At 42.6% G+C, this 144179-nt stretch overlaps 2 protein-coding genes across 2 annotated transcripts in view; both read left to right on the top strand.

Moving 5' to 3' along the window:
• pcloa (piccolo presynaptic cytomatrix protein a) overlaps positions 1-53345 on the top strand; it is a gene marked incomplete at both ends in the record, with an annotated part of 69093 nt that extends 15748 nt beyond the window's left edge. The window contains 24 exons of the mRNA XM_079294578.1: positions 1456-1653; positions 4239-8316; positions 8649-10180; positions 11662-13726; positions 15016-15063; positions 15716-15798; positions 15996-16071; positions 17211-17336; positions 41431-41539; positions 41990-42054; positions 42292-42476; positions 43005-43055; positions 43243-43373; positions 44967-44993; positions 46136-46229; positions 46932-47003; positions 47093-47339; positions 47971-48201; positions 49369-49557; positions 50674-50815; positions 51006-51067; positions 52168-52302; positions 52923-53068; positions 53202-53345. Of these exons, the coding sequence (XP_079150704.1) occupies positions 1456-1653; positions 4239-8316; positions 8649-10180; positions 11662-13726; positions 15016-15063; positions 15716-15798; positions 15996-16071; positions 17211-17336; positions 41431-41539; positions 41990-42054; positions 42292-42476; positions 43005-43055; positions 43243-43373; positions 44967-44993; positions 46136-46229; positions 46932-47003; positions 47093-47339; positions 47971-48201; positions 49369-49557; positions 50674-50815; positions 51006-51067; positions 52168-52302; positions 52923-53068; positions 53202-53345 (10236 nt within the window). The remainder of the gene's footprint in view (positions 1-1455; positions 1654-4238; positions 8317-8648; positions 10181-11661; positions 13727-15015; positions 15064-15715; positions 15799-15995; positions 16072-17210; positions 17337-41430; positions 41540-41989; positions 42055-42291; positions 42477-43004; positions 43056-43242; positions 43374-44966; positions 44994-46135; positions 46230-46931; positions 47004-47092; positions 47340-47970; positions 48202-49368; positions 49558-50673; positions 50816-51005; positions 51068-52167; positions 52303-52922; positions 53069-53201) is intronic.
• An 18386-nt stretch (positions 53346-71731) lies between these two features.
• LOC306795934 (voltage-dependent calcium channel subunit alpha-2/delta-1-like) lies at positions 71732-137202 on the top strand. The gene is made up of 38 exons (XM_079294660.1): positions 71732-72022; positions 83069-83150; positions 84958-85074; positions 97941-98000; positions 100287-100322; positions 101036-101171; positions 106819-106950; positions 107604-107673; positions 108145-108195; positions 108678-108777; positions 111140-111298; positions 111820-111924; positions 112016-112094; positions 112307-112356; positions 112554-112643; positions 113227-113289; positions 114060-114143; positions 114260-114334; positions 115005-115076; positions 115221-115292; positions 115389-115450; positions 116016-116092; positions 119975-120035; positions 120205-120311; positions 121825-121909; positions 122135-122197; positions 123274-123389; positions 123483-123554; positions 123860-123927; positions 124020-124058; positions 124154-124225; positions 125812-125964; positions 127079-127131; positions 127443-127498; positions 128284-128410; positions 129112-129224; positions 129861-129943; positions 132409-137202. The coding sequence occupies exons 1-38, from the start codon at positions 71943-71945 to the stop codon at positions 132529-132531; spliced, it is 3243 nt and encodes a 1080-aa protein (XP_079150786.1). The 5' UTR covers positions 71732-71942; the 3' UTR covers positions 132532-137202.
• Positions 137203-144179: the final 6977 nt, after the last annotated feature.

Here is a 144179-nt window from a genome sequence, read left to right as displayed (position 1 = left end):
GGAAAAAGAAAACGGTAGAGGGGGAATAAACCCATCGGCGGATCTACTTCTTTCTCGCAATGCCACATATACAAATATTTGCCCCGTCAAAACATTCTTGATATATTTTTATGTTTGGGTACATGCCACTGAGATGTGTGTGCAGGTGTGTCATTCTCTCTTGAGTCTAAGCTTGCTGCTGTTTAAGCATGGACTGAAACAGGGAGGCTCATGCCTTATTTACCCTGACTTTGCTGCTGCGACATTCCCTCAGTCGTCTTCTTCCATCCTCCTCCGGTCTCCCTCTTTCTTTCCGTGCTTGGAGAGAAGTGGCTTGTCTGCTACATGGCTTAACATCTCTGAAACCCGAATTTAGCATAAACCCTGCTGTTAAGCCAGACAAACACATTCATAAGAGAGGGGGGTCACAGAGGAATGTTAAAGCATTTGGCAAAATGTGAAATGAGGTGTTTACGTCATAGGGTTGAAAATATGCTGACTATTACCTCGAGCTTCACTGAATCTGTATAAAACAGATTTGTGTTTTCATGTGTGGTTCCCATAATACATGTTCTGGTCTGGTGTCCCCACATTACATAGATAGGTACTTGTGTGTGTTGTTTGCACTTTCCTCAAATCCCAGTATTTTGATTGTTTATCAACACTTTTATCACCACTTAAAGCAGAGCAGTACTGAATATTGAATTAGAGATTTAGCAGAGCTCTGAGATGGCTGGAGCAGCTGTTCCTAGCAAGGACTACATCCCAGGTGATTTTAAAGAGGATTATGGTACTTAAATGATAAACAGCAGTTGGCAATTCTTGAAATTGGCCTGTATTGTGCCTTAGTGTTTGAATAGAGTTTTAATTGGAACTAAATAAGATGCTCAGGGAGCACAGAATTATGGGAAGCATATTTTCAGTCTTGAATGTAATTGAACTATCAAGTTAGGGTTAAACACAGGTTTAAGGATATGTGCACATTCTACTCATGTAAAGCATGCTTACTTGGTGGTGCACACCAAGTTATACAATTGTAAAAATACAACATATACATTCAAAGACAGTTTCTCTGTTAAGTCTGCTCCATGAAATGTCTGCACAGGCCACTCAACCCTTTCTGACATGCCTTGGTAAACCCCTGTCCCATTACCATGCATTATGCATAGGGCTGTCTCTTTAAATCCCATAAATGTAAAAGCTTTCCTTGAAATAGAAGACGTTACACTGGTGCCTTGTCACAGTGACGTTTGAACTACGTAGAAACATTTAGTCCACGTAACTGTGTTAGAATTAAAATTCAGACATTTTTCCCAGAATCATATCTTGGGGGGAAATTTTCATCAGCATTGTGATTTCGTGCAATTCAAAACACAATATAACAGTTACAAGTTAGTTAATTATTTTCTAATTTAGTTGTAGAAATCATATTGCAGCAAACAACAATTAATATGAATTATTTTCTTTTTCTTACAGAAAGAATGGCTTTGCCTCAACTGTCAGACCCAAAGAGCCATGTCGGGCCAGCTGGGAGACATGCCACCTCCAGCCATGGCTTCCCCACAGAAGCAACCACCTTCTCCTGCTTCCTCTTCTGCCCCTGCCCCTGCTGCTGTAGATAGCAAACCTGTAGTAGAGGCATCAGACCTAACTCCACCAACTCCTGATACCAAGGTAGTACCCGAAACCCTTCCCACACCTGATGCATTCATTTCACCTCATCATGATGTCCCTCTTTCCGTTAGTGCCCCTCCTTCTGATAGCACCCATCATGAAACACCACAGTCAATAGAACAAAAAGTAGTAGCAGCTTCAATTTCAGACAGTGTAGCTGACGGTATACCTCCAATCCCAGCAGTCAGTCAACAACAGAACAGCTCTGAGGAAATAGCAGGGGACCATCCTTACTCTGAGACAGAGCCATCGAATGTTGAGCATCAAGCACAGAGTGTACCTGTCAGTGAAATCCCAGCAGGTGAGTTGCAACAAAGTAGCTTTGAGAATGCAGCAGAGGACTTTTCTCCCCCTGTGGAAAGTGAGACACAAAATATATTGACTTATACAGGTTTAGACAAGACAACAGTCCCTACTGAGGTAGGAACGGAGCCAAATCCCAAAATTACTCAGAGTGAGGCTGCTACTCCCCTGACAGTTGATGAGAAAGTGGAGCCCACTCCAGAAAAGCTGGAGGTGACAACTAATTCAGTTGAGCCCCAACCTGCCTCAATACCAACAACAGTCTCACAGGAAGTCCCTGTTCAGCTCGATCCAAAGCCAGATTCTCCAGCTGCAAATGTAAAAGATGAGACAATAACAGAGGTAGAGCATGCTAAGCCAAGTGAGAAACCCAAGATAGGTGAAGCGACTCCAGCATGTCAAACTCCATCAAATAGAGTAGACGCAGCTTTTAATGTGGAGCAAACAGAAGTCACTACACAACTTAAGGTTGGCAGTGTAGCACCTGATGTCAAAAATGAAATAACTAAAGAAAAAAAGGTAGAACCAGAACCTTTGATAGAAAATCCAGTATGCAGTGAAGGTGCTCCTTCACCTGCAGTTGAGGTTGCAGAAAATGTAGCTCCTGTTGACAATGTTGAAGTCCCTAAACCTGATCAGACCCAGCTAGAATTTACACCAGAGGCAGCAAAATGCATAGAATCTGAGAGTTCTTTAGTAGTGTCAGACAACAAACATCCTGTCTTCTCTTCAGAGGAGGAAAGTCAGGTTAATAAAGTGGAAATTAAACCCATAGCTAAAGAGGAGGAGCACACTCCACTTGACCCAGCAGAAAAGTCACCTCATGTTGCTCCGGTTGAAGGAGAAACCAAAGCTCTGGAAGAAGCAATAGAGGAGAAAACCATTGAAAATAAGCAGAAAATACCTGATGAGAAAAAAACAGTTGAGATTGAAACAGTAAGGGACACTGCTGAAGAAACAATGATTGAGGAGAAACATATTGAAAAAGAAACCATTGAGGAGAGAGCTGTTGAGAAGGCAGGTATTGAGAATATATCGTCTAACGGCAAAGCCTTTGAAGAGGAGGGGGTTCAGAAGTATGCAGCTGCAGAGAAGGCAATTGAGATCCCAACAGAAGAGACACTGATACATAAAGAGAAAGAACCAGGACCAAAGTATGAGCCATCACCTGTTGAGAATAGCCTTGTTGAGACAGTTTTATTGCCAGAGAAGTCAGAGGAGGAAGACAAGCTGATGGTCGGAGCAGAGAGTATAGCACAGAAAGAGGAAGAGCAGACACCTATAGAAACAATATTAAAAGCATGTGATAAATCTGCGAATGCAGTGGTTACATCTCCTGAACCTCAAGAGCAAGAAAAGGTCAATGTCAAGGAATCAATGCAAAGTTTAGAGAAGGTGTCAACCTCAGCTGTCTTTAGTGAGACGCAAGCCAGAGATAAAGCCTGTGAGAAGAAACTCGTTCAGGAAGAGACAGAAGCTTGTTCACGTAATACAAACTATTGTATTGCTGAAAATCAACATGAAGGAGAGAGGGAGACGTTAGCTCAGATGCGCCGTGATGAGAAACCACCAGAGAAAGTTTCAGAGCAAAAGGTGTCAAACAAAGAGAAGGAAGACAAAATTGACAAAAAAGTGGTTGAGTCACAACCTGTTGCTGGCAACGTCCAGGAAGTTACTTCAGCGATATTGTCTTCAGAGACAAACATATTCTGTGATAAAAATGACAATGCAGAGTTTGATGTAGGAAAGAACACAATATCAAAGAAGGATGAAGTATCAGATACAGCTTTTGAAAATGGAGATGTGTCTGTATCAGTAGCTTCAGTCCTTGAAGCAGAACATGAAATCTCATTGTCTGTAGTTAGTGAGCAGGTCAAAGGTCTAAAGGAGAACACTAACGTGGAGGAGAAAAAGGAGGTTGTAGCTCAGCCTCTGGGAAAGCCTTGTGAAGAAGATGCAGTCGCTGAGGTGACCATAGTATTTAGTACAAGTAGTGGTAGATTATATGATAATCTTTTACAGCATTTGCTTTAATTCTTGATTTCAGACTGTATATATCAAAAACCTGAAGAGTGGATATATATGTATTGAAAAAATACTGTTTCTATAACAATAATAGAGTTATGGAAAGCCTTTTTTCATCTCCATTTGCTATTCATCAAGAATGTACATGCATATACACATGGTTCACATGTAACAAGCGAAAAAATCCCAGTCTTGATTTTTAAATTTGTATTGCAGTTTCTAGGGAAAAACATAATTGTTGTATTTCATTCCAACAGGTGAAAACAGTGGAGACCTTGAAAGAGCCTGGAGAGAAAGAAATGGCTATCAAGGACAGCAGTCCCACCAGCCCATCAGACCTAGCCAAGCTGGAAAGCACAGTCCTACCCATTCTTGAGGCCCAGACACAACCAAAGGATGATGAGGAGAAACTAACAGCTACTCTGAAGGCCAGACGTAAATTGGAGGTGCTTCCTCTCTCACCTGACTCACCCAGCTCAGAAGATGACCGAGAACTTTCTGAGAAGAATACCAAAGGTACTACAAAGAAAAAGCTACTTGTACCCATGGATGTCAGGGCAGATTCCCTCGATGATAGCAGTGAAAGCTTTGGAAAAGAAAGCCCGATGTCTGGGGATGATGAGGAATTTATCCGAAAACAAATTATGGAAATGAGTGAAAATGAGGATGCTTCCCCGTCTGATGAGGAAAACTTCATCAGATGCAAGATAAGAGAGAATGAGAAGAAACAAATAGAACAGAAGACAGCTGTGGAGAGGAGTACATCAGGAAAATCCAGGCGACTTACCAAGAAAAGCAGTATAAGTCCAGATGATGAAGAGGATAAACAACTATGTGGCTCATTGGACAAACCTGATACATACAAAGAGGAGGGACAAGAACTAAAGGAAGGTAGTGGTACTGGAGTTCGCAAATTCCAAACTATGGAGCTGAATTCAACCAGCGGCCCTATGCGTTTACCTAATGATGATGGAGACCCTGAAATGGAAAGCCTTACAGACTCTCCAGATGATAGGTCTAGAGGTGAGGGGTCATCCAGTCTACATGCATCCAGCTTCACTCCTGGGACATCCCCAACATCCCTCTCATCACTGGATGAAGACAGTGACAGTAGTAGTCCCAGCCATATCCGTTCTGGTGAGGGTAAACAACACAGGAAAGCCAAACACAGACAACCTGGTCAAATGCTGCCAACTATTGAAGACTCTTCTGAAGAGGAAGAGTTACGGGAAGAAGAGGAGCTACTCAGGGAGCAAGAAAAACAGAAGGGATCTGGGAAAAAGTCCAAGAAAGACAAAGAAGAGATTCGAGCCCAAAGGAGGCGAGAGCGTCCAAAGACACCACCAAGCAACCTTTCCCCCATTGAAGACGCCTCACCAACCGAGGAACTGAGACAAGAAGCTGAGATGGAGGAAATCAGACGATCATCCTGCTCTGATTTCTCCCCCAGTGTTGAATCAGATTCTGAAGGATTTGAAATCCATGCTGCAAAGATTGCGGCAGTTCAGAAAACCTATCAACTTCCTTTATCGGTATCTCTTCACTCCCCAACAGATGATCAAAATATTGATCAACCACAGAAAAAAACTCTCAAAACTGCTGATGAGGCTTATGAGGAAATAATGCTGAGGGCCAAGTCTCCAACGCTTGACAAAGGCGAGATTCAACCAGGAAAAGAGTCCCTTTATGGGGGCATGCTTATTGAAGACTATGCCTATGCATCTCTTATTGACAATTCAACGGCTGTTCTGGGTGAGCCAGAGAAGATTGTTGTTCCAACTCAGCCCAAAACACTGAGATCACCAGATGAAGTTTATGAAGACATGATAAAGAAGAGGAAGGAATTCATCAAGCTGGAGCAGGAATATCAAAATATGCATCCAACAAAGGAAAGCAGCAACCCAGAAATTGTGTTGCAACCTGCTGAGAATACCTTATCCAAAAGCACCACAGTAACATTAGGCAAAGATGGGAAGCCATTGTTGGATGCTGAAACTGCCTATGAAGAGCTAATTAAAAGAGTGCTGACTCCTGGAACAAGTCCAACTCAGCAGGAGCCAGAAGTGGAAGCCACTGCATCGAGAAGGGCACTCCACCCCATTCCAGACTTAAAGGTGACGCAGTGCTCTTCGGGAGAGTTGTCCTCTGATGACGAGAGTATGCTTAAAAAGGAGGATATAACTGCAGTATCCGACTCACCAGCAGTTATGGAAACTGAGCCTGTGACAGTGTTTACCGAGTCCCCTCCATCAACCACATCATGTCAGCAACCTCACACCACAATCACAGAATCACAACTTGATATTGTTGACTTATCTAGTGCACTCCCAAGAACATCAGTCCCAGTAATTGCCAGTGTTTCGCCCTTGCCCACAGTCCCCCAGTACACACCCAGTATTCCTAGCATAGTGTCAACTACTCCACCTTTACCTCCCAAGCCCAGCATCCTGCATAGGGCTAATTCTCAGGAAAAAGCAGAAGTACCTGTTGCACCACCACTGCCTCCTCCCACCCCACCAAAACCTACTGTTTTTCCCAGGAAAGCTCCCATCCCACTTCCACCTCAGGCTTCAGCAACTCCAATCAGGACAGAGATAGTGGCTATGACTGCAGCCCAAGGGCCACCTACAAGACAAGCAGTTACACCAATGTACAAGCCTCAAGTTCCCCCTCCTGTTGCCCCAAAGCCATCCATTCATGCAGGGATTGGGGATAGCATCCGGCCAGGACATGGTGTCAAACCACCAATTGCACCAAAGCCTGGCTCACAGCCTTCTTCACCTGCCCATGTCCCACATCCACCAAGACCCACTGTACTTCCCACTGGTCCGAATGACATAGCTCTGAATCTGAGTCCTTCTGAGAGCAAGCTGTTTCAACCCTCCCCAAAGTCTCCCTCTTCTCCAAGATATGCCAGCAATCGTCGTGACACATATGTAGTCATCACACTGCCATCTCAGCCCAGCTCTCCAGTAGACAGTGTCTCAACTCAAGCTCCCTCTAGCCCTGGCCCAGCATCTCCTTTATGCCCAGCTCAGCCCCAAAGTTATCACCAACCACAACCTCAACTTCAATATTATCCACAGCAGCATCCACAACCAACCCCATCTCAAACAACCAGAGTGCCTCTGGCATACACAAGAGTCACAGAATCCATTGAAAGTCAAGAGTTTTGTGGCCCAGAAAAACATATATCTCGTTCTTGTCATATAATTGAGGCTATATCTGCCTCTGCACAGCCACCCATGGTTATGCCTAACCTGATCTCTCAAGTGGTCACCACAGAAGTCCAAAGAACCACTGTCTCCGTTGTTCATGAAAGGACATCACCACCAGTGCCAGTTCCAAGGGCAAATGGTATCCCAATCTCGATGGAGAAACCTAAGCCCCAATTGCCAGCACAGAATGGACAGGCCGTCCAACCTTCTGAGGTGGTAGATCTTAGGACTATGAAGGTAGACCCACAATCAGACATGAATGGTGTGGATCTGTCTGCTGGGCCAGACTCAAGACGTCAGTCCTTTGCAATTGATGTCAGTCGTCAGAACAGTGCAGTGCATTCACCTGTGGTCAATCTCAGTACTGAATCATCCACTGTTTCTACAGTGACTGATAGTATCACAATTATGACATGTGCTGCCACAATTGAACAATGTGACAATGTAGACACCTCTCAATTATCTTCAGTGCCCCTTCAGTTAACAAAAAATAAAGCATTTGAACCTGTTTCTCAAATCGTATATCGGCCAATTGATTCTCAGTCCTCCACTCCTGCTGGTATAGAAAACCCTATTAACCTCTCAGTTGGATCAAGCACAGGTGGAGGAACTTTCCAGACCACTCCTATCACTATTGCACCCACTTGTATTGCAGGTTGTGTTGCCAATGGATTAACTACAGGTGCAACCAGAGTGGCTGGAGCCATTGACCTTACCACAACAAAACCATTCAACACTATGGTATCAGTGGATGCTGCCTCTGCAGAGGTGGTCACAGCTGTACTCACAGATGACGATGGCAAACCAGTGGATCTGACTGCAGGACAAAGAGCTGTATGCTGTGATGTTGTGTACAACCTCCCATTTGCAGGAAGCTGCACTACTCAGCAACCTACTACACCCCTGCCTGAAGATCGTTTTGGATATCGTGATGACCATTACCAGTATGACCGATCCCCTTACGGCATGAGAGGGTTTAGTGGAATTAAACCGTCGATGTCAGACACTAACTTAGCAGAGGCTGGCCTGTTCTTTTACAAGAGTAAGAACAGCTATAATTTCAGTGGTACCACAGATGGTGCAGTAGATCTTACCTCAGCAAAGATTTCTGATGCAGGTCAGTGCAGTGACATTGCAGACCTGTCACTTAAATGTCACTTTGAACTGCCTCGACTCATTCATGGCTAACTTGGCATTTTTTTGTTTGTTTTTTGCTTTTCTTTTTGTTTTGCATGGACAATTTGTTTATTTGTTTTGCCCTTTCACTGTAATATTTTTGCATGTGCCTGCATGCTGTTACTGTAAATCTTGTTTATACTTGTTGCACTTCTCAACATTGGATTTTTCCCTTTTTCACCTTTTTTCATTATTTGGACAAGGCATGGCTTGCTTCAACATTGAATAAGTCTGCATTATTTGGATTCAACTGATATTTTTGACTTTTGACAGGTGAAGCTGTTGACTACTCCAAGAAAGGGACTTACGCAGGAATGACAATCCCACCCTATTCCCAAGCCAGAGTCACAAGTGCTGTTGGTACACTCTTTGGTACAAGCAGTGTCTTGAGGTCATCAAATGGGGTGGTCTATTCCTCTGTTGCAGCACCAATCCCATCTACGTATGCCATTACCACCCAACCTGGGTCCATCTTTAGTACAACATACAACACGCTTTCAGGTATGCATACCAGCGATACAATGCCTTCCCTGTCCAACCTCCAGAACGTACCACTTACAAGGTCCCACAGTTTCCTGTCCTCCATCTCCTTTACTGAAACAGAGGAACAAGAAGATGCCCCACTCAATCTGGAGATTTCTAGAAGGGGTAGCATTGCTGCTGCCGCCACAGCAACAACCTCTTTAACCCTTGACACCTACACTGATGCATCCCTGGACGCCATAGCTGCTTCACTAGAGGCTCTGTCTTCACCCATGGTTCCTGGGGATGGCCAGTATCAGGCAGAGCGTGAGAGGCTAGAGATGGAGAAACTCAAGCAACAGCACTTGGCTGAGGAATTAGAGTGGGAGCGCCAAGAGATTCAACGGTTCCGAGAGCACGAACAAGTTTTGGTGCAGAAGGAACTGGAGGAGCTGCAGGCCATGAAGCAACATATCCTGAACCAACAAGAAGATGAAAGACAGGCTCACCTTATGATGCAGAAAGAAACATATGCCCAGCAACAGCAGCAGCTTGAACAGATTCAAAGACTCCAAGAGCAGCTGCGCATGCAACTGGAAGAGCAAAAGCTTCATCAGATGTACCCAGGTGGGGACCTACCAGGGCATGGCGTGCAGGAGGCAATTGTCTTAGGACCTGATGGCACAGTACTGTCCCGAAAGATCACAGATAGTGGGTGCCAGACAGATGAAGAGGATGAGGCAGTCAGCAAAGCTTACACAGCAGGGAGGAAAAAGAGAAGTGTTAAAAAGAGTGTAGACAGTTGTGTGCAGACTGATGATGAAGATCAAGACGAATGGGAGGCTCAGACCAGAAACCGGCAAAGCCGGCCACGCACTGCCAGGGGTGATAGGGGTGGGCAGTCGGAGATGTCTCTTAAAGCCCACACTGAGATTTCTATTCAAACAGATACAGAAGGGAACATTCGAATAGACTCCAGGATGGAGCTGTCTGACTCTGAAAGGACCTTACCAAAGAAACGACCCACCCCATTAGACATAGGCCAGTCTCCCAACCTCAAAGTTGATTCCTCTACGCTTCAAGCCCCTCCTAAATCTCCCAATGTGCTTTATTCCCCCATATCTCCCTGTATATCCCCAAGCAAATCCCTTGAGTTTGTGTCCTATGAGAAATCATTGGGTGATACAAGCCCACAAAAGCTAAGAGGAAGTACGGATCCATCAAAAGTCTCTCCATTAAGTCCAAGGGGACCAAAAGCAATGCAGAGATCCATGTCTGACCCTAAGCCCATGAGTCCAACAGGAGAAGAAAGGGCAACATGTGGCACCCAGTATGGTGATACTGTGAGTAATATACCCATCACTTTGATTGTCATTAATATGGGAACATAGACACTGACTAAGTTCAGGTTTATTTTAACTGTAAGAATATTTAGTTATTTACATTTAAATGGTTCTTTGGGTAAATAATGTGCAAATGTAATTTAGATATTTGGAGAATAGTTTCAAGCTTGAGCGCATTTTTTTTTTTTAAATACCATGGTAGAGACTCCAATGAGGGCAGTTTTTCCTAGTTTTGGCTTGTTATGCCATTACATATCCCAGTCATTTCACTAAGCCTGTCATTTTATTATATGAGATACACTTACAGTAAAGCTACATAATCTGACGGCAAGAGATGGCATGTTCTCTTCATGTTTGCATGAGGAAGCTTGCACACCACAGTATGACAAGCATGTTAGGTACTGGGAATACTGCTGCCATTTTTCTTCAACACGGCTGGCCTTAGAAGTGTTGATTCTCAATGATTGCTGCACAGCGTTTGCTTTAACCTCCGAAACAGGTGGATGGGTCAAATGCAGAAGAAAAAAAATAACAATTTGATTCATTGAATACAATGGTAATTCAATAGAAGACCATCTTTGTGTATTCTAAGCGTGGCACACATGCTAGTGTGGTTATACCTATGTCAATGTAATGCTTGAGATGGCAGATGTGCTCCATTAATTGAACTTAATGGCATACAATGCAGCTGTTTCCATCCTTTACATTGCTGTGACCTTAACCCAAGTGATGTATCACATCAAACCAAATTCTGACAATAAAGACATTAGCAAAGTTCTCAATGCCAACCTGAATGTTCAAGCTTAAATTCTGCTTTTTTTAATTTTAAGAATTAAAGTATGCATCCGTACCATACATATATTGTATGTTGTGAAAACAAGAAAATCTGTAATTAAAATGTTGGTTTGTTCACATGCATAGGGAAACATATACAGAAAGAAAAGTAAAAGAAACAAGTGTATTACACAATACACACGTAGGCATCTTATGTTGCTCCTGGCCCTCATGAGGTATGGAAGTCAGTTTTCAGCCTGGGCAATTCCCTGTTGAGAATCTCATACATACATAAAAGGAAATGAGCTGAGCTTGCAGGAAAATACTGAGCTGTCAGGGATCAATGGAGGTTTAATGCTAATAAATTACTTCTTTTGGAACTAAATTTAGGCATGTGCAATTTAGTGAGAAGTGGGGAACATTTATGGACAGGAATAGATTACTGGTATGCTTAAAAGGTGTTCGAGCACCATGTTCATGTCCTCATCTAAAATCATGACTTTATATTAACTTTGTGGCAAGACTAGAATTGATTTTCTACTTTTTCACTTTGATCACATAACAATTATCGAACTAATACGGTTCACAGAAAGTCATTATTAAAATTCTGAGGACTACATAACTGGCTGACTCATTTATTTTGGGGATTAAGAAAACTGTTTGAATTCCTACAGTCCTAATCATTATCTTGTTTTCTTTTCCTACAGGGGAAAGGCTCACCAACAGGCACTCAAACAGGCACTCAAAAGAAGGTGAAGAGGACTCTCCCCAATCCACCATCAGAGGATGAGTCAACAACGAGTGGTCAGACAGCACACACCACTGGTTCGGCCCGCCGAAGAATGTGCCGCAATTCCAACATGGCACGTGCTAAGATCCTGCAAGACATTGATCGTGAGCTAGATCTCGTTGAGCGTGAGTCTTCCAAGCTCCGCAAAAGACAAGCAGAGCTCGATGAGGAGGAGAAAGAGATTGATGCCAAGCTTAGGTACTTGGAGATGGGCATTAATCGTAGAAAAGATGTGCTACTAAAGGAGAGAGAGAAGAGAGAAAGGGCATATTTACAGAGTGTTGCCGAGGACAGAGACTACATGTCAGACAGTGAGGTTAGTAACATCCGAGAGACAAGGGGTGGGCTTGGAATTGGTGAAGATGAGGAGATTGAAGGTCATGGTCTTGAACGTCCCAGAACAGCTCCTCAGTCAGAATTGGATGACTTTGTCCCACCTCAAACCAAGCATGAGTATGGGAAATACAGCCAGTACCAATACAATCAAAGCCAATACCAGCAGTCTCTCTACCAAACTCCCCAGTCCTACCAATCCCACTCTCTCTACTCTTCTGTCCCCTCGCTCACTAGCTCCCAGCAGCAGAGTTACCACCAGATGCTCCTGTTGCAGCAGAAAGCTGCCAGACAAGCAGCCCTCCTCTCAGAGCTGGATGCAACTAAATATGTCATTAGCCGCCAGCCTGATCCCACATCATCAGCTTACCTGGGAGTCAAATATGACAAATATGGCAACCACCTTGACCTCAGAGCCTTGGATGTTGGAAATATAGCACGTAGCCCCATGTCAACTGTATCTGATTCCTATTATACAGATGTAGATCCCCATACACCTCGGAGTTACATGTTGTTGGAAGATGCTGCAGAACTGGCTAAGGGCTCCACAGGTCTGTCTTCATCTTACAGTCTGGCTGAGAGGGAGCTGGCCAAAGCAGAGAAGCTTCTGCGTAGGAGTGCTGCAGATCTGGGTTCTACTGACTATCTGGGATCCACGTCTAGACTCCATACTTTTGGAAAGACCCCTGATGAAGAAGATACAATGGAGGAACCCTACGAACTGAAACTCCTGAAGCAGCAGCTAAAGCGAGAGTTCAGAAGAAGTACTGGTGGGACAGAAAACATAGAACAATTGACAGGCCTCTCCCAGAACTACTATAACCCAAGCTCTAGCATCTCTAGTTACTCTCAAAGACACTATCCAAAGACAGACAGGTACAGTATCAGTCGACTTACTCTAGAGAAGCAGGCAGCTAAACAACTCCCAGCATCACTGTTGTACCAAAATCAAAAGGCACCGTTGATTGATCCTAAGATCTCCTCCAAGTATTCCTCTATTACAGACAACAGGGGTTTGGAGACAGACTATACCAGCTATCTTGGGTCTACCAGTGCATCTGTAAGATCCAACCGGCTCTCGCAAGATGAGATTACCTTCGGCCTTCGTAAGAATATTGCAGAACAACAGAAATACCTGGGGTCCACCTTGGGTGCCAACTTGGCTGGGTCACTAAATTTGGGCCAGAGCCTAGGTTTGGATTCTGCTTATCCTAGTGGTAGTCGCTCAAGACCCTCATCCAGGCCCACATCTTGCTATGGCCTGGACTTGTCTATTAAAAGAGACCCTTCCAGCTCTTCGCTGAGGCTTAAGGGGGATAGTGAAACATCTGGAGATGTACCAAGCTATCAAACCCCCTCTGGTCGCACCAAACCTACAAGCCTTCCCATTGTGCAAAGTGGCCGTGGCCGATTACCCATAGTGGCACAAAACTCGGAGGAAGAGAGCCCATTGAGCCCTGTTGGGCAACCTATGGGCATGGCCCGTGCATCAGCGGGACCTCTACCGCCCATCTCAGCTGATTCAAGGGACCAATTTGGTTCCTGCCTGTCCTTGCAGGACTCCCAGCAACATATCAGGGAAGAGCCAACCAGGGGTAGGGGTTACGTGCTGCTGGATGACCTTCAGGGCACCATGTCAGATAGTGAAGGTAAAAAACAGACTTGTCATATTGTCAATATTTTCCTGTTTAATGTCTCATCATTTAGAGTGTCTGGCTATGGTTTGTCTTTCTTGCATTTAGTACTATTATGTACGATATTTAGCTTTTGTGTATTTGTTGAATGTCTGCATGTGTCTTACCTTAACTTTGGTGAATGTATTCTCTTTTTGTTTTCGGGTGTCAGTACTTTTGGTTGAGATCTATTGTACATGCATGCCTTTGTATATTTTGCTCTATGTCTTATAGGTTGTGCTTGAATGTATCTTTATGCATGCACTGTATTTCTGTCTGCATGCCAGATATTGTGTAATGTTTTCTCACAATAGTTAACTGCTTGACACCGTATGGTCTCTCTGTTTCAGCTACATTGTGTGGGAGGTTCCCCTCCTCAAATGGCATTTGCTCACTTGTGCTCAAATGTTACATAGCTATTTCAACTTTCAAAATATTTTTTTAATCGTCTTTTAATTCCTGCTTGGAGGATACAAGACTTGAACCACAATAGCAAAATGATCCTCCGAAACTTAAGTCAGACCTTTTTTCCCCACAAATGACACACTGAAAAAGTGCCTCCCCTCGTTAAATTTTACAGAATTCAGACAAATGAACCAGTTATTTAACAATTAGTCTTCAAAATAACTATACTGTAATAACACAGCAAATTACTTATATTTAGAGATTCTACAGTAGTTGATGTGCAATGTGGATAGCAGATAGTTTCGGTGTATTTCATCATATAAGTGGGTAAATATGTGGGTTCAATTATTAAGATAGCAAAGTATAGGCAAGATCAAAATGTTACCAAACTCTAATGACATAGCTAGAAAATAATAGCTTAAAGCAGGATACTGTCATATTTTTTTAAATGCCAATGTGGTTGCAACACTTGTATGTAATAAATATAAAACTTTAACTTGCATGTCTTGTTTGAATATGTGCTTTTATTGTGACATATTTGTAATTTATTGCATGGAACAGATTTATGCCTTTTACGTTTTAATAATAATGCAAAACATTTTTTTACATTCGTCATCTTCTGAGCAAACATTCACTTCCACTTCTTTATCTATTTTTCCTCTGTACTTACTGAAAGCATACAGTATTCTGGGTTGTCATCACTAAGTTATTGGTAAATTAAGATACTAATAGAGGTACAATTGTTTATCTCTTTGGCTTAAAGATCCCAGTTCTGAGTTGTCTTGAATGCAGCATAATTACTCATAAATTCATATGGATCTGATCATTTTTCAATGTAAATCCATTTGCCTTGATTCCAGCCCTAAGTGATTCCCTGATGGCTTTGAACAGAGACGATGCACCCAATGGTAGAGTATTAGTTCAGTTCTCTAGTCGTCCATCAGTTAACATATTAACCCGCACCTCAAGTCAAATGCACATCACCATAAAATGATGACCAATTGTTGGGGAGGTTTAAGACGCTCTTAAAATCGCAAATTAACACTACTTTAATTTGCAAGTTTCAACGATTTTATATTGTGGAAATGTCATATGGTAATACTGTACTGATACTCAATGTTTAAAAGAAATACATGAACTTTCCTAACAATTGGAGTAACATTTACATTCATAGAAAAAAAAAACACATGATAGGTTGAGATTATGCCACTATACATACTGTAATAAATAGTTTTTATTCTGTCTCAAACTGCATTTTTTCTGCCTATTTTACGATACCTGTGTAAAATGTCATGTTGCTTGGAATCCTTTCTCCTTTTCACAAGAAAGTGAACTAATTCATCAACTCTTTCTCTGGACCTTGTTTTCGTCGTATTTGTTTTTATTTTATTTGTCACAATCCCTACTAAGTATAGACTTGTCATGAATTGAATTATGCCTAATGGCATTTAATCATCTTTACAGTATATAGCCTGAAGAAGCCCATTCTCTACATAGTGAAATGAAAATGTCCAAGCTCTCAGATTGATTTTTAAGTAGTGCTTGTCTTTATCCCTGAAGCCTACCACCTTAGGCAAGAGGAGACTGAGTGGTTTGACAATCCGAGGGACGGGCGATCAGAGAATGGACAAGAGAAGAGACAGGTGAAACAGAAAACACACACACACACATACTGTACACGCAGACACTGTCGAAAAGTTTCCGCATGCACTGAATACCAAGTCCAAGTAGTAATGAAATGCATGAAATCACACTCAACCACCTGAATATCTATATGGCATGTCCATGTTGCATATACCTTGTACATACATGACATCTCACCATTGTGTATGGGCCACAGGGAAAAGGCCTGTACTACCCCTTCCCTCACCTCAGGGTCAAACTGCAGAGGGATCCCAAAGACCGCAGTGTCTCAGGTAAAGTACCACAATTTACTACATTTCAATCAACAAGAACAAAAGCAGCATGCAAAGAGCATTTATTACAAGCTATTATTGACTGTGATGCATGCATTCTATTTTATTGACCCCATTGCTTACTGACTGCATCAACGATGCACCGTTTACAGCACACGTATGGTTGATGTTTGTAAAACAGAAATGAAAAAGGGGAGTAGAACGTACACATTAATATGGATCGTATTGTCCCATTAGGTTAACGGAGCATGACCAGTGTGCTTCATGCGTTCTGTTTACTTGATATTCATGCCAGATCTCAACAAACTAGCGAGTCACTTCCCTTGCCATTACGTTCCATCACGCCATTCCTCCAGGCTCAAAGCAGGCTGACATTTCATTCCCTGGCATCCCTTTTGATTTGGCCCTTTTCCATGCTCATCAGTCATTGCCATGCTCAAAATGGCGTATCCCTCACACTCAGGATTATCTTGCGCAGGTAACAAGCAGCCCACAAAGGAAGCATTCTGTCTAAAAGGACCCGGTGCTGAACGGAGTCATTTTGTTTCCAGCTTCCATAACCGTGTTAAATAGCCTAATATAAAGGAGGTTCTGCTTCTTGTTTTTGAGTTGTCCATCTGTCTGTCCGTATCACTCTTCTGAACTCTTATATCATGAAAACTTGAGGGGAATCTATCCAAATTTGGAAATCCACCTGAACTCAGCAATGAACTGATTAAGTTCATTATTAAGTAAGCACTAGAATTAATACGCTAATTATGACAATTTCACACAAATGTCTCCTAGGATAAAACGTGATTTTGATGCAAACTGCAAATCTACATGGTTGGTAGAGTTATACAACTGTGGGGCGGTATTTCTTGTATTCTTTTAGAAAATACACTTTTTTTGGTTTGCTATTTTCATTATTTATAGTTATAGGGATTGTTGAATGTAAATTATTTATAGTTCAGCATTTTTTCTTGGTATGGCAGTATATTTGTGTCCATATTGTATCCTTCTTTTTCTGTGTTGTTGAAAAAAAAGTAGATGTTGAATGCCAAGAGTGACTTATTGATATTGCCATTGAATGATTGCCAATAAAGGATTATCTTATCTTATAATGCCACTAAACAATCTTTGCTTTGGGTCTTAAACAGGAAATGGTCTGGGTATCCGTGTGGTTGGAGGGAAAGAGGTCCCTGGCAGTAATGGAGACATTGGAGCCTATGTTGCCAAAGTCCTACCTGGTGGAGCTGCAGAACAAACAGGAAAAATTCTTGAAGGTAAGCTCATCTACCAAATTAAACTTCCCCTTGTGCAAAAAAAATCTGCTTCACTTGTAGGAGAAAAGGAAATAAATCACAAAAGATATACTGGAGATTTATTTTCTTACATATGAAGCATTCTTATTTGCTTAGAGCGAAGAAGACAACTGATTAACATGCCGTGTCCCCTTTTAAAACGATGCTTAAAAACATCTGGTTTGGGTATCACAAGGGGTTATGTGCTGGACTATTTGGACTTCTTTTACATGTACAGCAGCTTGATACTGCAACAGCCACAGTTATTTTGAAAAGTAACCATTGTGCACTAAACCCTATGACCTGTGATTTCGCCCACACACATCTCACTGACACCACCTCAGCATGTTGCCGTGTGGTATAACACATTTCATGAGGTGGAATTGATTTCACATGGTGCAGTCTGGGAACAGTTGACCATCTCACCCTCCCATTCCACCTGGACAGACAGAAATACTGCCCGCTTTGGACCTGTGTAGGGCGCTATCCATCTGTCAGCGCTCTGAGGATGTGTGTGTGTGTGTGTGTGTGTGTGTGTGGGTGTGTGTGTGTGTGTGCGCTGCCTTGTGTCCTGTGTATGTCAGTGTGAATGGATGAATGGAGGAGGTGCGGCCAAGGTCAAAGTGGGCGGAGTCTGACACGCTACAGCCTTGCTCTCTGTCCCTCGTATCACGCCTCCTCTCTCTCTCTCTCTCTACATTTATATGTCTGCCTCTCCGGCTCTTCGTCTCCATTTCTCGCTTGCATTGCCTGTTCTTGTTCTCGCTCTCTTTTTCAGAAAGCTCAGAAAGAACGTCCGACTGCATTCATGAGGAGCCTGTCACATTCATATCGTTGTCATTGTCATAGTAACCGAAAGGTCTCTTTTTGAATATCGTTCTTTAGAAGCTTTTACGCAGCCGAGAGCCCCGTCATCAGATCTGCTTAAAGACCAGCAACAGAGGAAGTGTGTGCGTGTGTGCCTGTATACCTGCATGTAAATGAATCTCCAGTATTCCCAGTCACAGCATGGGAGGGGTGGTTGAAAGAGAGCGAGAGATGAGAGGGGGCAGAAAGAGAGAAACAAGAGAGAGAAGTGTGCACCGTGCAGGCTGTTGCTAGGTGGAGCAGGGTTGATGCTTTGAAGCAGTTTGTAACCGCACACAACAATTTCTCTCTTGCAAATGCATAAAATGTGCACACAGTGACAGGCACACAAAAAATAAATATGACGGCACGCCTATCTACAAACAGCATCCACGCAATCCAATGCGCAAAACACACCGAGGCCCTGTGACTCAAAGAAGCAGTGTTGAGGATGGAGCCACAGAGCCAGAGAGGTGAGCTGAGGTGAGAATGAAAAACAGGAAAAAGTCAAAGACAGAAGAGCTGAGGGAGCCGATAAAATAGTGGGAGCCATTAATAAAAAGGAGATAGTGAGACGACAGGGAGGTAGATAAAGTGAGAGGATGGTGAGGAGAAAAAAATGTTTCAGACGTTCACACAGAAAAGTGGAATAGAGAAGGATTGGAGAACAGGGACGAGCTTAGACTGTGTGGATGTAACAGAGGGAGAGTGTAGGGACGGAGATATGAGAAACTGTCTGAGCAAAGTGGTAAAAGGAGAAGAGGGGAGAATTAAAATAAGGTATTAAGAATAAGAGCAGGTGAAAAGAAGATGACAGAGCTTCAGAGGATTCAGCTCCCAGGAAAAAGGTAGAGTCTGTGGAGAATAATACAACTGCTCCGAGTTTACTGTTGTTATTAAGGAAGTAGAGTACAAATGTTTTTCATATCAAATTCAATATGCTGTAGATCTTAAAATATGATGAGAAAGTTAAGCAAATATATTAACCTGGTACAATGTATATTACAGCTGTGGCTGGAAATGTTTGTTTTTTTATGTTGGCCTTCTCCAGCTTCTCCAGCTGTTTGTGTGAAATGGTTATGGGATGATATCGTCCTACTTTGATGGTGAAATACACAGCTATCTTCACTGTGAGCATAAAGGCTATATTCATTGCAGCACAGGCCTATAATCTACTCTCAGCCGGAGCCTCTCAGCCCCTCTGTCTGTCCTGGTGTCATCTTCCCAAGCACCTGCATGAGTTGGGAGTACAAGTGTTCAGACACGTGCTCACAAGATTCAGACATGTGGCCCGAGATGTCATCGCCGGTCAGTCTTTGACGACAGCGCCTCTGCTTCCTGAAGCGACTGCGCCTCACCAGCCATTTGTTTGCCTTCAATAACGACCAGTTCTCAACGGCTGCGTTGCGAGGACGCCTTTCTGAAATAATCGAACAAATGATAAGTTTGTCCGACGTAATTGTCTCTCGATCGTGTGACGGATTCGTGAGACGTCATTGAACCGGCCTGGTTATTCATCCACTTCTTTGTCAGCTGGGGGCCTGTGACAATAACGCTTTGCTTCAACAGTGATCAATGCAGTACTTCATGCCAAGAGCCTGTGTAAAAAGAGAATTTATTTGAGGAGAGACAAACAGCCGGACTAAAAGAGGACAAGGACCTCTTACCTACCACAATCTCTGAGTCATCACACCCCTCCGCCCACATCTGCCCTAATACTCGATGGCAGAGGACGCGTGCGCACAATAAAACCCAGGCTGACACTCTTGATGCAGAAGCACATGTGTGCACGTACATAAAGCACGTGTGCACGTACACAAATGGTCACAGAAGCACTTGTACCTGCGTTAGTGCACACTGCTCTATACAGCCATGGATACACACACACACACACACACTCGTTAAAATCAAAACATGAAGTTGTACACATGAGAGACGCCCACACACACCTAGGCACTTGCTGTAGGCCAAAGGGAGTTCACCATGGCAACAGGAGAGTGGGGCAGCAGGATGCAGCCTCTGACTGACACAGGTGTGTGAACAGATCACACATACACGCATATGCACACACACACAGAGGCAATAAGGGGGGGGGGGGTATGAAGTCAAACTGCAGGATCAGTTCACAATGTCTGAACAGTGGCAGCCCGGCTCTCCTTGTCCGTTTTGTTATAACAAGTGTGAAGGCATGTTTTCAGCACAGAATAATGTTACATAACTGCTACACGGCCGTGGGTATATGTGAATACCGGATTAATGTCATTTTCAGGTTCAGTCCAGCCACACTGGGATATGCAGAAGACTGGTTCTTGAGAAAAACAAATTACCAAAGGACAAAAAAGTGCCGAAGTGTGGCAGTTATAGAGACTTTACAGCCTGAAGCTATAAACGTCCTCTGATGGTGTAGAACGTGTCAGATATGTGACAGAGCAACGTATGGGTTTGCATCAAAGTCATCCTGACTAAACGCGATCGTGTTGTCACTCAGTGATCATCAATCTACTTCCTGGATATCAGCCAGTTCTGTATGAGAGAGACAGAACAGCAAGGATTAAAGGTGAACTCGTAGTGGTGTGACGTGAATATCAGTAATTAAATAGAAAGTGGAAATAGGGTGCTAGGTTTCTATCTGTCGTGCACTCTGATTTGTGGGCACCCAGCTGTCCTAAACATGGAGATATATCCTGTTAGCTGCAAGTAAACACCACTGGTGGCATCATATCAAGAAAATATAATCTTAGCCACCAATCTCTGAGTGTTCATTTTCTTTTTTTCTTTAAAAAAAAAAAATGTGTCACAAAAATGGTGTTACAGTGTAAAGGAGTAGTCTGAGAATTACACAGGACATGATGTCCTGTGATAAGGATAAGTAAGGAAAAATAAATCTTGTGGGAGGCATGCATTTTGAAGGAAGGCGTTTTTATCTATTTCAAGAGAAATATGTTCCCAAATAGGAATCTCTGATGCGACACCAGTATTTATGTTCTCACCACCGTTGTAAAGCCATTCTATTATGCAGTGTGTATATGAAGGCAAATCACTGTCAAAATCCGAGAGCGCAAATGAGATCCGTATTTTACTTTACCGAGCGCTTTTACGTCGCTCCCGAAGCTTTAACCCATTGTTGGAATGCTGTTAAGCATTCCAACAATTAACTATTGTTAATAAACTATTGTTCTTCGAAACTGTTGTTCTTCGAATCTTTATTCCTCTTTATTTTATATTTCTTCCCTACGCTTTTTGCTACTTAACTCCTTCCACATTCTTTAAGCTACAGAAACCGTTCAACTATCAAAATGTTCAGCTCTTTAAGGACACCCCTGCTATATCTTTCAATATTTCTAACCTTTAAACTTTTTGAATTATTAAGCTTTTTGCAGTTTTTTTTTACTGGGTTTCTATGGAGAAAATGTTCAAATCCTCTCTTCAAATTTCAAATCCTTATACTTCCTCATACTTTCAGCTACAGACACCATTTCAACTTTACAATGTTGAGAAAACCCTGAGCTATTGCCACATGATTCAGCTTTTTGATATATTTTACACTTTTTGAACTGCAGCAATTTAACTTATATGATTTTTCAGTCCTTTTCTGACTTTATAATGGGTGTGTATTGCACAGCTTAGAGTGCGTGATGTCACCGCTAGAGTGAAGAGCAGTTTGAGATTCTTGTGAAAAAAACATTTTGCCACTGTGTCCACAATCTTCACTCTTTATGCATAATTTCTGGATGTAAAAGTAGCTAATCTTGTCCTTGTCGTAGACAAATGACTGTGGAATCCCACAGATTTACACATTTGGCACAGAAGCCTTTAATTGAGAGGAAAACCAACTTTCTGCTCCATAGAGACCAATGTTAAATTTTGCTTCAAAAATATCTTCCACAGAACACGGTACCCCATTTCTAGATCGCCAGAATAACTTTGGAGACCAAACTTAACTAAGACAACACGGAGATGGAGAATTAAACTGGAGTCTTGTATTTATTGAATATTAAAATGTTTGAAAACTTTTTTTTCAACAAAAGTTCAAAATGTAAAAGGGGTAAATGGAGGTGAGTCCAACTATATCTAGCTGGTATCGCTCCACCTCCTGCACCAGCTCCGACTCTTTCCCCGCTAGCGTGGTGACGTTCCACGCCCCTAGAGCTAGTCCATGCCGCCGGCGATCGGCATGCCCAGGCCTCCTGCCCGACCTGCTGCCCGGTCTGCATAGCACCTGACCCCGATGCATGTCCCTGCGGGTGGTGGGTCCACAGGGTGGCTGCTCCATGGTGTTTATTCGGGCTGATCCCGACCGGGCCCCATGGGCAAAGGCCCGGCCACCAGACGCTCACCTACGAGCTCCCCTCCTGGGTCTGGCTCCGGGAGGGTGCCCCGGTTTCCCTGGTCCGGGCGAGGTGGCTAAAGTCCGTGGGCTATCTATGGGTCGTTTTGAACCGCTCTTAGTCTGGGCTCTCCCCTGAAACCTCTTTGCCTTGGGCTAATGCCCCGGACAACATAGCTCCCAGGATCACTGAGCCACTCAAACTCCTCCACCACGATAAGGTGGCGATTCGCGGAGGAGATTTATTTATTTATTCTTTTTTTTTTTTTTTTTTTTTTGATGTATATATATATATATATATATATATATATATACATACTTTTTTTTATTTTTTATATGTATATATATATATTTTTTTTGTATATATATATATATATATATATATTTTTTTAAGGTTTTGAATGCAGGACTTCTGCGTCTGGCAAATAGTTCATACACAAAGAGTGGTTAGGGTTAGGGGCTCCAGATCCTTGATCCGGTCAAGGATCTGGAACCAGGGTTAAGAATCACTCTTTGTATAGTAACTGTTTTCCAAACTGTCTGATGTTTACTGTCTGATGTTTTGACAGTAGGGAGCCGGGCATTAGAAGAGTTTGAACCATTTTTTCTTCTTCTTCTGCTTGTTCTTGATCTGGCTCTGAAGATCTTTTTCAGTGGCCTGAAGATCTTCGGTGGCCTGAAGGAGGGAAGACTTCTCCTGATGCCAAAGAAAACGTTCAGTTTCGAACAGATCTTCTGTATTTTTCTGGGCTGCTATGATCCTCTTTGTCAGATTCAGATATATCTCCAAGTCAGCCTTGGTGGTAGTTTTATGTTGAAGATGCTCAGTCTCCAGCAGGTCCTGTGTTTCTTTCAGAGCTGCTGCGATCCTGTTTGTCTCCACTCTTTGTTCGTCGAGTTGGGCTTGGGATGCCTGGTCTCTTTTGACCATCTGCGTAGCTTTCTCCTCCAATGTTTGAAGAGTAGCTATGTTCTTCAGCTGGGCATGATCGTGGTCCCTGCAGGTTTTTTCCAGGTGTGCCGTGAGGGATGACTGTTCCTGGGAACGGAGACGCTCAGTCTCCAGCAGGTCCTGTGTTTCTTTCAGAGCTGCTGCGATCCTGTTTGTCTCCACTCTCTGTTCCTCCAGCTGGCCTTCATGGTCTGCCTGGAATCTCTGCAGGGTCTGCTTAGCCTCCTCCTCCATTCTTCCAGAATCAGCTGTGGTCTTCACCAGAGTATGATAAAGTCCCCAGGCTTTTTTATTCCGGTCCAAGTAGCAAGACTTCTCCTGTTGCCACAGTACATCTCTGTTCTTCAGCTCATTCTGAGCCTTGATGAAGGCTGCCTTGAGCTTACTGTTGTCATCTCCCAGTTCAACAATTCTAGCCTGATAGAGATTCTTAGATATCTCCAACTCAGCCTTGGTGGTAGTTTTATGTTGAACACGCTCAGTCTCCAGCAGGTCCTGTGTGTCTTTCAGAGCTGCTGCGATCCTGTTTGTCTCTGCGCTTTGTTCGTCGAGCTGGGCTGTATAGAAAGCCTGAGCTTTTTCCAGCTTCTGTTTTACTGCTTCCTGCTCTTGTGCGCGAATGGATGCGATGACCTGCACCTGGGAGTGAAAGTGGTCACAGTTGTTTTGCTGGCGTGCTTTGAGGGAGGACTTCTCCTCTTGCCATTGTAGTTGTCCATTTGTCAGCTCCTGTTCGGCCTTATGAAGAGCCTCGCTGAGCTGACTGATGACATCTAAGTGTTTATCAACAGCAGCCTGACAGAAGTTCTTGAATACCTCCATCTCCTCCAAGGTGGTAGTTTTAGGCTGAACGTGACGGGCAGACTCCAGCAGGTCCTGTGTGTCTTTCAGAACTGCTGCGATCCTGTTTGTCTCCGCTCTCTGTTCGTCCAACTGGGCTTGATAGGAAGACTTCTCCTCTTGCCATCGCAGATGACAATTTTTCAGCTTCAGCTTGGCGTTAGCCTGACAGAACATCTTAGATATGTCCATCTCCTCCTCGGTCTTTTCGTGGAGAACATCTAGAAAATGTTGAAGACGGTCTTCATTAATTTCTAGGAGGACTCTGTCCTTGGTTGTTGTTCGGGTGAGCCTCGCCTCACTGTCCAACAGTTCACATCTTACTTGTTCCTCCAGTGAACTGAGGTAAAAATCCATTGGAGGTTCAACCTCTTTGGAATTTAATTCCATCTTTGAACCAACTTGGTTTCTGGTGTGAAATACTGTACGAGAGTTTTCCATTGCAATTGTGTTTCTGAACCAACTTGATGAGTACTTTGAGATACTGTATGAGAGTTATCCAATGCAATTGTCAAGTGTGTCTCTGAAAGAATTTGCTATCAGCTGTTAACAACGGTGAGGGACTATATGTAGCTGAGAATCCGTGATGTCATTAGGAAAACATTCTATATCCATGGAGACCTCAACATTAAAAGGCACAGAATCTGTGATGTCATCAGGACAACATTCTATATCCATGGAGACCTCAACATTAAAGGCACAGAATGCGTGATGTCAGCAGGACAACATTCTATCCATGGAGACCTCAACATTAAAGGCACAGAATGCGTGATGTCATCAGGACAACATTCTGTCCATGGAGTCCTTGATGGCGTCGTTACTATGGATACCAGATTGAATGTTTATCTTTGAATTTATGAATGTAATGATTTCTCATGTTCCTTACAATATGGCAAAGAAATGAAACTATATATATATATATATATATAAAAATAAAAAATATAAACTCTTAAAATGCTGATATAAATGATTGTGTCATGTTTTATGTAGTTGGGCAGATAGTAGATTAATCGTGCAAATTATGATACAAGCATGAAATCTTGGTATCTGGTCAAACCTGCCTGATTGGCCATTCAAAAATCCAAGATGGCCGCTAATTGGGCCTCCCGAAAATTTGGTTTCTTAATAAAACTTTGTATTTCCCCGATTTTAATGATCTTGGTGTCTTATTTGTAGGTAATAAAAGATGCTTTAATAATTACCCACAACTACAACACTAGAATAATGAATGTGCTGATGTCATTGGACATTTAGTGGAAAGATTAACAAATATAAGTGTCAATTAATAATTCAACTCTTTTATTAAAATAATTTCCTTCAACTATGTTCAAATTGAACATTACAAGAATATGATGTCAAACTGGACAAAACTAACTGTATGGCACTGGACACTTAATTCATCTAACAATAATACATTTGATTTTCAGGTTTTCTCTGAAGAAACCAATTTCAGAACATAATTAATCTTCAGGGAGAGATGTTTTGTGCTGTTTGGTAAAGGTGGAACTCAGTCTTCACTGTTGCGGAAAGTAATTGAGGACAGATGATGATTACAAAACCAGGGACTCTGAGAACTGGCTTTGTCACTTCATCGTACCTCAAACACATTTAATGTTGCCACCTGTCCTGTAAAATGCATTTAGCAGCTGTTTTTGATTTATATTACATTCTGCTGTCCCCTTGGCCAGGACCATATATTTTTCCCTTTCTATAAGTTCACTTGAGACTGTTGTATTCATTTTGCTTTTAAGTTCTGAACAAAAAAAAAAAAAGAGAAAACTCTCAGTACTTTCATTTATTGAAGTCACAGGAGTATACAAAAACATACTTGACCATGTGGTCATGAAAAATACCCATACACTGAACATTATTTTGGATGATTACAAAGAAATGATATCATATATGGGTTTTTTACAACATTTGGATCCACCAATTTGCCTGGATGGACATATTGAATAAAATAATACTCTATTGTAACACACCAAGGTAAGTATAGTTTGCTGGATGAATATGCTTAACTCTGGGCTAGTATCAGATGGTTATATGCAGTGGCGGCTGGTGGAACATGTTCTAGGTAGGGCTGTGCCACATCCAATCAATTTCAGCAAACATCCCAGAATGATTTAATGCAGGGGTCTCAAACTCATTTTCACTCCGGGCCACATCAGCATCATGGTCGCCCACAAAGGGCCGGTTGTAAATGTAACTACTCGTAACATGTTGTTAAATAACTGTCTGCATTTGATTATTGTTTATTCAAGTGTAAAAATATTGTACATTGTTTTGTATTGTAAAAAATATATTTAAGCACATTTCTGCACAACTTAAATCTTTTTAATTTAGGGTTAATAAACCCACATTAGTCTATCAAAGATCAAACTATTAAAGAAAATAGCAAAGACAAATATCAAACACAAGTTATTACAATAACTTTGTTCAATGCTTAAAATCCTTTCAAGGGTACGTTTGCACAATCCCACATGAAGTACTTGATGTGTTTTAAAGCCAAGTTTAATAGCCTTCAATGTACTCACAATACATTTCCATGTCAAATACAGAAACCAGCCAAAGAGCTGCTTCTATGACTGTGTGTTTAAGTATCTCATCCTTTTGACTTTCAATCTCATAATTTTGATTAACTTTAAAAAAATAAAAATAAATTAAAGCTGCGAGCAGCGATGAGCGGGCCCTCGCAATATGCACGTCGGGGTGCATGCACGTCGGGGTGCCGGCGGGACTCCGGCCTGCGCGGCCGAGAACGTCCGCGACCGTCGGACGGCGCGAGGACTCTGGTTGATGCTGTCATTCAGTTCCGTGACCGTCAGACACTGCATGCAGGTTCAGAGCATGGCCCCAATATACTTTTATTTAAGTCCATATGTGATACATGTTCCTACCAAATTTCATACCTCTAGGTGAAACGTACTGCGAGGGCTGCTTCGTTGAAATTTTGTAGGGGGCGCTATTGAGCCGATTTGCCACTCTGAACCAATAAAATCATATTATACAACTACATTTTGGGCTTTAAATGTGTATGCCAAGTTTGCTTATGTTTCGAGCATTTTTAGCCTCTCAAAATGACCTTCGTTTTTAACGGCGAAGACTGCATCGCCACGGCAACGGCGTTCGACGAAACATCAAAAGCTTCATGATCTGGCATTATGAACTATTTGTGTGGAACAAATTTGATATTGATTTGATTTACCTACTAAGAGAAACAAGCCAAAGTATCAAGACTTTAACTTCCTGTTACCAGTAGGTGGCGCTATGACTATGATTCAAAATTGGCCTGCATATGTCTTCAGGCCTGGAGTCTAATCAAACACGTGAAATCTGGTAAAGATCTCATGATGTGGAGTCGAGTTACATCAGTTTATTCGTTCATGGCGAAGGATCGAAATTCCGTCGCCACGGCAACAGCTTTTCACGAAACAACAAGCTTTGAGTAACTTTTCATCACAAAGGTCTTTAGACTGTACCGACCAAATTTGAAGTTGATCTGATGAATTCCCTAGGAGGAGTTCGTTAAAGTGCAGCGCCTGGAAATGACAAAAACGACATGAGAAATTCATAAAAAATGCAAAATGGCAGACTTCCGGTTGGGTTTAGAGCATAGCCCCAAGAGACTTTTATTGAAGTCCATATGCGATACATGTTCCTACCACATTTCATACATCTAGGTCAAACGTACTGCGAGGGCTGCTTCGTCGAAATTTTGTAGGGGGCGCTATTGAGCCGATTTGCCACTCTGAACCAATAAAATCATATTCTATAACTACATTTCGGCCTTGTAATCTACTTGCCAAGTTTGGTTATGTTTCGAGCATTTTTAGCCTCTCAAAATGACCTTCGTTGTTCACGGCGAAGACTGCATCGCCACGGCAACGGCGTTCGACGAAACATCAAAAGCTTCATGATCTGGTATTATGAACTTCTTGTATTTGTGTGGAACAAATTTGATATTGATTTGATTTACCTACTAAGAGAAACAAGCCAAAGTATAAAGACTTTAACTTCCTGTTACCAGTAGGTGGCGCTATGACTATGATTCAAAATTGGCCTGCAGATGTCTTCAGGCCTGGAGTCTAATCAAACACATGACATCTGGTAAAGATCTGATGATGTGGAGTCGAGTTACATCAGTTTATTCGTTCATGGCGAAGGATCGAAATTCGCCGAGCCGCCACGTCGCCGGCCTTCAGTAACTTCTTACAATCTTCACAATGAAGCATTATCAAGGTCTTAAGGCTTGTTTGACAACATTTGAGAGGGATCTGATTAATCTGTGAGGAGCAGGATGTCACAGTACGCAGCGTACAACTTCCGGTTGCCACTAGGTGGCGCTATCACTATGATTCTAAATTATCATACAGATGTGTTCCGGGTCAGGATGTTATGACATATGAGAGATTTGGAGCAGATTCGACAATGTACGGCCGAGTTACAACAACTTCCTGTTTCGTGGCGAATGGTGTTTCTTTGACGCCACGCCACGGCCACATAGTTCGATAACTTTTTGATCTTTGAGTAACTTTTCACTGCCAAGGTCTCAAGAGCAGACTAGCCGAATCTGAAGTCAATCGGGTCAAATCTCTGGGAGGAGTTCGTTAAAGTATGACGCCTTGAAACGGTCAAAAAACGTCATAAAAGCAAAAATGGCCGACTTCCTGTTTGGTTTAGAGAAAACGTCCAAGAGGATTTTTTGTGCGTCTCATCACGTTCCACATACCTACCAACTTTCATACAGCTGGGTGAAACCTGATGTTGGGGCTACTCAATAGGGGGCGCTAGCGAGCCAATATTTCATACCGCAGCTGGGCACCCCAATCAGACTGCAATTTTCGCAAATTCTGGCTTGCTTGCCAAATTTCACAAACTTCCCAATATCCCAAGCACCTCCTTTTTGCGACGAAACACATAAAATAATAATAAGAATAATTAAAGCTGCGAGCAGCGATGGGCGGGCCCTCGCAATATGCACGTCGGGGTGCCGGCGGGACTCCGGCCTGCGCGGCCGAGAACGTCCGCGACCGTCGGACGGCGCGAGGACTCTGGCTGATGCTGCCATTCAGTTCTGTGACCGTCAGACACTGCATGCAGGTTTAGAGCATGGCCCCAAGAGACTTTTATTGAAGTCCATATGTGATACATGTTCCTACCAAATTTCATACATCTAGGTGAAACGTACTGCGAGGGCTGCTTCGTTGAAATTTTGTAGGGGGCGCTATTGAGCCGATTTGCCACTCTGAACCAATAAAATCATATTCCATAACTACATTTCGGCCTTGTAATCTACTTGCCAAGTTTGGTTATGTTTCGAGCATTTTTAGCCTCTCAAAATGACCTTCGTTGTTAACGGCGAAGGATGCGTCGCCACGGCAACAGCTTTTCACGAAACAACAAGGTTTGAGTAACTTTTCATCACAATGGTCTTTAGACTGTACCGACCAAATTTGAAGTTGATCTGATGAATTCCCTAGGAGGAGTTCGTTAAAGTGCAGCGCCTGGAAATGACAAAAACGACATGAGAAATTCATAAAAAATGCAAAATGGCTGACTTCCGGTTGGGTTTAGAGCATAGCCCCAAGAGACTTTTATTGAAGTCCATATGCGATACATGTTCCTACGACAGTTCATACATCTAGGTCAAACGTACTGCGAGGGCTGCTTCGTCGAAATTTTGTAGGGGGCGCTATTGAGCCGATTTGCCACTCTGAACCAATAAAATCTGATTCTGTAACTACATTTCGGCCTTGTAATCTACTTGCCAAGTTTGCTTATGTTTCGAGCATTTTTAGCCTCTCAAAATGACCTTCGTTGTTAACGGCGAAGACTGCATCGCCACGGCAACGGCGTTCGACGAAACATCAAAAGCTTCATGATCTGGCATTATGAACTTCTTGTATTTGTGTGGATGAAATTTGATATTGATTTGATTTACCTACTAAGAGAAACAAGCCAAAGTATAAAGACTTTAACTTCCTGTTACCAGTAGGTGGCGCTATGACTATGATTCAAAATTGGCCTGGATATGTCTTCAGGCCTGGAGTCTAATCAAACACGTGAAATCTGGGAAAGATCTGATGATGTGGAGTCGAGATACATCAGTTTATTCGTTCATGGCGAAGGATCGAAATTCGCCGAGCCGCCACGTCGCCGCCCTTCAGTAACTTCTTACAATCTTCACAACGAAGCATTATCAAGGTCTTAAGGCTTGTATGACAACATTTGAGAGGGATCTGATTAATCTGTTAGGAGCAGGATGTCAAAGTACGCAGCGTACAACTTCCGGTTGCCACTAGGTGGCGCTATCAGTTTGATTCAAAATTATCATACAGATGTGTTCCGGGTCAGGATGTTATGACATATGAGAGACTTTGAGCAGATTCGACAATGTACGGCCGAGTTACAACAACTTCCTGTTTCGTGGCGAATGGTGTTTCTTTGACGCCACGCCACGGCCACATAGTTCGATAACTTTTTGATCTTTGAGTAACTTTTCACTGTCAAGGTCTCAAGAGCAGACTCGCCGAATCTGAAGTCAATCGGGTCAAATCTCTGGGAGGAGTTCGTTAAAGTATGACGCCTTGAAACGGTCAAAAAACGTCATAAAAGCAAAAATGGCCGACTTCCTGTTTGGTTTAGAGAAAACGGCCAAGAGGATTTTTGGTGCGTCTCATCACGTTCCACATAACTACCAACTTTCATACAGCTGGGTGAATCCTGATGTCGGGGCTACTCAATAGGGGGCGCTAGCGAGCCAATATTTCATACTGCAGCTGGACACCCCAATCAGACTGCAATTTTCGCAAATTCTGGCTTGCGTGCCAAATTTCACAACATTCCCAATATCCCAAGCACCTCCTTTTTGCGACGAAACACATAAAATAATAAGAATAATTAAAGCTGCGAGCAGCGATGAGCGGGCCCTCGCTATATGCACGTCGGGGTGCATGCACGTCGGGGTGGCGGCGGGACTCCGGCCTGCGCGGCCGAGAACGTCCGCGACCGTCGGACGGCGCGAGGACTCTGGTTGATGCTGTCATTCAGTTCCGTGACCGTCAGACACTGCATGCAGGTTCAGAGCATGGCCCCAATATACTTTTATTTAAGTCCATATGTGATACATGTTCCTACCAAATTTCATACATCTAGGTGAAACGTACTGCGAGGGCTGCTTCGTTGAAATTTTGTAGGGGGCGCTATTGAGCCGATTTGCCACTCTGAACCAATAAAATCATATTATACAACTACATTTTGGGCTTTAAATGTGTATGCCAAGTTTGCTTATGTTTCGAGCATTTTTAGCCTCTCAAAATGACCTTCGTTGTTAACGGCGAAGACTGCATCGCCACGGCAACGGCGTTCGACGAAACATCAAAAGCTTCATGATCTGGCATTATGAACTATTTGTGTGGAACAAATTTGATATTGATTTGATTTACCTACTAAGAGAAACAAGCCAAAGTATCAAGACTTTAACTTCCTGTTACCAGTAGGTGGCGCTATGACTATGATTCAAAATTGGCCTGCATATGTCTTCAGGCCTGGAGTCTAATCAAACACGTGAAATCTGGTAAAGATCTGATGATGTGGAGTCGAGTTACATCAGTTTATTCATTTATGGCGAAGGATCGAAATTCCGTCGCCACGGCAACAGCTTTTCACGAAACAACAAGCTTTGAGTAACTTTGCATCACAAAGGTCTTTAGACTGTACCGACCAAATTTGAAGTTGATCTGATTAATTCCCTAGGAGGAGTTCGTTAAAGTGCAGCGCCTGGAAATGACAAAAACGACACTAGAAATACAGAAGAAATGCAAAGTAGCTGACTTCCGGTTGAGTTTAGAGCATAGCCCCAAGAGACTTTTATTGAAGTCCATATGTGATACATGTTCCTACCACATTTCATACATCTAGGTCAAACGTACTGCGAGGGCTGCTTCGTTGAAATTTTGTAGGGGGCGCTATTAAGCAGATTTGCCACTCTGAACCAATAAAATCATATTCCATAACTACATTTCGGCCTTGTAATCTACTTGCCAAGTTTGCTTATGTTTCGAGCATTTTTAGCCTCTCAAAATGACCTTCGTTGTTCACGGCGAAGACCACATCGCCACGGCAACGGCGTTCGACGAAACATCAAAAGCTTCATGATCTGGCATTATGAACTTCTTGTATTTGTGTGGAACAAATTTGATATTGATTTGATTTACCTACTAAGAGAAACAAGCCAAAGTATAAAGACTTTAACTTCCTGTTACCAGTAGGTGGCGCTATGACTATGATTCGAAATTGGCCTGCAGTTGTCTTCAGGCCTGGAGTCTAATCAAACACGTGAAATCTGGTAAAGATCTGATGATGTGGAGTCGAGATACATCAGTTTATTCGTTCATGGCGAAGGATCGAAATTCGCCGAGCCGCCACGTCGCCGTCCTTCAGTAACTTCTTACAATCTTCACAATGAAGCATTATCAAGGTCTTAAGGCTTGTTTGACAACATTTGAGAGGGATCTGATTAATCTGTGAGGAGCAGGATGTCAAAGTACGCAGCGTACAACTTCCGGTTGCCACTAGGTGGCGCTATCAGTTTGATTCAAAATTATCATATAGATGTGTTCCGGGTCAGGATGTTATGACATATGAAAGATTTGGAGCAGATTCGACAATGTACGGCCGAGTTACAACAACTTCCTGTTTCGTGGCGAATAGTGTTTCTTTGACGCCACGCCACGGCCACATAGTTCGATAACTTTTTGATCTTTGAGTAACTTTTCACTGCCAAGGTCTCAAGAGCAGACTAGCCGAATCTGAAGTCAATCGGGTCAAATCTCTGGGAGGAGTTCGTTAAAGTATGACGCCTTGAAACGGTCAAAAACCGTCATAAAAGTAAAAATGGCCGACTTCCTGTTTGGTTTAGAGAAAACTTCCAAGAGGATTTTTGGTGCGTCTCATCACGTTCCACATACCTACTAACTTTCATACAGCTGGGTGAAACCTGATGTTGGGGCTACTCAATAGGGGGCGCTAGCGAGCCAATATTTCATACCGCAGCTGGGCACCCCAATCAGACTGCAATTTTCGCAAATTCTGGCTTGCGTGCCAAATTTCACAACATTCCCAATATCCCAAGCACCTCCTTTTTGCGACGAAACACATAAAATAATAAGAATAATAATAATAAACATTCGAAATTCAATAGGTCCTCCGCTCCGACTACGTCGGTGCTCGGGCCCTAATAATAATAAACATTCGAAATTCAATAGGTCCTCCGCTCCGACTACGTCGGTGCTCGGGCCCTAATAATAATAAACATTCGAAATTCAATAGGTCCTCCGCTCCGACTACGTCGGTGCTCGGGCCCTAAAAATCGTTTATTTTTTGCTGGCGGATTCGCGGGCCACATAAAATGACGTGGGCGGGGAGTTTGAGACCCCTGCTCTATGTGGTTTTAAGAGAGAAGAATGAATGATTCTGCTAAAAGAGCCTGACAATCTTATACTTGGAGATTGGATATAAGATACATGAATTTATTAGTTATGTGTATGGATGTATCCACCTTAAAGCCACAAAACATATCAGTGTCAGTGGAAGAGCTCCCGCTTCTGTGTGTGTGTGTGTGTGTGTGTGTGTGTGTGTGTGTGTGTGTGTGTGTGTGTGTGTGTGTGTGTGTGCGCGCTCTGACGGGGGTCAGATCTACATATATTGATTGAACTCGCCTTGGTAAGAGAAAAGTCACGTGCGAGTTAAATTGAGTGGTGTTCCACTGTAAATAAACTTAAACACTGTAAAACAAGGAGATTGGATACGATGATAGAGAGAATCCATTACAACCACACGGTGACCCTGAGACAGCCAGAGAGAATTGGGTCACTAGCTAATTGGACAGAAATACATCAGCCCGCCTTATGAGCACACATAATGGCAGATACACACGTACTGTACACACACGGCTGGCACGCTCACACGTTCAGACCTGCATGAATACACATGCATTTCAAAAGACTTGCATACAGATGGTATACTGGTCCTCTTTAATTTATATTTCTTCCGTACGCTTTTTGCTACTTAACTCCTTCCACATTCTTTAAGCTACAGAAACCGTTCAACTATCAAAATGTTCAGCTCTTTCAGGACACCCCTGCTATATCTTTCAATATTTCTAACCTTTAAACTTTTTGAATTATTAAGCTTTTTGCAGTTTTTTTTGACTGGGTTTCTATGGAGAAAATGTTCAAATCCTCTCTTCAAATTTCAAATCCTTATACTTCCTCATACTTTCAGCTACAGACACCATTTCAACTTTACAATGTTGAGAAAACCCTGAGCTATTGCCACATGATTCAGCTTTTTGATATATTTTACACTTTTTGAACTGCAGCAATTTAACTTATATGATTTTTCAGTCCTTTCTGACTTTATAATGGGTGTGTATTGCACAGCTTAGAGTGCGTGATGTCACCGCTAGAGTGAAGAGCAGTTTGAGATTCTTGTGAAAAAAACATTTTGCCACTGTGTCCACAATCTTCACTCTTTATGCATAATTTCTGGATGTAAAAGTAGCTAATCTTGTCCTTGTCGTAGACAAATGACTGTGGAATCCCACAGACTTACACATTTGGCACAGAAGCCTTTAATTGAGAGGAAAACCAACTTTCTGCTCCATAGAGACCAATGTTAAATTTTGCTTCAAAAATATCTTCCACAGAACACGGTACCCCATTTCTAGATCGCCAGAATAACTTTGGAGACCAAACTTAACTAAGACAACACGGAGATGGAGAATTAAACTGGAGTCTTGTATTTATTGAATATTAAAATGTTTGAAAACTTTTTTTTCAACAAAAGTTCAAAATGTAAAAGGGGTAAATGGAGGTGAGTCCAACTATATCTAGCTGGTATCGCTCCACCTCCTGCACCAGCTCCGACTCTTTCCCCGCTAGCGTGGTGACGTTCCACGCCCCTAGAGCTAGTCCATGCCGCCGGCGATCGGCATGCCCAGGCCTCCTGCCCGACCTGCTGCCCGGTCTGCATAGCACCTGACCCCGATGCATGTCCCTGCGGGTGGTGGGTCCACAGGGTGGCTGCTCCATGGTGTTTATTCGGGCTGATCCCGACCGGGCCCCATGGGCAAAGGCCCGGCCACCAGACGCTCACCTACGAGCTCCCCTCCTGGGTCTGGCTCCGGGAGGGTGCCCCGGTTTCCCTGGTCCGGGCGAGGTGGCTAAAGTCCGTGGGCTATCTATGGGTCGTTTTGAACCGCTCTTAGTCTGGGCTCTCCCCTGAAACCTCTTTGCCTTGGGCTAATGCCCCGGACAACATAGCTCCCAGGATCACTGAGCCACTCAAACTCCTCCACCACGATAAGGTGGCGATTCGCGGAGGAGATTTATTTATTTATTCTTTTATTTTTATTTTTTTTTTATGTATATATATATATATATATATATATGTGTGTATATATATATATATATATATATATATACATACTTTTTTTTTTTTTTATATGTATATATATATATATATTTTTTTGTATATATATATATATTTTTTTAAGGTTTTGAATGCAGGACTTCTGCGTCTGGCAAATAGTTCATACACAAAGAGTGGTTAGGGTTAGGGGCTCCAGATCCTTGATCCGGTCAAGGATCTGGAACCAGGGTTAAGAATCACTCTTTGTATAGTAACTGTTTTCCAAACTGTCTGATGTTTACTGTCTGATGTTTTGACAGTAGGGAGCCGGGCATTAGAAGAGTTTGAACCATTTTTTCTTCTTCTTCTGCTTGTTCTTGATCTGGCTCTGAAGATCTTTTTCAGTGGCCTGAAGATCTTCGGTGGCCTGAAGGAGGGAAGACTTCTCCTGATGCCAAAGAAAACGTTCAGTTTCGAACAGATCTTCTGTATTTTTCTGGGCTGCTATGATCCTCTTTGTCAGATTCAGATATATCTCCAAGTCAGCCTTGGTGGTAGTTTTATGTTGAAGATGCTCAGTCTCCAGCAGGTCCTGTGTTTCTTTCAGAGCTGCTGCGATCCTGTTTGTCTCCACTCTTTGTTCGTCGAGTTGGGCTTGGGATGCCTGGTCTCTTTTGACCATCTGCGTAGCTTTCTCCTCCAATGTTTGAAGAGTAGCTATGTTCTTCAGCTGGGCATGATCGTGGTCCCTGCAGGTTTTTTCCAGGTGTGCCGTGAGGGATGACTGTTCCTGGGAACGGAGACGCTCAGTCTCCAGCAGGTCCTGTGTTTCTTTCAGAGCTGCTGCGATCCTGTTTGTCTCCACTCTCTGTTCCTCCAGCTGGCCTTCATGGTCTGCCTGGAATCTCTGCAGGGTCTGCTTAGCCTCCTCCTCCATTCTTCCAGAATCAGCTGTGGTCTTCACCAGAGTATGATAAAGTCCCCAGGCTTTTTTATTCCGATCCAAGTAGCAAGACTTCTCCTGTTGCCACAGTACAACTCTGTTCTTCAGCTCATTCTGAGCCTTGTTAAAGGCTGCCTTGAGCTTACTGTTGTCATCTCCCAGTTCAACAATTCTAGCCTGATAGAGATTCTTAGATATCTCCAACTCAGCCTTGGTGGTAGTTTTATGTTGAACACGCTCAGTCTCCAGCAGGTCCTGTGTGTCTTTCAGAGCTGCTGCGATCCTGTTTGTCTCTGCGCTTTGTTCGTCGAGCTGGGCTGTATAGAAAGCCTGAGCTTTTTCCAGCTTCTGTTTTACTGCTTCCTGCTCTTGTGCGCGAATGGATGCGATGACCTGCACCTGGGAGTGAAAGTGGTCACAGTTGTTTTGCTGGCGTGCTTTGAGGGAGGACTTCTCCTCTTGCCATTGTAGTTGTCCATTTGTCAGCTCCTGTTCGGCCTTATGAAGAGCCTCGCTGAGCTGACTGATGACATCTAAGTGTTTATCAACAGCAGCCTGACAGAAGTTCTTGAATACCTCCATCTCCTCCAAGGTGGTAGTTTTAGGCTGAACGTGACGGGCAGACTCCAGCAGGTCCTGTGTGTCTTTCAGAACTGCTGCGATCCTGTTTGTCTCCGCTCTCTGTTCGTCCAACTGGGCTTGATAGGAAGACTTCTCCTCTTGCCATCGCAGATGACAATTTTTCAGCTTCAGCTTGGCGTTAGCCTGACAGAACATCTTAGATATGTCCATCTCCTCCTCGGTCTTTTCGTGGAGAACATCTAGAAAATGTTGAAGACGGTCTTCATTAATTTCTAGGAGGACTCTGTCCTTGGTTGTTGTTCGGGTGAGCCTCGCCTCACTGTCCAACAGTTCACATCTTACTTGTTCCTCCAGTGAACTGAGGTAAAAATCCATTGGAGGTTCAACCTCTTTGGAATTTAATTCCATCTTTGAACCAACTTGGTTTCTGGTGTGAAATACTGTACGAGAGTTTTCCATTGCAATTGTGTTTCTGAACCAACTTGATGAGTACTTTGAGATACTGTATGAGAGTTATCCAATGCAATTGTCAAGTGTGTCTCTGAAAGAATTTGCTATCAGCTGTTAACAACGGTGAGGGACTATATGTAGCTGAGAATCCGTGATGTCATTAGGAAAACATTCTATATCCATGGAGACCTCAACATTAAAAGGCACAGAATCTGTGATGTCATCAGGACAACATTCTATATCCATGGAGACCTCAACATTAAAGGCACAGAATGCGTGATGTCAGCAGGACAACATTCTATCCATGGAGACCTCAACATTAAAGGCACAGAATGCGTGATGTCATCAGGACAACATTCTGTCCATGGAGTCCTTGATGGAGTCGTTACTATGGATACCAGATTGAATGTTTATCTTTGAATTTATGAATGTAATGATTTCTCATGTTCCTTACAATATGGCAAAGAAATGAAACTATATATATATATATATAAAAATAAAAAATATAAACTCTTAAAATGCTGATATAAATGATTGTGTCATGTTTTATGTAGTTGGGCAGATAGTAGATTAATCGTGCAAATTATGATACAAGCATGAAATCTTGGTATCTGGTCAAACCTGCCTGATTGGCCATTCAAAAATCCAAGATGGCCGCTAATTGGGCCTCCCGAAAATTTGGTTTCTTAATAAAACTTTGTATTTCCCCGATTTTAATGATCTTGGTGTCTTATTTGTAGGTAATAAAAGATGCTTTAATAATTACCCACAACTACAACACTAGAATAATGAATGTGCTGATGTCATTGGACATTTAGTGGAAAGATTAACAAATATAAGTGTCAATTAATAATTCAACTCTTTTATTAAAATAATTTCCTTCAACTATGTTCAAATTGAACATTACAAGAATATGATGTCAAACTGGACAAAAGTAACTGTATGGCACTGGACACTTAATTCATCTAACAATAATACATTTGATTTTCAGCTTTTCTCTGAAGAAACCAATTTCAGAACATAATTAATCTTCAGGGAGAGATGTTTTGTGCTGTTTGGTAAAGGTGGAACTCAGTCTTCACTGTTGCGGAAAGTAATTGAGGACAGATGATGATTACAAAACCAGGGACTCTGAGAACTGGCTTTGTCACTTCATCGTACCTCAAACACATTTAATGTTGCCACCTGTCCTGTAAAATGCATTTAGCAGCTGTTTTTGATTTATATTACATTCTGCTGTCCCCTTGGCCAGGACCATATATTTTTCCCTTTCTATAAGTTCACTTGAGACTGTTGTATTCATTTTGCTTTTAAGTTCTGAACAAAAAAAAAAAAGAGAAAACTCTCAGTACTTTTCATTTATTGAAGTCACAGGAGTATACAAAAACATACTTGACCATGTGGTCATGAAAAATACCCATACACTGAACATTATTTTGGATGATTACAAAGAAATGATATCATATATGGGTTTTTTACAACATTTGGATCCACCAATTTGCCTGGATGGACATATTGAATAAAATAATACTCTATTGTAACACACCAAGGTAAGTATAGTTTGCTGGATGAATATGCTTAACTCTGGGCTAGTATCAGATGGTTATATGCAGTGGCGGCTGGTGGAACATGTTCTAGGTAGGGCTGTGCCACATCCAATCAATTTCAGCAAACATCCCAGAATGATTTAATGCAGGGGTCTCAAACTCATTTTCACTCCGGGCCACATCAGCATCATGGTCGCCCACAAAGGGCCGGTTGTAAATGTAACTACTCGTAACATGTTGTTAAATAACTGTCTGCATTTGATTATTGTTTATTCAAGTGTAAAAATATTGTACATTGTTTTGTATTGTAAAAAATATATTTAAGCACATTTCTGCACAACTTAAATCTTTTTAATTTAGGGTTAATAAACCCACATTAGTCTATCAAAGATCAAACTATTAAAGAAAATAGCAAAGACAAATATCAAACACAAGTTATTACAATAACTTTGTTCAATGCTTAAAATCCTTTCAAGGGTACGTTTGCACAATCCCACATGAAGTACTTGATGTGTTTTAAAGCCAAGTTTAATAGCCTTCAATGTACTCACAATACATTTCCATGTCAAATACAGAAACCAGCCAAAGAGCTGCTTCTATGACTGTGTGTTTAAGTATCTCATCCTTTTGACTTTCAATCTCATAATTTTGATTAACTTAAAAAAAATAAAAATAAAAAATCGTTTATTTTTTGCTGGCGGATTCGCGGGCCACATAAAATGACGTGGGCGGGGAGTTTGAGACCCCTGCTCTATGTGGTGTTAAGAGAGAAGAATGAATGATTCTGCTAAAAGAGCCTGACAATCTTATACTTGGAGATTGGATATAAGATACATGAATTTACTAGTTATGTGTATGGATGTATCCACCTTAAAGCCACAAAACATATCAGTGTCAGTGGAAGAGCTCCCGCTTCTGTGTGTGTGTGTGTGTGTGTGTGTGTGTGTGTGTGTGTGTGTGTGTGTGCGTGTGCGTGTGCGTGTGTGTGTGCTTGAGCGTCGGCAATTCTTTTCATACTTTCTGTTCTTGTCTGTGTCTCCTTCCCTTTCCTTGCAACATCCTTTTAAATAGCTGTTTCTCTTCCTCCCACTTCTTTAGCAGGACATTGTAAATGTTTCCAGTGAAACACTGCTGAATCAAAAAATACAAATACAACAAATCTAGTTGGGAACAATAGCGGGAATATTCAGGGTCTTTATCACATAGTTGGAGTCCCTACTGTAACTTGATATGAGTCTACAGCCATGCTAGCAAATCTGTGAGGCACTAATTAAGCACAACTTAATACTAACCGTCTCACCCTCTGTGGTGTGAATACGGAGAAACGTCGGCAGATTCAACAAGCGTCGACGCTCCGTGTCGCTATGTGTACGAATACATGCTTGTTTGTCTTACCGCTGGAATTCAAGTTTCTTTGAATGTGTGCAAACTGCAACACACATATCAAGCACAAAAGTGTGAAAGTGTTGATGAATAATATTATGATGACTCTACAGTAGCTTCCCTGTCACTCACACATGCAGCTCGTGAGTATCGTCGCAAACGGAGCCTCCTGATGAGCTGTTTTAAACCTTGTAAGTCCTGCTCGTGTGCAGGGTGTGCTTTTTTGGAGGATGCAGTGGGTTTGCTGTGCTGTGTGGATTCATATGAGCTTTCACTGCTGCATTGAATACAATAAATGATCAGTCCCCTCTATGAGACATTTGTCTTTGCTGGACGAGATGAATGAAACGAGCATCTGATTGGATTTTGTGTTCTTTCCAGGCCATAATGCGTCACGTTTAAAATTGCCCCACAAATTATAGTTGTACAGCTGAAATAACATGAAGCCATTTCCAGGTTCTTTTTAAACCAGTTCTGTGCCTGAGCGCTCCACAGGGGCAGCCTGTCACACAGCTGCTGTTTCGGCTGTCACAAGCATTTATCGCTCCGGCTTTGGCTTGAAGTCTGATGCATGACGTTTACAGATATTTTTTTCAGCTGTAAATTGAATCAAATCAAAGAATCTGGTTCCTCATTTTGGTCAACGGAAATGTATTTTTAAAATGAGTTGATCCCTTTCGTCTTTTAAAGAGCGACTCCCTTCAAGCCTTTGATTTGGTGTGAGGTGAAGTCAAGACATTTTTTGATTGTTTTCTTGTGTGTATGACTGCGTGCACTTGTGTAATGGCGTATAGGAATGCAAGTGCTGGAGTGGAGTGGTGTTCCTTTGACGGGGAAAACCTATGAAGAGGTCCAAGGGCTGGTCGGGCAGCCATGCAATGAGGCAGACGTGTGTGTCAGACTGTAAGTATGACCTTTATCCCGTTCTATCTTTCTCTCCTGTATTCTATGATTAGCAATCCACCCTCATCCTTCGGTTATTTCTTTATTTTCTTCGTCATTCTCTGATCATCACTTCGATCCATCATCTTACATATCCTGCCTCTTCATTTCCCTGATGTCACCCTCTACTCGTCATTGTCATGAATTTGAAAAGCTCAATTTCCCCCGACATTACACGTTTAATTCTGTGAAACATGTGCTTTTGAAATATTTCCTGATTTCCCATTTTAAATATTTAAAAGTAACTCATGATTACTAACGACGCCCGCCCTGATTGCAGTAAGTAAGTAAGTCATCTTCATCTTCTATATCGTTCTTCAGTTTGTCTTTGGCTTATTTTCTCTTTCATCTCTTTTCCTCTTGAGTTTTAATTCTCTGAATTATTTGTCAAATTATTTTCCCGTCTGTCAGTGATCTCAACATGCTGGCTGATTCCGACGGCTCCGACCACCTGGATTTCCAGGAGCACAGCAAAGGTGAGCGACAGTATTTGTATAACTCCAACCCCAACATGCGATGGCTGCTTATACCTTTCCCCCCACTACTCTCCCTGTCTTCTCAGAACGCTTTCATCAATTCTCTCTTTTCTCAAGTTCAGCCATACATTTCTTTCTGTCTGCATAACAGACCATGAGATTCTTCTTAAAATGATTTCTCTCGCCCTCTAACCTGTGGGAGCCTTTGCATAACGATGCTGGTGTGACCCCGTTTAGGTGACAGACCACCCAGGTCTCCAGGTGTTGACCCCAAGCAGCTGGCGGCTGAGCTGCAAAAGGTGTCCCAGCAGCAGGCTCCCACCTCCACCTCTTCCTCCGGCCTGCCCCCCACCACCTCAGCAACCTCCAGCCCCGGTCAGCCAGGATCACCCTCCGTCAGCAAGAAACGCCACAGCAGCAAGGCGAGTCAGAGGAGGGTTTGTTTGTCAAGTTCAGCTTAGAATCATTTTAGCTTATCTTTAAGAATTGGTATTTTAAGTGTAATATCATTATGAATTGATGGATGAAATGCTTTTTCCCCTTACAACATTTTTAACTCCCCAGAGCTTTGGTAGGCATAATCAGTGTGAGGAATTATTCCTTGAGACATATTTAATATCCTGTTTTCCCTGTTTAAACATCTTTTTCTGTATATGTATATTTTCTTTACTCCAAGTTTATTCAAATATTCCACATCAGGTAACTCTTCCTGTATCAATGTAAAACTTAGGAAATAATTTGAGAATGCCAGTGCGGAATGAATTATAAGAATTTTCCACTGGTAACTGAATGAATATTAAAACACATCAATCAATTTCAAACGCCTAAGTTGTTTAGCCTCCAACACTGCATGAAGAGCAGTACAGTACAGTGGTATGTACAGTACACCCACCAGCTAACATGTAGTATCTGCTGACGGTATCTAAGCATGTTGCTTTTATTTGTTACAGACTGCAGAGGGAATGAAGACCCAGTCCCAACCCATCTCTGGGGAGATACAGGTCTGTGGCACAAAAGGATGAGCTTTGTAGTGTTTAAGTTGAAATGTAAGCCAATAGAATGTGATCATTGTTAGTTCCCATTTGTCTTTCAGTACTTAAAAAAAGCATTACATCACATACAAAGTGAATCTCATTTTCTTTCATAGGCATTTGAATCGATTGTAATTCAATGTGCTTCTTTTTGCAGCTTCAAATCCACTACGACAAGCAGCTCGGCAACCTGATCGTCCATGTCCTGCAGGCCAGAAACCTTGCCCCGCGGGACAACAATGGCTACTCTGACCCGTTTGTTAAAGTGTATCTCCTTCCAGGGAGAGGGTGAGTCCAAGGCTTGGAACCCGCAAGCACACCGAAAGCAGTTCAGAACAGGACGGAAGGGCAGTTCAGGATCAAATATACAAGACGAGACAAAATGTTTTAGATATCTGTTGACCGAGAGAGAGAGAGAGGTGTGTTAGATGTGACTGTTTCAGAGAAGGAATTTGAGTGATATACCTGCTTTAGATGTCCCCATTAACATGCAGGCTACAAAGGCAGCCGCTTTGTTAAGCTCAAACCTAATTTCCATTCATTTTAAAATCGATTTACAATTGATTTTGGCTTACCATGACATCTTTCAACGTGCAGCACATGCCCTTTCTTTGGTATCAATTCCATAGCACCTATACACTGCACATCAGGTCCATCAGATGATTGACATAAACATTGTGTACAGTGAATTATATGAAGTTGCTTGTGTTGACGTTGCCCCCCCCCCCAGTCTAAATCAATAGCTCTCATATTCCCTTGCAATAGGATCCACACCAGGGCTTCCTTTCTCACCGTGATTGCGCTGTAATGTAATTGACTCTCCCACCTCCTCTGCTGTTTTGAGGTCCCTTGAGAGAGAGTGTGTTTTTTTTCCCCCTGTGATCGTTTCAGATAAAAGCAATGATACATGGCTGTGAGCTTTGCAGCCGCCTTCAGTTTGACACGTGCGGATGCAAACGCCACTGTGTTTTAGACAGGGGTTATGTTAAAGGGACTGGGAGAGTGGCACGGCACTCACAAGCCCTGCAGCCGCCCGACTGGAAGCTGTTGTGGAAAATACGCACACTTAAGCACATGTGTGACAGTACTTTCGTGTATATGCTACATGTGCGTATATACTCACAGCTGTCAGAGCACCGACTGCAATCCATACAGAGGCCTTTCCAGTTGCATCACAGATTTCCTGGCAACCACATGGAGCTGCTGCAGTGAAACGGGTGGTTATAAATAAAAGTGGAATACATAGAGACCAGAAAAGAGGGGAAAAATAGATGTGATATGGCAAAATTATGCTACTCCAGGCGGCGCGTAAGCAAATCAACTCGGGTCTCTTTCAGACGCGTTCGCATGTGTATTTCTTTCATACCAGCACAGATGATGAAAGTGCGAAATATATATCAGCCAAGATAATGTGTTAATCCTTATGACTTTCACATTTTAAAAAATGTCACTTTCAACTCGACACAGTAGGGCTCTGTAAAGTAATGATGCTTCACTCACAAACAAACGATGTAAACACCAGTTAGATGGATCCAGTTCCCCGGTCCTAGTGCCGAGGACAATCAGCTCTCCAGCTGTTCCATGAGCAGCAGATCTCCACTACGGTTGCCACTGGAAGCGTTTCATCACCTGAAAGCCCTCTCAACACTATTCACGAGACAGTAAAGCACAAATTCAAACCCACCCCTGCAGCACACCGCAGTTCCCCGTCCTCGCCTCTTTCCTAAACACACACTTAGTAAAATCCCACGATAAAACTCGATCTCCCCTTCCCACATTACACGCTCACAGTCCACAGACACTCTTTGAACGCCCACCCTCCCTCTGACTATTGTTTCTGTATGTTGTTCTCTATATTTAATGCATGCTGGACCCTCTCAGTCAGGTCATGGTTGTCCAGAACGCCAGGTATGTGACTTGACCACTTTGGTACTTTGGTTTTGTTTTGGTTCAAAATTTGGTTGTCAGTTTGGTGAAGGTAACAAAACGTCCAAATTGTTTTCCAACTGATGGGTAGCCTGATGATACAAATCAGTTTGTTGAGTTCCACTAACTCCCCTATATTGTGCATTTTCCCTGGTCCCCATATTCTCATGATGTTCCACCCGCCTTTGGGCTTAGCTTTGCATTTTCGAGGACTTGAATCCCTGAATATTAACATCTTCCCATGTCTTTAACATAACATTAATAAACTGATACTCCCCTGTGCTGACAATTAACGTTTTCCCGGCTAACTGTTGTGTGTTACTGGTTTGATAGTCCTTCTTTGTTCTCAACCATTGTGATTTGAAATCCTAACATTGAACCCGACTCCCTTTAGTTTGTCCCTGTTTTGTGATTAAAATCCCTCAGTAATGTCCTACATCGTGCCCAGACATCGTACTGTACCCTCGATGCGCCGCCACATTCAACACATACTCCCATTACTTTTGCTCTGCAGTCCTTATTCATCCCATTTTCTTTCCAAAATACTGTAAAATTGTTTTTGTCTTTACCAAACTAACGCTTACAGACTTACTCATATCCTACAATCTTAAATCAAACCCTGCAAAAAACATCCATCTTATCAAGTCATGCGTACTATTCCAGTGAGTCTGCTGGGATATAAAATGTTTATTTTTATTAAAACAATTGAAACAATTAGTCAGTCAAGTCAGATTATGCTATTATTAAGCAAATAGACTTTTTAAAGTATTTTTTCTACTGTTGTTTGCAATTCAGTGATCAGCAGAATTATTTACCTGACTGAGTTATTGGCATATGGAGATCGATCAACCTCTCCTTCTATACTGGCATACCTTTTCACTGACTTGATGGACATCAAAATGGACTTTTTTGCAGCTGCCCTAACATCGTATCCTGCCGTCCATGCACGTAGGCCCATGCATTGTTACCGTCCAAACAATGTGCATCGCATTCATTCTCTCCCTTCTACTGTCTACATTGTGCACAGTATATTACGCTCACTGCATTGTGATGGTCCACTATATCCTCCGGGGCTTTTGCACGTCTGTGACCAAATGTGTCTTGTTGTGATGTTTTCCCCCCAGTGCTGAAAATAAGAGGCGGTCCAAACACGCAGGCAAGAGTCTCAACCCTGAGTGGAACCAGACCGTCATCTATAAAAACATCCACTTGGAGCAAGTATGTGATCATACACACATTTCTGCGCACATTCGATGGGTCATAGTACCTTACATGTTATTATTGTGTCAAATCATATCGATGTTTTGTGGTATTCGTTCTATAACCCTGCAATATTCAGTGTGTGTGGGCACACACAGGAGAACTCACACTGTGCCAACTTCCATGTTAAAATGATGATTCTGCTTTTTCTCTGCTGGCTTGCTGACGAGCATTGTGGCCATTGGCTTTAGTGGAGCAGATGGATATGCCATGGGGATTTAATTATATCATTTTAGATCCCATTTTAGATTCATTGGAACCATATCAACCACAGAATTGATGGACTTCTGTTGTCTGTTTTTTTTAAGCTGCTGAATGTCTGTTTCTGCTTTCAGCCCAGATCATATGTTTATTTTGCTTTAAGGCGGGACACCAAAGGCAAAAACGTTTTTTTTCATGCACGAGTCATTTTGGAGATTTTGCTTCCATAACATGTTATTTTAATGGAAGGAAAACATCCAACATACACATTTAGTTTTTGCGTATGAAGACCAAAAATTCTCCAAAATTCACCAAAAGTTAGCATGCGATAATGCATCATTTGCACAATGAAACATAACATTTAAAAGAACATTCACCTGGGGTGTCTCCCTGCAGGTTTACTTTGCCAGATAGTTCGTCACTATAACTCTGCATTAACTTCCTATCTTTGTGTATCAGCTGAGGAAGAAGACCCTGGAAGTGAGCGTGTGGGACTATGACAAGTGCTCCTCTAACGATTTCTTCGGAGAGGTAAACCTCTTTCGCCATACGTTCAGTTCAGTGATGTACCAACACATTTTATCCTTATATATCCATTCAACTGTTGCGTTTGTGCCCAGGTCCTCATTGACCTGTCCAACACAGCCGAGCTGGACAACGTGCCGCGGTGGCTCCTCCTGAAGGAGCAGAGCGAGGGGGACCACCACCGGCGCTCCCACTCGGGCCAGGGCCGACACGCTTCCTCGAAACCCTCCTCACAGCACTCCTCCCCTAAAACCACTGGATCCGCACATGACAATCAAGATTCCCCAAAATCATCTGTCATCAAGAGCCGAAGCCACGGGATTTTTCCAGATCCGGCCAAGGGTAGGGCACGATGAAATTCCCTCAGCTGCTTGACTTCATCACCATCTTCTCCGAACAACCGTCTGTACCCTGCTGCTTCCGCTATTTCGGTTTCCCTGCTCTCTTCTTGAACTCTGTTTTTCTTTCTTCTTCACACGTTGTGCTCTCTTCCTGTCACCGCTTCTCTCGTCTGTATCTCCCCACTCTCTCGGTGTCCGCCTCTGTCCACCTGTTTCTCTCTCAGTCTTTTCTCTTTACCAGAATCTTCCTACGCCTATTATTGCGCACCCATCGTAGCTTCAGCTTCATGCTTTTTGCTTTCTCACGGTCTGTTTTCTTGGTTGCCATGATGTCACCTATAGCTCAGAGGCCTAGCCTTAGCTTCTCTCCATATTTCTTCAAACACAGAAGGCAACATGGTCGTGGAAGGCTTTAAATGCTCCCCTAATTTAGAAAAAAAGAACCATCAAATTGAATGAGGCTGCTTGAAGTTCATAGACTTAAATAAGGCAGTTACCATGCTGGTTAAATGAAGTTTCTCGCGAGCCAGCTACTTAATCACTGCAGGAGGTACACAAATGGTAACAGCATCTAAGTTAACGAAGGTAGAAAATAGCTTTTTTTGGTAATTTGGTGAATCTGGTTGTTTTAGACACGCAGGTGCCCACTATCGAGAAATCTCACAGTAGCCCTGGCACATCGAAGCCTTCCCCGTCCGAGAGCCAGAGCCAAAGCCACGGACGCAGCCAACATTCTCGCTCGCACGGCGCTTCGCGCTCCAGCAAAAGTGCCGCACGGCAACACCATCAGGACAGCGGCATAGCAACGGGCGATGCCCCACAGCAGCCACAGCCGCAGCAGCTGCCACAACGCCTTCAACCAAGTAAACCAAGACGCAAATAAAGCCTACGCAGCATGGCCTTCTCGTACTCATCTGTTCATCCTTCTGTTATTGTTTTCCCCCCTGATCATTTCGTTGCCTTTTTATATTCTTGGTTTCCCTCACCTTTTACACCCTCTGGTCCTCTCCCCCCGTTGTATTCACAGTGTGTCAACCTCCCACCGCTTCTCTTCTGTGCGTACTCACAAGTGTGTAGAGCCAGCACCTCACCTGTAGCACACCGTCTTTCACCTTCCTAAGTTTCACCCTTTTTCAACCCAAAGAGGCGTAACAGTTGCTTATTGGAGGCCAGTTCTAACCATTTCCAAAACAAAGTAAACAGGGAATAGGCTAAATCTTATTCTCTAAAATAATTCAATTTGACGCTAAACAGTCAATAATTACTTTTACCTACGTTGAAGTTTGGTTTTGCTGTTTTGAATAGTAATTTAAACACATTAACTTTACTTGGGATGAGTAGAAGTACGACGGTATGGAAAAAAAGTCAAATCTGAAAAAGAAACGGCAGAGTCGCAGGATAAATTCGGGAAGGAACAAATCAACAAAATCTGTCAATAACTGCCAAAGCGCGGTGACATCTCCAGCTCTCTCAAATGACAAGACTGGCAAATTATTAACTATTTTTAGTTCATTTACTGGAGCAGAGTTCACCAGGAAAGAGTTGTTGTCACCAGCCAGCAGTTCAACATCTTGGATTCATTGATCCCCCAGTAAAACAGAAGAAAGTTGCAATCCCACCCCCTCCCCAAAATATCATGAACCTCTTTTGGCAGTTGTTTTTCTTTTGTTCTTTTCAAATTAACTTTTGTGAACAAAGAACGACCAGCTTTTCTCGACTGAGACGGCTCTGCATGCAGTCCGCTAACACCCCCCCCCCCCCACCCCTTTTTTTGTTTGAACAACTATCGGACTCACAATGCACCTCAGTAGATGCTGCACACTCCGCCTCTTAGTGACATGCAGGAGGGGAAAACGTGCACTGCACACTGTGGCTGCATGTGATTGACAGTCATCCTGGTTGCCATGGTGAAGATAAACCGCTCTCTGAATCTCCATCTTGCTCCTCCCTCCTTCCATCTTAAACTCCGACCCCATGACCTTTGACACCCTGACGCCTTACCCGTGCCTGTGAAAACGGAACACGTTCAGGCCAGAGAGGCCGCCTCTCACTGAGGCACCAGAGACACAGCGTAGTGGGCGTGCTCACCATTCAGAGAGCCCAGTCTGACTGGTTGCCTGCCCTGCCATCGGTTGTGTCGGCCAAAGGGAGCAGAGCAGACCGCAGACACCTGACCCTCAGGAAAGCCGTGTCAGAAGAGAGGCCGCAGAGCACCGGAGGTGAGAGTTCGCCCAAGAGTCTTCTCTCTGCCGTGTGACTGAAGCACAGATGGGGGAGCAAGGAGAGAAAGAGAGAGTGAAAGAAGGAGAGGATGCGATGCTACTAACGCACACCTGCAGAAAGACAGAGGGGAGTCTGAGAAGCTAATAACAGAGCCAGGAAGACAGAGAGAAAGTTGCACTCAGCCACATCACCAGACATCCATGCAGCGAGACGCACTTTCTTTCACGGCCACCGACACAGCTCACGAATACCAGTAAATGAATGTCCCAGACTGTGATTCCCTGAGAGTTAACGCCGTGCCACTGCCACAACTGCTGCGTCACAGCTCCCCTGTTTGCATTGCTTCATGGAACTGGTATTAGTGGAGCTCTGGCGATCCCTTCGCGACAACACGTCGAGTGGCCTGAGAGAAACAAACGTGTCGGCATGGATTCTGCTCTGCACCACATCCACGCATCTCACTTCATTCATACTCTATCACACTGCCTGATCAGCTGGTTGAGGATTTAAACATCTATTTCTTAAAGAATAACATCTAACAACAGGTGGCATATAAACAGGGTTTATAAAAAATGATATGAAACTCCCTCAGATATGAAACTATATTCATATAATTTGCTTTTTAAACTAAACTAATGCTAAGATTGAGATATTAGATATGTATTAATAGTTCATGGAGATGACTAACAATGTCAGTCGGGTCTACGTGCCTCTTGTTTGGTCTACTTTGCATTAACATATATGTGTGATGTTTCTCTGGATTTATTTGTCTGTTTATGTGAAAGCTTTATATGTGAGTTATTACTGTCTTGTCTTTGTCTGAGAGAAAGTTTCCAAGTACAGTATTTGTTCATATGCTTCTTGCTAGTCCACAGTGTGTGTGTGTGTGTGTGTGTGTGCTATTCATTACAATCTTTTGTGCTTCCAATAAAGCTTCCCTCTTGACTGTGACATACATTATTGAAAGTATTAAGTTGTTTATGATGGATTTTAGCTGCCGCAAATGGTATCTAATGCTTCTTGGCCCTAGTTTTTACAATCTTGGATCCGCAGAGGTGCAATTTTTCTTCCTGTCTCTTTGTCGTAATGGGTATGGTCGTATCTCTGCACAGCGCGGTCGAGCTACAGATCCAGTGATGCCCCGGTCACAGCAGCCTCATTGGACAGCGGCCTGAGTGGCAGCGCCTACAGCCTGTTGGACGAAGAAGGAGAGATGAACGAGGTGGACAGTGCCATCTTCCAGGTGCCGCGACTGTGAGTCAGCTTATTAAAATACATTCATCTTAAAAAGCCTCAGTTTCACCTTTTGGATAAATGCCATAAATGTTGACAGCTAACCTACTTTTGCAACACCCAGTAACCTGCACAGAAGACAAAGAGACCAATACATTCAAGCTGTTGTCGAGTTTGGTAATTTCCAAGATTTTATTTCCTCTCTCTTCAGTGGAAAGATCCCAAACGGCACAGAGGAGATGAAATCATCAATGGGACACGGTGACACTGAAGGTTAGAGATACAGTGTGTGTGTGTGTGTGTGTGTGTGTGTGTGTGTGTGTGTGTGTGTGTGTGTGTGTGTGTGTGTGTGTGTGTGTGTGTGTCTGTTTGTCTTGATGCCTCTTAGTATTCAAAACCTTTCACCAATACATGCTAAATAAGTCATCGTGATATGATTTTATAAGTTTTAAACTTTTACCACTCTCCGGTACAGTATTTGCATTCATTCAGATGTCCTGCCTCAAAGAATAGCAAATGCAATTCAATTAAATTCCTATTTAATTGATCAAATAAAATAAAACATTTCTCCTCTTTTGTCTTTTTTTAAAATGTATTTTTTTGACATTTGTTTTTTAATCTTTAAAAACTAGTCTCTATTGATGTTTTCTTGAATAATTCCCTTGCAAGTATTAACATGCATCATTCACATTATGTGTAGCCCTATTAACTGACTCATTTGCCGGTTACTTTCATCATTCTGTCCTTTGATTTTCCTCATTTCTCCTCCCTTCCTGTGACCTTTTGAGTCAAGTTATTGTGACTAGTGCAAAGGTGCAAAGATGGCCTTTAAAAGCCTGAAAGAGGTTTGTTATCTCACTTTCACATTTACAGCTCAGTGTGAGACTGAAGCTTTATACACACACACACATGGATGAGCACATTAACTTATTTATTCATATCCGCATAGATTCTTCATCTCCTCATCATGTGCTCTCGGTTCCCTCAGTCTTTTTATTGTCAATATGTCTCTCTCATCTGGTCATAAACACACACACACACACACACACACAGGCTACCCTTACCGTTTGCCAGGGTCTTATTGACCCAGCTTTCAAAACTGTCATTTCCATTCAGCTTCCAAGGCAACCGGAAGCCAACCAGAGCTCCTCATAACTTCTCCCCATCTCTGATAAACAACGTGCGATTGCTTGCAGGCCATGTTTGATATTACTCATCATGCGAGTACACTTTGTTTCCAGCAGAGGGCAGTCACACGCCAGAAGGCACCTGCTTTTAAAGAGGGAGTGAGAGAACAGAGAAGTATGTCGTTTGTTTTTCACTGTGTGTAGCTGATTCAGTTTGTGTGTGTGTGTGTGTGTGTGTGTCTTCAGGTAAATCCCAGATAATGGGGGAGATCAGGATTGCCCTGAAGAAGGAGATTAAGACGGAGGGAGAGCAACTAGTCCTTGAGATTCTTCAATGTCGCAACATCACCTACAAGTTCAAGAGTCCAGACCACCTGCCTGGTACTGTAAAACAAACACAGCACACACACACACACACCTTCCGTCCATTCATGCTGATAGGCACACGCAGAAGATGACTTTGATAAGGTCTCAACAACATGCAGGACTTTTCAAAAGCGGCATTTTCTTCCTTTATTACCCTCTGGTTTATTATTTCCACGACTTCTGTCAAAACTCTTCAAAGTCTCTGATTATATGTGATGCATTTCATTTTCATCGTTTTAATATTTGACAGCTGGGAGGCCCACACAGCCCACGCTGTTTAGAAAGACTGGCATCTGACATGCACCACAATCCTTGCCAGTTTTTCCTGAATGCAGAACCACAGGTGTCGTGATAGAGTTTTCCCTTCAGCATTCCCTTAGATATCAGCATTAGGCATATACTTAACCTAGTCGGCAAAAATATATATGTGCGATGTTAAAAACATTAAGACAGGAGATGCTGTGTGCGTCTGTGACTATTTCTGGTATGTAGAGTTTCTCCTCTTCATGTTAAGTGGCCTTGACTTTCTGAACAAAGCCTTTGGTGTTATATATTCTATAAAAGCAATAAAATCATGATGATGTAGTATCGGGATGATGTCAGCTTTACATTGATGTGTATGTGTGTGTCCACAGATCTTTATGTGAAGCTTTACGTGGTGAACATCGCTACCCAGAAAAGGATCATCAAGAAGAAGACCAGAGTGTGCCGTCATGACCGGGAGCCATCTTTCAACGAAACCTTCCGCTTCTGTATGAACCCGGCTGGACACTCTCTACAGGTAATCCTAATCCAGTCCCTAACACATGCGCACACACATAATAGAATCACACAATCTGTAATCAGCGAGCTTGAAAAGTACATATTACATATTCTATCACATGATATGCTGATTTATGGTCTTTTCACACCAGCTGTTCCTGGTGTCCAACGCTGGCAAGTTTGTAAAGAAGACTCTGATCGGGGAGGCCTACGTGTGGCTGGACAAAGTCGACCTACGCAAGCGAGTGGTGAGCTGGCACAAGCTGCTCGCCAGCACCACCCAGATCCACTCATAGAAGGAAACTCAATCATACAAAAACTAAGCTTGAGAGGGCACGAAGAGGTTTCTGTCATCTGGGGACGCTTAGGTTCAACATCTGTAACACTGATCCGCTCTTGTCGGGCAGGGGCAAAGGGTGGATTGAGTTCCAAATATCTCTTTCTTCAATCTTTGTTTCAGGGCTCAGAGTTTTGGAAGACGCTTTTGTTCGTTGGGGCAAGTCTGATGATGATTTCTGTCATGCGGGAAGTATTTGGAGGAAGTAGTGAATGCATTTACAGGAAATGAACACACAGGTTTACAGGACGTACGGTGTACAGTAGTGTAGCCAGGGCTGAGGAAAAGAGCAGGTGCTGAGTTCAGAGGTCAAGCACGGAATCAACCAGGTATTAAACACTTTAATACACACAACACACACACACACACACACCAATGCACACAATTTTGCACACTCATTCATGCAGAAGAGACATTTTAATTCTACAGGGAATGGACACACTTGTGGATTCTAATTTATTTATTTCGATGTTTTATCCATGACAGATTTTCCTCATTGCTTTTGTTATGAGCGCAGAGTTTTATTGATTTACGAAGCATTTTGGGAAAGAAATATTGAAGACTCCGCTACGGAGACCTCATGTTTATTTTTGTATTATGATGTTAGCGTAGAGTTCTATCATTTGACTTGTCCTCAGTTATTTAAGAACTTAAAAATCCATCCTGGAAAGGATACATAGTATATTTTGTAACTCACTACCTAGCATTCCATTTCAAGAGGGAAAAAAAAGGAAATCTCAGCAAGCATGAATCAACAGAAACATCTCCTTGTTCACTTTTTCTTTTTCTCTCCATGAGTGTAAACTTGGTTCAATCAAATAATTATTGTTTGATAATGAACAATATTGATATAAATGTATCAAATATATCAAATTGGACACTATATATTTTGCGCATGAGTCTATCTATATGGTATGCTGTGCCACATTTTCTGCACAAAAAAAAAACCCCATCGCCTCTGAGGTTCACTTTGTATATAGTGACGTGTCATAGTTGGAAATGAATTATAACATATATAGATAGATATATAGATCTTTATCACAGACAATCAAGTCTTGATTGTGACAGAGGTTTTATTTACACTTAATGCCCCTTAGAATGTGAGACATTTACCATTTGAGATTTCAGTACTTCTTGTTTTTCTTTGGTGAGATCCAGGCACATTACGATGATCAGTCCTGCAGTCCACTCAACAACGTACGCTTGTGTGGTATTTTGCACTTTTTCTGCTTAGAATGTAAATCTGACGTTATCCTCCTGCTAGAAATGAAATAGTCCGACTTTTTCTTTTTTTCCAAGGGCAGGAAGTAGAGAGTTAAAGCAAAGCGATGCCAGTATGAGGAGATAGCGTCCATGAAAAGAGCACTGTTACCATTCTAAGATACGACGATGCTATTACAGCAGCATGTTGATGTTTTGTCCCAGCTTTGTTGTCATACATGTGTTGTCTTGATATTTCCACTTCCACTTCGGATCACCAATGTTGTGTCTAAAAGCCTGCTCTGTCCATCGTGTTCATTGTGCGTGCTTGTACGGGAGTCAAGAGGCAGGACAGCCTCTTCATTCATTGTTTTCAGTCAAACTGAGTGAAAATTAATATCTGAGTGATTTCTATGCAACATCTACTGTATTAAGGTGGTAACTGCATCTTGACTTGCCAGAAATGTGAGAAGAGAGGAAACATTTACAATGATTTTTCTTTTTGCACCTGCAGTGTTTTCATGTCCTTCATGATTATTGCTTTAATGTGATTTTTGAAAAATTTTATTTGACAGGTTATTTTGTATTGTTAATATGAATCTTTATTTATTGCCTGTGAGACTATTTTATATGTTGTATTATATTTGTTTACAGGACATATCAGGTGTACATATAAAAAAAACATTGAGAAATTTTCTTTTATACACAATGTAGTACTTGTTTACAAGGTTTCGAGGGCCTGAAACTCCTTAGCACCAACACACACTCACGTATAGCAATTAACATGCACAAATCCCAAATTTCACATAGTTATGAATTACAATGAATGAAGACGATAACATTCCTATTCAAAATGTTCCAATTTGTTTGCACTCCCCATTTGAATAGTTGCATTTGTCTCAGTGAAATTACCAAAAAAAAGATGTAATAAATGGACGTTATACCTGCTATGCTAGTAGTTTTAAGGTCGGTGTATGTTCTTTTTGTTTGTCTTATTTTCATACTGTGTGTTTGTGTTTAGCATCTTCACACCAAGTCCATGCATGTCATTTGCTCCAATGCATATCTCTTCTTTTAAGTGTTGTCTGTCTAAAACTATTGACTTTAAAATCTCTCGTAACACACAAATAATTACACACTCTATCTCACCCACACACACACACACACACACACACACACACAGATACTATGTCTCTATTTCCAACCTTGTAAATACATAGCTTTTTATACCGGGGTTTGGGGAGCAATAGGTCTTTTAGCAGACAAAAAAAAGGTGTGTGATCATAGAAGTAAAAGGAAGTTGTTTTTCTCTCGATCAATATACAGTGGATAGACTGCGAAAGGACCATATGTCTGTCCATAGAGACCCAGATTTACCCTTTACCCTTTACACCAAACACTAAAGGTTTACCAGAGTCTAACTTCACAGAATTCTATCTTCAACAACTCTAGCAGTTGCAGGATAATTTAAATGTGCTCACACTGGATGTTGCATGTTTCGTTGGTGGTTCATACTATTTTTGTGTCCAGATATTATTCAAGAAAAAAAAAAAAGAATGAGGTACAGAAAGATTATCGAACAAAAATGCTATAGAGGGGGAAATTATGAAGAAAACCTATTACAACTATCGAAGATGTATGCTGACTGTACAAAGAGTATGCTTGTAAAACCTGTCTGGTTTTTCCACTTGTAAGTAAACAGAAAAAAAAATCTACTGTCATGGTTTTGTGATTGTATACAGGAGGTATTGATAAATTATGCAAATTGTGCTGTAAAAATGGCTGTTGCCCCATGTCTAAATATTAAATATCAGTACAAATGAAATGCTTTTGTGTATTGCATTACTGATCTTAACCCAGTTTTATTTTGAAAAAGCGGGGGGTTATTTGGTGTTATTTTCTTTTACTTTTTAAAGCTCCCAGAGAGATTTCATAGCGAGTTAGCAGATGACGTCATGTGCGAAGTATCAGAACGCCACCACAAGATGGTGCCATATGCTTTCATTTTGAACAGAAACTACAAGTCCCTGCTTACATCCTTCGGCCCTGACACAGCTGTCTGCAGGTGTTTTCACTTACTGGTTGATTAGACATTAAGGCTGTGAGCGTGTGTTGTTTCTGATTGACAGCGCTCTCCTGTGACAAGTCACCATCCAACTTCCAGGTGAGAGCAGTTCTGATTAGCTCCTGGTGAGCATAGTTAGTCCACGGTTTATTTACAAATGCTTCCATTGATGAACTCGCTAATATATGATTTATGTGAGATCGAATGAGATCGAATGTGGTTTTATTTATTTTATTATTTTATTTACTGCATTTACAAATGAAAGATGTCTTCTTTGTAAAACTGGAGGATGATTTCGAAGATGGTGTTAACGTTCCTTCTTTGGTAAATTGTTAGCATCAGCCTTTGATATACAGCAGCACAGATAATTGGATATACTTGTAAAACAAGATGTTCTCATGTTTTGGGTCAGCAGTGATGGTTTGGAACGGCAGCTTTAACAGAGGAGAATCGGTCTCACACAAGTATAGTTTGTAATGTGCTGGTTTGCAGTGGGATCTATCAGAGGTCAACCTGGACCAGTTTGTGTGAAGCCAGAAGGACTTAAGGAATGTGCCTGTGGCCAGAGTTCACCAGCAGCTGATTAAATCTGGTGAATTACAATGACTTTGATTTTTTTTTTTTTAAAGAGAAGGCATAAATTGTTACTTAGAGTTGCAGCCAATAGCTTAAAAGGCCAGACATGTGTTGTTTACTTCCTGAGTATGTCATGTTTGGATTGTTTTTGTGCCTGGTAGTGATCTACTGTCTCAAAGCACTTAGGCTTTTAATAGGTCCAAATGCTCCAAGTAGCTTTAATTAATTTGCACTTTTGAAAAACATTCTGCTGTCTTCGTATTCCACATCACATTGTATACATTTAAAAACATTGTGCATTTTAAATACATGATCTATTGAAGTTTAACTTTTGACATTTTTTGCTATTACTTTTTTGAAGGCTTGCTATTTAAGGGGAGCTCAGATTTTAACGTCCACATGCTCGTTTCACGTTCCTGAACTCGTAGACAATTTGTATATTCTTCATAGAAAATGCATCTGGTCTTTATGTGTTGAAATAAATGAGGGCCGGCATTTATAGAAGTCTGCCTGCAGGGGGAGTGAGAACCCCACTTTGCAGAGTCGCCACACGGTCTCTTTATTGCTTTCCGACCTTTGACTTATGTGTTCCTCCTCCGTCAACAACGTGGAGCCAGACTTCACGAGGAAACAATGCATTGAACGCTTGAATGCATTTTCCTTTGTTGCTCTTTATTTTCAAAGACAGACTGAGAGTCAGAGAGAAGAACAACAACAACACGTGTTGGTATTTGCGTTTACAGACAGCTTGTGGATGGATTGTGTGTGTCAGCACCTGCTACGAGGTGACTCCTGGTGAAGATCCTCAGGTATCTTGGATCCACTTTCACTTTTTCATAACAGTCATACGGCCTAATTCAGTTATTTTGGGTGATTCACTTTGCCTGCTCTCAAATGCTGTTCAGGCCCTGTTCTGTTCTGTGAGGCCCCATGATGACTGAAGTTGGGACTCTTTCTCATGGTTGATGATCTGGTTTATTTATAGTCTTTGCATGGGCACCTGTTGCAGACACCATACATGGCTGTGATAGCTGTATGGGGCTCAGGAAGCAGCAGAGAGTCCACACTGTATTTCTAAATAAAGAAAAGTTTTTTAAATATAGGAGAGTGCTGAGGTCTGGATTCTAAACTGTATTTAGAAAGTTTGACATGTGGGCTGTATCAAAAAAGTAATTGTGGGTTGTGTTCATTCAACCACACAATACAGCTGTGGTCGTTGCAGACACACCTGGCGGATTGCACCTTGTTAGTTTGCCTTAATTTCACTGATTTTTATTACTTTTACCCATCTGCTACTAGCCTGGTGTATTGTGATACAACGTTTAACTTACTTCAAGTACACTCTTAGGGTTCAATGACTTCTCATGTGCTTCTTGCTGAAAACGTGCACTATTTGATCAAAGGATGCCAGGCTCTCTCTGCTAGACCCTGCTCTGCTGTCTCCATTATACCCTTTCTGTCTCCCCCTCTCGTTTTATGTTCCCTGTGTTGTCTTTCATATTCACCCTCTCTACCCCTCTTCTCAATAACTCCCCCCCTCCTGTTCTCTCCCTCTCTCTTTCTGATGGATCCCTCAGATCCTTTACTTCTAAAGATGTGTTTGTTCCCCTCTTTTTGCCTTCAAAGATGTCGCCTGCGTGGGCAGGCAGGGACCTGGAACCGTCCTGCGTCTGTGATTCACTGAGCAGTGGGGCTGATCAAAACGACAAGAGATTTGGCGAGGCCACATCAGGCGCTGTCGCCAGATGCATCGGCTTATCCGAGGTGAGACGGGGTTCACACACACCCGTCAAACATGACCCGATCTCCGAAGAGGAATCGTCAACGTTCAATTGAGAGGTCATTTTGGTAAATCTGATCTTTGAGGTTTTGTTTCTTGTTGCAGACGGGACTACAACAAATAACAAACGTGACCGGACGGATGCAGTGAAAATGAGTTTGGTGAGATTTTGTTCTATTTTATTTTAGCTTATCTGTCCACCACTTTGGTTTAGCATGAAAAATCTCAACAACTAATTCATGGATTGCCATAAGATTTTCTCCAGACATAGATACTGTTTAGGATGAAATAATGTCACTTCAGTTTGTTGTTGTGTCATTTCAGTTTGTCTGGTGACATCTTAATACAATCACAGAGAGACCTGTTGGATAGCAAGAGAGTCGAAACCATCTGGACTGTGATTTAATGACCGGAGCATTATTTCCTCCTCCTGTCTGTTCTGTTGCTCCAAAATGGACGAAGATACACAGCCAGAGATGTGTGGATACATTTGGTAGTAGTCGGATAAAACATCCATTAGATCCACTTGTTACCTGTGTGACAGTTTTCTGCTGAACCTATAGCTTAAGCAAAGGACATTGTTGTGTCTTAGCACCAGTCACTCCGTCAAGAATTAAAGTATCAAATGACAACACAAGTACTTGCGCAAAACCTAATTGTAGAGGAAGGAAACACGATTTTACAAGTAAAAAAGAATTGAACAGGACAGCTAAGACCCTTCATGTCCAATCACCTTGGATCGCCCCCAAAGTCTACTTCCTGTCACTGGATTCCTGTTTCACCCTGAGGCCCTCCTTCACTGGGCCATAACTTCTCCTCCTGACAGAAGAGCTTTCGCTGATAGTAATGTGATCAGTCAGTGCACAGAGGGGACTGAGGCTGCCCCTGTCCCGAGTGAGACATCATATCACACACATTCGCCATCCCTTCCCTTTCACTGAGTCAACGAGGCACAAATAAGGAGACGGTGGTGCGAGAAAACGGATGGTTTTCTTTGTGTATGGTGACCTACAAAAGCTTTAAAAAATTCACAAATGGATATGAAGAGATACTAAAATCCATCAAAACGGTAGAAACCTAAATCACATCAAAATCTCCTTTTTTGGAGAAGTTTTTTTTGACAATGAAGATTTTGCCTTATTGGTGTCGGCTTATGTGGAGCCAAAACAAACATCCAATCATCTTTTCCAGGAAGACACTGCCGAAGGGAGATGCTAATTAAATTTTAAACTTGAAAATAATTTGTTGCTAGGGTAACCCCGAATTAATAAATGAGTTGTGCCTGGCAGCCTGTGGGGGAAGAAGAGGGGCGGAAATACACAACAATGGAAGATTTTTTTTGGCATAAATGCAGTTTCTTAATTTTTCCGTGTTAAAAGTAAAGGCTCAGCTGCATGTACATCAATGTGTTTGTCTTGCAAGAGATTGGAAAATATGGGAGGATGTGACAGTGACATTGGAACTTTTCAGACAGGAGTCCGATTTGACAGATGCTTCATCGTATTGTATCATGCCATGTGGCTTGGGCTGCTTCCGAATGCTTACAACCTGCTTTTTTTCACAAACGTCGGCACTAAGAAAGGTGACCATAAATCCTCAGACAATCATGTCTGAGCTAGCCAAAAGAAAACACTCTGTGTCTTCTCCACTTGCATTTTAAGTGTAATTTGCTGTGAAAAATTGGCCTTAGGTGCATTTCAAACGTAATTTGAAGAAAATGCAAAGGCTTTTTGCCCTGCAAATGTGTTTTAATGAGCAGCTACATTTTTTTAATTGAACCTTATTAATAGGCATGTTGAGAAAATTAGCTTATATACAGCTTTAATCAGCAATTAGCTTATATACAGCTTAATTAACAGCTAGTTTATATGCAGCTTTAAGTAGCAACTAGCTTATATACAGTTTAATTAACAGCTAGCTTATATGCAGCTTTAAGTAGCAATTGACTTATATACAGTTTAATTAATCACTAGCATATTTGTAGTTTTAAATAACCATTAGCTTATGCAGCTCTATTAACCACTTATACAGTGCTCACAGCATACAGCAAGGCCAGAGAGAAGCAGGTGAAAGGTTACTTATTTAACTGCGTCACAAGGAACCGGCAGCCATCTTTAGAGAAGATAAGGAAGACACAATAGACAGTGAGATTCAAGCGAGGGCCAACGCCCCAGCTGAGCCCGGCTTCTTCACACACTCCTTCTTAGGACCTCTCGCATGGAACTCCTCACTCACACTGATGGAAACCAACGCCTATTGGGAGGGGCCAAGGTGAATGGACATTCACGGCTTCCAACCAGGTGTCATAACGTACAAACGTGCCACGCCTGCATCTTTGACTTTGGCCAATGTGTAGCAAGGGGTGGAACCCCTATATTAAGTTTCACGCTGATGTGTTCAAGCGTGTCTCATGGTGAATCTCTGCGAAGTTCATCCATTAGCACCCAAGCTTGTTTTTGATAGCTGGGCTGAATGACTCTGTTGATAAATAAATCTATTGCTTTGATTTAACTATACGCCTCTGAGAGCTTCTGTTTCATTCTTAAACCTGCTCTAAGTGTGAAAGACAACTACATCACATTTTTTCACAACAATTTGGTGACCCCGACGTGATAGATATGATACGGAGCTTCGGGTTGGAATGTTAACAGACCTCTCTATCTGTGTTTCAGAAAACAAACTGTGAGTCTCCCTGGAGGCTGGGAGCCCTGGTATTTGCCACCAGGTCGTGCCTGCAGTTCGGGAACAGTCTGATAGTGTCGACACAACTAACAAGGTGAGCAGAAGCCTATTTGACTGAATTCTGCGTATTGTATTATAGTCATAAAACTAAATTAAATCCGACTGTCCGAACTGTAAGTATGACATAGTCATTAAAAGTATTGTAAAGAATAATCAACCGAGCAGCAGGGTTGTTCAGCCCAGCATTTGGGGTTTTTTGTACATATGCGTGAATGAGTCCAGCAGAAGACGTTAGATAAAAGGCGAAAAATGATGTTTTTTGTGGCAGCGTAGAGTGAAGTAGTGTGAGACGCGGTCGCGCGCCTCTTCTGTCGCGGTCACGCGCCTCGCATTGAGCGCTCAAATCCTGCCACAAATAAAGCGTAATCTTTAACGTAATTATAAGACGTCTTGGACTACGAAGAAATTGCATAACATGACGGGGATATATGTATATGTTATTGATGTCATTGATAAACTGTATTGAGAAAAAGTGACTGCGGAATTCCCGTATTAAGAGCATCGAGTCTTCGGACATTAACTCGTGAGTAGCGATCCAGTGAAAAATAATGTTACTCTGCTTAGAGTTTCCTCGACGGAGTTTCTGGACGAGAGCACAGAAGTTGATTATATCGGTGTGTTGTTAATGACGGACGAGATTAATGAAAATGGCCAGAACGTGTACAGGTCCAGAGATGACCTAGGATAAAAAGCAGTTAAATTGTATTGTAGACGTGCTACCCTGATGGAGTAGTGGTTAAAATAACGGTCTTCGACACGGTAGGTCCGGGATCGGATCCCGGCTGTAACATTGTTTTTGACAATAAGCAGCGGCCGTGTGATGTATTAAAGAGCAGCGCTCTTTGATATGTGTGTAGGATAGGGACAGAATTGATTATAATTTGACTGATTGTTTGCTGAAAAAGCATTTGTTTTTCATTTGTATCGTGGTCGAGAGGTCAGCGGTACACAGTCTGTTTGATGAGGTTGAGAAAAAGAAAATTGCTGTTGGAATGTGATGAGTGTGTAAAAAGAGCTGTTTTCTGCGCTTCTGACTGATTTATATTTAAAGAGACAGCCGTGTATGTTCTAATGTGTGTTCATTGTTTCACTGCATTTGTAAAGATATTAATTACATTCTAGACCGTATTTGTGAATTGTGCGCATTTCAGATGTGGTTTTAATTGGTGTTTATCATTTTGTACTGTGTTTGTTTGCTGAGAAGCAGTTTGCTTAGTTTGAGAAAAAGAGCTGTCCATCTCCTTTGAAGACAGCGCGCTTGTGACTTATTTAACTTCAGAAAATGGCAGTGCCTGTTTTAATTTGTGTTTATGATTTTACTTCAGAGAATGGCAGTGTACGTTTTGAGCTTGGGTTTATGCTTTGCCTTCAGAGACACAAGAGCATGTTTTAACTGTGTTTATTAGTTGCCTACAGAGAGCTAATGCTGAGCTGTACGTTTTAACTTTTGTTTATTTGTTTGACTGTATTTCTAAAGATATTCCTTTACCGCATTGGTGATCTCTGCGCATTTCAAAAATGGCAGTGTGTTGCAATTTTGTTTGAATGAAAGTGAATGTTTGAAGCGTACATATGAGAGAGAGAGAGCTGAAAGCTACAGTCAAGTTGTTTCAGATGTTCGTGTGCTTATCACATCATATGCTGAGGTTTTGAGTTTTGGTGCTGCAGATGTTCGTGTGTGATTTCAAAGTTGATGGTCAGTTGAGCAGAAAAAAAAAACACGCATTAGACACAGACGTTGCACTCACACACACACATAAATCACTAGAATATGCTGAGAGACAGCTGAGGGTTAATATAAGTGTCAGTTTTACTGGCGTAGTTAAATTTATTGGAAAATTGTGTTCCTTAGGGATCGTTAGCAAAGTCTAATGCGGAAACACAGCAGCCACTATATTCAGCCAGACAGATGCTAAAATTAGGGAGTCAGCAAATTTAAAAATGCTGTAACAAAGCATCCATTCATTTAGTCAGACAAACGCTGGTGGGAAAATACGGGAGGATAGAGCATTCCTGATAAGAAAGAACAGTGCGGCCTTAGATTGTGTCCACTGCAAGGACAGAGAGAAGACAATTAAAAAGGTGGGGGCTTGGTGCACACTAGAGGCCTTATAAAACATTTAGTTACATCCATTGCATGTGTAATTAAAACATAGCATTTCACACCTAGCAGGGGTATATAGGGAGATTTGTAAATAATATATATTCATACACTGTTAAATAATATGCGTTATACTTGTAAAGCTATATTGCGGAGTTGTGAGGTCACTGTATGAAGGTCAAAAACGCCGAGAGAAGCACTCCGTCATTCTTTCGTACAACAGAATAAAGATCAGTGACCCTGAAAGTATCTGCTTGCTTAAACCCATCAGATTAGGGCAGAAAACTGCCATCTTAACGCAGGAACAGAGTGTTCTGCTTATCTATCCACACAGAGACTTCGAAATATGTTTAGAACATTACTGTTTTCGTCTTCTTCACCCTAAGTGTTAATAATAAAATAGATCATCATTTCACACACACACATTCCAGAGAAAGCACGGTTGTGAACGAGGGCCAGTGTGAGTTCAGAGAGCAAACATGTCAATTGAAGGCATGAGAGGAGGTTTGGCTCCCTCTGCTGGCACTTCACAACCTGGGAAGAAAAAACTGTGGCCACTCCAAGAACTGCAACAGGAACAGTGGATAGGAGCTTTGGCTCCATCATGTGGACATTTGGGAATACTGATTTCAGATTTTTATTGATTATTGCAGAGGGGGACATCATGGCTGCGAAATACACCTCTTGTCTGTGCAACTTGGAGAATGATGTCCAGGATCAGAGCAGGATGAATGGAAGAATCAAACATTGGCCGGTGGAACAACAAGCGTACAAAAGAATGATAAAGAGATGGAAAGATAAAGACATTTGGGATGGAGAACTGCTGAACTGTCCTCTCACTGAAGAGAATCTGCAACAAATAAGCGAAGAACACACTTATGATGAATACAGAGCTGCTGTGGAAAGAACAGATATGGAGCTTGAAGCACTAAAAGTGTCAATACAGCTGGCAAAGCTTGCCGTGGCTCCAAAACCTGCTAAAAAGAAAAAGAAACAGCACGGACGAAATTTCTACTGCTACAACTGTGGAAAACCAGGACACTGCGCACGAGACTGCCCCACGCGTGGTCAACAACAACAATCAGGCTCACCACGTGGAAGAAGAGGAAATTATCAGAGAGAGACAGGCAATCAGCATCCAAGAAGCCGGAATCACGCTGAACAGCAATATCTTTCACATACCTGGCAACAACAGAGACACTGCTGCAACTATTAGCCTCAAAAGAGAACCAAGGTCCAAACATGTAGGAGACAAGTCACTTTCCTGGGTCGCACTCTCATCAAGCGACCCACAGCCCACAGCCCACAGCCCACAGACAAAGCATCCTCCATCATGAAACACCTCAGCCCCTTTAGTTTGAACACAAGAAACAGAAGATGTGTTCACCATTCTCACGTAGACTCTGTCACATGCATCGGCACTTCAAGAATTGACTATTCATTCCCTTTACACCTAGATGTTTCTGAACAAAAAGAGGGATGTTAATGCAGTTTTGTATCAGAAAAAAGGGGGAGAAAGAGACTCATCAAAAGAATCCTCCTAAGAAAAATTCACGTTTGGAGCTGCAAGAAAATCGAAAAGAGAAGGAGCTGCATCAAAGAATCCTCCTAAGCAAAGAAATTCACATTCGGAGCTGCAAGAAAATCGAAAATTCAAAAGAATGCACAAAAGCACATATTGTCTATGAAACAGGAAGAATGTTGCTACAAAGGAGATAAAGGAAACACAGCATCCTATGCTGTGGTGAGACAATTCGAAGATATGGAACACTCAATAGTAGCATCAGGTATCCTACCTCAACCAGCATCAGCACAAATGGCAGATGAAGCTGCTAAAGAAGAAGAGGATACAGACCAAAACAGATGGTTCTGAAAACAGCCATACAAGAACCAGAAATCACTGAAGAAACACTGATTGAGATACAGAAGAAGGCTGGACCATACGAATGGTCCGAATGGCAAAGGAAAGGAGCAACAAAAGGAGAAAGTGGACTTTGGAGATCCCATGATGGCAGAATTGTGTGTCTCACTGATATCAGAGGCACGCACGAAGGAAAGAAAGGAACATTGCAAAGAATGCAAGCACTGTGCCTCTTCTGCGACGAATGCACCACCTGTGGGGATCATAATGTGAAAAAAAACCGTACAAAACACCTATGGGCTCTTATCCTGTACCATCAGCCTGCTTCCAAGACATCAACATGGACTTTACTCATCTGGGTAATGGTGGACAGATTCTCAAAGTGGGTGGAGACAATCCCAACTAAAAGAGAAGACGCACAGACAGTTGTGAGGTGGCTGCAGACAGAGCTGATACTCCGATAATGGTTCACATTTCAGTAATAAGCATTTGCAGGAAGTAGATCTGGATCAGTGTATCATTCACAGTCACAAGGACTGGTAGAGAGGGAAAATCAGACGCTAAAATCAAAAATAGCGAAAACATGTGTAGCATCAAAGCTGACATGGGTTAAAATTTTACCATTAGCTCTAATGGCAGTGAGGAGCGCACAAGGAAATAAGACGCATCTTTCACCACATGAGTTAATGACAAGGAGGCAAATGCCTGGTCCTCCAAGAGACGGTAGTCATATACATAGATATACATAGATACATAGATGTACATATACATAGATGTGCAGCAAGTTGAAATGAAGACATATGTGACTGCATTAATCATTCTCACGGAGGCTCTCTCCAAACAGGTCCAGCGAACCAGTGCAGCTGACCAGGAAAAGGTAAAAATCTCATCCGAGAGGGTGACTGGGTCAGGGTCAAAGTTCATAAGAAAAGTGGACTGACCCCAGGTGGACAGGGCCGTACGAAGTGAAGGAGGTTACTTCACACTCGGTCCAAGTCATAGGTAAAGCAGGAGCACCTTGGCACCACCTGTCACACTGTGCCCCAGCATCTGAGCCGTCCAGACCTCTAGCAGAGGTCCGAGGTAATCTGACGCAAAATGCATAATTTGTTTTGTAATTTGTAATTTGACTTTTCAGCAACCACCAACAGGTGATCCAATTAGCTACAGGACATGGAAACGACAATGTTTGGTTAAATTGAATTGTTGATAATGCTATAAAAAACAAAATGAGTGGCTGTATAGCTTGTGCTGCAGCTAGACCAGCTAGGTTCACCGAACCAGCACCACTATATCCTGAATCTGACCCAACAGGATACGCATGCATGACAAATATGACTAAAATGGCTACTCCACCAAATTGCACTACTCTGGCATCCATATTTAAAGTACAAAACCTGACCCAACGCAGACGCAGACATATCTTAGCTAAAAGAGCAACTGCAGTAGGATAGTTCAGTCTGGACAAAGGTCCAACCTACATAGATACAATCAGAGTGAACCAGAGGAGTGCCTAATCAATACAAATTGGTATATCAAATTGCAGTAGGTTTTGAGAGTGTCGCAAGTATTATTCCATGGATAACTGTGAATAAAAATGTTGATCGTATCAATTATGTGCATTACAATGTTCTTCGTTTGGCTAATCATACTAGGGATGCAATAGAGGGTCTGGCTGAGCAGCTGGCCCCAACTTCTTTGATTTCTATGCAAAACAAAATGGCTTTGGAGCTTTTGCTCAATGTTTGGAGATCTGTGTTGCACTAACATCCCCAACAATACTGCGCCGGACGGTTCAGTCACAAAAGCACTGAATAGTCTGAAGGCACTGTCAAAAAGAAATGCAGGAAGCATCAGGTGTGAATAATCCATTTGGAGATTGGATGGAAAACATGTTTGGAAAATGGAAGCACCTGATCTTGTCAATAGCAGTGTCAGCGGGAGTGTTCATTGCAATACTGGTCTCATGTGGATGTTGTATAATACCCTGTATTCGTTCTTTGGTTGGCCGTCCTATCACCACTGCCCTCTCCAAGGAACCATTACCACCCCCTCCTTATGGAGCTTACCCAATAGGGGAAGAGCAGAACAGCCTGGTAGGGTCAGGAGAGGCAGAGGCAGACACCAGCGTGAGAACAGGGCAGGAAGGTAAAGAAAGTGACGTCCTTCAGACGTCAAGAGAGGGATTTGTTGAGAAAATTAGCTTATATACAGCTTTAATCAGCAATTAGCTTATATACAGCTTAATTAACAGCTAGTTTATATGCAGCTTTAAGTAGCAACTAGCTTATATACAGTTTAATTAACAGCTAGCTTATATGCAGCTTTAAGTAGCAATTGACTTATATACAGTTTAATTAATCACTAGCATATTTGTAGTTTTAAATAACCATTAGCTTATGCAGCTCTATTAACCACTTATACAGTGCTCACAGCATACAGCAAGGCCAGAGAGAAGCAGGTGAAAGGTTACTTATTTAACTGCGTCACAAGGAACCGGCAGCCATCTTTAGAGAAGATAAGGAAGACACAATAGACAGTGAGATTCAAGCGAGGGCCAACGCCCCAGCTGAGCCCGGCTTCTTCACACACTCCTTCTTAGGACCTCTCGCATGGAACTCCTCACTCACACTGATGGAAACCAACGCCTATTGGGAGGGGCCAAGGTGAATGGACATTCACGGCTTCCAACCAGGTGTCATAACGTACAAACGTGCCACGCCTGCATCTTTGACTTTGGCCAATGTGTAGCAAGGGGTGGAACCCCTATATTAAGTTTCACGCTGATGTGTTCAAGCGTGTCTCATGGTGAATCTCTGCGAAGTTCATCCATTAGCACCCAAGCTTGTTTTTGATAGCTGGGCTGAATGACTCTGTTGATAAATAAATCTATTGCTTTGATTTAACTATACGCCTCTGAGAGCTTCTGTTTCATTCTTAAACCTGCTCTAAGTGTGAAAGACAACTACATCACATTTTTTCACAACAGGCACCACTTCTTCATCTCAGCTCCCATATTAAAAATGAGAGCTTAGGCGAGCTGGTTATTAATAGTTTAACGGGTGAAGTTCACACTTAAAGGTATGGTTTATTGTTTCTTAAAGGGAAGCCAATACTAAACCCTCTGGTAGTTCAAATAAAAAAAACATAAATATGTGTTCATTTGAAAATGCCGACTTGTAAGCTCATCTTTCTTTTCCCAGCAGCTTTCTTTGAATACCACCATCTTCATCTTCTTCTTCTTCTGCTCATCATTACACTCGGTGTGTAGCTCCTGTTTTGCCCTCTGTGCAGCTCCCATTGTGAACACACTCTCGCACTGATGCGTGCTCACTGGTTGGGAAAACAACAGCCTTGTGGCTCGCTTGTGAGGAGTCGGCGTGGAGACAGCGAAGGGGTTGCTAGGCAACGGCAGCCGGGGAAATTCCCCGGACAGGTGGGTGGGGTCGGGGGGGCCGGCGATAGAGGCCACACCTGCTGCCTGCCAGGCACACACACACACACGCACACATTCCTAATTCACTCAGAAGCACAACCTTTACATAAACCCCTCTGTCTCTTTCTATTACACGCCCACTTGCACTCTTGAGTTGACCTCCTTTGCTGCTCTTTCGTGGAAACATGACCTGAAGAAATGTGTACTTTTAGTGGTCCCCAGGTTCAAATAAAAGCGCAGTGGACCGCAAAACTGTGAACCGCACAACCTTTACGCAAAGTTGCATCTAAAATGCCCCAGCAAAAAGCTCATGTTTTGGTGCCTTTCCAATTGGAGACACTGCAGAATTACCGAGTATGTTGACCAGCCCGCGATTAACAGTTGGTTTCCCCTGTGCTTTTCCAAAACGGTCCATTGTTATTAGCCACCTGGTGAATATAAGTCCTATTCTCACTCTCCTTTTAGCTCTGTTTCTTGAGCTGCTATACGGTTCTCCGTGTTCAGCTTGTTGCTTACTCTGTCTGTCTACTGCGTGGTGTTGGGCAGGTTAGGGTTTATCCGTGTTTTTAACTATAAGAGCATTTGGAAGTGAACCAAAACAGTAAAGTTTGGGACTGTAAAACCAAAACAATGAGCTAAAGAAATGCAAGTAGAGTTCAATCTCTACTCGCAACCTCAGTAACATTACACATGGTTCACATTTATTATAAACAGAACCAGAGCGGCTGTCAGTCTTCTAAACATTTAAAGCCGTCTGGTGTATTTTGACAAACTGAATTTTCTTTTGTAAAACAAACTGATCCCTGTCAAAGTCTCATATAATCCTGTTGAGGAGAGTGTTGCATTTGCTTGCCTGGTTCAAAAACAGAAGCAGCATGAGGGATTGCTGTTGGATTATTGTATATATGGCAAATAGATGAATGTCTTACATTCATCTCATTCATCGATATTTAACAGGTTTGTGGCATTTTGTTGTTTATTTGCGCCTCACTGAAGTGTATCAAGCTGTGTGTTCTTGTAGAGATACACTGTCTGTTAACCTGCCCTGCCTCTTCACTGCTTCTCTGTAAACACTCATCTATACCCCACCTCTGAGCCCTGCCTGGCAAAAGCTCCCAGAGGAGAAGTTTTTATATGAGTTATCGTGAAACCTGAGTGGAGGGACATGGTCAGCTATTTTCCCAGTAAATCTAATTTAGGATTCATATAATGGCAGCAGGTGAGCAACACTTAGCCTTGTTTGTCTGCTGTGACTCTCGTGGGCAAATGCAGTGCATGCACAAACAAGTGGACACAAATAGGATCGGAAATAATAACTTTGGGGTTCCATAACAAGTAAGAAGCTCTGAGGAACTTAGTCAGAGATTAGTTTTGTATGTGACAAGGGGCTTTGGAGGGAAAACTCATTAGGAAATACTGTATTCATGGTATTTACCTTGCTGATTGTCCCAGCACAAGAAAATGTCACTTCATATTAAATGTGCCACAGCCCTTGAAGCAAGGGGAATATATTATCACATTTCTGTGGATAAACTACACTGTTGAAAAGTAATGAAGGCGTCTAATGATAATACATAATAAGAAGCCTTTTTTAGATGGGAATTGTGACTTTTCCTTGCAATGTTTGGCTGCATCTGACATGGAGAGCATTCAGGTCGAGGGCTCTAAAACGCTTTCAGCAACACAGACAAGAAAATTGTGCTTATCTGCACTGAAATCCCAACTGGTTCGTGGTGGTGTGTCCTTGTTATCAAGGATACAGAGGAGAGATAACAAAGCTCTGTAAACATCAGGTTTCATGTGGAGAACGGAGCTCATTCTGTGATGCAACTGTGTGCTTCGAGGAATGGTGTTGTAGGCTACAGTGAATATAAATGTCAGGGAACTAAACAAATTATTCAATTGTTTGCCTTCTGATGATCAGACGTCTCATTTGAGGTTCATAACAGGAGACCTGCCCATTTGTCTGAATGGAATGTGGGCAATAGACAGCAAGGTGATTGTGCAAAGTGCCCGCTGCTTGAGAAGCCGAGAAAGCCATGCGTAAATGTTGCTGCGTGCCCGGAAACTCAAAAAAACACACACTGAAAAAAATGCTATTAACAGCAATCCACACTTCAAAAGTATCTGTATATGTCATCTCGTGCTATTTTTTAAGGAATGAAATCCGATCAGTATTCAGTATCAGATTCAATTAATTCAATTAATTAATTCATTTTTCCCACTTTAGTCAGAATTTTCAAAGATTAAAAAAGAAAGCTCTGTTTCAGTGAAGCAGAATAAAGATTGACAAATCTCTCCAAAGCCATTCAGAAAAGGACACATGCAAATGATTCAAATGCATCGAAGATGACAAGATCTCACTAACTTTAACACACTTTCCCATGTGTTGAATGGTAAGTAGCTCACTGCTAAACAACGGGATGATATTTCTTGCAGCGTGCGGAGAGGCACCGCTCTGCCGGCCAAACTGAAGATCCAAATGCGCCCTCCCCCTTTTCTCCTTTTATTTTTTGACACACGCCGTTACATCTGCTCTAATAGCCTATCGTAGTTTGAGACACTCATTTAACACTCACATACACACACGGCCGAGCCCAAAAAAAAGCTCACGCCTCAACTCCACCGGTGGGAGGGACATAGATAACGGATGAGATTTGTTTCCAAACGCGCACCGATGGCGGTGTGAGGCGTTTTGGCTGAGAAGTATACGCACGGCGTTTGTGGATTTCTGAAACCTTTTATGTGCAGCTTCTTCCTGTCCGTATCCTGGTTGCGGGGAACTAAACACAGCCATGGATTACTCGGTCTGTTTACTTTTACTGCTGTCAACCATCTCATCTGTGTCGACCGGACAATTCCCAACAGCGCAGATGTGAGTACAGCTTCATAAACAGCCTGTTGGCTTTTTGAAAAGTCTCGGATAATGTGCGGTGTGGCAGAAATGACAGCCTCTAGACTTTTAATTTCCACAGTCGATGTGGAAAATTCATCTTCAATTTCAACTCTGTAAATTGCAGTTGGTGGAACAGTATCCTCGAAGCGTCTCAGCAGAGGCAGAAAAATGCTTCCTTCTTGCCAAGTGATGATGATTGCACATTACTTCGGGTACAACTTCACCCTCTGAAACATGATATCTACAGCCACTGTCCGTTCGTTGCCGTGTGGATGTATTTGATTCACTTTGACAGTTTATTCCGTTGTTTTTTTAAAGCAACAACGCCAAAACATTCACTGGTTTCAGCTTCTGAAATGTGAGTGTTTGGTGGTTTTCTCTGTCTGCTCTGATGGTAAATTGAATATCTTTGGATTTTGACCTGTTGGTCAGACGAAACAAGCAATATGGAGAAGTCACCTTGGACTCTGGGAACTTGTGACGGACCTTTTCAATATTTTGACATTTTATAGACCAAACCATCGATTGATCGATCAAAAAGATAATCGGTTACAGAAATTCCTCTCACATCATTTTTTTGCAGACCATGTGGGCAGCTTGTGAGACTTCACTTAATAAACAGATGTTTTATAAGACCACTCTCAGTGCAGTTTTCCTCCAATTTACAGTATATTAAGTGTATCTGTTCAGTTTGTCACTTGGACACAAATACTTCTTAATCCACCTCTTTATGGATGTATAACTACATAGAATCCAACAGATAATAGTTTTTCAGCGTTGCTATTTTATTCATCCCAGAATACTTTGGCCTCCAACTATGGGCTGAAAACTCGAGGTAAAGTAGAGGTACCACTCTGTCTAAATCTGACTCCCCTCTATATCTGTAGCTCAACATGAATAGATGTAACAGATAATCAATCCATAGTTTCTAAATCAAACAGGCGGGAGAGCCGGATTCATCTGCCATGCTGCTTCTCACGCTTCATCAACAGGTTTAAGGTGTTCCAGATGGTTGGGACGGAGGCTGGACTACAGCGTATGGTTTTGAATGCAGCCCAAGTAGTCCCGAGGTGGGGAGCCATGATGGCACTCAGCCTAATGGGCGAGTACAGTGATGTCAGACTAGCAGAGTGGCCTGCCCGCTCCCTATATTTCATGGGCACTAAGTGGATTGATCTGTGGGTTGTGCACATGATATTCACACAGGCTTGGCGAGCTGCAGACCAACTTCCAGTGACATAGTTGACTTACTGAGTGGAATTGGCCATCCGTGCAGCGGAAAAAAAATAAAGAACAATGAAATAAAATAATAAAATTCACAACAAGATTGGCAGGAGCTCTTTGTTTGAATTAGGAAAACTTAATTTGGAAGAGAGGAGGATGCCAGAATCAAATGAGAAAACGCCCAGTCATCTCGCAGAGTCTGCATTTTGACATTTGCTTCTTGGCCATCAGCAGTAATGTCAACTTCTTGCTGCGGAGGAAAGGTTCAATGCAAAATCGTGCAAACGAAAGAAAAAAAATCTCTCCCTGTGTCTTACTCTTGTGGTGATGGTGATTTTGAGTGACAAGCTTCATGTTGACGCCTCAAGGTGAAAGTCCCATGGAGAGGCGGAGAAACTAGAAGGGCAGAGACGGAGAGACTGACCCAGTGTATTTTCCTCCAGGGAATTCAGAAATGTGGATCAGCAAAGGTTTTAAGTAGCTCACTGTTTGCGTGACTAAAAACAGACATTTACACACAGTACGTGCACACTGGCATTGCCGTGTCCTTTCTGTCTCCCTCACCCCCGCTGTCTCATGGCTTGAAGTGTGACTGCCTCTCTGGGCTCCATCTCTAACCTCACATGCCAGCATCTGTCAGCTTCACATCTTCATGTTCCCTTCTCTTTCTCTCAGCACGTCCTCCCTTCCCTTCTCACAATCTTCCTCATCGCTCTCCCCTTTCCGTCTTGTTCATCCCCTGTCCGTCTTACTTTCCGTCCGGCTCCCCATGTATCTCTTTATCTCTTTTCTTTGTTGCCTGAAGGCAGATGTTTAACATCATCTGATCTGAAATGCAAAGTCTGATGTCATAGACTTGAGCCCCCAGAGATCTCGGGCGCCAGCTAGCAGGTTGAGAGATCAGGAGAGATAAAAAAGAAAAGATGGAGACAGAGCAAAAAAAAAAGAAGAGAGGACGAGGACATCTAGATTACTTTGCCTCTTTGATCCCATATGTCTATTGTATATGGATATTTTGCTTCATGCGTTCTGCATGTGTACTTGCCACCCTCACAGCCAAACACACAAGACACTTCCACATCTTTGTGTCATCGTGTGCCAACGCATTGTGCTGAATTCAGCCATCCAGGCCAAGACGTGATCATGTGCTACTTCCTGGCTTTGGCCTTAGTCACCCACCGACTTTGTTTCTGTCCTCCCTTTCTCCACAGTTTCTGTCACCCTCTGCTCCATTTCTCCCACTCTCACTTGCTTGTTTAAAAAAAAAAAAGAAGAAGCTAACTAGATTTCATGCTCAATGCGAGGAGGCACTTCATCCGAACAGAGGGCAGCTTGGGCAGCTGCGAGCGGAGAGAGTGTACGTATGCAAATATAGAGGAGGTTCCTTCGGTGTGAATTCTAAGCAAAGAAGGCCAGGAGTGGTGTTGATTATCTCCTCTAACTCTCGGCAAGAAAGTGAATAAGCATATTGCCTCAAATGTTCCTCTCTTTTTTTTTTCTTAAGGTCGTGATATATACAAAGTTGGCTTGCAGCTAAGAAATCGTGTTAATGCATCATTGTAGTGCGAGAAGATTTGAACCAGAAAACGTGCCACTGGAAAATCCTACTGGCTAGAGTCGCAGCGTCCAACACGTTGGTATTTTGTTGTGTTTTTTCAAATTCAGTTTTATTTCTGTCAATGGAAAGAGGTCCAGGCCTTGTGTCTTGATTGAATCAGAGAGCCTTGATCATATGTCTTGCTTTGGGAGAGGCAGAGAGATTTAAAATGTCTCCTCTAATATAATCAAGGGTTGAAAAAGAAAACTTTGGTTCCAGTGTCAAGTCGAACTTGGATTATGACACTGATAATACGGGGGACTTAAAAGAGTTCTGAAGAGGGTGAATCTAAAATGTAATGAGCAGATGGAAATGATCAGCTCAGGCTTGTATCAGATTTCCTTCACTGAGATTTGCGCCTCTCAGCCACGAGAGAGTTGGTGCTCGCAGGTATATTTTAGGAGGCATGCCTTGAGTCAAGCAGCTGGCGGGTTGTATCTGTTACACACACACACGTGCAGGGGTGCAAAATCTGTGCCCATGGAGAATGCTGGCTCTCTTTTTCCCACCCTGCTCATTCAGTTTTCATCTTTGCCCTTTCCTTAAACATTGTCCACTTTTTCTCTGTCATTTTCCCTCTTTCGCTCCCTGGGGGAGTGGGTATTCACACCCTATACCCCCCCCCCCCCCCCCACACACACATCTCAACCCAGACTATATTTAGGCAAGCCTTAGTCTTTGGGGAAGGGATGTTGACTCAGATCGAGATATACAGGACAGAGGGGTGTAGAGTGGCAGGGGGCTTCCCATAAATTTCCCCCCCACCGATATTTTATGGACACTTTGTTTATGTGTGGCCTCCGGGTGTTGCCGTAGTGCCTGGTTAAAGTTTCTCATTAATTAATTATTTTTGGGGAATAGTTATGTCCCCCTGCCGTGTACTGTATGTGCAAATAAACTTTGTGACTAACGAAGCAACCCTGGTGCTGTATTACCTTCCCAGAATCCTTTGCCACATGGAAATTCCCAAGAATTTTCCATTGCAGCGTTGCCCAGGCAACCTGGAGAATAGCTAACAGCTGTTTGGTCGGGAGCCCACTCCTGTACAGGAAGCACATCTGTATCATGTGCTATAAAGCATGAGGAGGGTAGTTTTAAGGCTGTGTTGTAAATCAGCCATGTGTCGTCCCTTCCTTATTTTAATATACATTGTTTATTTATTCATAAGCCTTTGGTATTTCTTAAAGGACATTAAGTAAGGACCTCCCAAACTAATCAATCGTCAATAAAGAACAACAATGTAAAACACAGGGAGGCAAAATGGAGCACAAGATACAGAAGAGATAAAGCAGCAGAGAAAGTTGGAAGAGAGGTTGTATGACTGAAACCCTGCAGCTTACCTCGCCTGTTTTTGTGCCAATTTTCTGGTTATGAAAGACTCGTGCTCTCACAGGTTACTGTAGGAAGCATGTGCATTTGCCCTTCCTCCGCTGGTGGGAGGGGCTTAGGACTTAAAGGGAGAACTGCAGGAGAAGGGATGCATTTTCAAATTCTGACATTTACCTTGGAGGAGTCTAGATTGTTGCCAGAGGGTTTTCTAATCTCTCTCTTTATCCACATCGTCTGAGAATTGTCTGCGTGTGGTGAGGCAAAGGGGTAGAGTTGATGTAGGGATGGATGGGTAGCGAGGTTGTTCATAAAGTGTGAAGGTGACAGGGATGTGGAGCTTCATAGTCATTTGAACAGAGTTCAAAATGACATGAGAGAAAGTCAGGTCGAGAGAGAGTGGGGGGAAAACGGTCCAATTGTGAAATGGAATCACATTTTCTTATTTTTGAAATAATTTAGAAGGCTAAGGGATTTAAAAGACAATATGTACGATTTAAATATTACAGGGTGAGGAAAAGTCTTACTCTGCAAATACAATCCCCATTATATATAATTCTATGTTGGCTGCCATGACCCCATTCGATTTTTACAAGCTCTACTTCAGAGTTGTCAGCAAATCACTCATTACTTCTTTGTCCTTGACATTTCTGTAAGGAACTAGTCACCAAGTTGACCCATATTCATGTGCGCACACAGGAGGCATGATATTAAATGCAGGCCCTGTTGTCCTTCTCTAATCTAGCATCATGCTCGAATCTTACCAGCAGGTGTGATTTGTTCTGCAGTGAGTACAAACACTTCCAGGTGTCACAACAATTCTGTTTCTGCCAATGCAATGTGTCCAGACACCTGCTGGGGGAGGTGACACAATGGGAGCCGTTAGTTCTGTCAGGATGTATATGCCTTTTGACATGGAGGGTGTGGACGAGGCAGACTTGGCGCTGGGGGGACGGCGAGTCAGTCCCAGCTAGCCGCGGTCCAGAGTGTGAGGTCAAACGTGGGCAAGGGAAGGAAATGAGTCTGACCCCCCCCCTGGCCCTATTTGGCGGTCTCGTGTTGCCGGTGGACAGAAGAAAACCAATTGGCCTGGTCTGACTTTAAGACACTTCTTTGAATGGAAATTATTCTTCAGGGTCTGAGCTGCGACACACACACACACACACACACACACACAGCTGTACGTAGACTGCTAGCTAGCTACAGCTGGCGTTAACATCTGCACAGTTGACTTGTCAGTGCGTGATTGCCCACCAGCATCGCCCCATCATTTGGTAATGATCTCACACAATGTCTTGTCAGCTCTTCCACACCTGTAATACATGGTACACTCGATAGAGCGCAGAAAATACTTTTTCTCAAGGATTCATTTGAACAACGCTCTTTAGATAAGCAGGGGGCCGCGGGCTCTGACTGACTTTGTCAGAGGAAAATGGTGGAAGAGAGGCAGAAATATCAATAACGTCTTGCCTTAGAAGATAATGAGGCCGCGGGACATTTGCAAAGCCTGCAATCATGGTGTTCATGATTCATGGTGACCTCAATAATGAAGACGATATCATCACTTGTCTCCTTTTGTGCTCCGTGGTGATACATGTGAGAGGGGAGGGGGACAGAGGAAAGACATTTTCAGCATTATGAGTTCCTTTAGAGAGAAAATGGGACATGTTAGGCAGCAAATAAGGCTATTAATTACGTGGAGTTCGTAGGATGAAAATGTAAGCTATAATACACACCAGATAGTCGAGTAAGAGAGGTGGAAGGAAAGAGGAAACAGAAGGAAGAGAAGAGGATTGGCAAAGACGGAACGAAATACTTGAACAATCAAAGGAAGAGAAATTAACTCGGCAAGAGGTGATGAATTTACACAAAAAGGATCAACGTGTGAGGAAGGAGTGGTAGAAAGTGACATCTTCCACCAAGCTCTGTCAAAGCTGGCTGCTTATTAGATGCCTAGCTTCATTGTCAGGGCTCTTATTAGCTATCCCCCCAGTGGCTCAATTACATCCAAGCTGCCATCCTCAAACATCCCCATCTTTCTTTTTTTTGCATCTCTGCTTCCTGTAATGGTGTCAGCCTTGTCTCCCTCTAAGAACAGATTAGAAGCCCAAATTACTCCCATCAGAGGAGGATTTAAGGTTCCGAGCTGTCTCCCAGTGCTGGAAACCACGACTCCACAACATGATGAGACGGGATGGGGAGAAAAAAAAATAAAGCGAGGAGTGTTTGCTGTCGGATGCTTCATCCGTGACGGGTTTCGATGGTATTAAGAGATCAAATGTGGATCTGCAGACTGGGTCCTGAGTATAAAAACAGGATGTTTCCAAGAAGAGAGGGTGCTGTAGCGGAAACTCCGAGATTGGATATTGAGCCCTGGATTCTCGTGGCTCTGCTGGCACACAGACGGGCCGGGCCTCGGAGCCGGCGTGATGCCCACCTTTCAGCGTTTCAGTCGGAGTGATGTCGCGTTCAATGTCAGCTGGATCAATTTTCTGGACTTTCACGTGGCTTGGGGGTGTTTACATGGTGTCAGGCTTATCCCTACAACACAAGGAAACATGAAAACCTCTGCAGGTGAATGACGGTGTAAGGTGTGCTTCTCCCGAGATGTACTCCTTTCTCTTCCCCTGTGAAGGATATGACATGCACGCACCATGAAATTAGACAATTAATACCACAAGGTTCAATTGAGTTGAGGACTATCTACTCGTGCTTCATGACAAACTGTTCCAATACTTTGACAGCCCAAAGCATAACAGTACCGTCTTTAGGGTATTTATTCAAAGTGAACTCGCTGCTTTCTTTCTCAGAAAAGAAACGTAGAAATAAGTTTGGTGTGAGGGTAAAGACGGGACTCTGCAGGAAAAGCTTGAAGGTAAAATCTTCCCAATCTTCTCTCCATGAACTCTCCATGAACCCTCTTTTAAAGTCGGATAACAAACTCTCGCAAATCCCTTGTAACAGCCCAACTGTGAGCTTTTTATCCAGACAGTGAAAGGAGGTAAAAGTAGAGAAGTATTAGTCAAGGAGAGTTCGAGGTCAGTTTATAATATATTTAAAAAAGGAATTATGGTTTATTACAACTTTGGTCTTGTTTTCAAAGTTTTTGCTGTGATTTCAATCAGTGATGAACTTGTACTCAACCAATTAAGTTAGCCAGAGGATCCGACAGGTTGTGAACGAGCCCACAGTTTCGCCAGTTTCGGAAGTCGGTCTGTAAACGTTGATGTCATTGATGAATGTAAGACCCAAATTGTAACCAGAATTTTCTTTAAATAATTCCATTCAGAATGTGAGTTTTAGCTGCTCTTCCTTTTCCAATCCTGAATTATCCTTCAATCTAAACGGTTTCCGAATAAATGGGACCCTAAGAGACTTTGATATTTATAGTTTTTGAATGTTGAAGCATATTCACTTCCTGAAACGATCTTCTTACGTTTGTGTGCAAGTGAATTAAACAGCTGCACAACAAGCTAAAGGCCAGATGCTGTGGTTTTGAAGTGTAGAAACGGAGGGAGAGGGGCAACACGACCCACACATCTCGGCTAGAGGGTTAAATGTGGTCAGAGGTAAGCCAGCAGTGCTTTAATGCTGAGTCATGCTCTGTGTGCATCACAAATCAGTATTACACTACCTTAGTGCTACATTCTCAACATTATCACCTCACAAAAAGGTAGGTTGTGTGTCACTTTTCCGCCCGCTTTCGGACAGCACAACAAGCATCACATCAATGACAACGTCACGTTAAAATTGGTATGGGACTTCCCAATTTCCACATCCAGCAAAGTCAGCATCAGCTGTCCTGGAATGTATTTGGCCACTTGATGAATACAAGTCCAAGCACGAGCAGTCACTTGTATCACTGGAAGGACTAAGAAGAGGATAATTTCCTGTATTGACTTTACAACAACGGTTATGGTCCCAACTTCAAGGCTGGAATAGAAAATGGCCAAGGGAGTGGGAGATTTGCAGTTTAGATTTTTAATCCTTCAGGAATTTTGTAATCTTGTGCCAGCAAAGTATTACGGAACATGAGTTGTTAATAACACATACTGGAAACAACACGGTGATTGTGAGGTCTTTTCTCATGCAATACCTTATTGGGCTAAATTGTCTAATCATGGATAGTTCAGATGCAGAAAGCGCATTGGATGTTTGTGCATTGTCATAGTTTTACAGATTATACATAAAAGTCTGTCAAGTAAGCAAATATATGAGTGAGTGACCACAACTGGCAAACAAAAATTGCCTGCCAGAAAAAACAGTCTGCTCCATAAGTGGGTATTAGTAATGACACATGTGAGAAAAAAGAGGCTTTTAGTGCCAGCAGGTCTCACACTTGGCTGAGTTTCACGTGGCTTTTCTCAACTATAGCCCCGCAGTCCGCTTTATAGCTGAGTGACTGAACATGGCTCACCAGCCCTTTTTGGAGGCTTCCTTCCTTTCCATATTGCCCCAAGGAGAGGGAGCTGAGCATGGGAGGGGACAATGATGTTCTCTCATATTTCCATGTCCTGCTCCAAGTTTCCATCCTCTAATGAAATATATATATTTTTTTGTTTCAGTTGTGTTTGCTCTTTTACTGGAGGAAGAGGAAGATGATTATTTGTGGAAGTGGCTCATCAGAACGTTGCCGAGCCTTTCTGATTGTACCCAAGAGATTTTATTTAACCAAGATCGGAGACATTTCAAAACTCCAGTACAAAGTAAGTTGAATTAGCTGTTAGCAGTGAGTTGTATTACAAGCTGACCTCATGTAGAAACCTCAGCTGCAGACAAGTGAAGGAACTAATTACCACAACTAGTTAGGCACTTTCCCTGGATCACATTACGTTGTAAGTCTACTCTCATAATGATGTTCCTACAAAGAAGCTCTTTGAACAGGATTAGTGTCGGGTAGTTCATGATCAGAGCCGTCTATATCTAACTTAACTCGGATCAGTAACTGATATTGTGTGTTCTGCAACAACATAGCCCCGCACTTACAGTAGATGTGATGAGAATACATGCTGCAAAAAATTCCTAAATATGACATTTAATTAATGGATTATTGATGGATTGTGGAATTGAACATCTCTTCTTTGATGGAGCATAACCACCCACACACACGCTCACCATTTTTGCATTTGACACCTGTTGTAATGGCCCTCCCTTCTTGCTTAAGGCCAACTGGGCTTATTTGACACGGTCACATGCATAACAACCCCTAATACACACCTGCTCTCTATGGCCAGTGGACCTTATCTCAACCCTGGAGTTGGCTCCATGTACAGCAGTCAGCAGACACAACAACTATCAATGGAAATCCACTTTAATGCATTTGTAGGAGATTATAATCTCTTATTTTCTCATTAACCTGCCGTCTGTGTGTGGATACACATGCACATTGATTGGGGGGTTTGAAAGGGCTGTGTGCTGACAGTACAGTACGCCCATCCTAAATCTGCTCTCTGCCACAAGCAGCTGTCTCTGAGATGGCTAAATGTAGCAGATACACATTTCCAGTGTGGGCTAACCGTGCTCACATTACACTGTATTTTTTGAATAAGATAACATAGACAGGGTTCATATATCAAAGGCCCCTCAGCAGTGCGGAAAGTGGAGAGGTTACTTCACACTGTGGGGGAGGAAGGGTCATTTTCTTCATGGATTATGTCATGTATTTTTTATTGGCTGTCAGAAAGGAGCTGGGGGGAGGGTCGGTAGTATCGTATGTGTAGGTGTACTTCCAGAGAGCGTTCAGAATATGTTATGGGAGTTGAGCGACGGGAGGTTGACAAAATTATTGTGGTTTCAATAGGAATTCATTACCTGTGGAAATTACTTTTACAAAAAAATTCTACATTAGCACTTGATAGAAGTTCTCAAACGAGCAAAAAAAATGTAAAAATGTCAATGATTTCAGTCAATTTAAAGGAATATTTAGGAAAATATGCTTATTCACTTTCTTACTGAGAGTTCGATGAGATTGATACTTATGGCTATATATGAAGCCACTCTCAGGAATCTGTTAGTTTAACAAGACTGCGCTCAAACACTGGAAACAGCCTAAAACAAAATGTAAAAACGACACTTTTGTTTCATTTTTACACTTTATTTTTTGTATGGCTTGTACATTTCGATTTAGGAAATAATCATACATAACTTTGTACAGTAAGGTCATCTTTCCCCTGCCAAGTAAAGACTTGTATTGGTGATTGACAGTAAAGCCATGGTGTATGGTTCCACATGTACACCCTCACAGACGGCAACCTAACCTGACCTGAACTGAATGTCAGGGATTCCATACAAGCGCTGGGGTTCCTAGAATCCTCGTGGCTGAGTTACAGGTCATGAAGTTGATTCGTAACGGTTTAGCCGGTAATTAACCGGCAATTACAGTTTAGATTTGTTCAGGAGCACACAGATATTCACTTAGGAGGTCATAGAACACTACTTGTTGTACTGATGCTTGATACTTTTTTGAACATTTGTGTCTCTCATGCTGTGTTCTTTCACTTTCTGTCCTCCTTCTCATCAGAAGAATACATTAACCAGCATCTCGCCCCCGAGGATGTGACACTCTCATGCTGACAACTAAGAATAGCTCTCGCTTTAATGCACAGCTCATATGCAGTAATGGAATGTATCCACTTGGCTAAAGATCATTATGCCATGCTTTCCTTCCCTGAATCTATACAGCTTCTTTTTCTTTTTTTTTGCATATCGTCATAGTAAGCAATAAAGCTCAGCTTAGGTTGTGTGATCTCGTGGGCTGTAATCGAAATGAATGAGATTGGAGCAGCTCTACAAATTAGATTCAACTGTGCAGGCCAATCGGAAGCGCGCCATTAAATGAGTATTGGTTGGCTCATTGATTGTTTTTTTTGTGTTCTCAGGGTAAAGGAGTGGGTGGATCAGATGCAGAAAGAGTTGATCACATTAACGGACACAGCCAGTGGTATGGACAACCTAATACAGGTAAGCATGAATTTCTGCTCGATTTGAATTGGCCACACATCTTTCCCCTTCCAGCACCAGTACCAATATTGTCAGATTGAACCAACAATCGGTAATTACAATTTGGACCAAAAGTCAAAAACGAACACCATAGACGTACAGTGTACTGATTTCTTAGCTTAATTTAGTGAAATAGAAACCCATTGCGAGGGTTCAGTATTGACAAGAATTATTGTGTGCACTTCAAGTCATTACCTTTCTCCGTCTCACTAACACTCCTTGCACGATCTCAGCTGTCACAAAACATCACCAGGCTATATATATATATATATATATAGTAGCTTCTCATTAGACATAACGCTGAATCTATTTTTTTCTGCCAGCCCGATGTATACGCTCAGATAAGATCGGCGTCATGACTATACAGCAATGGTCCTCGCACACTCAACCACGCACAAACCCACATCTGACAATAAGGAGAAGAAACTTTTTAAATCAACATTGATTGACATCATGCATCTGGCGCTTTCGCTCTCCGCGCCCTTCGAGAATATAACCGGCCGGCTTTAAAGCATCGCAGCAATCATTACAAAACACGTTTGTGTTCTATTTGTGGCGTGACTTTTCAGCAAAAATGAGAATTTAAACATATCTGGCAATGTTTTGTGTAACTGAACCCTCTCAGACTGTTGCTGTAACAGAAGCTGATGCTTTCGGGGATGGCCTTATTTAAACGTAGTGTAGTGCACACGGCATGCAGAATTCAAAAGGAAGTGTAATGAAGCTTGCAAGTATGAACACATGTGGAGAAATCGCTTGTGCAGTTACAACTGGAATACTTTCTAACAGTGGGCGTTATTTGTAGACTTTTATACTCAGTTTTTGTGTTGTGTTTTCACCGGGAATTATATTAGTTTTCAACTCAGACTCCCCAAATCCACACAAATGGTTACTTCCAGTTCCAACATTCAGATTAAAAATAGAAATTCCACTCAGATCCTCCGCACGCGCCTCCGTTCTGTGGTTTGAATGTCGGACTATGAAATCCCTCGAGGCTGCTAAATAATTGGCTGTTTGGCATTTGTGTTTCTTATTTCTTTTGCTGGAGCATATTCCATAGCAGAGTAAGTGGTCTTGTTACATAACCTGACATTGCAATTTAATCAGTGGACATGTAGTTTCTTTTTACAAGTCAATGTGCTTCGGTCATTGCAGTCCCAAGAAGAAGAGATAAAAGAAGATGACCACTGATGCAGAGTCACATTTTAAGACTGAGAGAACTTGAGAGAGATCAGTTTGTATGCAAGGAAAACGCATACATGTCACTGATCATTTTGTGCTACATGTTTCTTTTTAGAACTTTATGTAAAAATGTTGTTGTCAAATCATCATTTTGGGGCTGGAGACTTGTAAGCATTAGGCATGTCACCACACCCTCTCTCTTTTCTGCTAAAGACCTTTTGACCATTTCCCCGTCCACCTGTCAGCATCACGCAGCTCTGGACTGCTGCGATGGCCTGAGCAAAAAATGCAGAGTCATCCGATTAAAAAAAATAAAAATAAATAAAATAAAAAATAAATAAAAGAAAAGAAATTAAAAGAAAAATAAAAATTAAATCTAGCTCAATGTTTGACTCTATTGCTCGTATTGGCCTTCCTGGGTTGTGCTACATTGTCTCATCGGCCCCTGGAAAACCAAATCCCCCACCAACACAGCCCGTGGCCTTTTTAAATGCAACTAGTGTTCAGCCTGAATGATTAAGACTTTACATCAAAGATATATGGGTCTTTCAGTTGAAGTTCTGCTCTCTTCCTCTGATTGTCTCAGATATATCATAAACACAGACCTCACTTCAGTGTCGAGACCAACAATCCAAGGCAACTGGTGGCGACAGCTGCTGGGAATATCGAGAAACTGCTGGCTAACCGCTCCCAAGCCCTGAAGGTGAGTGTGATCTCCGAACACAAAATGATCTGGTGGCAACACTGCTTCTTGGTGGAGTCGAGCAGTTTGGTTATTGCTCCTTCTTTCTGTCAACATAAAAGTATTCATTTTTTAGTTTGAGATGGGAACATTAAATGCAAATTCAATGCTGTTTGTGAGACCAGATCCAGGCCGTACATCTCTATAGCACAGAGCCCAAGGAAACGGGAACATAGCCACTGCTTCAGGCCGTGCACTGATGCAATATGAGCAGACATCCTCCAGCTAGATGACTTAATTCAAAGTTACCAGTCTGGGTTGAAACATGCCAAAAAATATATATACAATTTTACTGTGTATATGTGTTGAATTACTTTTTGCTGTTTCGAAAAAAAAGAAAATAATGTTGCAGATGACCCTGTTTAGTTTAAATTGTAGGAATCCTTGAGGACGAGTCTGCCCTCATACTGAATCCACACATGCTGCTTTCATGGTCATTTGTCTGAACGGAACAGAAGGAGAATACTAAAAGGGCTACGCTCGGCAAATGCTTTCATGTTGTAGTGAAGAGTTTCTGACAGAGTTCACCCAAGTGGCTGAACTCTTCCTTTTTTGAGTGGCTGACCAGACGATTCAGAGCTGTGAGTTTGTGTCCGATTTGGTTTCTTCATCTATAGTTCAATCACTTTGTACTGCACAACCGTTTGACAAACTACAGAAACACGTTATCTACAATGTAACATTTTGTCCATGCTATCTTCACAGCTTCACTTTACCTCTAGCACCAACAGCAGGTTAACGTTTTGCAAAAAACATGGTGTCCAGAAGATGAATCCTTGTGAAGATTTTATGCAGACTTTTATGGTTCCCAAAGGATTTATCCTTACAGGAACCCTTGACTCGTCGGCTTGCACCAGAATGAACTTCATCTTTGTCATTTCAAATAAAATGCAACAACATGGTTTGTTGGTAAAAAATGACTTGCTAAACATCAGCATGTCTTAGTCTTGCTTGCATGTAGTTACAAAGGGACAACAAGCTAAATTGACTTGTCACTGCTCCTTCGTTTAAACACAACAGCATTTGGCCAACTGAATAAGGATCCCCGGGCGCTCCTGGTCTCGATCAATCCGGCTTGAGAAACACCCAGTTCATGCTTGACAGCCTGTTGCCAGAGTTCCGTTCTCATTGATTACCCCATCAATCCAGCCAACCATTTTGTTTTTCTTACATCTCAATAAATTGCCAGGTGATGAGGGACCATTTGTTTCTGATGCTGTCGCGTCGCACCTTGGAAGAGAAACACAGCTGCTCAGTGACTTGATGGCGGCGCAATAGAGATGTTAAACTACAGGCTCTGTGCTTACGTTTCTCATCAACACCAGCCGCTGTGTGTTCCACCTGTGCAAGTTAATGCCAGGTGTTTTGCTCTATGCTAGAAATATGAAAATGGCGAGGGAGGCAGGGATGATTTTCTTTTTTTAGCTTTTTTTTTTGCTTTTGTTCTCTCAAAAGTAATGTTTACTTGTCACTGCATTAGCATTGAAGAGCTGGCCCATGGTGGCATGGTCACTCCTGTAAATGGTGTTCTCTATAATGAAGTATGATGGAGTTGATCCAGCTTTATGGCCATCAATTAGTGAAAGGGACTATAAATACTTGCTGTGTCCTTGAAGCTGAATCACGAATTGAATTGTAAGGATGGAATGGACGACTGCAGCATCTGTAATGTTCTTGACCTTACCTACACTAATCGAATATATCTCTGCACAGCTTTCAATCTATGCTTTAAAGAATTTCTCCCTTTCACTCACCATCGTCAGTATTTTTGTTCTTTTGTTTCCTTTCGTCCCTCTCTCTTTTCTCTGTCCAACTTTTTTTTTTCCATTTGGATGGGCTGATTACAGACAACATGAAGTGATCATGTAAGCGAGGGTTTGCGTTGATAGGTTGTAGCTTTTTTGTCTGAGGGGAAATTGAATGGCCTGATGTGTATGACAGAGAAATGATAAGTAGAGGGAGAGTGGTAGGAAGTCCATGAGTGCACTAAGTCACACCTCCCATGAGGCAGCATACAAAAGACTCGAAGCCTATTACAGACCTCCCATCCATTAAGATTTTGGCCTTTTAGCACACAATTCAACAGGCAGCACTCTCACCGCTATGTGCTGTGTGCTACATACAGACAAGTTTCCACCCTCGGATACTATTGGACACTGAATTATAGCTAATTAGCATTTAGCAACGATTAAAGGCATTTTTGGTAGACTCCATATCCCTGAACCTGCCCCTGTACTATAATAATACATTGATGTTACAATCCAAAATGAAAAGCTAAAGCTGGACGACTTAATTCTCTGAGTTTTGGAGCATCATGGTCACCCAGTTTATTGTAGCAACTCCAGACAAGTAGTTTAACCAAGATGGGTATTGTTCAGGAAGTCAAGTCCATTTTATTTACACAGTCCAACATCACAAATCACAAATTTTGCCTAAGGGGGTTTCAGTAACCCTATGGTTTTATAGTAACCCATGTTCCCTTTTCATATCATAGCCAAGCAGTCATGGACCTGGCATCAGATGATTACAGTAAGAGATCATGTCTTAGTGCTTTACAACCCTCTGAAATTGTCTGTATTGCAATGTTCCACCCTCTGCAGTAGTACAGTTCAGCCTGTGTTGTGCGTGAAATAAGCAGGAGAAACGTCGCCTCACTGACTGCTGGCATTTCTCTTTACACTCGGGCAACTTGTCTCCTCTGGCTATACTTTGCGTGTTTGGTTGTTTGTTTGTTTGTGTGTGCATGTGTGTCTAGGTTGCCAGTAATTGTCAAGGAACACAATCCCATTAGAATGATGGCTGCTGTCATTAACTTAATCAGGGGCCTGCTTGGATTTGCTGTCTGTCAATCTGACATCTGCCCATCCTGTCACCTCAATTCAGTCGATGCGTTTGACGTCAGTGCTCCCTTGACATGCAATCTCTCAAATGCTGGCAGCTGTGGCTGTCTAGAGGGAGACGGAGCTTTCATCACTGCAAAAAAAAAAAATCATGTTTATACTCATAGTGGGTCTAACTCTGTCTTGGGACAAGACAATAATCATACATATTCAAGAGTGTGGTTCAGCAGTTTATTGCAAGGTGTAAGCAATGGCAAGTTAAGCTTCAGTTCTATCAGGAAGACGATCTTTTAAGTCTCATTCACTCACAATTCTTATAACTCTATCTGTAAAACAATTCAGACAAGCGTCCAGAGCAGCCTTGCCACACACACATGCATAATTAAACTCTTCCCATGCACATGTATGCATGGTAATGAAGTTCGAAAACATTGATCAATAAATTTCCTTAGCACTTGTTTAAAGTATCATAAGATCACATGTACAGAAAAAGCAAAGAAAGTAATCGGAGAGGAAAATGCTCGCTTCCTGGGAAAAGCCAGGAGCCAAAACAGGAAGCTGCACTGGTAGCCAATATCCTGAAGGACATTTTGCGTCTTAATTCTATATGAGGAGTTTGGGGTGTGGTACAGTTTCGTTGGTAGTTCTTACACAATCTGTTGTCTTCCTTCCTGATTCAGTTTTCATCTAAAGCCCTGACAAGGCTGCAAATGTCTCTTTTATTCACTGTTTGAAACATCAGTCCTCACGCGATCAAAGAACTTGCCTCTTTCATGTTGCACCACAATATTCTGCATTCAGTGTGCGTTGTCCTTAGAAAGATGTGAAACCGGGGTTCCCAACAGGAAAGAACTGGAGATCTGTATGCCCACACACGCAACTGCAATCACCTTTCCTACCTTTTTAGCCCTTCTGAGCCTTTGTCCACATCCCTAAAATCATCTCTGCTTCCTTCTTGTCACATATGGTATTTTATCACTCCTGTTCTGTGTCTTTTCCATTCCACCCTCCAACCTTGTCCTTCCATCCTCATTGCTCATGACTCCCTCTTAACTTCCTATTCCATAACTTCATCCCGGTTCTCTGTCACTCTTCATTCCCATTTTCCCATTTTTGCCTTGCCCTGTGTTCCTCTTTTCTCCCTTTCTGTCCGCTCACATTTCTTCCCTTTCGTGTGTGTGTGTGTGTGTGTGTGTGTGAATATGGATGATAAATTCTTCTGAAAGTAAGGAAATGTTTCACTTTAAAATTGTTTACCCTCCCAGTCTTACCTGCCGACTCTCTCTAACTTGTCTTTCCTCTTTGGTCCATTCTATCCAGTACAACTGAAATGCATGTTTAAAATAAAAGGGAAATGCATGTTTCCTATTTTTTAAAAGTGGATATGTACAAAACAGATTACGATACAATAAGCAGATATTTTCATTTGGTAAAACAGGTGTCAGGTGTGACAGCGTGGACACAGTGTGGACACAGTAGTACTCGTATTATTTCATGTAAATCACTGAGAATACAGTCCATCCATCCATCCAGTTGCTCGGGCAATTGCAGAAAACACTCATCAAATGTACACAACATGAGAGATTTTTGATAGTCCTTGAATAACAACACCAGATGGGCTAACAACAATCCTCAATCAGCTGAACATCAATCAATGCTGAAGCGGAATGCTGGAATCAGCACTGGACAGCGCCACAGCCGCCTGAGCCTCATCAATAGGCCGTTACTCAGTTTCTGTTTCTTTGTGTGTCAATGACTCGGATCCTCGTTCACTGTGCTGCGCTCCTTAACAGTAGATCTCTCTCCGATATCCAAGCCAGCTCTGAGTCCTCTGACTCATTCATTAATTATTGAACCTTTGCTCTTAACCATTCATCTGATGGACCCGTGGTTAACCTCCCCCAGTGGAATAGGTCATTGCTCCCCCCACAGTGACACCGGCAGAGATTTCCAGATATGTTCATTTATCACACAAATTAAAGAGTGTATGCATTGAGGTATTTGCACTTGTTTCTAGCAACAGGAAAATAATTGTGTCAGGCTGATCTCTCAATTTGTATCTAAAAATGGTATCTAATAATAACCTTACACCTCAGTACTACATTTTGTGTCTTAGTTTAAAAACATAAAATGAATGAGAGCAGGTTGAGCACTGATCTCAGTTTTCAAATGATTAAAATAATTAGTTTGTTGTTGCCTGAATTAGATCCTAAAGTTATAATCATTAACCATTGTCATGATACCATTTATGGTCATGATTCTTCTGCAATAGCTGTTCAATGTATTTACATCAGTGATCAACAATATTCCACTGGAGTTGTAACCTTACCTTGTACAATTTAATGTGACAAAAAAAATGTATTGATTGATGGAAGAAGTCTGTGCTCTAGTTTTATTTAGATGTTAGCACCCAGACCTACCGGGAGCCACAAGACCACAGGATTAACTAACGTTAGCCGGCTAGCAACACCGATTAGCATAACCCAATATCTCTTTACTAGCTTGTAAGCCTTTTGAATAAGATAATATAAAACATGTAATGAATATCACTTTATCAATATTTTTTCTATACACACACTAACGCACATCATTTGCATGTCCATGCAAATATAAAATCCTCCCAGTCTCTGCTTTTTGACATTAAAAAGCCGAGGAGGATTACACTTGCCAATGGCTTGTCTCAAAACTGGAGAGAGGGGAATGACTTGCTGGGACAAGGGAAAGGTTATTCAGTGTAGGTGCCTTGAAGGAAGTCCGTCTGATGCTTTGTACCCAGCCTGATGGATGCTTGTTGTCACACGCACCTGCATTGGGGGACATGGCAGCCTGCCAAGACGTCCTCCAGACAGACTGCCTGCACAAAAGAGAGTGGACTGACCTGCAGAGAAGATGTCAACAATTGAAAAATCAAAGAGAGAAAGAGAACAAAAGGAATAAGAGATACCAAGGTTCTATTTTTTCTGAGTGAAGTAAAAGAAACCAAGGAAAAGACGGTGACCACCCAAGAGACAAAGGGACAGCATAAGGATAAGGACTACAGAACAGACGGCTGGGGACTGTGCTGTTTGAATATCGATCGGTGAGGTTATTTCAGGCCTGGGAATGCATTAGCGCTCTGGCAGCAGATCATAAAAAGGCTTTGGCTGCCCATCAGAGTCTCGAGTCGTAATTGGTGGCCATTTTGGAAACAAAAACAACAGTTCTTTTCCAAACTTGGCTTCTTGCGTTGGTTTGAATCACCCTCGGCGTGGCTCCCCATCGCCAGCGCGAACCAACTTCTCTTAATTGTGAGCGGGTCTTTGGCATTGGCGCAGAGAGGCGGCTTTGAGTCGAGTCTTAATCGCTGAGGAGAAAGATGGCCTGCTCTACAATGGGGAGATAATGGACAAAATGTTGTTTTGAGTCTCTCGCGTAGCCGTTTGCACGGGGGCTTTCGCTCTCCACAGTGCATGGACCGCTGATGCGGCAGGTTACCATGACACCCCTGGTTTCTAAGCAACGTGGGCATCACAAACGGATTCCTCACTCCCGAAATGAATCACTTCTCATTCTCGCTTTCTCTCTCTTTCTCCGTCACCCTTCTTTACTCTCAACACTGGACAATCAAAATGAGAGAACTTTCAGTCAAGTCTCCTCATTCACCCCAATCCACAGAATTCCCTCTCTAGTAGCATTCGTGTTCATTAGATCGTCAAAGAAGGATGAAAGCGAGAGCTTGAGCTTTTGAATAGAGCCCCTTTTAAGTGTTGTGTTATGTAGTTGTGCGTAATTACAGAGGAGTCACTGATCTCCAGTGTCTGGAAGTGCGTTATTAAACCGGCACTGGATGACATGCTGTGAGTCATTAGACACTGCTGTTAAAAGCCCTAATCACAGAGTAGGCACACAGTGACACATACACACACACAAGCTCATGAGCCTCCCTCACTCACACGTTATTTTATTAAGTCGCACATTGAAGGGAAAATTGTTACGCTCGTGCAATTCCCCATGAGTGCAGATCCACTTGCACTCACAGATCATATGTCATAATGACTTATGCGCTGTTTCCGATGGCGTTCTGAAGAGAGCGCATAATGCAATCTGTCACTTTAAATAATGATTTCGTTTCCAAGAATATGCTGGGGAAATTGACTATGTCCAAATTGCTGAATAAACAACATAAATTCTCCACTCGTGGGCTTATTATTGCCAGGTAGTTATGCTGATGGCATCCTCGTCTAAAGCGGGCCTCTCACAGTAACTACCTTCTGTGTGATTATTATTGGGAGTCATTTTGAGACATTGAAGTGTTGCCTTCTTCAGTCAAGCTGCATAGTGAAGGGGGAGACCGAAAGGCACTGCTATTGGAGCTCATCATCAAATATGGGATTGGGAAGTATTTACGGAACACACAGAAGGAAAACATGTGCCATACATTTATTTTACTTTTCAATATATTACTTAAATCACGATATAATAATACCATATGTATTGTTAGTGTATTATATTATAAATATTATTTCATAATATTCTCTTCCATTTATATTATACACATTATGGAATTGTGTTCTAGGTTTTTTATACATATATATATATAGATATATATATATATATATACAGTATATTATATTGCACATATACTATATAACACTATATGTTTTTAAATACTACTATGTCAATTATACGCCTATTATAGGTATTTATTCGTATATCTATTTATGTTATGTATAGTTCACGCATAGTGACAGCCAGAATTACAATATTTCTTTCTGACACTTATATTGTGTACTCTATGTATATATTTCCTATAGATGTATTCATGTATAGTTTCTCTGTATATTTTTGTTGATATCATCATCTTTTTCTGTTTTCTTTCCTGTTAGCCAGTCTCTGTGCCGTTGTAACTTGTGACTTGCCCACTGGGGATTCATCGTATCTTGTATGATCGTGCTGAGCACTTAAATGCTGAGTGGCGCTGTCACATTTTAATTATTCTGTGGTCTGCAATGGCTGTCAAAATCATAAATCCTTGATTTTTTGCTCCTGTATCTGCTCAGGTCGTCGTGCTTAAAGCCAAAGTTGCTGCTCTACAGTTGCGTGTCAGTGGAGTATAAAGTATATTTAAAAATGACAAACTTAACCAGCAATATATATACGGGGGGGGGGGGGGGGCGCTTAAAAGAGATGGCTTGGAGGAGCAAAACTTATTGCAAATTTGACCTGTTCGCAAAAAAATGCAAACATAGTTCTGTCCCTGTCTCCAAAAACTATTAATATTTGATATCTGTAATGGTGCAGAAATTGTTGAATCAATGAGATAGAGATGGCGTGGGTGTGTCTGATATCAGCCACCAGTGACTCATTATTCACCACTTCCTGAAGAGTGTGCATTGTGTCTGGCTGCCTTTGTCAGCCCAGCTGTCGCACACTCCGCTTTGTGTTTGTCATCTCTTTTTTTCCTACATGAAACTTATCGGACAGTATTTGCATACAGAGAGGGAGTGTACATTTGATGTGTTCAGCTCATTATTTCTGTCTGTCTTTAGTGGGACTAAAGGAGGCATCATCAAACAATCTTCTGATTATTAAAGAGGGGTATACCTCAAGACACGGTGACCCAGTAAATCTGTGTTGTGTGTGTGTGTGTGTGTGTGCATGCACCTCCGTGTCAACATTGCAGCTGGGTACAGCTGTAATTGAGTGTTGTTTGCAGCCAGCTGGCACACAGAGAACGTGCTCAGCTGGGAGTGTTTGCTGGAGGAGAGATGAGCTGTCAAACCAGCACACAGTAGTGGATAGCGAGACGAGCACCAGTATCCGACAAGTCACTTCCTGTGATGTTGATGAGCACTGTTTCCTGTCTAAAAGACCAGGGTTGTAGTGTAGTAAGCAGGGTTAACTCGTCAACTTGCATGTACTTTACTGTACTGTGCAGTTGTTTTCTTTCTTGTGCCAGTCTGCCTGAGCATGTGTGTGCGTGTGTGTGTGTGTGTGCAAATGTACATCTCTCGCTCCCCTTTTCTCTCTTACCACTCTCCTCCTGACTCCCTACAGGCTGAGCAGGATAGATCTGACTAAAGTGCTGCCAGTCACAACAGCAGATGCTCATGTTTCCTCAGCTCTCCCGTGCCTCCCTGCACATCAGTGGGATGGCAGGTCTGTGTGTGTGTGTGTGTTTGTATAAATGTGCGTGTTCCGTCCTGGCAGGACTTGATGCTCTAATCAGACTGCCAGGAATGTGTGTCAGAAAAGCAAGCGTGCGTGTTTACACAGTACATCTCTGTGTGTTGCTTACAAGATGCAAACTTAGAAGTGTTGCAGAGCCCGATGTTGTTGTACCCAGCGTTCTTTGATTGCAGACATAAAGGATGCTTTTGAACAGCTGTGGGTGATTTGTGTGTTGTGCACGTGTGGGAGAAAGCCAGTCGATCGAATGTCTCATTGCTTTTCGCCCTCCCTTTCTATATCTATATTTAGACATGAAGACTCATCTAAATAAGACAAATCTGCAATTTGACCGACACAGTAATGTGGTTCATGTTTGATTTCGCTTTACTGACGCATTTCATATGAAAAGCTCCTCAGAAAACATTATTTTGAAGCAAAAATCATTCCATTTGGATCTCCATGTAGGAGATTGAAGGCATTACGGTGGACGTGATTAATTTTCTCCAAAAAAAGACACACATACACTTGTTCTACGCCTGAGCATACAGTGGATTTATGGGGCTTACGCTATGAAGCGGCCCCTTGCAGCTTTATAAACTTCTTTTTTTTCCCCATTGGCTCATTGTTTGTAACACAGCACAGTTTTCCATGTTCTCCACACAAGAACTAAAACCACAGACGCACTCTTTATTCTTCGGCATCGAGTTCCACAGCGTGAACCAGGCATACATCATCTTCATCATTCTGTTCTGTAACTCCGCATTATGCTCTCATTAGTCTTTCTATAGCAGCGCGCTGATATCATACACTTCAAGCCAGCTCATTAGCAAGTCCATATTTTCTCATTCTTATTAATTCTCATTACTTGCGGCACTTTCTATTGATGGGCTGTAGTTTTTTGTTTTTTTTCAAAGTTTAGAGTAAATCACAATTTTGTGGATTTTAGTTGCATCGCAGTACCTCTGATTTATATTCTGACATGTGTTCACGTGGCACTTCCAGGTTTAAGTGCTCTAAGTTTACAGACAACACAAAGTCTTCACCGGGATCGTTTATGGAAGTCATTGATATGTTATCGAAACTGAGTTTGTTGTCTGTGGTGAATCCGAGATATTTGAAGATGCTCATCTGCTCAGCTGTCTTGCCGCGGATGTAAGTGGGCTTCAGTCCAGTGTGAGGTGTGTTTGATGTGCTATTACCCAGTTCCTCTGTCTTCTTCACATTTCGCTGTATGGGAACGAGCTCCATGGCACAGAGTTTGAGCACCCGAGCTGGGACGCTATCTGGGCTTGCACCTGCCCAGCTGCTGTCGTACATCATCCAGTGTGAATGGGGGATGTGAAGGCTCATGAAAGGGATTAAACCTTTGAAACAATGTAAAGAACTGCAGCAGCTGCTGACTTTTGGCTCTATGACCTCTTGGTCTGCTGTGGAGATCCTCATTAATGATTTCCTAGGTGGTATCATGGATTTTCTCCAGATTCATACAGGACATAATGTCTTTAATCCAGTGTGAGTTAAGTAAAACAGCCCGGGAAGCCAGTGAAGAAGTAACAGCCAACAAGTTCACTTTTGCTTTTGGCAAGTCCTGTCTGGAGCAATGTCAAAAACGGCACTCAAAGGATTTTGCTGGATTTGGTGTTTTAAATAAGTCTGAAATCGTTTGAAACACTGATGTCCAAAACTCAAAAAGTTACTTTCAGTTAAAAAGCAAATTAAAACGACCACTCAAACAATGCATGCTGGGAACTCTAACATATATACGGTATATACAGCTAATAAACTGATGATGTTTCTTTGGAAACGTGTTCATTCATTACACTCATTATTTCAAGTCAGAAGAGCAACTTGTCTGTATGAGTTCTGCAGTCTTTTAATTTGACTTCACCTATATATTTACATTTAGGGAATGATAAAGACTTCACATAGTAGGCTACTTGCGAGGAATGCGAGAATATGATGGCAATTCCTTGCAAATTGCTTTTGTTTTTAGAAATACATAAAAACTTACTGGCTTCTTATTGAATGTAATATATGTTCTGATGCTTTGAGCTTGAATACAGCAGGAGTGATTCCAGAGAAAACAACCAGCGGTCGGGTTGTGACCGCAGCATCAGCTTAGAAGTTTATTCGATTTAAACACACACCCCAATCTGTCTTTGAGCCAATAATGACCTGACTGGAAACAGACAGTATGTTCCCATTAAGTCAAGGCAGCTGTAGAGCCATTGGCAACTGGCAACTAAATCTGCAAAGGCTTGTATTTGTACATTGTGTTGTGAAGTATAAAGACCACCATAACCAGCTGCCGAGAGCCATAATCCTTACAAAATAAATTCTTGTGTGTGGATGCATGGAGATTCACAAACATAAAAATCGAACATGATAGAAGGGTGGATGACCAAGTTCCAGGATGTATGCTGCAAATATAATTCAGATGCACAATTATTTGTTTCCCTGAAGTGACCGCTGCATTTAGTCACCGAGAGATGTTTGGCACGTAAAGTGCAGTGAAGCTTTCCTGCCTTAACCACACGCCCACATATCTCTCGTTGACATTTGCTCCTTTGCTAGCCGCGAGGTCCCACCGTCTCTGACAGCTGCTGCTAGACTTCTCCCCAAACGAGACACAACTGAGAGGCTGTCGAGGTAACCGTGTTTCAGACCACAAGAGTGTCCGGCCCCAGCATGCATGATGGGACGGCGTGGCGTACAGGCACAGCGAGTGATCATTATGAATATGTTTACCTTGAGAAAGAAAGAAAGGAGCAGCAGTGCAGGAACAAGAGGCTAAAAAAAATGTCGGCACCATTTCTGTCGAAGTGTCTGTCTGTGTATTTTATGGACGCAGGATGTTTGAAGTCAATCAAGAAGATTGATGCTGTTTATTTTTTTCTGTTCTCTCACAGGCTGTTGTCTTGCTGATGAGTTAATCACGTGACTTGGGTATACTTTGTCTTTGTGTGAGGTGTACAATGATATCAAGTGGTTTAAGATCTGAATTGCTTTTGGATGAGCGATTTCAAAATGGCAAACGAAGACAAATGTACAGTTGATGTCATGTGTAAGGTCTGACTTGCCTCCCAAACGCTGCCACTAATATCCCAGTGTGAGATTCCCAATCAGACTTTTGCTCTGCCTCTCTGATCCTTGGGACTGTCTTGTTTAATTTCACCGCCAAATTCATTAAATAATTCATTCTTTCAACCCCCTCCTCCTCTCATTTCATAAATGAATTCACTGCTTTGCCCCCATCACGTCTCTGATCCTTCTGCGCGACTTGAAACCCGCAGTGCCGTTCACACGAGCAGGAAGAGCCGGGTTTTATATTTCCCAGGGGAAATTAATAGTGCAGTGCATTTCTGGACAAGGTACAGATTAAAAGCTGGGCCCATTATAAATCCATTAACCCAGTCATTAGGACCAGATCTGGGAAAGATGGAGTATGTGGGTTTCTAATTTTAGCGCAACACTGTGTCACAGCTAGTCCTAATTCATACCTACAGGTGCAGAGAGGAGAAGCAGCACCCTCTTTGAGCTGCTAGATGAGGGTTAGATGTCATGACTTCACATGCTCTGGTATTTAATAATTCATATTTTCAGCCGCGTATGGTTTTTGAGCTGCCCGGCTCATGGCTTTTCAAATCTCTAACTCAGCTCATGCAAACACTGTCATCCTTGGACAGAGTGTAAGTTGGGGCCAAAGTCAGGATCATGATGTTGACAGTAATGTTGCCTTAAAGCTTCGCTTTTTTTTTACGAGAATAATTAACATGGGCCAACATACTGTCTTTCTCTCGCCTCCCACTCTCTCCTCCTCCCTCTCTCTTCTCTCAGAGGCTGGCAACGGAAGCAGAAAAGTTCCAAATGGAGCACGAGTGGAGGGGCGACAGTGAGGTGAGTGAGCGGCGGGAGCCCGGTCGACTGTGTTCGTTAACACTGGCTGCGTTACGACACAGGTCAAGCGGCGCCTCGAACTCCATAAGAGGAGCTGGGGGAGGGACGTGTTCTTCATGAGCCAATATGATTGTAATAATTGGATGGCAAATCTCATGATACAATGACAGTAATGCTGTTATGACTTAATACAAGATTGAATTTCATTGTTTCACATAATAGGCAGAAACTAGGTGTGCATGTGATGAGCACACGGACGCTGCACACTCTCTGATATTGTCCATTAATCATACTATTAAGAATACATTCAAAGCTAAATGTACAGCAAATAATATGAACACGCTATTCATTTACTCATTTAATTACCAATTGCTGGTCCAGTGAATGCAGTGCCCCCGTTCCACAATGGCAGCCTGGAATTACAGTGCAGCTCTCTCAGCTGCTCACTGGCGGCGATGCCGTGTTTCAGCCATACGGCCGTTTCATAATAGATGCAAATTGCAATGAGAAAAGCCTCACGCTCTTGGCAGCCATTTAACATATGACAAATGATATCGAGTGAAAATACTGTGGCGGAAGAACTTCAAAGAAATTCCACTTTGCCATTTAGCTTGTTAACTTCCACGCTGTGTTGCGTAAAACAGGAAGGAAATTGATTCATTTATCTGCTATATTACAATCACTGAGTTTGGTATCCCTTTGTCCCTGAATTAGCTTAGCCCCGAATGAACCTCTGTGTGCCTTCATTGAACACAGGGCATGTGTGTCTTTTTGTCTACTTTCTACATCAGCCTTTTGGACGCTGTGCTCGTTCGTTTGTTTTTTGCAAATCACTCAGGCTGCCTTATTTTTAATGCTGGCCAATATATTCCAGTGAATTCTTTGAACACGGGATGCGGGCATCCTCGGTGGGATCTTCTAAAAGGTGAAGCCACATATTCGGTGTGCAATGCAAGCTTCCACGACGCCATTATGGAAAATTCTGAATCTACCTCGGCGTTGACTCATTTTGGACACATATTCGAAAGAAAAGGTCAATTACAATAATGCGTGCTAGAAACGTTTCAAAATTAAATTTTCCTTTTCACTTAGAACACTACATATAAAGCGAATAAATTACTTGAAATATAACAACCACAGTTTGACACACAAAGTAGGCCTACACAATGTATAGATTTGTATCATACGGAATCAGGAGTGTTTGAAATAGCAAGTGGAGCGTGTGTGTGTGTGTGTGTGTGTGTGTGTTCATGCGCATGCGTCTGTTTTCTGTCACCTTTTGATAACTGGGCCAATACCACTGGGCACCTCTCCCTGCTGACGTTAAACACTTAGAAGCTGTGACTGGTGTGTGTCCGTTCAGTAATGTGATGACGTTGGCCCTATTTACAGTTGTCGTTCAAATACAAGCTGTATCCAGCTCCTCTAAACGGGTCAATTTGATTACATTGTGTTTAATTCTGTCTCTGCATCAGTTCTTGTGGTTCTTGCATTTTGATCTAATTTTATGTAACAGCGGGTTTGGAGGTGGCAATGTCGAAAACAAAATTGCAGATCGTTAAATGTGATACGTTACAATTCGCATTGACTTTTGTTCGAGGAAAAGAAGGTTGTCTTTTACGACTCCATTGACGCAATATTGTTTGAAAAGCACCTTTTCAGTGAGTGCATGCGCTGCAGTTCCACCTGGCAGAGGTCTGATCGCAAGACGTTCACAAGCGTCTCCTTGTTCAGACAGAATACAGATCACACACGCTCTGAATTTGGCAGTACACATCACACCCACAACTTCCGATCAGGGAGGATACATTTTGGCACTAATTTGGAGACTTGTACACTTAGTTGTTGAGATTTTAAAGAGCAAATTACTCGCGGCTAGAAAGCTTGTTTTTGCTTCTCACCTTGCAGCAGCGATGTAGAAGTGTCCTCCAGCGTACACTTCCCGTACACTGTGACTTCACTGTTGGGTGTGGTTACCTGTGCAACCATCCTGTAGAAAATATAGACATGGTCACCATGACGTCACCTATGGGTGCCATTGCGAGGCTCAAAGTGGGTGACTCCGGCTGTCGCCATCTTGGCAGTAATGACACGACGGGACCGACTAGCCCAACCACACTAGTAACCACCTATGTTGTTTGAGGTTTACAGAGGTAAAACATTCAAACTGTCCGTCGGAGAGGACAGTAAAATGCTGTTTTTCAGCCTGGATTTAAGTCATTAATCAAAGTGTATATTGTGATTCATTGCTCATCTTTTCTTGTGTGTCTTTCAATTTCTTCACAGATTGACAAAATCGTTTACTACAACGCCAAAGATGACGTGAGTTCAACTTGATCCCACGACTTTTAAATTCTCTCAGTGTAATTAGAGATGCAAATGATCAAATAAAACACCGCCAGCAACCCGTATCCAGCCCTCCTGAGAGCATGGCAACAAAATTGATAGCAGATTGTATTGATGGCCTGCAAGAATCTGTGAAAAGAAGTCACTGTATGTAGGAATTACTGATGTTACATCCGTAATAAACTCTGGTATGCATGCATGCATGTTTAATCTGATTATATTTTTTTATCCATAAGGACCAGTACATGTTTTGGGCCCCACACTCAGAACCACATGAGTATGCGTGAGACATTGAATGCCTCCCCCGGCCTCAGACGTGTCTGCTCTCATGAACAGGGATCAGCATCTAATTCCCCCTCCACTATCCCAGTGGGAAAGAACCACACACCCGCAGCACACTAATGTCTGACAACCCCTCTCCCCTCGCTCTCTTTCTCTCTGGATGCCTGGGTTTATGTTTCACTGCCTACAACTTTTCAGTTTCTCAATACTTATCTGTCAGTAGTGACATTTCAGTGAATACTAACATTGACACCTTGTCATTCACAGTAACACGAAACTGCATAAACAGAATGTTTACAAACCGAGGGTGCACACACATACACAGACCCCTCTTAAGCCATATAATCCTTTACAGGATGGTACTGAAACGCCACGTTCTGTTGTTTTTTTTCCCCCCTTTTGTGCAGCTTAATCAGACAGAGGACGGAAAGGGAAGGAAGAACCGATATCTTCCAGATGATTTCGAGATAGACCCCGACTTCAAACGACTCGTCTCGTACAACACCACCGCCGTCCACATCCCTACGGATATATACGAAGGCTGTAAGTTGCATTATATTTCTCATATTGTCCACACATCCTTCTTTAAAAAAAATGGTAATACATAGCAACCACCACCTCACACCTCTCTCCCTCTTTATCCCTGTCATCACTATGTCCAGTATCTACAGTACATTCCCATGATGCAGAGCTCAGCCCCCCCCCCCCCAGCGCTGTCTGTAGTGTAGACCGTTCCCCACCAAGGCGAGGCCATTCTAGTCTGTATTTAGCTCAGATGCCAACAAACCAACGGCCAGCACACTCTCGCCCCCTCTTTACCCTGGTCACCAGCTGCTCCCTTCCCTCCCGTTCACGGCTAACCGTGACCTCGACAGTTGAACAACGTTTTCCCTCGGCCAACGAGAGGTGTTTTTGTGGGTGCTTTGCACTTGCATTCAGTTTATCTCAGTTATTTTTGGCATGTTTATCACACACTTGCATTGAAGCATCTTTTTTTTGTCACTATTTCTCTCACTTTCTTAACTTACGAAAGTGTCTCGTGAAAGCGTCTTGAAAGGGTCGTTGTTTTCATCATATAAACATCGTGCTCTGCATAGTTTCATTTTTAAATGTCAGCCATATTTGCGGCTTGGCTACGAGGATGGCATTGTCGGTCTGTTGGTCGGTCTGCTGCTTTGGTCCAGACTCAAGGATTGCAATGAAAATCTCTCCAGATATTCATGGTCCCCAGTAGATTCATCAGAATGACTTTGGTGATTCCCTCACTTTATCTCTTCACGCCACCGTTGAAGCTTCTTTTTTTTAAAGTGAAATATTTAATACTGCCATGGCATTTGGTGCAGATATCCATGGTGCCCAGAGGATCAACCATAACAGCTTTAGTGAGTCCCTGACTTTTCATCTGCTGCCACCAATAAATCAAAATCTTCACTTAACGAGAGAAATATGTAAAAACATGGATTGACAAAACCTGCAAAACTAATATCCGATCCGATGCCTCCTTTTTGCCAGCCTTAGACAAAATAGTCATCAGGATCCGAATAATTGGAGTTTTATCCATTATGATGGATAAAACGTTTAATGAGAATTGACGTGTGATCTGATGTAGTATAGCAACACTACATCATTGGTCCCTGAAGCTGCTTTATATGTCACTTCATAAACTAAACTTACATCATTTCACAGTTGCACAAAAGATTTAGCAACACGCAGATGCAGCAGGCATCAAACGGTTAAACGGTTCCTTTATACCCAGACATGAGCTAATAGCCTCCGTGGCATTGATTGAGCATTCAATATCAATTTCAGTAACGACGTCACACTGGGTTTGCTAAATGCATGGAACTCGGTCACATGATTCTAATGTCCTTACACAGCGAGTCACGTAAGTTGGACTATAAGTGTGCAGAGTGACAGGCCTCTGACTGCAGACGTTTTTGGTGGTTAGGGTGGCTTTGGGTGTTGGAGTAGGGGTATGTTCCCAGTGTGATTTATTAGTCTTTTACTCTCTTTCTATAATTGAATGGAGCCTCTTTCTATCTCTCCTTCCTGCCTTCCTTCCTTTCTTCGTCTTGTGTCTTTTGCTCCATGGCGTGCATGCTTTGTTTAAGGCTTTCCTTTGCAAGATCTCATTGGATGGGTGTCAAAATGTACACAATTTGTTAGTTACGTGGTCCCCCAACCTCTGTCATGCACTGAAATTCGTTCAACAGTTGATGTGAAGTTTAAAAGCCACGACTGGATTGGTACATTAAAATGTTCTGCATGTGTTTGCAACAGATCCCCTTATAACATTTCTTTCAGATTTCTATTACATTTACCTTTAGTGGTTTCTAGCCATGCAGATTGTTTTGGTTGAGTACATATACACTCTCAATAACAATGTTGATTTGTGTGTTGAGAACCACAAATAAAATATCAATTGAATTGGGCAGTTGGAAGAAATCCATTGACAATTTTATTTTTTTTTCTAACTTTGATTGACTGACCATTTAATACTACACAACTGAACTGTCCTCTACTGCAGTGCTCTGGCTTATAGGGTGTGTGGTGTCTGTTTGATCTCTCCCAGGTAGGTGGTGGAGGGTGGGGTCTGGGTGGAGCTGTAGTTACATCACTCTCACTCTCACTCTCACTCTCTCACTCTCTCACTCTCACTCTCTCCATCTCCAAGGACGGGCTTCCACATTGATGCCACTCCGGATGGTCAGCACTGTCGGCGTTGCCATGGCAATGTGTATCCGTGAGTGTGTGTGTGTGCGTAGAAGGAGACAAACATACTTGGACACGCCCTGCTTTTCTATCCTGTTGTGTGGAGGAACGACTGGTAACTTAATTAGGGACTTTGTCTAGACAGGGCTGCGTCCTTGTGGCTTTTACTGATGCTGAAGGAGAGACGTGTCATCCTCGAGCTCTTCTTTGATTGAGGTGCACTTTCTCTGCAACCTTCACCTTGTTTCATTCTTCCCTCTTCCTCTTTGTCCCATTCCCTTGGTTTGTTTTTTCTTCTGCCTTACTTATATTGTCATGTTTGCTTTTTTTTATTTTTTTTATTCCTCCTCGCCGTCTTTCTCTCTTCTTCCTTGCCATCCTTATCCCTTGACAACCCCTTCACACCACCCTCCTCTCATCCCTTGCGCCACTTTATTAAGCATATTAATAGGAGGTTGTGCAGAGACAAATGTGCTACTGTCTCCCCCGCATCGCCTTCATCTCAATCTTTGGCTCCTCATCCATCCTTCCTTCCTTCCTCTCTGCCCCCCCCCCCCCCCTCTCACTGTCATTATGTCTACCTGTGTCCTTGCGACAGGTTGGATGCCCTCCCAGGATGTTCTCATGGGCTGATTGGGATTCCACTCCTATCCTACCTATCCATCAAACTTTGTACGACAGTCGTGAAAGAGACTGTCGTACACACTGTGTCATGTCACATTCTGTATTGTTGAATTAATTATTATTAGTATTTTTTTTTATTCAAACGTATTCGGTTCGTCATGCGTACCGAACCGTGAGCCTCGTACCGAACGGTTCAATACGAATACACGTATCGTTACACCCCTAGTGTGTGTGTGTGTGTGTGTGTGTGTGTGTGTGCTGGTGTCATATCTCCCCCTTGGCCATGGCCGCTATGAGTGTGTCTCTACATCTTCATATGGCCTTGGGTGGCTTTCACACATACTCATGATAACTACACTCAAGCCTTTACGCCATGTGGCATCACCAAATGATTACCGATGTGTCAGACATTCTCCACACGTCCCCATTCATTTGAACACACACTTGTATTTACATCACTGGAATTGATTTTTTTGCCCTTTTCCCTCTTTTTCGTCATATTTAACTCTAACGAACGATCCTGTGCTGGATTGAATCTAAACCTCAACATCATAGTGCTTTGCGTTCAGTGATTCCAGTTATTTCAAATTTGTTTGTTTAGTCTATTTTACTAGACCTAAAATCAGGACTTTCCCAAAACATATGCCAGTAAAACAGTGTGGTGTAAATTGTGGTGTCCAGTAGAACCACAGCTCAGCTGAAGTCACCTCACTCTTCCTCTCACCTCCAGAGTTTACTGTTCCTGCCGAGTAGTAATTGTCCAAGTATCATCGAGTACAGGGCCCCTTATGATACTGTGATTACAGGTTCTCATCACTTCAGCCTCCACCAAGTAATTACTTTTAAATGCATAGGCAGTTTCAGCCACCAGCTAGCTGATGACAGGGCATGGCACCACGCAGCGCTCCCTCCTCACCTCCTCCAACCGTCGTCGCCCGCATCGTTACTGCCAGAATCCTGTTTGATTTGTTTCTGAAAGCATCTACATGCCTCACGGGGAATATTCAGAGTCTTTGTTTCCACATTTAGTTCCCTCGTCTTTTCGCCCCATGAATCATCAAATTTCACCTCTTCAAGTGATATTTGAATCGTTAAATTTAAGAAGCTGCCATGGCTGGGCATCGATTCACTCATTACGGTGTCATTCCTCTGATTTCACCAGAGTGAAAACAGAATCTTGATGCAGAATATGCATTTGTGGAACATGAAAAATAAATCATTGCAAAATGTTTATTGCTTCGTTTTATTCCAACCCTGAAGAAAAAAACGCTTATACTGAAATTCAATCTCGGCATTGGTAATATAAATGCGTATACAGACACACAAACGCATGCGCCCGATCCCCCGAGTGTCCCTCAGGCCATGACGCCACTCCTGACAACCAGAGCTGACCGCACTTCTCATTTCTTTTCATCATGGCGACCTCGAGCAAGCAACAAACGCATTGCCACAGAGATGGATCTCTTTGCACTGAAAATGTGATTTGTTCCAGTGTTTGGCTGAGATCAGAGGACACTGCTTTGCCACGCCTTTGATATTGATGCTGAGGGCTCATCAGTGATGCCTGACCTGCCCATCCCGGAGGGGGTGGGGGGGGGGGGGGGGGGGTCATGCCACTAATCCATTAAAGGCCATCCTCTGGGAGACGAGGGTTGAGGCCTGAACAAAATATCGCCACTCATCACTTGGATACGCTTTGCTCTACAATACCGCAGGAAGCAATTTAAGGCTAGGACTAAACTCTGTCTTTATTTCACGTAGCATGGAAATAGAGCCTTTAAAAGGAGGGGGGGAGGAGTGAGGAGGCAGAGGGAGCGTGAGAGCCACAGGACGAGGGAGAAGTGGGAGGGTGACAGAGAAAAAAATATTTTTCTAGGCTGGGCATTGCTTATTTACTGAGTTAAAAGAGTACACTGAGTTTTTCTTGGTGGCTTTTAGCCAAAGAAACGAGTAGCCACTGTACACTGCGCCTCTTCCTGCTGAATTGTAAATATAATTCTCTAACCGAGTTAAGAGTACAGGAGCGTCACACTAACTCGCCATAACTCACTTTTAACCACATAGCTTCGAGTTGTCTGTCCCGTATGAGTCTCCCTCTGAAAAATCTCTTACCTCCCAGCTGTCCCCTGTCTCGTCCTGATGTCTTTTTTTTGTGTTTTAATTTTTTCTTTAATCCAGTTGCTCACACACACACACACAGTATGAGTCATGCACAGCATCAATTTGACATGCAGCCCACTCTCCCAGCCAGGCAGACCGCTGCCTCTTTTGATCGCACTAGATTGTTGGAGCATTAAAGCCAGTAAGAGTTCCTGCAGACAAACAGGTAAATAAATCGTTTACTGTATGTCTGTCCCCCCCCCCCCCCTTCCCGAGTACGCGGAAGATGATTTTTGTTTTGTTCCAGAAAAATCGAATAGAATCATTTTGTTGTTGCCTCCCTCTCTCCTCTCCTTTGCTCACTTTGCACTGCTGTAGATATTGGTGTGTGTTTTGAGAGCAAAGAAAAGTCAAAGAAATGGAAATATCTCATCATAGCAGATTGATGTCAGTTTCAATATCTGTGAGGAGGCTTCTACTCAGCCGTCAATGTCAGTAGCCTAATACTGATGTGTGTGTGTTTTGAATAGTTTTTCAAAATAAATGTTTTTTGAAAAGCCTTGACATTTTGTGCTTGAGTGATTTCTATGATTTTGTACTTCTTTACAAATATGACTCACTTCATCTTTATGTGTGCGTTTGTATGTCCTTTTCCATTTTTGTTTGTTGACCGGAAACAGAATACAGAGAAGCATGACTGTCCACTGTTGGTAATGTAGGAATGTATGTGTGTGTGTGCGTGTGTGTGTTCCAGCAACCATCATTTTGAATGAGCTAAATTGGACAGAGGCCTTGGAGGATGTTTTCCGGAAAAACAAAGAGGAAGATCCCTCAATCCTCTGGCAGGTGTTTGGCTCGGCCAGCGGATTGGCTCGATACTTCCCAGGTGAGCCGCTCAGTAGCCAATGGGGTTACTCCAACCACCACTGGCCGTCCTATAGTCACGGACAAAGATGTGCTGCTGACTGGCTGAGAAAAAGGCATACAAGTCACGAATTACTTTGAGCATCTCTCATAAAGTTCTGTTTTCAAATGAATTTTGAATTGTCCTCTATAGCTCAAAGATTGCATTTAAGGAATAGTTTGACTTTTTTGGGGGAAAATCATGATTGTATAGCTTAGCTTAGCACAAGGACTGAATGCATGGCGGGAATGCCAAGTCTGGCTCTGTCCAAAGTTCAAAGTCTTTTGATTTTGGACCAACTAAACAAAGGAGATCCAACAATTATTGAACTTTGGAGTCAGGCTAGCTTCCCCCTGCTTCCAGTATTCATGCTAAGCTAATAGCCTCCTGGCACGGTTTGCATACACAGCAATCAAAGCAGTGTCAATCTTCTCACCAGTAAGAAAGCAAATAAAGTAGATCCCTCAAAAAGTCCAAGTATTCTTTTAATGTAAAATATATTAAGACAATATTTAAGCTGATAGATGTAAGACATGTTTTAAGCCACTAACTTGACATCTTCAAGTATACTTAAACCCAATCTTAATGTGCAGTAAACCTTCCTTTCCCCATTTCATCCTTCTGCCAAATCACAGCATCCCCTTGGGTCAACTCAAGCAATTTAGCCAATAAGATCGACCTCTATGATGTCCGCAGGCGGCCGTGGTGAGTGTAGACGCTCATTATGGAAAGTGCAGTTTTGTTTCCGTCTCTCTAATCATCTCCTCGTCAGTCGTTCCTCTAGTGTGTGTCAAGGGCAGACACGTGGCTCATTCACTCTACCTGTGTAAATCGAATTGTCATATTACACACTCATTAGCCGAAACTCCTCTTCCATGTTGCATAAACTGATTACACATAAGGGCATCGGTAAACGCACAGAGTTTAAAACAATCAAATCCAAACCCCACTCAAACCAACGCATCAGAGCACTATGATGGTTCATCCACTTTAGATCAAAGATACGAACGCTTCGTTAGTCTCCTAAAAATGATTCAAATCTGACTGGAAGCCATCAATGCTCTATTATCTCCTTAAAAAACGGTTTTAAAAATACTTTCTGAATTATAATGATTCCCTATGTGAGCTCAGTATTCACGATCTTCGTGTGTGTGTGTGTCTGTTATTACTCACCAGGTACATTCAGGGGGCAGCGTCACCCAAGGACATGCTGATCCTGGTGGATGCGTGAGTGACGACCTCATGATTCATTCCAGTCTGATTATTATTTGATTTTGTGCGCCAGGAGGCCCTGACGCTAACTCTCTGACTGCGCTGTGCTCACGGCTGCCTCCGCATGCGACACTGACCAACGAAGAGCAGTCAGTGTATCGTGCGACTTCCTCATTTACAGTCCAGTTGTTTCTTCCTGTGATGAGTGATTTATGCCTTAAAAGGTTTAGACGAGCAAAGACGTGATCATGTTTTAGAGACCCACTGATCAGGCAAAAGGTCCAGTTTGTCTTGTACACAGAATATCAAAAAGACAAGTTGACAGACAAACTTCAGGTTTAGTTTCACATCGATACACATTTTCTTCTTTGACTGAGGTGGCATAAGAAAACAAAGGAGCGCAGACATGTTTTTTTTTTAGGTATATATGCATACAAATGTGATAAATGACATTGATTTATTTTGTAAAACCAAAACGTCTTTGTGCCAAACTGCAGGAGCGGCAGCGTTTCGGGTCTCACCCTCAAACTCATCCGCACGTCGGTCAGCAAGATGCTGGAGACCCTCTCCGACGATGACTACGTGAACGTGGTCTATGTGAGTACAGTCCCGCAGCTAATTTCTTCTCCAGTGGAAATAAACGTGGCTCATACTAATATTTAATTTAGAAACAAAATCCTGTCCATGAAGTGCTTATGATTCTGTGCGTGTGTTGAATTTCCAGGTGCACACATTGCTAAATGTTAATGTGGACATTGTGGCTCAGTTGTTTGGTTTGAGTCATTGGTTTAAACATGGCAGCGACCTGACTGACTCAAAGAATCTGTGCGTGTGCATATATGTTCTATGGGCAGTCACACTGGGAATGATTTGCAGGACTAAAATACTTGATTTTTTCATTTTATTTTTTTTAAATCGATAAAAAAATCGATTAAAATCGACCCCTTTATATCAGAATCAGAAACCGTTTATTGCCATTGTATGTTGAACATACAAGGAATTTGACATGACGGGAGGTGCGTAACATTTAACAATTGTTCGACAATAAACAACATTTAGATATTGTTGCCAAGCAACTATGAAACTGGTGTCCTTCACTTAATGGATCCTCAACCCTCCCCCTATTTATGCCCACTTTGCTCTTTTTTCCAAAGTTATAAAGTTACTAAAGATGCACATTTAAAAATACCTCGCTCCAGTCACTTGCATACATCATGTGCGTTGATGTGCCTGCCCTCTATCTAAAATCTCCTTCTTAATCCTTATTTGTCTCCTCTTTGTCCCTCTAATGTGAGAGGGAAATCAATGATTTTCATAGTTTGCTTTCCAAATAAACCATTGATTACATTTTCCTTCACTTCCCTTAATAAAGCAATGGTTTATGTTTTGTTTGGAAATTTCCAATCAGCAAAGTGAAAGGGCTTTTGATGTTAATTAAATAAGGCAGCAGTGTCATAAGTATATTGAAGGCATCCAGCTCAGTTCGTAGACCTTCATAAGCCTTTTGAAGATTTTTGTGAAGGTAGGCTACAATCTGTTACAACCTTTCATAATAGAGTAGCGTTGTAAATGTATTCATGTATTTCTGGATGAAGCAAAAGTGTGTCCTCAGAGTGAACATACACAGTATCTATCATTATGCTTCCTTTTGCAACAGTACGATGTGCTGTGACTCCTCCGAGGTGTCTCACTCACACACAACTCTTCAACCAGAGACAGTGAAGATAATTCTGTAACACAATCGTTAAAACCTACCGAAACCTGTGATACTTAATTTTTTTACAGACACAAACGTATATGAAGAACGTGCCCTCCTACAGTATGCTGTTCTACTCAGCTTGTATTATTCTAAGATGTCTTCTATAAGTTCGAACGCACACCGCTTCATATTGTTGTGTGTGTGTGTGTGTGGGCGTGAATCTTTTTCAAGGACAAATGTCTTGGCAGCAGACTTCCAACATGAATAGCAGCATTGAATTGGTGGAAACAGTCATTGTGAGCTGCAGCATCCTTCGGCGTTCTGCAAACGTAACCCCATGTGAATAAAAGAAAAACGGCAAAGAGATGCTGATGGCGAAAGTTTGTCCTTCGCTTGTGCAATCCTGGCTGTTATGGTCCTTGTTCTCTTCGTTTTTGCAACATCTTTTTTATGTAATAGAATTCCACTTGGACCTCGTGTTTGTGCGCGTGCACTTGTTTGAGAGTGTGTGTTTGTTTTTCCACATGATCATGATTGCAAAGCTGCAGTCTAGGCTAAAACAGATGTTGGGTATTAATGAGCCATGTCCCAGTCTTCCATAGCCTGTGTGTGTGTGTGTGTGTGTGTGTGTGTGTGTGTGTGTGTGTGTGTGTGTGTGTGTGTGTGTGTGTGTGTGTGTGTGTGTGTGTGTGTGTGTGTGTGTGTGTGTGTGTGTGTGTGAGCATGGATTGATAGGGTTCCGTCTGTGCCTCCACATTAACTATTCACCAATATTAATCTGCTTTACATGTAGAGCTGTATGATTGTAATGTAAGCAGTCAGAGTAATGTCTGTCTCTGGCATAATCCCTCCATAATCAAGCTCTTTGTTTTGTTTTTTTTACCTCCTTATGCCACTGTTTTCACATCCCTACCTGCTCTCCTGCCAATCCTTCCTTCTGCTCCTATAGCTCCCTTCGGTCTGTGCAGATTTTTGATGAAGGCTGATTTCATTTCACACATGACACATTTTCAGCAAAGCCAAGAAGTTAAAAGTCATTAAAGTTATAACATTTTGCCAATAATGATGTTATTTATTTGATGTAAAATGGAATCGATTTAATCTCTGTCTTAAAATACCTTGTCTTAAGCCAAGCCAATATGTTTAGGGGACACCGCACGACTCCGTGACAGAGAGACGACAGGCCGCATATTTAACAGCAAATATGTGCAAGTGCCTTCCCTCCACTTCCCATCATCCCTCCTTCCCTCTTCCCTCCAGTTCAATGACAAGGCCACGTACGCGGCGTGCTTTCAGAACCTGGTGCAGGCCAACGTCCGCAACAAGAGGATGCTGAAAGACGCTGTGCAGAACATCACAGCCAAGGGTATCACCAACTACAGAGGCGGCTTCGAGCTGGCCTTTGAGCAGCTCGCGCAGGTAAAGTGTCAGCGTGGGCGTGCGTGGTGGAATATCTGTGTGGTATCTGAAGAACATAAGGGCGTAGGAGTCTTCTGTGTAGTCGTAATGTTCAGGACGGTGCTGTCAAGCTGTTTGATTATCCTACCCGACAATGGCTCTTGGAATGTGCAGACCAGCCCGGAGGCTTGATGAAACCCTGTGAAATCTACTTGACAGTCTGATATAAGTTGTGTCAATTTAATTCATGATTTTCATTCAATGATGAAAATAATGCCGGAACAAAGGACTCACTGACAACTCAATCCCAGTGTCCTGACTTAAGAGTGAGTATATGGCGTACTCTTGTGGTTTTTTCCGGCCATTGCAGATGTTTGTAGAAGAGCTCGTGTTTCCCTTGCCGTCTTCTGCAACCACATGAATAGGCATGACAAGAGCCTTGAATTATTTTTGCAGCCGCTTCTTCAATCTGTGCCGAACAGCAATAAGAATGTGTTGCTCTGTTGTTTCCCTCAGTTCAACGCAAACTTTGTGTCCCCTAGACGAATGTGTCACGGGCCAACTGTAACAAGATTATCATGCTCTTCACTGACGGAGGAGAAGAGAGGGCGGAGGAGATCTTTGTAAAGTACAACCCCAAGCAAGCGGTCCGTGAACGCAAGATGTTGAGAGAGTAGACTACAGCAGTCGTTGCTTTGCTCCGTGTTCATCTTTTTGTTCCTCTTCGTCTCCTCACAGGTGCGCATCTTTACATTTTCAGTCGGTCAGCACAACTACGACAAAGGACCAATACAGTGGATGGCCTGCGCTAATAAAGGTACGACGTTTGCATCAGACATACGTCGCATATCCGACGCGTATTCTTCAGCAGGATGAAGAAAAGAACATAAAGAGACACACTTTTGTTTCGTCAACCTGAAGAAACTGTGTTGTTGTGCTCCACTTATTCGGCCATTTGAGCTATTTGATGGGGTAATGCCATCTAAATGGAGTCTCACAATGAATAATACGCTTTTATCTTTGTCTCAGGGTACTATTATGAGATCCCATCTATAGGTGCCATCAGGATCAACACTCAGGTAAACTCAAATTACGACACGACCGTAATTACTCTTATTTGTCCATGAATGGTTGCTACTTTACTCGTCCGTCGCTCCAGCCCTCTCCCTGGCAGACTTTACCAGTTGTGTATTGTGCCCTCTTGTGGTGGAATGACCGGTGTGCATGTGATTCAATTAGAATAAAACTGATGCCGGCCTCTCGTTCTTCTTTGCAGGAATACCTGGATGTTTTGGGCAGGCCTATGGTGAAGGCTGACAGAAGGGCCAAGCAGGTTCAGTGGACCAACGTGTACCTGGATGCTCTGGTGCGTCGCGTGTAATAACAGACAAACGTTTCATGTAAATACAGAACACACTTCGTAGGGAAAAAGAAATTGGTCGTCTCTGCAAGAATGAGAAAAAAAAAAATCTGTTTTCTGTCAGATAAAGACATTTTCTGTTTGTCATCCCGGTAAACTCAACTTCAACTCTGTTTTCAAGCAGTGTTTGTGAAAGGACATTCTTTTTAATCAGAAATGCTGCATCCACAAGTTTTTTTTGCGGTGCTTAAGCTTCTGTCAAGATGCACTTTTAGGCGACAGCGGAGATAAGAAAGCGGTCTGGTAAACTGAGCCAAATGGTTTGGGTGCTTGTTGTCATTCGTTCTCCTGATAAGAAGCTGTCGACGCTTGTGACTGCGTTGACCCGGCCCGGCATCAGAAGTGTCTCTGCCTTTTGTAACGGTAAACGGCTCATTTTCTGGCTGCAGCTGCTTCATGGTTTTTTTTTTTATTAATCAGAGGAATCATTTAAGAATTGAAACACACAGGATGCTGTGAATTTATATCATGAGTGTGACTGATTGACCTGCATTGCTAATAACTGTTCAATATGTTGTGTGTCTTCCAGGAGCTTGGCCTGGTGATCACTGGCACTCTGCCCGTCTTCAACAAGACCAACACAGGCTCAAAGGTAAACAAAAGACTTTTAGATTCTCATGTTGCTCAATTTATGTGGATTCAAATGAACCAATTTATTTTACACACACATTTATTGTAAGTTCTTTCATTCTTTTATGTTGAACATGCTAATTTCCAGAGTGTTTCTTTAATCACTCACTCAATTGAATCTTACATTTACTGTACATCTGACACTTTGACCTCTTGGGAGAATTTAAGTCTGCAGTTTTTGTGACACGCTATAATATTTACCAGACAAAAAAAAAAAAAATAAGCAAACACACAACATGAATACTACTCGATCGTCGTCTCATCCTTGGCTTTCATCCTCCTCTGTCTTGTGGCTCTTCCTTATATCCTTTGTTGACGCCGAGGTCCCTCAGAGCTCTCCTACGTGCCTCCACAGGAAGACCTTCTAGCATGCCATGAAGCAAAAAAAAAAATCAAAAAGAGATCAAACCTGCGGATCAGAGAGACAAATGATCCGGTAGCTAAGTGCTTCAAGATGCGGCTACATGTCTACCTCGGAGGACTCGGGGGTTACCTCCGCTATGGCTGAAGACGAAGGCTGGAAATGCCTTGTCAGTGACTCATGGCGGCATGTAAAGCTTTTGGGAATGAGGCTGTCCAGATTTCTATTGCACCCCCATTTCCGTGAAATCATTCAGAGTGCGCAGGGGGACTTGACTCATCCAGAAAGAACAACAGGACTCCTAAGTGGGTCGAACAGTGACTCGTTCTACCTCTATCCTCTGCTTTGTTTTCTCTATGGTTCCCTTTCAGAAATCTCAAAACCAGCTCATCTTGGGGGTTATGGCTATTGACGTCTCCCTGGAAGACATCAAGAGACTGACTCCTCGGTTTACAGTAAAAGCACACACTACATCAATAAACACTTGGAGAAACCAGCCTGTTTACACAGTCGATTGGTACCTGGGTTCCTCCATCATTCCTTTCTCTGTATATTTCCCTTTTTCCTGTAGTTTGGACCAAATGGCTACTACTTTGCCATTGACCCCAATGGATATGTGCTGCTCCATCCTAACCTCCAGCCAATGGTAAGACAAATCACTCGACGATAATTCAGAGCAACCAGACCATTTGTTTTTCCAGACACAGTCCTGTCTGGTGGCTTTGCTAAAAACCCATTAGTTGCACATTAGTATTGGTCAAAGTGGCAAGTTAAACATGACATCCGTGACAGCCAAGACTGAGAATACATCAAGATTCTTGTCTTTTGCGGCCCACGAGGAATTCCCATTCCTATTACCAACCCACAGTTGCATTTTGCAGAATGTACCTTTTTAAATATGATTTTAGCATTAAAATGACACAGCACAGATACAATGGTGGCCTGAGTTACCGCACTGGGTTTTGTTTGTGTTACTTGGCGGAGCTTTCAGTTCTTTTTCTAAGCTGTCCCGTCCACGTGGGTCCAGAATGATGTTTGTTGAGACACAGCAAGATGTTTCTCGTTGACTTTTCAGACGTAGGCTTCTTCTTGTAAATCACGCATGCACACATTGGTCACAGATGTTTACAACTTTCAAAAGGCCGCGTCAATATTTACGCTTCTCCATGATTGGTTCCCTGTTACAAAAATGTAATTATCAGAATCTGTTTTGGAGACGATATGAATAACCGATGTTTACTGCTTAATTGTTCTCCCTTTTAAGGTCAAAGCCCACTGATTTATAAATTCGAGTAATTACTTGCATTTCCATGTAGACCGCCAAGTTTCATGAACCTGTAACGCTGGACTTCCTGGATGCAGAGCTGGAGAATGCGATCAAAGTGGAGGTTTGGAAAATACATAACTCCAAGTCTTATGATTCCATGAGCTCATATCTGAAAGAACGAAACAATCATTTCTGAATGTGGAAATTCTTTCTTTTTTTTTCAAATTGGTTCAAATTGATTTGCGTTTGGTTATTTGGTCAACAGATGAGAAAAAGAATGATCGACGGTCTAACAGGGAATTACACAATACCTGGATTGGTGAAATCCCAAGATGAGGTAATTTTATTCTGAAACAACGTTGGAGTCCATGACAGTTATTCACACTTTGCTGAGGAACTGTAATGTGTACTGACCAAACTGTTGCTCTCAAAGCGCTACATTGACATGGGTCAGAGGACGTACACCTTTGCGCCAGTGAAGGGAACGGACTACAGGTAAATATCATACGTTAAGTATCAAGTGGTAAATCCGATGCATGCGTTAAGTACTGTTTACCAAACTTCAGACGACAAATAGAGGAACTCCAGACACAGTTTGCAGAATGTGCGCCGTAATTGCACAAAACCCATGTTGTTCTCTTTAAGCCAGACTGCGGTCTTAAGTTCAGGACAATGTCCAGGCACACTTCGGAGTGATCTCGGGAAGACATGAGGGGCGGAAATCCAGCCTTCTGTTCAAAAATGCTTCGCAGAACTTACTGAAAGATATGCTGTGATGATTTACTTCCCAAAACAAAGAGCGGATCATGCAATGTTGTCATGGTGATGTTGTGACATGTGAATCGGTTGGTTGAGCAAGGTTCGTGAAGTTATCGCCTCCGACAATGAAAGGCTCGCTTGAGTCAGCGTTGCAGTGAAACAGAAATAGAGATTTACAAAAATCAATGCAAAATAGTTGCAAAAAACGATGAGATGATACTATATATAGAAGTAATAATAAAAATACATATTGTTGTGATATGTTGTGTTTTTCTGTGTGTGTGTGTGTGTCTTCTCTCAGCCTGGCTCTGGTCCTTCCTGACTACAGTCTGCATTACATCCGGGCCAACATCGCTGACACGATCACCCAGGCAAAATGTAAGCGCCACCTAAATCAGTTTACTCGCCTGTTCCATCCTTCGTGTTTCCACTCGGCAACATTTATCCTTCATGAATACAGACAGTAGACATGTGTTGCTGGTTGGAAAATGATTGCGAATGTTCTCCAGTGACATTATTGCTCTCCGTGTAAGGCTGAGTAACACTAGTGCCTCAGCCTATGGTTCCTATCCATCTTACGTATAGTGCCCCATGCACATACAGTATACAAGCACATGCATCTACACTACCCCCCTGCATGCCCTCGCCTCTTGTATGGCAACGCACACCCTCTTTTGTGGTGCTGTTCAAAGTTCTTTTGTTGCCAGACAGCGGGACCAGTGGCTCCAGTGTCCCCTTTCACACATCATCAATTCATTTACAGCTTAAATAACTCGCTCTTTGCGTGTGTCTGTGTGTCTACAAGCGGCTGTATGTATGTGTTCATGATTAAGCCTATTCGACACCGTACAGTGGATCAGAGGTTCCATATGTGTGGCGTTGTCGTCTGATGTCTCTTGAGTCCTGTCTGTTCCCACTTGTAAAAGATGTCATTGACTCATAGTGTTACACAAAGGACAGTTTATAGTGTGTGTGTGTGTGTGTGTGTGTGTGTGTGTTAACTGCAGATGGAGCCATCCCTGTTTTAGAGTCTGTCCGTATGTTTTTCTGGTCTGCCTGGCTGCACTCGGTAGCCAAAAGTGGGCTTTAATAAAGAACGTTTTTGGTGACTTTGCAATGCACAGCGATCAATGAACAAACTGTTGTCCTGAAGTATATCGTACACCAGCAGTATAATTTCCCACCTTCAGCAATCGGCTGCTCTTTATTCCAGAAAGCTGGGAAAGTCAACTGGCAGAGACGTGAAGCTTGCATGGCTTTGGTAATTCATCACAGTGGACATTTCATCGCCTTCAATTTTTGCTAGCCGATGTTAATTACGTGCGTTCGTCAGCAGGGACCAGTTTCTGTTTGTTGATGCCTTAAAGTTTAAGCATGTTCGGATGTCTGAGGTGTTTTTGTTGGCTCGGCAGCTGAATGAGACAAAAATGAAAAATGAGACCATTCCAAAAAAAGACGATGAATGATGTCATTTTAGCTGAGAACTGGTTGTCGGTTTGCAGCTGACTCTGATATCCGTAAACGTACTTACAGAGAGAGTAACGAACTTTGACAATATAAAGGTAAGGAATGCAAGTATCTGATCTGATTTTCACACAAATAGCAGACAATGGCTGCTTAAATAGCTGGGAAACAATATGTACAATAGTTGTAATTCATGCTAAGGCATGGATGCCCAGTGATTCGGTCATTTTTATATTATGAAGCCACTGTGCACACAGGTGTCATTGTCATTACCTTATCTGCAACCGTGCCCACTACAATGCCAAAACCCCGACTCTAAACCCAAGTGCACTGGATAATCGAGTTAAGACACTTCTTGTGACGACATGAACTACATGGGTTTTTTCTCCACTACCTCGTAATTTATACACACACACACACAGTACATCTCAACCTTCTTAAACTCCAAGTGTTTTGTACTTTTGTACACAATATTGTTGTTCAAAAATCCATTTGAATAACATATTGTGGGTGACCCTGTTGGCTTATTTCCTTGACCGCTCTCTTTTCCAAATCCCTCGTTCCTCTCCTCATCTTTTCATCCTCCTCCCTCCTCCTGTTCTCCTGCCCTCCTCAACTCTTGACCATTCCTGGTGTGTTGGAACCCCCCCCCGCTGCAGCGTTTTTGGGCAAGTATTCTCCTCCTGTGCTTTACCTCCTAACCCCCCCCCCCCCCCCCCCCCCCCCCAGACTTTGGATGAAACTTCACTTCCAGTCGGTTCATCATATGTGCTGCTGCGGACTCATGAGCACAGCAGCACTTTGTTTTCTGTTTTTCTTCATTTAGTGGCTTCTGATTAATAATGACAACCCCGTTACACTGAATCAAGCTGGCGTCTGCTCTCAGAAGCAGCGCTTCGCATGCAATGCGCGCCCACACAGCATGTCGCGTGGGCGTGTGTGTGTGTGTGTGTGTCTGTCTGCGCAATGCATGTATTTGACCCCCACCTGTTCCAACGGCCCTCAGATGTGGTTTTGGCACTAAGCTGTAGCAGGAAGAACAGAGGACAGGGTGTATGCATTATTTAAAGGTGAAGCCATAAAGGAGAAAGCTGTGAGTCTGCACCACAGAACATGAGTCGGTGTGTTTTCTTTAGTTTTCTCTCCTTGACTCACTTTGAGTTTTACAACCTTGTTAAATAAGTCCGAATGAAAGACAGGATCCCTCTTAACACACTGAGCTCCATCTCTTCTGTACGTCCTTCTGTGTGCTTTGTCATCAGTCCTGTCTTGTTTGTGGTCATTGAATCAAAACTCTCCACAGAACACGTTTAAGCTCCGTGGTTTAACTGAACCTGAAGCCTGATTTCTGTCTGCTTTCTTCTATTTCCAAAGGGCGAACAAAAAAATGTCACTCAAGTGAACTGAAAACATATCATGTCCTTATCCCCTCATGGATTTGTGAAGTTGATGCAGGTCATTGACGTCAACGTTTCTGTGTGTGAGATTGATTCGTGCTGAAATCCATTCCCTTCAGACGGATTCTAGCTGCATGTCTTCGATATTGAACCGATTCAGTTGTTCACGAAATGTTAACAAAAGTGGCAGGAACGTCATCGTCGGTGTGAAAAGGCATGAGAGAGTGCAGGAAATATAAGCAGTCGTCACTCCCCAGATCTCCCTGCTATCCATCATTACTAAATACAGTGTTGGATTAGTAAGTGGTGACCGAATATCTAAAGAAAAAACACATGGGTGCAATTATTTCCCAATCATGACCACCAAAGAGGACAAGGAGTAGCCCATGTCGTCATGAGAAATTTTGCTGTCCAGTGTAATCAACTGTCGACGCGACATGCTTTGGAGACTGTCAAAGGAACGTTAAGGTTATGAGCTGTGGTTAATCTTCTCCTATGTGCAGCATTGTAACGCCAATACATCAGTCAAGTGCAGTAACTCCACAGATGTACTGTATCGCTCCACCAACAGCGTGGTAATGCTAAAAACACGTCTGCGTCGCAGCGTTAAAGATGTCTGACCACATTTGAAGCCCACTCTTTGTGTTCTCCATCACAGCACTGTCTCCATTTACATCCAAAGGCCTAAAACCGTTTCTTTGGAGTGCAATATTTCTATTCAGGACTCGCCCTCTGAATAAAATATTCTGTCACCTTTGACCCCTGTGGTTTTACCCTGTCTTTCCCCCCCCCCCCCCCGTTCTTTTCCCTCTCGTCTTTACCTCCCCGGGGGATGATGATTCTCTTGTTCGCTCACTTTCTCTCTGCTGGGATTTTTTTCCACTCCAGGGAAAGATGGCAAGTATTCTTTTCCTTTTTACTTTGGTGTCTTTCCTCTTGTTTGTAAGCCTTGTTGGCCCAGCACGTCTGGCACGGTATTCTTCAGTGTTTCATTTATGTGCAGTGTAAAACGTCCGAAACTTATGCTTCGGTTAGTCATTTTTATGATTGATGTGGTAAATATAGCTTTTGGTTTTTCCTATTCCTCTTTGTGGGTACCGAAACTTTACAATTCTACCTTGCATTTTGACTCGGGACCTTAAGCATAAGAGTGAAATTGAAGGCATGTAGCCATGTTGAATATTTGGAGCCATGGTGCTAATGTTTTACCGCTCAGAGACGGAATCTCATTTCAGTTTTTGGTGCCGGTAGGAGGTTTCTCTTATTGATGCACTGTTGCATATTCAACAGGTGTTACATTCTACCCCTTGGAGCACTATCTCAGCCACATACAATGATTATTTCGGTTTAATGTAAGCCTAATAATAGAAGATCAATAATACTTTATACCTCTCACCAGTTTCTGAAAGCCTGATGGCGGACAAGTTTGATGAATATGGCTATACATTTATCGCACCGAGGTAAGCCGGCACGTAGTTTATTCTGATCACATTTTCCTAACCATTAGAAAAAGATCTTTCCTTTAAACTTCTAACATGACGACCATGACTATACCATGGCATAGAGGCAAATTTCAATCGCTTGTTGTTTTTTCTACTTTCACTAAGAGAACGCTTTTGTTTCCCACAGGATGTACTGCAAGGACTTAAAGCTACCTGACAAGAACAAAAACAACACGGAGTTCCTCATTGAGTTCAACGATTACATTGACACGAAGACTCCAAACAACCCCATGTGTGAGTATCAGAAAATGAAGAAATGTTCTCCGTAATGCTTCTTTCCACCTTACATGCTCCTGGTTTATCTTGAGAATAAAAGCTTTTACACCGGATGTTATTGTACTCCGCAGTACACTTGGACCTCATTCCCGCTACAGTCTCCTGCAGTATTTGCATCTCAAAGAGCCGCTAAGCTTCACAGTATTTTGCTGTAGTATGTATATGTGAATGCATCTTAGCCATCTGGCTTGACATTAAGGTGTGCATTGAACATTTAATGGAAGAGCGCCAACAGAAACCTATTCCCAAAGGTCTCTCTTTCCAGTGAAATACAAGTCTGGCTTGATGGTTTGGTGTGCATGACCGGGCAAAGCTTTGTGATGTGGAACCCCTGTGTTCGTGTTACCCATTTGATGCTAACTCTAAAAGTCTGACCATCACACGCCTGAGTGCACATGTGTGAGGCACGTCGGCTTAGATGTGACACACACACACACACACAATATTCACCAGTAATATGCTTTCCACACCCCACCTATAGCCGCTCGACCTCATCCAATTACCGTGTGTTTGTGAGAAAGAGCAGGACACGTCAAGCCAGGAGCACGAGAGGAGCAATAAAACACAAATCAGGGGCCAGTGGACCTTCTCCTAAACATCTGACCGCCGCATTAACATCCTCGCCATTTCTTGTACGCTCATTGATACGCATCGCTCACGTTTTGTTGCCCATTGAGTTAAACGGAAAGGTCCCCAGATATTTATAAAAGATCTGCTTTCATTTTGGTTTGACGAGTTCAGTTTGAGAGCTTAGTTCGAGCATCTCAACATGATCAATCCAATAAAACTTTTCACCAAATTGAAATACTACTTTCACCGTTATTAGCTGCCAGTTTAATGGACTCCATCGGGAGTTCAGAGGGAGAGAGACTATGGCCCATGTGGACTATTGGCAGTCTGAGTACCGCTACACGCTTTACTTGGTTAAGCCACTGCAGTGGCGAAGAAGTTGAAGTACATTAGGAATTCCTGGGCTGCCTTCAATAAAGGATCGCTAATGAAAACCACTGCACGAGGAGGGAAGGTGGAGTAGGGGGGGAAATAAAGTGTTACACCAGCTGCGTTCTCTGATGTGTGTGGTGTGTCATAAAGGTTTGAGTCGGGTGGGGGGGTATAGTGACGAGCCTCGATGTTAATGGACTGAAGTGGGTCGTCGCAGAGTTCAAAGTGGCTGGCAGTGCCAAAAAATGGGCGAGCTTGAAAAAACAATTTGTTCAACCTATTCCAACCCACCACCTACACCGTAGCAGCATTTGCCGCATTCATCAATACTTTTTGGGACTTTAAATACATATTTAAGTGCTCAAGCTTCACGATAAGATTGTGTCTGAGATACAACCTTTTATTCACGGACCTACCTTCTTTCTAACAAAATTCATCCCTTGGTCAAATTGGTTCTCTTTTGTTTTATGCTTGTCTAAAATAAGAAAAACGATAACATCATCTGCTCAAGTGATGTTTTGCTGTTTAGGTAACGTAGAGCTGGTGAACCGATTGCTCCTGGATGCTGGCATCACCTCGTCTCTGATCAAGCATTGGAAAACAACCGAATTACAGTCAGTGAAGAACAGACATTTTGCATCTTAACCATCAATGCTTTTTTCATGATCCAGCAAAACATGGAAATGTGGCATACATATTTTTGTAATGAATGTCCAAGTGAAAATTGAATACAGATGGTTCAAGTATTTCACCATCACCAGTAAATGCCATGCAAGCATAAAGCACATTCCAGTTTTTGTAATTGTATGCTTTATTGCTTTATCTTCTCTGCTTGTCAGGCATGGTGTCTTGGCCAGATTTGTTGCCACCGATGGAGGGATCACGCGGGTCTACCCCAAAAGGTACTTGTCAAGCTCATGGGAAGGAGGGGAGCAAGGGAAGCATAATATGTTCAGGATTATCTGATGACAAATGATGATGTGGTCTGCTAAGAAACCTGCAGCTTAACCATGAAGTGCTTTATAGTCTATAGATATCGTTTTGAACATTCATCCCTCCATCCATTGTCATTTGTTTGAGTCTGAGTCACGATGGTATCTGCTGAAGTAAAGCAGGCCAGTGACCACCCAAAGACTGACTATAGATGAGGGTTGGAATGTAGATTAACTGGTAAATTGAAAACCTCATTATCATGCTTGCATCCCTCTTCTGAATGACAGTCCAATATAATGACCAAGTGGTGTAGTAGGTCTGAGAACAGGACACTGCAATCGAATCAGGATAAGGCTTTCAGTATGTTACAGTGACATATTACATGTCTCGAATGGTTTTTGAAAGTAGAGGAGGAATCAAAGTTCTGAGTTTTGGAATGTATTGCAGACATCAAGGGAGAAGGCACATATACCTTTGGAGTGACAACATTTATTCGTTATTTGTGTTTAGGCGCAGGAAGCTCGGCATGAATTACCAGCATATAACATGTGTTCAAGATCAGTGAATAGAGCAGGGTCATCTTAAGAGACAGAAATTGAATGTAAGGTTTCATCTGCATAAAAAAATATATTTTTAGCATCATATTCTCAAAGGATATTGACAAGTGGAAGCGTTTAAAGGGAAACTGCAGTAGGCCCAATACAGGTCCTTGAGGTACCCCAGAGGAGAGATAATGGCAGTCAAAGTTGCTATTGTTGAACATTGCTCACTGTATTCTATGATGTAAAGATGACTTGAACCACAGCAATACATTAATTAATGCTGATGCAAATTTAGTTTTAAGGTCATCCAAAAGAATATCATGGTCTGTGGTGTTGAAGGCAATGCACGGAGCAATCTGGACTATGAGGAGTAATGTGGGACAGCAATCACCAGATTGTTAAAGATCCCCTCCACTCAAAAATACAACATGCTCACTACACTTCCGATCCTGATATGTCTGCTAATCTTCTTGTGTGTTGCTTTGTATAAATGTGTTTGACAGTGCTGGCCTGTACTGGGAAGAAGCAGCTGAGACTTACGAGTCAAGTTTTTATAAGAGAAGTTTGGACAATGATCTGTACATCTTCACTCCAACACCATACCTCTCGAAAGAGAACGGTGAGTAAAAGCCAACATAAATGTGTGTCAGGTGTGCTTTCCTGGGACTCGATGTGTATGCACACATACACAATGTTGTTCTTCATCTTACAGCAAGTGAGGACTCGGTTCTGGTGAGCAGAGCGGTGAACCTTAACATTGATGATATCATACTCAAACCCGCTGGTAAGGACACACACAGAAGTGTATTTACACATTTATACTCCTCATTTCTCAAGTTGTCTCTCTTGTTCTGCCACCTATGTGCAAACACATTCACACTTACAGCTGTATGCTTTATGTACATGCCTATATTTGCAACTCATAATAATGCATTTTACTGTAAATCTTCTGACACACACACACCACACATCAAATTGTCTGCTCTCCTGTGATGCCTGGCCAAGTTTGCATTTTCCAAGTTCAGAGAGTAAAGTTGACACAGAGGTCCAACATGATCTAGGATGTCTGGCTTTTGTGTTTGATCCCAGTTGTCGGTGTGAAGCTGGACATTGGTGCCTGGATGGCGAGCTTCATCAACACCACACAGAAGATCAATGTGAGTGGATTCTATCTGCATGACGCACACACACATGATCCAGATTATCGATCAGACCTTTTATTACTCTTTCTGCTCTCCTGTATTTTCAGTGCAATGATGAGATCTGTGGCTGTCAGCGTAATGACGTGGTAAGAGGTTTGATTGCATACTGCAAGTTTCCAGCTATTGTTTTTCGATAAGTCTTGAGCATGCAACATTGGTTTTAATCTCTATGTGATTCCAGTATGTAGACTGTGTCATTCTGGATGATGGGGGCTTCCTGGTGATGTCCAATCGAGATGAACATATTGATGAGGTGGGCCTCGGCATTTTACTCTCACTCACAAAACTACAGAGCAAACACTTTCAAATAAGGCGTGCTTTATGAAGGGTTGATGATGGTTACGAATGGCTTCATCAATGATGCGTAGAGCCAGCATTCACATTTTTTTTGTGTTGTTTTTGCAATTACTAACAATGACCTTTCAGGCTCATACTCGTCATCTTTACAGACACATGTACAGTAAGCGTACCATTTTTCTCCGCTAACCTGACCCTATGCTAAATGCTAATAGCGGGTCCCTTGCTGTCGTCTGAGTAAATGTTTTTTTATGCGGCCTCGGCTCCTTCTTAATCAGGCCTGGGTGTGCGCCGGATAAATCAGTGGCCCTGTGAAGTTTGGCAGCAGCACTTAAAGCCAGGCAGGGACCTGAGGCCTTGTTTGGAGAAGGCTGTGTGCCCTCAATCATATTTCCTACAGGAGCAGGAGTTTCTCTCTCTGTCAGCTTCCCGCTTTCTCTCCCATTTTATGTCTTTCGTTCCTTTTCTTTCTCCGAAAACCCTCGGGGAGTCTGCAGCCAACAGGGCTGTGACTGTTAATTCATTATTTGCTTTACTGCACAGGGAAAGGAGAGACGGCTCCCTTTACCTTATAGATTTGAAGATTTATATATCCTTTGGCTGTTGGACTAAAGAGGAATGGATATGTGGAGGACGGCTTGTTAACGGTGACCTTACAAAGTGGAAGGAAAAGGATAGTTTGCATTTCCTCATGCGCACCTTTCGGCACACACACACACGCGTAGATGAGTACTACTTACTGTACAAACTCCCTCCTGGACACAAGTACTTAAACACTCCCGTGCACACGGTCATGTCACGCCTGCCGAGACAAACTACTTCCTCTTCGTGGAAATGTATGGCTGCCTGGTGGATTGTGTTAATCAGATTATGCTGAAGTCCATCATCCTGGTTTGAATGTGATTTACTGAGTTTGTGCGCGTGTCTGTTAATTCACCGTGAACATTGTCTGCACGTGTATTCACATTCTTAATTGTTTTTGTGCATGTGTTTTACATCGATTTAGCAATCGTGGGTTGAACCTATGAAAGTGTTGAAGTGCTGTGTGTTGAGGAAAACCTCAGTCATTAACTTTAGCATTTAAAAAAGAAACACAGAGGGTTCAAAGGTTTCCGCTATGAAATTGTGAAGTTAGTTCGACACTAGTTTTTACATTTTGAGGAATACACTTATTCGCTTTTGTGCTACGAAGTTAGATGACGGATACCTCTCTCATGTTGCTACGGGAAATATGAATCCTCCCTCAACAGCTCAACATTATAATGACGTAATGCCTCAGATCGTCATTTTAGGTGACGCTGTACTTACATGCATCATCCTCCCAAACAGAAATATAGTAGTAGTGTACAGAATCAATGTGTAGTGCAAGAAAAGAGGGCTAAAAGTGACCCAGCAGCCGTGAGGCAGCAAGAACAAAAACCCAGCCGTGTGTACAGTATATGGTGTGTTATTGAAATGTTTTCATCTATTTCTTCAATCTATGACCCCATGCTACAAAATTGCTTTCAAGTCAACATTTTGATTATCCTCCCCCGTCCTTAGATTGGGCGTTTCTATGGTGGTATCGACCCGATCCTCATGGTGAACCTGGTCAACTCGTCCCTGTTCACGTTTAAGAAGACTTTCGATTACCAGTCGCTCTGTGACCCTGAGAAAGAGAGCAAGGCGGCTGCAGGCCTGCGATCCGTCTACGTGGTGAGTTACATAAGCCAGAGACCCTTCACACACAAACACACACACACACACACACACACACACACAAAGCCACCCACGTGTGCACACCCACACTTACATCTGCACACATTTTGATCGCCACACATTTACATTTACCCTACAAGTACACATACAGCCATTTGTAGCCATACCTGCCTGCTCATTCGCTTCCAAATGATCACACACACACACACACAAACGTTTACTCACCAGGGAGCCATAAATCTGGATGGAGCCAATGAGAAGGGAAGCAGAGGGTATGGTGAAAGCGTTAGAGTGGGAGTTTTTGCAGGAACAGCAACAGGATTAGGTGGTTTAGCGTGCTTGGCTAACACGCCAAGTGATGTGGAAAGAGGCACTGTTTTTCATCACTTACAAATCGCACAACTTGCAATGAAATGATGCAAACTATCTGCAGAAATTCATCAGCACCACTCATGAATTTCTCTTCGATGCTGAAAGGCCATTACAGATCGTGGTAACAAGCTGATACCTAAGAGGGAGATTTAAGTATTCATAGGTATTTACAGAAGCAAACATTCCCCTTGCTAACATACCATATGATTTCCTGGCTTGAAACGCAATTGTGTACACACGCTAATGTGACCCCAAAGTGAGATGAAAGTTGCACTTGTTTTCTGATCAAAGACACCGTCGGCAGCCGGCGATGCCTCCAACACGGTTAGTTAGGAGTCCTTGATGACTCAACACGCGCCATCACCTTTCAAGAGAAAGGATGCAACACTCATTCACCAAAACAAGGCCCTTGCATGCTAACACTAATCAAAGCAGCATGTTGGCCCTTTTATTCACAGCGTGTGCTACTTCGTCTTCTGACTAGCTCTTTGTTTATATAGTTATGTTCGCATCTGTTGAGGAGGATTGTTTTCTAGTTTCCTCTTGAGAGGGAAGACGATGGAACGCCTGCCTGGCCTTTTCGTCTTTGTGCCTGGCAAAACGGGACGGTGCAGTCACTGTAAACACAAGCAGGATGTTCAGATTGGCTCAACCGCTTTAAAATGATTTGTCTCAAGATCATAGACTTGATTTTGTCTTTTTTTTCTGACATTAATCCTCATTTTGTTGTCCCCCTCAGCCCACAATTGCAGATATTTTGAATTTAGGATGGTTTGCGACAGCTGCAGCCTGGTGAGTCTGAACGTTTTCTACATGGTTGGCATTAGTGTCAACCCATTTTTCCCCCAAATGATTGATAACAAAAATATACACTATAAAAGCCAGTATTTAAACTCAGATCCTAATGGAAAGCAGGCAAGGATTTGTTTCTCCAAAATGGACAACTAGCATCTGTTTAATAGCTGAATTGTTCCCAGGACAGTCGGCATACCACAACATCTTCCCTTGATTTATTGTTAGCATTAGCATCTACACAAATGATTTATTGTGGATTATGTTCCAATGAATCCAGACATTTTTCATCCCTGGGTTTTTGCTCATAGGTCAATACTGCAACAGTTACTGGTCAGCATCACATTTCCCAATTTCCTGGACGCAGGTGAGTTCTCGTCAATTTGACACAGAAAATAATTGAGCTTTGAGGTTATTTTGGGGAATATTGAGCAAGCGCCAGGCCCGCTTAAATGGTCTCATTAAGGAAATGAAATGGGTGTTCAGTTTCACTTTGACAAGGCCTTAACAGATATTGAACACATTATTTTCAAACTCGTTCTTCATCTTGAATTCTGGTGAAATTCTCAACACATGCCAAGAACATGTAGCCCAGTTAAGAACAACATAGTTCATAGGAATACTTGAACACTCATTTTTCCTCAGAGGAGTTAGTGTTTGTTTGTTATTTTCCATTGCACTTTTTGGATTTATGGATTTGCAATATGTGGTTTTTAAGCACCACAGGGTCCCAAGAGACCCCCACAGAGAAATCCAGTGTGCCCTTGTGTACCTGGATGTACAGTAGAGGGCTGGCCAGTCAGCTCTAACTTAATGCATTCTACATGTGTATATGCAATAAAGTTGCATGAATTTCTTTTTGTAGTGGCAAAGTCAAAATACACTGCACCACTACAGATCTATGGTTCTAATAAATGTAGATCCTTAGCTGTACTAAACAGCTCAATGTTTGTATCGACTATAGATGAAAAGACTGTGTATCGTAGTTCGTTCCTCTCAGCTTCACTGGGCGTTTTAGTGTCTTTCAGCTTTTTGTTTTTGTTTTACGGCAAATTATGTTTCAACAATATTACGCTTTAAAGTTTGTATGTCTCAGAGTGAAGACCCTGCTTACATGAATGAACATGAATGTGTTTGTGTGTACCTCCACAGCCGAGATGGATGATGAGATGTCAGATGCCATGCTCAAAGAGGTCTGCATCACAGAGCAAACTCAATATTACTTTGAGACCAACAACCTGTCTTTCAGAGGCACAATCGACTGTGAAAACTGCACCAGGTAAAAAAATAAATAAATAAATCCACTCCTTCTCAGCTACACACCTGAGTGTATACACACACTAAGAGTATAGTTAAGCTCCAAACACACTCCCTACCCTGCACTGATACGTTTGCATCCATGAGACGTAAATGAAGTCCCCAGAGGTGGCACTAAGAGAGGGCTGTAAAAAGTCACATGCCATGAAGGTGAAGTCAAGTCACTAGTGTGGACCACCTTCTTGGTCATGTTCCACCGTGTGGTTGTGCACACGTGTGTGTGTGTGTACGTACACCATTTTTAAGGCCCCCTCGTGCCGACTAATGGAGTGCCTGCCCGCATGCCGCGCGGCGTTCCTGCACATTAGCCGCACATACGTTTCTCTTTAACGACCACCATCAAATTTAAAAAAGCAGAGAAAATGATTTGTCCACCAGCGACATGTGGGTTTCGGTAAAGGTCCTGGAGGACAGCAGAGTGGCACGGCAGGTCTGTGTCCCCTCAGCAATGAAAGCAGTTTGGAGACTTCATTGAGCGATCCACAGTGCGCTTTTCATTGTGGTAAAGATGACAAGGTTTCTTGAGTGTTGCTTAGTCAAGTTAGTCTACTTTAAAATCCAAACTTCGTATCTTCCTTTCATTACTTTCTGGTTAAATATTGCACAGCGAAATGTTATCTCCATCTTTCCTGGACTCCAGCCAATGTGTCTGCTCCTCTCTAGACTCTACCATGCTGAAAAGCTGCCCAAGACGAACCTGGTCTTCATCATCGCTGATGCAAAACTCACCTGCTTGTCCTGTGACACCAAGCCATTAATACAGGATGAACAGCAGTGTATCCTTTTACCTAACGCAGCCATCATCTGGCAGAGAACATGGACATTTGATGCAGTAAACAGATGTTTGAAGAGGTTTGTGTTTTAGACAAGATCATCACGAATAGACGCAGATCATCTGTAATGCTCTCTACTCACTAAACCCCTCATCTACATCCACTAAATCCCACAGCCGTAATATTGAGTCAACATTTCCCCAATAATTGACGTTTCAAATGTGTCCCGGAACGACAGATGTGTCTCAGCGCATGCGCTGGGTGTCTCTCTGGCTGTGTCTGTAAAGCAGATGGGATGCGTCTGCTGCATAGCTTACAAACAAATCGATGCTCTCTCAAACACACGGGGCTGTGGTCAATTACAGATTAAGCCTCTTGGAAAACACAATGCTCCAAAATGATTGCGTCACTGATGTATTGAGCAATGTTCTTGAGTTCCAAAAGGACAAATTGTAATTGTACTGGTACAGTAATATGATATATCCTAGTGATTTCCCACATTGATCAAAATGTTATGTTTGATCATTTTCTGTTGGGTAATCCGATTGTCTACTGAAAAAAAAAAAAAAGGACTATCTGTTGGTGCTTTTACTGAGGCAGAATGGACACATTGTTATATTCCTGACGTTACTCATCCAGCTAATGGTCCTGATCCCTGTGAGCTGGCTCAGAACCCTCGGTACAGGAAAGGGCCCGCAGTCTGTTTTGACAACAACGAACACGTAAGTTGCTTCCGTCGGACATGGACGGCTTCTGGTTGAGACCAATTTGAACGGTACAGTTGCAAATTGTGCTCTGTGTAGGGTTTCAAGCTGCTAAACTGTGAGACTGTTGCTGCTTTATTAGTCTCTCGAGAATTAAAGAATTGTTGCAGGAAATCCAGCCTGAAATGGGAAAAGCCTTTCAAATGAATGTGTGTGTGTCCCGAGGCTACTGTTTTTGGGTTTCACTGCTAAAATCATTTGAGTTCATCGCCAAGAAAAAAATCTAGGTTTGGTTCCAGCTTACAGGACAGAGCTTCAGTCAGTCCTCCTCGGACTGACAGAACTATGAAAGACCTGAGAGCTCGGTGGAACTGCAGAGTCGGGTGACAATTCTCTGTGGTTCCTCACTTCGCTCGCACCCTTTTCACATCATTCATAGTGATTTGATATTATTTATATGAAACGACTGATTACAACAGCTTTAAAAAGAGAACATACAAAACAAGGAAAGACAGCGAAGCAGAAGTTGAATAAACAAATCAAGCTTTAACTAAAAAAATCAGGACAAACAATTGGAAATTAGCCAACGGAATTATTAACAAATGTTAATCATTACATTTAATGTTCAATCAAGGTATTAAGTGTAAGTGTTAGTTTATACCATCTAACCCTACCCAGAGTTACTGGGGGAGGACATGTCACCTTGAAGATGAGGGGTAGAAACCGCAATATATTAGGGACCAATAAAAAAAAGTACGGAAGAAATCTAAGCTCTGAATCTCACTGGCCCGGAGCCCAAAATCCTTAAGCTGCGCTCCTGATATGGAAACAACATTTCAGCGAAGAAGTTCTACCCATGGCACCTTTCCATCACTAATATCTTTACAATGGGTGCATTTTTGTTTTGTTGCAATCCCTCTAAAGCTGTATGTGTGCGGATTTCACCACGCAAAGACCAACAGTTGGTTGTTGCTCGACTTTGAAAAACTAAGCTGCACAAACATTTTCATGAGCAGCACACAATCTCTGCTGGTGAAACCTCCGTGCTTGAATGCTCTGTTTCTCTTCTGTCTTTTTACAGTGTCAGCCCTATGAATGAACTCTTATGCCTGCACTGTCTTGCTCACTCGCATACACACTAAAACGTCCCCCCCCCCCACACACACACCCACAATATATATGTCTTGTACGACTGTTGTCTAAACTGAGTTCTATGCCTTCTCTACTCACGTTTGCTTTCTAACCTCTTGCTAACTATGTGGACCTTTTGCTGCATGATTCTCTTTCTCTCTCTCTGTTTTCTCCGTTTCCCGTTCTGTGATTGGCTGTTGATGGTTAGGATGAGGCCCTGTGCCGAAGGAGCGCAGGCTCCCCATTGGCTTCCTCTCTGCACATGTTACTGCTGCCACTGTTCATGTGCTGGCTCGGGTCAGTCCCATACTGCTAACTTTCTCTTTCGTTGTTATTTTTTATCATTATCTGACACTCAATCTAACTGCCTTTGGCTCTTAACTTTTACACTCTTTCTCCTGGTGTTTCTATTCTCAGTTTTCTTTCCTCACCTTGTCTCTTTTTATTTTACATATCTGACTGTTTCTGCTTTGTTCCACGTCTGTGTGTCTTTTTCCATTGTTTTCCCACCCTTATCTTCCTCACCTGTCACTCTCGCTTATGTTCTATCACCATCTGTCTTCACCTCCCCCTAAACTTACCTCCCAGTCTCTTTCTGTCTCGCGCCAACATTTTCTCCATCTCACCTGACTTTGAACTTTAAGCCATGCTCTTTGTATCTTTCCCCATCGATCATTGTCAGTCTCAGGCAATCGACTCCTGTGTCTATGTCTGTTGACATCTGATTACTGATGTTGCCAGACGCGAGCTAAATCAGGCCACTCACTTCTCATTTGCATCCAGATGTTTGTGTGTCTCCTTTAATGATTCTCAGCTCCTTTCCTCTCCAAAAACATATCAGGGGAAGGCATTCTTTCCCTTGTACCAGATGCTAAACATACAGAGTGGAAGTCTCCGATCAGTTTTGGTCAGACATGATGGCTCAAAGTTTTCCAGTCAAGTTTAAAAGAGACATTTCAAAGCTTTTTTAAATTTTAATTTTTTGCAATTAGTTCAAATGCTTTTATATGTATATGGATGCTAGTCATAAATGGGGCTTATTTTTGATGTGACCTTTAACCCCTCGATCTAATGTAGCGAATGTTTTGGCGTTCTGAAAGGAAAAGGAAAAAAGACACCACTGTCCAAGCGTATTAAATGCAGAGTATCGCTCTTATTCCAGCTCCATGCACACCACCGTATGCAAAGAAATCCAAAGCGTGACTGATTGACGTGCCTTGCGGTTGCTAAACTAAGAATAGACAATCTGCATTCGAGGGAAGGGGTTTGGTGAACGGTCAATTGTAAACTCTTTAGTGTGTTGGCTTTAAAAATCAGTAACTTCACTTCTTTTCCTCTCCGCTCGGCTCCAGGAGGAGGACCCTGACTGTGGCAGGGCGTCCGGCCTGAGCCCCTCACTGTGGTTGATAGTGGCCCTTCAGCTGGTTCTGCTCTGGGTTTTGACTGGCTCCAGACCCCATAACATCCCGTCATGACCTCTGAAAATCCTCATCACACCCTCTCTCTCTCTCTCTCTCTCTCTCTCTCTCTCCCTCTGATACCTCCAAAATGGCAACCAGCATGCAACGCTGCCACCAAAATGGGGAACACCTGATGAGAAGCACTTACAAACACTAACCTGTGAGCCCCACATCTTCTCAGTTCCTCCTTTTGATACCTTCATTTTCAGGGGTTTCTCAAAGTGATTTCACCAGGTGCAGTGTTGAAAGAAATGTTAATTGGAAGATAAAACTTTGAAAGACAAGAAAGGACCTCAACCTCCGCCTACCGTTCATGTCTTCAATAGTCCCCGCCAGCTGAGATTAGAGGAATCCAGAGATTCATTTTGATTGGCGACTTCTGAACTTTAATGTCATTGATGATAGAAATCAAACTGCCTTATATTATCAGAGGGTTTTAAATCATGAGGGGGGGGGGGGGGGGGGGTCTGACTGCTTATGAAAGACGTTGAGCAGTTCAGGATCAGCGCTGCTTTTTTGCAAGCGTGTCATTTATTTTGAATCAATTTGCAGTGACTAGTTATCAGGTATTTATTGTTTTGTGATTGAGAATTCGGCCAAATTGCAGGAAGGGATGCCAAATCTTCACATCACAACCTCGTGCCCTTCATTTGCCTCCGTTGGGTTGCTGAAAATAACGTCGTCTTCGACTGATTTTTTTTTTTCAGATAGCATATGCAGAACATTTTCACAGTGTCCCTGAGGGTATCGAAAAATGCATCGTCTTTACTTTCCCCTCGGTGTTCTTTCATGTAGATACTGTATTTGCAGTGTGGGTATCCATTGTTCATGTTCATGCACAGAAACCAACCCTTCAACTGCCACAGGGCCTGCTTCTAAGTGTGCGGATTTCAATAGCTGAGCATCGAGTCCATCAGCCCTGATTCGAGAGTAGGAAACTATCTGGATTTGCCGCCTTGGTGGTGTTCGATTTCTCCTGCGCATGAACCAATCGGGGTGAGCCTGGCTGGTGTCCGACGCATGCTCAGTGGACACAATCTCTAGTGCCATGTGGACTGTGTGACTCAGATGATCCCTTCAGCTTTGTCGACTGTGGCTACCGAGTGGAAAGAGCGGTCGTATTTATTTGTTTCAATTTTTATTTAAGTGAAGCGTCAGCACAGCATGTTACTTTTTCTTTTGTTGCCACCACTAAAGAAGATGAATGAAGGGGATGTGAGAGTTTGTATTTGACATTTTTGGTCAACAAAAAAAAGGAAAAAGGTATGTTTGTATTCACTGCTGTCACTTTTTAAATCAAATGACTACTATCTGCACTTCAGTTCAAAGTGCAGCTGTTATTTTGTCTTTACAATTTGATCCTTACTGGAGAAGAACCTTTATCTCTATGTAGTAGTGAGGTTTCCTCTTGCAACTTCTTATACTGTGCTGTTAGAGAAATCACTGCAGTCAGTCCATGCTTGTGGTCCTATTTACTGCTGTATTTTATTTAGTTTTCTCCAATAGAGGGACATCTTGTTACATTATGTGTGCCTTGTTTTCCATTGGTTACTTACACAAAACATCCAGTGAGAAATTACAGATGATTTACTGTAGATCCTTTTATTGATATCGTGTCATCTTGTTTGCCAGAGTGCAGTTAGATTTATTAATCAGCCAAACCACTGCTGCAGAGCAAAGGAAATCTGACAAAATAATGAAGAGCAAATCATTTCACAGGACCAAATCAGGAATCTTAAAGCAGCTAAACGCCAATGCAGCACTAATAACGTCAAAGAGGACAAGAGAAAATAACACGTTTTAAATCCTGACGATAAAAACATGATTGTTACTTGAACCAGCTGCAGTTGATGGTTTGTTTGCCGCTGCTGTCGATGAGTAATCCCACAATTCGATCGTTGTTTAAGTGTCTGTTGGTTCCAGGTAAGAATTGACAATCGCAGGTCACAACAGTAAACTTTTACACCTGTTTAGTGATATCAGATATGTTGGTATACACTTTATGGTTTTACTGCCTACTAGCAACCCCAAATCATAAAATGTCCCCAATTTCAATTGCTATGTTTTTCAGAATCAAAACATCAACAGAGGAACGAATTTGGGGATTTTGGGAATGCCTCATATACGACTAAAATAAAACCAAGGAGTGCAACTTTGTGGAGCAGTGTTTAACACTGGAGCATGTTTGTAGGAGACGACTTCATTTAGTGGGGAAGTGAAAACCACAAATGAAGCTGTGTGTGTACGTATTCCTCCAAGTCAGATCAAGGAGTGCTGGTTTGTCCATTTTCTTTTATGGCAAAGCTCCACCATCATTTTCAGACTTTCAACTTTAAAGTGGTCTGGGTGCACTTTTTACTCTTCTCCTCTATCTTACACTGTAACCATCCAACAAAATCAATGTGGTTATACTAGCAATGGTATTAATGCTCTTCATTTACTAACATACTCAAGAATATCAAGTGCCATATGGGACTCTCTTATTCTCTTGTGGAGAAACCTATTATCGTAATATAACATTTATGCAATTTACCAAGGCAACATGTAAGTCTCACAAATCCTTTCCCTGTGCTGCATGGTAGTGGCTTACAATTTAATTAAAACATGTCCAGTGTGCTCCTGCTTTAGTGTGTAATGTTGGGAAGCATAATATTCTGCGTGTCAGGCATTTGTTCATAATGTGATGAAGTGTGATCAGCTACAATTACTGCCTTTCTCTTGGGGATTTGGCTCCGCCCTGCTCTGAGTCAGCTGGGGAAAAGAGAATCCGATTGGCCAGCGTGACGTTTGAATGCACGACTCAATCTGTCGGATTGGTTCAAGCCATTTATGAATCACGATTGTTTCAGGACCATACCGGTGGTTTAGCAAGTTTTAGACCAACCACTGCAAATCGTGAATACCGTCTGCTAATGTGTCCGATTTTCAGTTAAGCTAGCGGTGTGGGCTCTAGTTGGTCAACCACTTTGTTTGACCAATTCCGGATGAATCTTTACGACATCGGTCCCCTTACTCTAGCGCCACCATTACCTCGTCTCAGGTTGTGGCATTGAGTGAAACGTCTCAACAGCTATTTGATTCATTGCCATTCAATTTGTATGAATTGTAATCACTACTGTGATCCCTGGACTGCCCATCTCGCGCCATCATCAAGACAAAACTTCAAATTGTTTGATACCTTAAAAACACGACTGGAAATATGCAGGTTAGCGCTGCCGGCGAGCATTTAGCTCAAGCACCACTGTTACAGCCCAACACAGCTGCTAGCACGGCTGTAGACTAAATGTTTTGTTTCAATTGACCCTTCGCTAAGTCAGCACATCAATAACTTACTGTTGCACTGAAGCTACTGAAGGTATGCTAAGTGTATACACATGCTACTTTGCTTTTTAATGATTGCAACAGTGAATAAAGACCTTCCCGGCTATACAGGAACAGTGTTGTTCCTTAATTTCATCGTCTTCCGTCTTGATCGCCAGGTGATCTATAGGCCTTTGTTAGCTTCTATCTTTATCTTTTTAACCTGCTTTCGCTGCTGGCTCAGTTTGACACCTGCATATATCCTTCAAACACATACTGTAGACTCTTCAGTCTGCTTTTTTTGTTTTTACAAAAATTACATATTTATTCAGGGAGTGCAGTTAGTGACAGTGTGGGCTCCGTGAAGAGTGAATTCACATCGTTAACTTTGTGCTGTGCAGTTTGGCCATATGAAGCATTAGAATGGTTGTGATAACCATTGATAATGCCGATTCAATCAGCGGATTACAAGCAAAATAGGTGCTCTAGTCTTGTTTATTTCCTACTAACATTTTGTGCGCTTCCATTCACGCTAGAAGCTTCTCATTCGAAGTTTTAAGAACCTTAACAGAGTTGTACAGAGAGCTGTACAGAAATTAATAGGAAGTAAATGTCTGCCTGAAATGTAAGAAAATACCTTCAACTGTGGGGAAAAACGTGGATATGGTCAGTAGTAATAGGCTAAATATACATTAATTGTAGACTATTGTAACGTGTCGTGGTTGAACTTGCAAAAAATACTGGTATGGTCTTTTAAGTCACAAAATACACACCACCTAAAATGCCCCAACTGGCTGCTTTTAGAGATGCACAGAAAACATTGGAGAATGAACATGAGCTCCATATAGTTGTCCAGATTCATTCTACTCTTAAGTGCTAAAATCAGATGCTGTCACTTCAGGAATAATATACTCTCGATGTGATATGAAGTGTTTTTGACTCTCTGTTGGTGCTTGTCTGTATGGATTGTGTGGGTTGGCCTTTTTATTTCTGGAATCTTGAGGATTGCTTAATGTGTGTGGTTTTTGTGTATGTTACCTTGCTGCCACTCTTTGGCAGACGACTGACGGGCCTGTCAGTCAATCTTTCTCTGCCTTCGGTTTTAAGGCAGGCTCTTGATGGAGGCGTCCATCAAGTCGCCCCTCGCCAGAATCTTTGGGAGGGTCTTGGTGGGCCTCTTTGTCAGTCTCCCTTGATTGTGCTTTAACATGTTACACTTTAGTGGAACTTGATTCTCCAGAATCAGTCATGTAAACATTTGTACAAAACTGATGTTGTTCTCAACAAAAAGAAAAAAAGAACAATGTTTATAATCATGGGGAGGAAAAACGTGTTTATTCATGTGCAAATAAGGTACATTCAGAATAAAAGTTTATGATTGCTATCTGTTGCATTGCGTGTCCAGTTCTGGATCTTGTCCTTTTCTTTTAAAATATCTCAGTTTTTTTCCACAGTGGATCAGATTTCTGCTACTAACTTCTGTCACATTGCCAACACACATTCCCCATCCAAATGTGTGTGAAAATGAGAAGGAAGCACCCTGAGTCAGCTCTCCCAGTGTCTAGCCAACATCAGAAACTGACGTCCAGCCAAAATCAACAATGTCCTGGAAAAGAAAGGATTGGAAGTTCAGGTTCAGCCACATCTCTCTGCAACATTGAATTTGGCTGAAGGACACGTCCATTAAGAACGACCCGTAATGTTCTCTGGTCATACATTTAAAGTAATTCCTGTTTTCCCTTTTGCACGTTGATCAAATGGTAAGTGACTTTCTCGTTAGCGCAGTCCGCTTTACACTTGAACCTGAAACCAGCTGTGCTGAAGCCCAGATTCTTTGAGCCACTATTCCTCACTGCCCCCCAAAGACAAACTACAGGCTCATTTTACTCTTTATAATGGACGTTAAAAACTAACCCTAGTTCTGTATGGTACACTGCTAGCCACCAAGAAAAGCTATAATCCTTTAGGTGCTTGGGGACATTTTAACTGCAACCAATTACAATATCTTTACTATTTAATTTTAATAAAAAATGGCCTTTATTGTTGGTAGTACAGCTGGTGAATGACTATAAAGAGACCAATAATATGAAATTACATATTTTACAAAGGTGACAGAAATTGATTACAACAGCATCAACTAAGACTGGGACATTTTAAATAGGTATGATTTGAGGGACTCTGCAATCAGTGAAGAAACTGAATACCAATTCAAAATGTGATTTATCAACATTGTAGTGACGGTACAGCTATTCAACCCTCTTGGATTTTGTGGTAAAAGTCTGTTGTATTTTGTAACCATAGCATATTTTTTACTATCTGTAATCTCTGTTTTTAATGCATTACCTTTCCTTGCGTGAAAATTGTATGAAAGATGTAATGTCATGCTAAAACTAAACGTTTTCCAGTGACAGCACCCTGTCTTTCTTGGATTGCACTTTGTTTTTTTTCTGAAACTCTTCCTCTCCACAAGTGTTATTCCTTGTCCATCACGGATGAGTTGCGATGTCAACAGCACACGCTGGATTTCCTGCCAGGGGCCTTGGATTTCACGTCTGGCAACAAGATGACCCAGTCGGTTTACACTGAGAGGTCACGCTTGTTGTGTTTTTGATTGTTATCCTAAGTCTCTGTGCTTGTGTCCCTCTGTCACTGATTGATATCTGGCCTTAGGTACTGTAATCGGTACTTCAGGCCTCTAGAGTGAGTATGAAAAGTTGATTATATAAGTCATTACATTTGGTAGTATTAACAGTTCCTTCATTACACTGACAGATTTGTTTTTATAAAATGGGCTTTCCAAGGAGTATGGAGAAGGTGTCGCATTTCGTTTGTGCACCACAGGTAACCTTTAAGTACTTTATGAAATGGGATCCAATGTGCTTGACCAGGAACGGTTACACACTAAAGCTCACTACTTCATTTATATGCGTGTTCTGCACTCACAACCCTCTCTCCCCCCTCCTCGCCGATAATGCTTGCGCTTGCATTCCTGACCGTGTGAGATGAAGAAGATATGGTTTCTGCATTCTCCCTTCCTATTCCGTTGGAAGCGATCCTTCAGTAAGGACAGTTTTGGATTACTGAGAAGTAATTGTCCCGATTATGCCCACGAACAAAACCAGCTGACCACCACTGAGAACCTTTTTGTTTTGCATAGATGCACGCCACAAAGTATTCAGTGGGCACATGTTTGTTGGGAAGAAAGAACAACTTTGAGGGTTGTGGTTGGGAAAAACAACGTTCAGAACCTCAACCAACAACAAAGAGTGAGAATACGACCACCGAGGCATTGTTGAAGTTTTGGTTTGTCTCCACATCTCCCATCTCGTTTGTGTAATTTTAACTGCCGTCACTTTGACTTTATGCTCGGGGGGGGGGGGGGGCATCTGTAACCACCCCGAATCCCAAATGAAGTTCGTACCCCTTCATTTAAATTTCAAACACATCATAAAGGCGTTTTTGGCCCAGGCTCAAAACCCAATCACAACTGCTGTAATAGATATGTTGCGATACCTGTAAGGCACAATGGGATCTCATTTCAGGGAAGCTGAGATTGATGTGTTTAGCATATTGTACTTCTGCCGGCCGGACCCATAGGACGTTTGCTCGTACTCCCCGTCTGCTTGGGTTTTCTCCGAGTGCTCTGTTTTCCTACCACACAGGTAATTAGCAATTGGTTGTCTGTCTCTATGTGTACAGACGAGTGACCTGTCCAGTGTGTACCCAATGTAATCAGGGATTGGCTCCAGTCCCCCAGCCGGTACAGCTTTTGGGTAGATGAATGGATTGTGCCCCTCCTATCCAGAGAGTCTGTACCCTGAGGGTCAGCAGTCAACTGCATGCAACTCTTTACATTGTAATGCTTTTTTAGATATTAGATTACGATGAAGGAGATTACAAGGAGATGTCTTCTCAAAGATATGAGTGTTGATGTTAACAAATGTGGTTGGCGTGATTAAAGTGATGGCATGTCGATGATGTGTATTATTACAAATTCTGAATAATTCTAGTGTGTACAAACAACTCTGCAATGATGCAATTCTTAAAGTCTCAAAAGATATAATTTACACAGCCCCGAGCAACTTGAACCACCCGAAAGCTCAGAAAAAAGCTTGATGAAAACCGAACGTTTGGAATGGCCGAGTAAAAGCCTTTCCTCCTCTTTCCAAAACAGCTTAAATTCTAAATTTCCTTCACCTGCTCCCTGCACCGCTTTGGATCCCTGTTGGGAGCTCTGACTTCGTGACTCATCTGCTGGTCATTTGTGTACTCACTTGTTTGTAATTGCTGCAGTCTGGCTTTTCGTGTTCCTTTCATGTTTTTTGGCCACAGAGAAAGTGGATGGCTCCAGCTGTATTGGCTGTACAGAAAAATTTTATTTGGAAACCTGTCTTCACAAGAGTTTAAAGGAGTAGTTCAACATTTTGCGAAAGGAGTTTATTCATGTTCTTGTGTAAGAAAATTGAGCAAAGAACTGTGTTTAGTAGATATAATAAAAGTGTTTAATAATTCATAATTAAGAATTCATAATTAGTCATAAGTGTATTGGGAATGCATAATTAAGATAAACATAAAGTGTTGTAGGATTAGTAGCTAATAAGACATGAAGCTTCTGCCAAAGTTGCAGAAGTTTAGCAGTTATACTGAAGGATTAGCATAGAAGGGATTAAGCAATAACTGACAGTCATTGAATGTGTTAGGAGCTCAGGGAAAGAGAGTCGTGGAGACAGGCGTTTACAGAAGTGCATAGAGAAGTTAGCCAATAGAAATTGAGATAGACGGAAGGGGAGGAGTTGCGAACGGATATGTGGGCGGGATATAGAAAGAGTTTTTCTCTTCTGTTAGATAGGATCCTGGGGAAGACGTGTCTCCTGGATCAGGGAAGAGTTTTTTCCAAAGTGGGTTAATAGTGTAATATTTCATGAGATTAATGTACACCATGCTGAAACTGTAATTGCATCAGCAGGATTCAAATCCTTTTTGACGGTAAACCAGTTTCGGTAACGTTTTTAGCGCCGTGCGACTGTAAAGCTAACAGTCCACGTGTGCTGGCCTGCTCCACTCTCTTCGTGAGGAGATTTTCCCTCCACACTTGCTGCCAACCAACACCCTAACACTCACTAATTAACATTTTATATCACATTTGTTTCATCCAAACAAAAAAACGGCAAATGTAAAGTCTTGACATCACTGAATGGTTGCCATGTAATCAGCAAAGACTCCAGGTGTCATGAGGCATGATAAGGACTCAAGCGCAGACATTAGATGAGTGAAAAAAGGCATTCTATTTCATCCTTACTGACCGCCAGAGGCAGTGCTTAACACTGGATGTATCCCGTCTCGCGCATGCGCAGGTCGAATATTTATATCAACAAAGTCACGTGTGACCTCGGATGACCACCGTCATCTATAAGTTCCGGTGTCATCCTGAGCTCAGTCCTTTTTTCTTCTCGCGTCGCAGGTTAGCTACCATGGTAGCTTAAACAAGGATGTGTCTACGATCAAGACATATTAGAGCTCGTCGCTGTAGCCTTGTGACTACCGGTCGGAGTTGCGGTTCTCTCGCCCTCCAAAGGCTGCGACGAGCTGTCCCTCTTCGGAGGGAACGGTGTGTTCGCCGTTCGGACATCGAGCCCCGGACTGGTGGACGCCCCTATCATCGGTCGTCACCAGTCTGATAAGGGTCAGCTAAGTCGTGATGACAGCAATCGGTAAGATCGATTAACGTTGTTTTCTATAACAGTTGTTTGTTCCACGGTTGGCAGAGCGCTTCCGCTCTAGTAATCGAGTGGCGCGCTAACGAGAGCGTAGAATTACGCTGTCGGCCCGCCCTTCACAGTGTTACGGCTATCACAGTTGGCAGAGTGTTCCGGCTCAGGCAAACTTTGTGAGACACTAGTCCGCATTGGCGTTGTGTACATGGAGATTTAATCTTTACATCTGACGTAATTCGCAGTTAGCAGTGTCTTCACTCAGGCTAACTTGGATGCTAGCTGGGACTGCGTCCATCAACTTTGTAAACCTTACGGCTGTCACAGTTAACAGAGCGTCCTCGCTCAGGTTAACTCAGTGGAAAACTAGCTAAACAAAGCTGATACTGGGGCTGTAGCCATCAACTTGGTATCCTTACAGCTGTCACAGTTAACAGAGCGTCCTCGCTCAGGTTAACTCAGTGGGAAACTAGCTAAACAAAAGCTGATACTGGGACTGCGTCCATCAACTTTGTATCCTTACGGCTGTCACAGTTAACAGAGCTGTCACAGTTAACAGAGCGTCCTCGCTCAGGTTAACTCAGTGGGAGACTAGCTAAACAAAGCTGATACTGGGACTGCGTCCATCAACTTTGTATCCTTACGGCTGTCACAGTTAACAGAGCGTCCTCGCTCAGGTTAACTCAGTGGAAAACTAGCTAAACAAAGCTGATACTGGGGCTGTAGCCATCAACTTTGTATCCTTACAGCTGTCACAGTTAACAGAGCGTCCTCGCTCAGGTTAACTCAGTGGAAAACTAGCTAAACAAAAGCTGATACTGGGACTGCGTCCATCAACTTTGTATCCTTACGGCTGTCACAGTTAACAGAGCGTCCTCGCTCAGGTTAACTCAGTGGAAAACTAGCTAAACAAAGCTGATACTGGGGCTGTAGCCATCAACTTTGTATCCTTACAGCTGTCACAGTTAACAGAGCGTCCTCGCTCAGGTTAACTCAGTGGAAAACTAGCTAAACAAAGCTGATACTGGGGCTGTAGCCATCAACTTTGTATCCTTACGGCTGTCACAGTTAACAGAGCGTCCCCGCTCAGGTTAACTCAGTGGAAAACTAGCTAAACAAAGCTGATACTGGGGCTGTAGCCATCAACTTTGTATCCTTACAGCTGTCACAGTTAACAGAGCGTCCTCGCTCAGGTTAACTCAGTGGGAAACTAGCTAAACAAAAGCTGATACTGGGACTGCGTCCATCAACTTTGTATCCTTACGGCTGTCACAGTTAACAGAGCTGTCACAGTTAACAGAGCGTCCTCGCTCAGGTTAACTCAGTGGGAAACTAGCTAAACAAAGCTGGTACTGGGGCTGTGGCCATCAACTTTGTAGCATTACAACGATCACAGTTAGCGGAATGTGCTCGCTCAGGCTAACTCGGTGAATGCTAGTTATACTGAATCAACATTGAGGTTGTGCCCATTGATGGTTTTTACGCATTACGGCTGTCGAGTTCGCTCCGGCCAACTAGACTAAGCTAATACTCGGTGTGTCCATTGATTGTTGTAAACATTATGGACATATCGGTAGCGGATATCAGTTAGCAGAGTGCCCTCGCTCAGGCTAACTGGTAGCACACCAAGAGTTACAGCACCTGTCCAAGTGGAGAGTGTCCTCGCACTGTAAGGACTGTGGTTTTTTTTTGTCCGTTTTCACAGTAGCAGAGTGCTCTCGCTCAAGCTAACTGGTGGGGCACCAATATCTGCAGCAACTATCCGAGTGAAGAGTGTCCTCGCTCCCCTCTCACTAGGACTGTTTTCCTGACCTGTTCCACAGTGGCAGAGTGCTCTCGCTCAAGCTAACTGGTGGGACACCAATATCTGCAGCAGCTGTCTTAGGGAAGAGTGTCCTCGCTCCCCTCTCACTGTAAGGACTGTGTTCTTTTTGTCAGTTTTTCACAGTAGCTGAGTGCTCTCGCTCAAGCTAACTGGTGGGACACCAATATCTGCAGCAACTAGCTTAGTGAAGAGTGTCCTCGCTCCCCTCTCACTATAAGGACTTGCCTGGCCTGTTTCCACAGTGGCAGAGTGCTCTCGCTCAAGCTAACTGGTGGGACACCAATATCTGCAGCAATTAGTTTAGTGAAGAGTGTCCTCGCCCCTCTCACTATAAGGACTTTGCCTGACCTGTTTCCACAGTGGCAGAGTGCTCTCGCTCAAGCTAACTGGTGGGACACCAATATCGGCAGCAACTATCTTAGTGAAGAGTGGCCTCGCTCCCCTCTCACTGTACGGACTGTGTTCTGTTTTGTCCGTTTTTTACGGTAACAGAGTGCTCTCGCTCAAGCTAACTGGGGGGACACTAATATCTGCAGCAACTATCTTAGTGAAGAGAGTGGGCTTAGAGAGTGCCCTCGCCCCTCTCACTATAAGGACTTTGCCTGACCTGTTTCCACAGTTGCAGAGTGCTCTCGCTCAGGCTAACTGGTGGGTCACCAATATCCGCAGCGGCTGGCTAAGGGAAGAGTGTCCGAAGGATCACTCGCCACTGCCTGCCCCCTGCCTGTTCTCTTAACATTCAGCAGAGCGCTCCCGCTCAGACTGATTTGGAATTCCGCATAAACTAGTGGGACAGGGGTTCCACCAGAATCGCGGCCATGTTAAAC

Source organism: Melanostigma gelatinosum, assembly GCF_949748355.1.
Source record: "Melanostigma gelatinosum genome assembly, chromosome: 22".
Classification (NCBI taxonomy): domain Eukaryota; kingdom Metazoa; phylum Chordata; class Actinopteri; order Perciformes; family Zoarcidae; genus Melanostigma; species Melanostigma gelatinosum.
The sequence above is the reverse complement of the archived record's forward strand: the minus strand, read 5'-3'. Positions and strand labels throughout refer to the sequence as shown.

What these genes read in the sequence shown, in the direction of transcription:
- LOC306795934 (XM_079294660.1), top strand. Translation starts at nt 71,943, where the DNA reads ATGGATTACTCGGTCTGTTTACTTTTACTGCTGTCAACCATCTCATCT. An exon ending in AGTGGAGGGGCGACAGTGAG is followed by an intron (nt 98,001 to 100,286) that starts GTGAGTGAGCGG and finishes ATTTCTTCACAG; the next exon opens with ATTGACAAAATCGTTTACTA. An exon ending in AGTACAACCCCAAGCAAGCG is followed by an intron (nt 111,925 to 112,015) that starts GTCCGTGAACGC and finishes GTCTCCTCACAG; the next exon opens with GTGCGCATCTTTACATTTTC.